Source organism: Euleptes europaea, chromosome 19 (genome assembly GCF_029931775.1).
Source record: "Euleptes europaea isolate rEulEur1 chromosome 19, rEulEur1.hap1, whole genome shotgun sequence".
NCBI classification, from domain to species: Eukaryota; Metazoa; Chordata; class Lepidosauria; order Squamata; family Sphaerodactylidae; genus Euleptes; species Euleptes europaea.
This window is the reverse complement of record NC_079330.1, coordinates 19,308,258-19,452,436: the sequence shown is the minus strand read 5'-3', so window position 1 is coordinate 19,452,436 and position 144,179 is coordinate 19,308,258. Positions and strand designations below refer to the sequence as shown.

Sequence of the window (144,179 nt, the reverse complement as noted above, 5' to 3'; positions counted from 1 at the left end):
TTTAGTACATTTTAAATCTCACCCTTCCTCCAAGGAACGAACATGATTCTCCTCTCCTCCATTTTACCCTCACAACAACCCTGCAAGGTAGGCTAAGCTGAGTGATTGATCACGCTAAACTTTATGGCAGAGTGGGGATTTATAGCCAGATCCTAATTTGAGAATCTCATTAGAAGAGCCCTGGAACATCCCTGCAAGGGTCCATCTAGTCCAGAATCCTGTCGCCCAAACAGAGTTGCCAGGTCCCTCTTCGCCATCAACAGGAGATTTTTGGGGCGAAGCCTGAGGATGGGGTTTGGGGAGGGGAGGGACTTCAATGCCATAGAGTCCAATTGCCCAAGCAGCCATTTTCTCCAGGGGAACTGATCTCCATTGGCTGGAGATCAGTTGTAATAGTAGGAGATCTCCAGCTATTACCTAGAGGTTGAGCAACCAAAATAAACACCTCTGTACTAAGTTCCCTTGCAACTTTCTTATGAAGATTTTCCCTAGCAACTTTCTCATGAAGATTTCCTCCCTACTCACATGTTTTTGAACTTGTGATACTTGTACCCCTAGTGGACTATTCATAGAGTATTGTATATAGTTCTTTGTCATTGTTGTTTGTCATTTAATGCACCCAATACACCTTGTTATACACTAGCTGTGCTTATTTGTATATACCAGCCTCTTCTGTACTCATTACCTAGAGCATAGGTTCTCAAACTGGGGGCCACGGCACCCTGGGGTGCTGCGAGCGTATGCCAGGGGTGCCACGGCAATAATATTTAATTTTCACTAAGATTTAGCAATTTAGCAGTAGAATCCGTTTTTATAACATGGCAACTCCATTATCTCTTTGTCTATATGCTACGTCTGCCACTCGTCGGCCATTTTTGTGATTGTGTGTCATTTGTTTCAAGTGGTACCGGGTTGTCGCAAAAAAAAAAAAAAAGATTCCAGTGGATTTGACGGTAAATTTGTATTCTTTTCTTTTAAGAGACTGATTATTTAGTGAATATAATGTTTAATGTATGGCTAGAGACTGCGTACGTGCTTAATTTTTGTCATAGTTCCATAAAATTAAAAATATTTTGACGAGAGGTTAGTTTTTAAGTTACGAGGTAGACGAATTTGCAATGCATCACACGTACTAACTCAGCAGATGTAATCAAAATCAGCCACATAACCATGATACTGTTTCGGGAGGGGCCTGCAATGGAATGAAAATTTTTATTTGAGTCCCTACTTTTATTGCAAAATTATGGACAATTGGCTAAAAACTGGGTCTTTAAAACGAAAAGGTGGTGAACTCACTGAAGTTTCTGAAGCGACTGATTCAATGACAACCAGCATCGTCGGAGGAGATGAAATATCCCAGCATACACCTGCGAGCCTAAGCCACCCAAGTTGGTCTGCCTCAGTTCGCGGAAAGGCAACTCACGACCAAAAGGAAATCCGAGGAAAAATAAGAAAATATGATCCTAGCTGCCTCACGTTGTTTGGCTTTGTTCCGGTTGGGAACGAACAGGCACCGGAAGGGCAATGCGTTAACTGTCATAAAATTGTTGCTAATGGCTGCTTGGTTCCATCCAAATTAAAAAGACATCTGGAATGCAATCATTCTGATTTAGTACATAAAGGTGAAGAAATCTTCAAACGCCGCGCTTTATCTCTTCAGGCAGGGTCATCCACGATGGAGAGAATTTCTAAAAATGAAAACGCAACTGAAGCTTCATTTATTGTCAGTTTACACATTGCAAAAGCTGGAAAGCCCCATACTATTGCCGAGACACTGATGAAACCTTGCGTGAAGGATGTTGTCAGTTGCATGTTAGGTCCAGACATGGCCAAGAAGATTGATACTGTGCAGTTGTCAAATAGCACTATAAGCAAGCGAATTTACACAATTTCAGAGAAATCTGTGGAGAACGAGCTTATAAGAAGATGGAAAACTTGTGAATTTTTTAGTTTACAGCTTGATGAAAGTACCGACGTTGCGGGACTTGCTGTTCTTCTTGTGTTTGTGAGGTATCCATTCGAAATGCAAATAGAACTTTTGATGAGTGAAGTGCTTGAAAATTACACCACTGGCGATGAAAGTTTCAAAGCTATCGACAAATGCGTACAGAAAAATGATTTGGATTGGAGCAAGTGTGTGGATATTTGCAGCGATGGAGCAGCTGCAATGGTTGGAAAAGTGAAGGGAGCCGTGTCTAGGATGAAGCAAGCGGCAGGAAATGCCACCAGCAGCCACTGTGTCATCCATCGGCATTCTCTGGCAACTAGAAGGATGCCGCAAGATTTAAAAGTCGTATTGGATGGTGCTGTGAAAATAATCCTGTTAAGAGCTGCCCGCTTCAAGCATGTCTTTTAAAATTTACCGCCGAAGATCTGGGTATGGATCACTTCCACCTCTTGCTGCACACAGAAGTGCGGTGGCTATCAAGGGGAAAATTTTTAGCCAGACTGTTTGAACTAAAAGATGCACTGGTGGTCACATTTACAGAGGAGCCTTTTATCCAACAATTAACTGATGTCGATTGGCTGCTTAAATTGGGATACCTTTCCGACATCTTTGAAAAACTAAATGAAACCACCACTTCTCTTCAAGGGAAAGGAGGAGCACAATTAGAGAAAATAAAAGCCTTGCAGAAAATAATTACATTTTTTAAAGCGTGTGTTGAGAGCAGAGACATCTCCAACTTTCCTCGGTTGCAAGAATTTGTCAAAACAAATGAGATCAACCTTCAAACCAACTTCCTCGAAATTGTTATTGCCCACTTGCAAGGTTTGGAAAGAAGCATAGTTGATTATTTTCTCGACATTGACACTGATGACATCTACAGCTGGATGATGAACCCGTTTTCCTGCGACCCGAAACATAAACCTACTGGAATGACGAATGAAATTTTTCAAAATTTGCTTGAGATCAGCGAAGACAGCAGTTTAAAACAGAAATACCATGTAGGAAGCCAAGAAGAGTTCTGGATGCAGGTGTATTCAGAAAACAATGCTGTTGGCAAGGCTGCAGTGAAAAGACTTGTGCGTTTTACTTCAACTTATCTCTGTGAATCTGCATTCTCAACGTACGCTTACATAAAAAACAGATAAAGGAGCAAACTTTCTGGGTCAAGTGATTTGAGGGTAAAATTAACTAAACTTCCCATAAACATAAAGGAAATAATGACAAATTCATCCAAACAGTTTCATTCATCGCATTAAAGACAACTGAGCATTAAATTTGCACTGTTTTTTCTTCTTTTCCTAAGTATTCAAACCGCTTTAAGAGTAGCTGTGCCGCGAAAAAATTTTAGTCCGACAAGGGTGCCGCGGCGACAAAAGTTTGAGAACCGCTGACCTAGAGGTTGGCAACCCTACGAACAGATGCTTCTGGGAAGGCCACCAGCAGGGCATGAAGGCTTTCCCCTGCTTCAGCCCCTCCCGCAAGTGCTATTCAAAAGGACACTGCTCCTGATCATGGAGGTTCCATTTAGCCGTAAAGGCTAACAGCAACTGATAGCCACTATCCTTCATGAATTTGCCTGATCTCCTTGAAAAGCAGTTTACATCAGTGGCCATCTGGACATTTCTTTCCCTACGGGGCTGTATACACCTGTCGGGCTTCTGTGCTGTTATATGGCCATTTATTCATGGAAGGTTTTGCATTGGATTTGCCACTCTTTAGATGCACTTTCCCCCCATCCATATTCTCAAAACTCAACAATAAGCCGCCATGCAGAGTTTTGAGAATTCAGATGGGGAAAATGCGCATCTATAGAGTGACAAATCCAATGCAAAACCTTCCATGAATAGGGAAGATGAGTAAAAGTCTCCTCTTGCTGCTTCTGGAAAGGCCACCAGCAGGGCATGAAGGCTTTCCCCTGCTTCAGCCCCTCCCGCAAGTGCTATTCAAAAGGACGCTGCTCCTGAGCATGGAGGTTCCATTTAGCCGTAAAGGCTAACAGCAACTGATAGCCACTTCATGAATTTGCCTGATCTCCTTGAAAGGCAGTTTACATCAGTGGCCATCAAGACAATTCTTTCCCTACGGGGCTGTATACACGGGAATCATAATTGAAATCACCTCCCAGCCCCCCCGCCCCTTCCCCGGGAGTTTCTTGCGCCTTTTGCAAAAACGATCAGGCTGCAATGCGGTCGGACCCTCCCGAGCTGCGCAGGCGCACTTCGCCTTTCCCTCCCTGTCCCGCAAGACCGCTGCAGCAGAGATTTCCCATCCCGTTTGCCGGGCGCTCGGCGCCGCCGCCACCGTCAGGACGATGCTGGTATTGCAGCCCGAGCTGCCTTTCTCCGGCCGCCGCGTGCATGGGAGGGAGCGGGGTTGCGGGAGAGTAAGAGGATCTGGGGTGGAAGGGCGGCTGGCTAGTTCTGGCCACGTTTCGCAAAGGCTTGCAATCGACTCTTGTTTTTCAAAGCCTGGATGTCGAGCGCATTTGAAGGCGAATGCTGCCCTTGAGCATGTGCAGAGCTCACTCTTCAGAGCTCTGTTGTCTTGCCCCCCCTCTTTTTTTTAAACTCGCAAAGGGGTTAAAGTAGAAAAGAGCAAGAGTCCAGTAGCACCTTAAAGACTAACAAAAATATTTTCTGGCAGGGTATGAGCTTTCGTGAGCCACAGCTCACTTCTTCAGATACCAGTCTGAAAAGAGCCAAAAAGGAGATGCTTGAGTTTCCAGAAGGGCTAAACCTGCCCAGCTATAGATAGTTGGTTTTAGTTGTTGTTGTTTTTTTTACATAGTAGAAAAGAGCAAGAGTCCAGTAGCACCTTAAAGACTAATAAAAATATTTTCTGGCAGGGTATCAGCTTTCGTGAGCCACCGCTCACTTCTTCAGATTGGTATCTGAAGAAGTGAGCTGTGGCTCACGAAAGCTCATACCCTGCCAGAAAATATTTTTGTTAGCCTTTAAGATGCTACTGGACTCTTGCTCTTTTCTACTACTGCAGACAGACTAACACGGCTACCCACTATGAATTATCTAAAGGGGTTAAAGTTCCTTTTCACTGGCCTAGGTGGTATTGGGCTAAGGTTCCTAGCTCCGGGTTGGGAAATACCTGGATATTTTGGGGGTGGAACCTGAGGAGGGCGGGGTTTGGAGAGGGGAGGGGGACTTCAATGCCATAGAGTCCAATTGGCAAAGCGGCCATTTTCTCCAGGCGAACTGATCTCTGGGCTGGTGATCGGCTGTAATAGCAGGAGATCCCCAGCCACCACCTGGAGGTTGGCAACCCTGTACGGGGCAACGGCAGATAATACAGTTATTCCAAAAGGATATTAAAGGGATTATTAAAAGGATTTTAAAGTCAGCTACAATACAGAACCAAGAAGAACAAGAAGAATGATGGTCCCGCACTCTGCAAGAAAGAAAGGAACGTTTATAGTTAAAAGTAATAATAAAGAGATCTTAACTTAAAAAAACAACAACGCCTGGGATTAGAACCCAGGTTTTCCAGATCCTAGTCTCACAATCTTAACCACTACACCATACAGGCCCTCTGACTGGTAGCAGTTCTCTGGGGTCTCGAGGGATGAAAGGTCTCTTCCAATGAGATCCTTTACCTGAAGATACCTGAATTTGAACCTGGGACCTGATGTCAAAGCTTGGGAGTAAAAAGAAGATTTTGAGATATCAAATCCTGGAAGACTCTCATTAGCACGGTCATGGGTGCAACCACTCTCGATGGGTTTAAGAAAAAATGGGGGACCATTCTGAAGCCATTTCTATTGTTATGATGATGATGCTATAATAATTCATTACAGAGCTGCAACATATCGTGCCATTCAGATGCTGATTTCAAAATGCAGGCCCCACAGATTTGGTCGCCATGGTTCCAGAACTGACATCAGAGGGAACCTCCACATTCGGAGGCAGTCAACCTTTGAATCCCAATGCCAGGAGGCAACATCAGGGGAAGGCGTTGGCCTCTACTCCCTGCTGCTGGACCTCCAGAGGAACTGGTTGGCTGCTGTGTGAGACAGAATGCTGGACTAGATGGACCACTGGTCTGATCCAGCAGGGCTCTTCTGATGAAGGCCTCGGCCTCTACACCCTGTTGCTGCACCTCCAGAGAAACTGGTTGGCCGCTGTTTGAGACAGGATGCTGGATTAAATGGACCACTAGTCTGATCCTGCAGGCCTCTTCTAATATCATTTATTCTAATATCAATTATAGTACCAAGTGCAAATTAGTATTACATACGAAGCTGCCTTATACTGAATCAGACCCTGGGTCCATCGAAGTCAGTATTGTTTACTCAGACCGGCAGCGGCTCCCCAGGGTCTCAGGCAGAGGTCTTTCACATCACCTACTTGCCTGGTTCCTTTAACTGGAGATGCCGGGGATTGAACCTGGAACCTTCTGCATGCCAAGCAGATGCTCTGCTACTGAGCCACAAGCCCTTAGTGTTCAGCTGGGGCTGCTGAGTCCTGATGGGTTAAAAGCCAGGAATGAAGTCATTTCCCAAATGACTCAGTGCTCTTGCTGGACCGATACAGCCTGGTGCTGCTTGTCAGCTGTCAGATGCTGTTAAAGATTGGGTTGCTTCTGCAAAATCGCTCAGGCGGAATTCAGCAGTGCGGTTCTCCGGCTTTGAAAGCTGGGCTTTACAAATCTGGCAGGTGTCGCTTCCGAGCAAATCTGAAGTGTCGCCCCGCTTAAAAGTCGATTCGGGAGATGGCCTTGACTGTATCTCACAATCTTCATATACGTTATAATCTGAATGTGTTCATCGCTTACCACCGAGGTTAAGAAGGAACATCCTTTTCAAAAACTCCCACACACCCAGACCTCCCATGAACCAAGTATGTGCGATTGCCAGTTTTACTAGAATATGGGGTGATTTTTTTTTTTAAGCCTACTCGTCACTGCTTCCTTCAAATCAATATGTTCAATGCATCCCCCGATCTTTCTTGACTTCCCTGGTCTGTGTGTGATTTCCACCAACACCCCTAATCCAAACTGACCTTTCCCTTACAGCAGGGGTAATGACTTTCAACGTTCCATAAGTGACCCCGTTTGCTGGTGAGAATGCTTTTGAAGGTTTTGTAGCAGTGCAATGGCTCAAAGAATGGCCGGGAAGGATTACAAACAGTTACACAAGCTTGATTGATTATATTAATTTGTTGAAATACATGTTCGTTGATAAGCATCATGCGTGAATTTAAAGCATGTGCGCACAGCACAGTTTGGCTGCAGAAAAAGCTCTGATGCTACTCGGAAGCTGTTTCCCACTCAGTGAGGAAAGGAAGATGTCAAGAGACCAGGGGCAAAGGGGGGGACTCTTGTATATCTTGGGTATGAAGGGAGAATTTTGGCAGCTACAGCTTCTCTTGTGTCCTGGCTCTGCAGAAGACACTGTGCTGCTCCCAAATCTCCTATGCTGCTATTCAGGCCCTGTTCCCCCTCGTGCTTAGGAAGGCCCTTTGCGTATGCTCAGATGCCCTCTTGGTGTTGCCAGTCCATCAAGGTCCCAGGGCTGAGATCCGGCACTAAAAATGCGAGCTCCCGCAAAGCCCTTGCGAGATTCATCCCAAATTGTGTCATCTCCTGATGACCTTGTTTTGAGGGGCCGCAGCGGAGTGCCAGATCAGCCCTGGCATCTCCGGTTAAAAGGGTCTTGGGCATGCCCCCTTTCCTGCCTGAGAGCCACTGCTAGCCAGCATAGACCCGAATGAGCGAGATGGACTAATGGTCTGACTGGGTATAAATAGGGTTGCCAGGTCCCTCTTTGCCACGGGCGGGAGGTTTTTAGGGCAGAGCCTGAGGAGAGTGGGGTTTGGGGAGGGTTGGCAGGTTCTTCTTCGCCACCTGCGGGAGGTTTTTGGGGCGGAGCCTGATGAGGGTTTGGGGTGGGGAGGGACTTCGATGCCATAGAGTCCAATTGCCAAAGCGGCCATTTTCTCCAGGGGAACTGATCTCTACGGGCTGGAGATCAGTTGTAATAGCAGGAGATCTCCAGCTAGTACCTGGAGGTTAACAGTAAAAGAAAACCTACGCTGGCAATAGAATACAGCTGAACCGAATTAACAGCACGGGGCTCAGCATCTAAATACAATAATCACAATGCAAAAAAGTAATAGTTGCAAAAAACATTAATACATGACGACCAATAGAATTTTACAATAGAAATTACATTTAAATGAGGAAACAAATGTATAAGTAGGCATAAGTTCTGCCTGCTACAGGAAAACAAAAACAAGTGGGGAAATGAACAAATAGTACAAAGGCATGCAGCACATGCCACTAGACATAGGCCCCATAAGCATGTACATGATTGCTGATACTGTTCTGCTATTGCGGGGTCTTTAGTTTCTTTTGGTACTGTGTAGCTTATGGGGTCTATGTATAGCGGCATGTGCTGCTATGCTATACCTTTGTACTATTTGTTCATTTCCCCACTTGTTTTTGTTTTCCTGTAGCAGGCAGAACTTATGCCTACGTATACATTTGTTTCCTCATTTAAAACTGGCATGCCTGTGTAATATAATTGTTTTTCTATTGGCAGTTGGTCGTCACGCATTAATGGTTTTTGCAACTATTACTTTTTTGCATTGTGATCATTGTATTTAGCACCTGGAGGATGGCAACCCTACTTCAATGCAATAGAGTCCAATTGCCAAAGCGGCCATTTTCTCCAAGGGAACTGATCTGTAGTGGCTGGAGATCAGTTGTAACAGCGGGAGATCTCCAGCCATTACCTGGAGGTTGGCGACCCTAGGTATAAAACAGCTGGCTGCGGGCATCTCTTTTGGTCTGACTGCCAAGATGCCACATCTAGGAGCTGGCTTTCAGAAACTCAGACCTTAAGAGAGGGCCAGAGCAACAGCAGAGGATTGACCCAGCTGCAGTTACATAAAACCCCACATGCACAACAGAAATATGTGTGAACCCCCCCCCTCCTCCTTCTACATTTTGAGGAGTGCCCTCTTCCCCCCCCCCTTTTGCTTTGGCCTTAGCAACAGGCCGGTGATTTGGCAGCTCTCTGCTGGCTGGGGCTCGCTTATTGGCTGTCGAGGCAGTGCAGGGATTGGCCACGAGGCCCGATTTTGTGTGTGTGCGCAGCGGAACTGCATGTCAGGCCCACAAACAAAGGGTGGCGCGGGAAGCGGTGGCGCGGGTGGAGGTTTTGCAGGCTTCAGTCCCATTCTGCTACACTTCCCCCCAGGTGGGGAGGTTAGGCTGGTGTCTGGGGCTGGGGCTGTCACTCGGCGTCTGTTTGCACGGTGACGCGCAGCCAGCCGGATCCGTCCCTTGCAGCAAGCAAGGGCAGCCGAGGGGACAGACGGATCCAGAAATGGCTGGGGATGACACACGCAAGCCCCCCCTCCAGCATTTCACAGAGGGAAATGTCTTAGTAATGTAGGCCTGCACGTGCGTGGCCTGCTTGCTGAACGCTGCATTTATGTCTTCTTTTTGCCGCCAGATCACAACTGACTTAGGGCAACCCGTAGGGGTTTCAAGGCAAGAGACGTTTGGAGGTGGTTTGAGAGCCAGCGTGGTGTAGTGGTTAAGAGCGGTAGTTTAGAGTGGTGGACTGTGATCTGGAGAACCCGGTTTGATTCCCCACTCCTCCACATGAGCGGCGGAGGGTAATCTGGTGAACCGTGTTAGTTTCCCCACTCCTACGCACAAAGCCAGCTGGGTGACCTTGGGCTAGTCACAGCTCTCAGTGCCACCTACCTCACAGGGTGTCTGTTGTGGGGAGGGGAAGGGAAGGTGATTGTAAGCCGGTTTGATTGTTCCTTAAGTGGTAGAGAAAGTTGGCATATAAAAACCAACTCTTCCTCTTCCTCCTCCATTGCCTGCCTCTGTGTAAAAAAGGTAAAGGTCCCCTGTGCAAGCATCGGGTCATTCCTGACCCATGGGGTGATGACACATTCCAACGTTTACTAGGCAGACTTGGTTTACGGGGTGGTTTGCCAGTGCCTTCCCCAGTCATCTTCCCTTGACCCCCAGCAAGCTGGGTCCTCATTTCACCGACCTCGGAAGGATGGAAGGCTGAGTCAACCTCGAGCCGGCTACCTGAAACCGACTTCCGTTGGGATCGAACTCAGGTTGTGAGCAGAGCTTTTGACTGCAATACTGCAGCTTACCCCTCTGCGCTACGGGCCTCTGTGTACCAATCCTGATATTCCTTGGTGGTCTCCCATCCAAATACTGACTAGGGCCGACTAAGCTTTCGAGATCTGATGAAATTGGGCTACCCTGGCTATCCAGGTCAGGGCCGTTCATGAGGAAAGGCTGAGAGACTTGGGAATGTTTAGTCGGAAAAGAGGAGGCTGAGGGGGGACATGATTGCTCTCTTTAAGTATTTGATGGGGTGTCACTTAGAGGAGGGCAGGGAGCTGTTCCTGTTAGCAGCAGAGGATAGGATGTGATAAAAAAAGGTAAAGGTCCCCTGTGCAAGCACTGGATCATTCCTGACCCATGGGGTGACGTCACATCCCGACATTTCCAAGACAGACTTTGTTTGCGGGGTGGTTTGCCAGTGCCTTCCCCAGTCATCTTCCCTTTACCCCCAGCAAGCTGGGTACTCATTTTACCGACCTCGGAAGGATGGAAGGCTGAGTCAACCTTGAGCCGGCTACCTGAAACCAACTTCCGTTGGGATTGAACTCAGGTCGCGATAATGGGTACAAATTATAGGCATAAATGTACCGGCTGGGCATTAAGAAAATTTTTTTACAGTAAGAATCAGCTGCTTAGGGAGGTGGTGAGCTCCTCCCCCCTGGCAGTCTTCAAGCAGCAATTCAGGCCATTATCCAATAGAGCCAAGAAATGTATTCACATTCAAGAATCACATATTGTATATATCAATGACCAAAATTGCATACATAAACATGCATACACAAACAGTCAAAACCAATTCCAAACTGCACAGAATTCCAGCCCGTCAAGTCCTTGAAATTGACTGTGTTCTTATCTGACTCTGATTGTCAATGAACCACGTGTTCAATATGTGGCTAATGTCACAATTGAGTACAAGTTGCCCAAGTCCATCTTGCGTACAGTTTGCCAAGTTCTTCTTTTCTTTACAGGGTTCCGGTATCCACCTGTTTTGATATAATGTCTTTCTCAGAACTGCTGATGGAGTGTATATGGAAGCTGACCGCAATTTTGCTGGTTCCTCCCATGGGAACATAGGAGTCCACAGTGGGAGGAGCCAGAGCTAGCAACCCTACTAAGATATAAATTAGGCTTGCTGGCTCAGGGTTGGGAAATACCCAGAGATTTTGAGGGTAGAGACCGAGGAGGGCGGAGTTTGGGGAAGGGAGGGACTTCAATGGAGTATAATGCCATAATACTTTTCAATGCGGCCATTGTCTCCAGGTGAACTGATCTCTGTCACCTGGAGATCAGTTGTAATCCCAGGAGATCTCCAACCACCACCAGGAGGCTGGCGCAACCTTAGTCCACGTTCATTGTTGGGTAGCTTGGTACTGCTTACCCACCTCCACGGCCTTCCTGCTTTTACCTAAAAGCTTACCGCATTAACAGAGGCCTTTTAGTAGCTGCTATCTTCTGGTCTCTACTGTCTCCGGTGGGACGGTCCTCCTCCGATTCCTGGCATCTCCTTAATAGCAGCCATCCATCACGGCAGTTAGATGGTCTGAAGAGACGTCCTGGGGATTCGAGGAGTATTGATTCCGGCTCGGTTCACGCCTCTTTAGATAGCATTTGGAAATCCACTGAATAATGAAGCAAGGAGAGGGAGAACCAAAGGAAAGGGGGCCTGTCTCTATTCTGGGGTCTCGGGATCCATTCCAGGCCTGTGAAATCGACCATTCAAGGGATATCATAGGTTGTGTAAGGGTGTAGTATAGAGCAGGGGTGTCGAACTCAATTGTTACGAGGGCTGGATAGGATATAAATGTCACTTGGTCGGGTCGGGCAATGCCTCGCCAGCCCAGATCGAGAGTGTGGTGGTGGGTTGCTGCCTTGGCTGGCTTGCAGGCCAGGTAAGAGCTCTCAAGGGGACAGATCTGGCCCAAGGGCCTTTTGTTTCTCACCCCTGGGTTAGAGTTTCGGAATAGTATCCGGGATACCCAGCTTCCAATCTATACTCTGCAATGGAAGCTCAGTGTTTGACCATTGGGCCAGTGACTCTCAGTAGTGGAAGAAAAAAAGGAGGCGAATAAAACCCAACCTAAAAACAAAAGCTGGGTACCCAAGGTTGGGTGAAAAGAAAATATATATATATATATATGTCTATATATAAATACTGAAAGTATAATTTATTAGAAGCGCTATGTATAAATACTTTTATATAGTGCTTCTAATAAATGCTCCCTTTTTTGCTCCCTTCTCTCATCTCTTCAAAGCTGGGAGCAGCCCAGGCTTGCCAACCTCCAGGTGGCACCTGGAGATCTCCCGCGATTACAAATTGATGCCCAGACGACCGAGATCAGTTCCCCTGGAGAAAATGGCTGCTTCAGTGGGTGGACTCTCAAGCATTATGTCCTGCTGAGGTCCCTCCCAAACCCTCCCCTCCCTAGGCTCCTCCCCCAAAATCTCCAGGTATTCCCAACCCAGAGCTGGCAACCCATGCTTATTGTAGTCACACAGGGGTTTGCCATCATGGCCTTTGCTTTTGCAAACCTTAAAGCCAGTCAGATTTTTCAGGGTCCCGACTGGCTGGAGGGAGAAACGGCATCAGTGTGCCAGGGAGATGAGAAAGATCTTCCTTGGTGTGCTCACCATCTCCCCCATCCATCCCCTTTCCAGCCTTTCTTTTCCCCAACTTCAGCAACCCAGTATCCAGACTCTGTGATCATTTATGCTTGGGTAATTAGCAGCATGTTCCACGCTGAAGTGCCCCGCATATATTTTTGTTGTTGAGTTTTTCAAGTTGAACTTTCATTCAAGAAGTGTCTGCGAAACCGAGGCATACCTGCTTCACATTTCTTAAGAGCCCCTTTAACGCGACCTTTTGTGTTTGCTCCGCCCCGCCTCGAAGAATCCCCTCAAGGAAGCATGCGAAATCACAGCTGCACATTAGCTATGCAACCGGCAATTGCTAATGGCTATGCAAACAAAGGAACAAAGGAACAGGCGAGTGGGGGTGGGTGGGTTGGAATTTGTCCTTTTGCATCGGGACCATGAATAGGCATTTTAAAGGTCGCATTTAAAAAAGAGCTTTGAGCAAGCATCAAAATTGGCCCTACGTAAATGGCTAGTGTGTTCACACGGCTTGCAAAATCCCCATTAATTTTGCAGGAAAACGTGAGGCTTGAGAATGAGTCAGCTTGTTTGGGAGAAGTGGGGGGCTGCGGGCGAGCTCTTTGGTAAGGAAGGAAGGACGACTGTCCTTTTCATGCACATCATCCCTGGTGCTGTGCCCAATCTCAAAGACATTTAGGGCCGCAGAGAAATCTGGTTGCTCTGTCACAGACTGCGTGGGGGAGGAAGAGAGGAGAGGAGAAGCAAGTGGGGTGGGTGGGATGCATCTTAGCAGGATGGGAACTGGAGCTACTGAGGTTGCTATAGAAATCCTGGCTGAAACGTCTCTGTGGAGAAGAAGGGTTTGGCAGAGCTGGCCGGAGGTATTTTGCCCTGCCAAATGGCTGTTACCCGCCTGCTTCCCAGGATTAGGGAAGTCGAGAATCCGAGCAGAAAAATCACAAAGGCTTTTGTTAGGGAGATGCCACAAACATCCTGCATGTGCAGAGATCAGTTTTGGGGCGGGGGGAGTTTGGAGGGAAAGAACTGTGTTGTGCGAGATTCTGGCCATGTGTCGAAAAGACTGTGTCTTTGGATCGATAACAAGGCACAGCGCGGTCGATTGCACATGCTGCAGACTGCATGGGTGATTCAGATCTTGCTTAGAAAGATGCCAGGGCTTTTGAATGGAGTGCATGATGTGCAGTGAAGCACCGCAATCGTGCGCAACAACGGATTAGAAAATGCAAAAAAAGAAAAGGGGGGAAGCATCTTTGCATTTGGTGACAGCGGCCCATTGGAAAGATGACAAAGATAAATAAAAGGGCCGCACCAGTTTGAGGAGATAAAAATAAAGCCAGTGTTGCAAAATAGGTAAAAAATTTATTACTCAGAATAGAAATTCCCTACGGGTTTCGGCCAAAGGGCTTCTTCAGGGGAATCTGTAGTTACTGCAGTAGTCCTTCAAATGAAGAAGAAGAAGAAGAGTTGGTTTTTATATGCTGACTTTCTCTACCACTTAAGGGAGACTCAAACCGTATTTCAATCACCTTCCCCTCCCCACAACAGACACCCTGTGAGGTAGGTGGGGCTGAGAGAGTTCGGAGAGAACTGTGACTAGCCCAAGGTTACCCGGCTGGCTTCATGTGGAGGAGTGGGGAAACAAATCCAGTTCACCGGAGTAGCGTCCGCTGCTCATATGGAGGAGTGGGGGAATCAAACCTGGTTCTCCAGATCAGAGTCCACTGCTCCAAACCACCGCTCTTAACCACTACACCACGCTGGCTCTGAGCATAAATTCTGTAGCAAGCTGCTAATGAGAGAACTGGTATATAGTAAGTATTGTTTCCCAGCATCCGGCACTTAGAGGTATACTGCATGTGTACACGGAGGCTCCCATTAGCCATTATGGATACCAGCTGTTTATAACCATGAATATATTCATTCTAATGCCGTTGGATCACTATTCTGCTTCTAACACTGGTAAGCTGGATGCATGCAGGAAGTCCATGAGCAGGGCATGGAAAATGGACCCCTACTCAGAGAGATTGCCTTGGCACATGGAGGTTTGCTATTATGGCTTATGCTCATATGTATATATTGCCATCAAGTCACAGCTGACTTTTGGCGACCCTGTAGAGTTTTCAAGGCAAGAGACCTTCAGAGGTGGTTTGCCATTGTCTGCCTCCTCATCCCAACACTGATATTCCTTGGAGGTCTCCCATCCAAATACTTGCCAGGGTCGAGGCTGAGGGTATGTGACTGGCCCAAGGTCACCCAGCAAGTTTCCATGGCAGATTGAGGATTCAAACCTGGGTTTCCCAGATCCTAGTCCGACACTTTAACCACCATACCACCCTGGCTCTCCTGGCTAATGAAAATCAGCATGGTGTAGAGGTTAGAAGCGGTGGACTTTAATCTGGAGAACCGGGTTTGAGTCTCCACTCCTCCACATGAAGCCAGTTGGGTGACCTTGGGCTAGTCAAAGTTCTTCCAGAACTAATAATAATAATACTAATACTAATAATACTAATAATAATAATAATAATTCTCTGCCACCGCCTCTTCTTCTTCTTCTTCTTCTTCTCCGCCTCCGCCTCCTTCTAATGCTTATTGAGGGAAAATATCCTCTATGAACACGCCAAATGCTTAAAAAAACCTCCACCTCTAGACAACCACATCATGTGAATACAATGTGCTCCAGTAGACCTTCTCACCATTCTAGATCTTCACTAATGTGCTGAAGTGATCAGAAGGAAAACCTCAAAGGGGTAGACTTCACCTACCAAAGTGCCCAGTTCAGAAAGGGTGGAGGAAGAAAGATGCCTTAAGGATACCTGTTCCCTGCACTAAAGGGAGGCAGCCTCAGAGCATTTAATAGATGTGATTTTTTTTATTGGCTCGTTTACTCAGCAGCAATTCCTCAGACCCGGTCGTGACTTTGCCTTGCCGGGATAGGGACGGGAGGCAATTTCAGTGGGCAGCTGGCCAGGAACAGTGTAGCCGGACTTCTTGCTGCATTCTGCAAAGGGTCACTATTGGGCAGGAAGGTGGTTCAGTTCTTCATAATTCAGTCCACAACCACTGGGTACATAAAGGAAACATTAAATACAGAAAGAATAAAATCCATATACAAATGATCTTGATAGACACAGGATAGTCCTAATAGACACCAGCTAAAACTGAACACTGTCGTACTTTGGACCTATTATGAGAAGACAAGAGTCACTGGAAAAGACCATCATGCTAGGAAAAGTTGAAGGCAGCAGGAAAAGAGGAAGACCCAACAAGAGATGGATTGACTCTATAAAGGAAGCCACGGCCCTCAATTTGCAAGACCTGAGCAAGGCTGTTAAGGATAGGACACTTTGGAGGACATTGATTCATAGGGTTGCCATGAGTCGGAAGCGACTTGACGGCACTTAACACACACAAAACTGAACACATCTGTCAGCAATGTAACACTTCGCCATTCTCCTGGGTAAATACTAGAGATTAAGTCATTTCCAGGGACTACAATCTCTGCCACTCTTCAGGATTAAAGGCCCTTCTCAATTTTTCTATGATTACAGACCTGGGTGCAAAACTGAGCAACCAGCCGTGTCATTTGGTAAGGGCAGGAAGGTGATCATCTTTCGTTGGGGAGCTCTTTTGGACAGCTCACAAGACCAACAGCAGTGTGGAATAGCGGTGAGAGTGTCGCACTCCGGCCAGGGAGACATGGGTTCAGACTAGCCACACTCTTCCATAAAGCTCATTGCTGGACCTTAGGATAGGGATGCCAGCCTCCAGGTGGGACCTGGGGATCCCCTGGAACACATGAACACATGAAGCTGCCTTATACTGAATCAGACCCTCGGTCCATCAAAGTCCGTGTTGTCTACTCAGACTGGCAACTACTCAGAGTTGGGAAACTCCCAACCTGGATCTGGAGATGAAGCCTGGGGAAGACAGGCACCCCAGTGGGGTGCAATGCTATAGAGTCCACCCTCCAAAAAGCCAGCATGATGTAGTGGTTAGGAGCGGTGGTTTGGAGCGGTGGACTCTGATCTGAAGAACTGGGTTCGATTCCCCACTCCTCCACATGAGTGGTGGAGGCTAATGGGATTACTTGTCCCCAGCTGGAGGCCAGTTGCAGAGCACTGAATCATGCAGAGATGCGGTGGGCAACATCTTCTGCTGGTGAGTAGCTTGGGCTCTGAGGAGCCCTCGGTTACTTAATTATTTTTCCATACTGCTGGAAATTATTGCATTTGCAAAGTCATATTTCCCCACCTGCTTCCCTGGAAAATCCCTCAGGGATGTGGAAACCCCAACCTTGTCTGCAGGAAGGCTTGTTTTTGCTGTATGCATGATTGGCACAAGCCACACTTCACTGTTAGACACAGAAGTGAGGTTCCCAGTCCAGGATTGCTCCACATACTGGAGAAATACCTGTGAAACTGGATGGGGCCACATTTTGCAACAAGAATAGTGGGGAGAGAGAAAGCCTCGTGATTCCCCTCTCCTGCTCATTGCTAGGACCACTTAAGAGGGCATTTCCCAGGACCCCCCAAAGACATTGAGGTGATTGAGGCAGGAATTCTGAAAGGGGGGGTTAAAAATACGCCCTGGGCGGGTGGATTTTTGTGCTTTTCTGCAGAGTCTCCAGCTGTCTGCGGCATTGAGAGTCGCCCCATCTTTTCCCCTCCATTTGGGAGGATGGGATGCGAGATCAGGTATACGGATTAAAGATTGCTGCAGTCAACAGAACAGGGGTGGGAGAGAGATCCTCCCTTCTGCATGAAGCAATTACTCCTTGGAATCTCTGCAAAAGGGGGAGGGTCTCCCGCACCAGCTCCGTCTTTCTCTCCCCAGCTGCTTTCTGTCCCAGAGACAAAGAGATTGCCAAGAGGGGGAAAAAAAATCTTCTAGCGGCTAGAAGCTGTGTTGCCTGAGAAGGCTTTTAAGTGTGATTCCTTTGGAGCAAAGACCAGCTCGAGAAATGAAATAATCTAGTGGGCTGGTGGTGGTGGTGGTGGTGGCAGGGATGGTATACGCTGAGTCACAATGGAACAACCCCTTTGCTCCCACCCAAGAGGGAACACCCTTCTTGGTGGGAAATGGAGCATTTGCGCACACGCGCGCACGCACACACACACACACCGTGCTTGCCCACCCTATAGGGTTGCTTGCCAGGTCCCTCTTCACCACCGGAGCCAGATAAGGGCAGGGTTTGGGAAGGGGAGAGACTTCAATGCCATAGAGTCCAATTGACAAAGTGGCCATTTTTTCCAGGTGAAGTGATTTCTATCAGCAGGAGATCAGTTGTAACAGCAGGAGATCTCCTGACACTACCTGGAGGTTGGCAACCCTACCACCCTGTAAGCTTTTAAAGGACCCCCCGATTTGCCTTTTGAACGGAAATCTAACCAGAGGCAGTGTGGTATAGTGGGCAGAGTTGGGGAACTAGACTTAGGGAGACTGGAGTTTCAAGTCCATTAACCGGCTTTGAAGGTCACTAGGAGAAGTTGGGCCCAATGCTCTGGACCTAGCCTAACTTACAGGGTTATTGAGAAGAAGAAATGGGGAAGGAAAGAACTAGATCTGCACTCTTGGGCTGCTTGGAGGAAGGAAGGGCTTAATAGGCAGTCCTCAAGAGAATTACGCCTTTCTAAGCCCGCCGGCTTCAGTGGACCGAGAAGGGTGTAAGTAGGGTTGCCACCGGCGGGATGTTTTGGGGGCAGAGCCTGAGGAGGGCAGGGCTTGGGGAGGGAAGGGACTTTGACGCCATAGAGTCCAATTGCCAAAATGGCCATTTTCTCCAGGGGCACTGATCTCTATCGGCTGGAGATCAGTTGTAATAGCAGGAGATCTCCAGCTAGTACCTGGAGGTTGGCAACTTTAGGTGTAAGTCAGTTTAGGATGAAGCTGTACAATGTGCAGGGGCCCTTGCCTGTCACCCCGTTCTTGTTATTCTTCCTCTGTCTCTTCTCAATCAATACTTAGACTGTAAGCTTCCTGGGGCAGTGACTTTAATAAAGCCCTGGATACGCTGAAACTCAGAGCGACCCTGCCTTTTAGCTCAAGGGGTTCCATTTTTTAAAAAGGTCTGTTTCTAGACTGAGGACTGCTTTAGGAAAAGGTAGTCCCCTGTGCAAGCATGGGGTGACGTCCCATCCCGATGTTTACTAGGTAGACTATGTTTACGGGGTGGTTTGCCATTGCCTTCCCCAGTCATCTACACTTTACTCCCAGCAAGCTGGGTGGTCGTTTTATTGACCTCAGAAGGATGGGAGGTTGAGTCAACCTTGAGCCATCTGTCGGGATTAGAGTTGCCAGGTCTCTCTTTGCAACCGGCAGGAGGTTTTGGGGGACGGGCCCTGAGGATGCCAGAGGGGGGAAAGGAGAGACTTCAATACCATTGTAGCCCTGCCCTTATCCGCAGGCTTTGTCGCGGTTCGGGCCGTTAAGTGCCTACACTCTTAGAATGTACCATTTATTGAGAAATGGAGTTATCTGTTCAGCGAGACACCACTAGACCGGAATCAACGGTTCCTAGAAACTTGTTATTGCTTCTAGGACATCTCTTGAACACGCCAATAAATTTATAATAATGGACAAGAGTAGAAGTATATAAAAACACATTTATTTACATTATACAATATATGCTTTTTGGTTGCAAAGCCTTAAAATATCATATAAGGATAGACATCATTAGTCTTAAACATGTTTATGTAGCAAGTAATCATTCACATTCTCTATGCCTCCATAAAGGAGTATCTTAGTCAGAATATACTCATAAAGTATCCTTAGTGCAATGCACCTTCATTCAGAATATAAGGTTACAGAAATCCTGTCAAAATATGGTTAATTCTTTGGAGAAAGATTTGGTTAGAAGCATCCTAACTTAAATCATTCAAAACATCATAACATTTCTGTACAGAAGACACACTATACCTTGCTGTGTCATCTGTGTCACCTGGAGTCCTTTAAAGACTTCTATTAATATTCTTAACTGATCATCATTAAGATCAGGCATTGTGTATGTACATGCTATGCATGCTCTTTCTAGTTTTAGACAGCAATGCTGAATATATAAATACTATGTGTTAGCTTAAAGCTATTTACAGTCTCTTTGACTGTGCCAATCTGTGTATGTGCATTGTGCATATCTCACAGAGTACAGAGAATCTCCTTTCCCTTCAGGAACTTCTCTGGTCTCTTGCTCTGAGGAGATTCAGAAGTCCCTCTGTTAAGTAGAGGACGTTCTGACACAATCCCAGAGGTCTAGCTATTAGCCCTGTATTCAGGATGCTTCTTAGCATTGGTAAGCCAAATAGGCTTAGTCTGTAAGAATCCATAAATACAATGGACTCTCAGTGTTCCAATACATGGAAAGATCACTGCACTTAGATTCCTATTCAAAGAATAGGAATTCTAAGGGTCTCTATCCTCTTCTAGGAATAGAGCAGTCTCACAAGAAGACTGTAAGATATGTTGAAATATCCAGATCTTGATAATTCAAGATATCTCTGAAAACTTCTGTCCACGCAAGAACAGAGTTTCAATGTTTTACATCTCAAGCCTTTTGAGATGGAGGTGCTACGCCAGACAGCTGCAGTCTGCCAGCCATAGAACTCTAAAGTGCCAGCTGTACTGTGGCTGGTATTTATACAATTTCTAGACCCATTAAGAGTGAAGAGTGTTCCTTTTCCCCTCTTCCTTAGTCTTCAAAAGGGTACCTTTATTCTCCCTTTCTTATCCGATACCAGGAGCTTAGTGGCATCTGCTCCTGTCTTATGTCCTTATATGGATTTCCTTTTCTTTCACTCCTCTGTGCTTAAAGTATAAACCCTTATTTCTGAGTTACATGATCACGTTACATATTTAATTTCTATACCATCCTCTTTGTTAGGACTATACGCATTAAATGAGACTACTTAGAAATCTGTAGCACAACGTTTAACTATATAACTAACAGAACACAATTTTAGCTGACATTGTCACTTTGCAAAGGGTTTTGTTTACATTAGTTAGCAGGTTTGCATCTGGCAAGATTACAGTAGAGCAAGGAAGCATATTACTCATATCTTTGAGAGAACTATAATGCCTTTAGGCTATATTTTAAGCACAATTTCAACTATTAATGCACTCTTAGTACATTAAGATATCTTAAGACCTTGAAAAGGCCATTTAAGATTCTGACATCTGGCAGCTAAGTCAGAAAGATGACTTTTACGCTGCCCCTTCAAGGGAAAGCCAGAGTAACTTTAGTAGTTAACTTTGATAGAGCTAACCTTGAGAGTAGTCTGTCAGCCTGACACAGAGTTGCCTGTCAGCATGACACAGACTTTCATTATACATTACACAAACCTCTGTATGTGTATGATGTGTTTAAGCTCTATAAGGAATTAATTCTGCACATGTTCACAAGATACCATGATCATGTCAGGGCCTGTCATAGCTTCACCACGCTAGCAGAGTTATTAGCTAACTAGTAGCTGGAGATCTGCTATTACAACTGATCTCCAGCCAATAGAGATCAGTTCACCTGGAGAAAATAGCCGCTTTGGCAATTGGACTCTATGGCATTGAAGCCCCTCCCCAAACCCCCATGTGGAGGAGTGGGGGATCGTACCCGGTTCTCCAGTTCAGACTCCACCGCTCCAAACCACTGCTCTTAACCACTACACCAATAGAGTTACAACCTTCTAATCCTGTGGACTTTCATTGACTTTAGAAAGGTACAACTCCCCTTCTGTGCGCATTGATTTCTGCATGCCTCATGTCATTTCAATAGGACTGGAAAGAGCTACACAATGACAGACAGGGCAGAGAATTCCCCACCCCCCAGAGACTGAGAATGTGAAGTATATTGAATTAAAACAATAAATCTGTTGGGTGGGGGGGGGAGGTTTACCACTGTTAAACCTAATCTATCCTCTGCATTTTGCTGAATGCTTCATACTTGGCCCATGACAGCTTCCGGAGCTAGCGAGAAACAGAATGAACAGGCGGGGGGAAACAAAAGGAAGAATACAAAGGATGAGATGATATTTTATACAGCATTTTCTGACTGTTGGGTGGTGGTTGATCGCCAGACCCAGAGAAAGGAGGCTTACAGCTCCCTGGCTGATTGCTAAGCGACGCTGTGCCGAGTAAAGGCGGGGCCCGATAAACCACTATCTTCACACCCCGCCTGTACAAATAGCCAACTCCCTCCCAAGGGAAAAAGACCCGCCACACAGTCAAATCCCTTTTTAAATGGAAAAGACAAAGAAACGGTGAAAGGTCCAGTTAGAGTTGCCAGGTCCCTCTTCACTATCGGCCGGATATTTTTGGAGCGGAGCCTGGGGAGGGAGGAGTTTGGAGAGGGGAGGGGCTTCAATGCCGTAGAGTCCAATGGCCAAAGCGACCATTTTCTCCAGGGGAACTGATCTCTATCGGCTGGAGATCAATTGTAATAGCAGGAGATCTGCTATTACCTGGATGTTGGCAACCCTAGGTCCAATGAATGACATCACAGTTGCTACTTTTCTGGTTTACTGATTCTGCCCCTGTGCATTTGAGGGGAGCCTGAAATACAGACATTAGACAAGGAGATTCCCCCCTTCCACTTTATTACCATGCCAAGGTATATGTGTGAGTATCCTGTTTCTGTTAAGGAAGAGGAACAGTACCAGTTAAGGTGGCAAGCGGAGAACAGGTTGCCAACTTTAAAACCAGGATCTGCAGCTGTGCAGTCCATCTGATTTGATTTCTTTTGGCCCAAGATCACTTAGCAAGTTTCCAGGACAGATTGGGGCTTCTAACCTGGCTCTCCCACATCCTGGACTGACACTCTAACCACTATACTACACTAGCTTAGTGATGCTAGCCTCCAGGTGGGATCTGGGGATGCCCTTACGGCTCATCTCCAGACTTACAGAGATCAGTCCCGCTGGAGAAAATGGATACTTTGGAGGATGAAGTCTATGGCATAGACCCCCACTGAGGTCCCTGTCCTCCTTAGGCTCAAATCCCAAATCTCCAGGAGTTTCCCTACCTGGATCAAGTCCCAGCTGTCTTATGGTTGGGTTTTCAGGGCAAGAGGCGAACAGAGGTGTTTTGATATTGCCTGCCTCTGCATGGCAAACCTGGATTTCCCTGGTGGTCTCTCACCCAAGTACTAACCAGGGCCAACCCTTAGGTACTAGCTGGAGATCTCCTGCTATTACAACTGATCTCCAGCTGATAGAGATCAGTTCACCTGGAGAAAATGCCCGCTTTGGCAATTGGACTCTATGGCATTGAAGTCCCTCCTCTTCCCAAACCCAACCCTCCTCAGGCTCCGCCCCCCAAAACCTCCCTCCAGTGGCGAATAGGGACCTGGCAGCCCTACCAACCCTGCTTAGCAGCCAAGATCTGATGAGACTGAGCTAGCCTGCGCCACCCAGATCAGCTCAGTGAGGGAAATGCAAAGATGTATAAGTAAGCAAACCCCCTCCCCGTCCTCGCATGCACACACGCACACTGGAGTGAAAAAACAAAGATGCTCTCTCTGTCAAACGTACGTACACACATGCACGGAAACATGCTTGATTCCTGGCATGCTCAGGACCTTTGCGACACCAAACTGGGCCCAGAAGCAGCAAATTCGCTTGACACCAGCCTGGTGTGTGGTCCTGAGCACAATGCATAATAATCCTGTCTGCTGGCTTTGTCTGCTTTTGCATGCCTTGGTTATCTCTCATGCCTCGAATTCCAAATGCTAGAGAGGCTCCTGTATGCCTGGCGGCTCTGACCATATAAGGGCCATCGCTCAGGGCTGGTTGTGGCCCTCCCCCTCCTCTTAGGGTCTCCTAGGAATTATCTGCAACTCGATCACACCCAGGTGGGTCAGTTTGAACTCCTGCTACTCGGAGTAAAGCAACTGGCTGCTGCTGTTGAGCGGGCAAGGAAGAGAGGCAGCTTTCAGTGCTCTTATATGAGGTTTTTCAATTTTATGGATTGCTGTTGGGGAAGCACAAGGGGTAGCACAAACTGAATGCACAAACCAAACACTGGGTTTTTTGAGGGTACACATTGGCATGTACCAAAGCTGCACATGCACGGGAAAATAGGGTTGTCAGATCTCACTTTGCTACCAGCGGGAGGTTTTTGGGGCAGAGCCTGAAGAGCCTGAAGAGGGCGGGGTTGGGGGGGGAGGGACTTCAATGCCATAGAGCCCAATTGCCAGAGCGGCCATTTTCTCCAGGTGAACTGATCTCTATCGGCTGGAGATCAGTTGTAATAGCGGGAGATCTCCCGCTATTACCTGGAGGTTGGCAACCCTAATGCCCCTCTTTGCCACCGGTGGGAGGTTTTTGGGGTGGAGCCTGAGGAGGGCAGGGTTTGAGGAGGGGAGGGACTTCAATGCCATAGAGTCCAATTGCCAAAGCGGGCACTTTCTCCAGGTGAACTGATCTCTATCGGCTGGAGATCAGTTGTAATAGCGGGAGATCTCCAGCTATTATCTGGGAGTTGGCAACCCTATTGTTGTCCTAGTCATATGAAATGGCATCCATACATATCAGGAAGTTCACGGGTAGGGATCACTTTCGTTGTGAGAAGTTCGTGTGCCAAACCTGAATGTCTGAAAAGGGCGTTTCAAAAGCGTTTGCTGGTTCTGCTTCGACGTCCTTGTTCTGATTGTTCCACTGCTTCCTGACAGTCTTTATTTCTGCACCATTTTCTCTCCCCCCGCTCCCCGTCGCTGATTTCTTTTTTTTTCTGGTTAGAATGAATATATTTTCCACATTATTTTTGCATGAGCTGGTGTTCACCCAGCATAAAAACGGCTTTAAAACAATCCTCTGTGACAGCAACCAAAATGAGGCAGACCTAAATTGATGAATCAAAAAGAAATGAACATGGGTTGTGGCGGCTCATCCTTCATAGTCTGCGTAGCCTCGTGCAAAAGTCTTCATAGCATCATAGAATTGGAAGGGACCTCCAGAGTAATCTAGTCCAAACCCCAGCACAATGCAGGAAATTCACAACTATCTCCCCCCCACACATACACACACTGACCCCTACTCCATGCCTAGAAGCTGGCAAAAAATACCCTCCAGGATCCCTGGCCAATCTGGAGGAAAATTGCTTCCTGACCCCAAAAGTGGCAATAGACACTGCCCTGGGAATGTAAGAAAGGGCCACGAGAGCCAAGCACTGACGCAACCCTTCCTAGGGTTGCCAGGTCAATCTTCGCCACCGGCAGGAGGTTTTTGAGGCGGAGCCTGAGAAGGGGAAGGGAGGGACTTCAATGCCATAGAGTCCAATTGCCAAAGCGGCCATTTTCTCCAGGTGAACTGATCTCTGTCGGCTGGAGATCAGTTGTAATAGCGGGAGATCTCCAGCTAGTACCTGGCGGTTGGCAACCCTAACCCTTCCTGCCTTCCCTCTCATGATCTGAGTTCACAGACTCTTCATTCAATTGCTGAGTTTCCTGGTTTCACAATTCGCCATCATGATAATGGGTTGGACCCAGTCAGATTTTTTCATTCGGTCTCACCAAATTCCCCTTCTTCAAACCGCCCCTGTCTTCCAGGACTTTACTCTGGGCTGATCCCATGATCCCCAGCAGAGGATTGTTGGGGACACCGCTTCCTTTCTCACCAGCGGAAAAGCCTGTTGGATTCAACACAAAGGGATGCTCCTCCTTCCCCACCCAAGTCAATGGAACAGAGATGTGGTAACGTGGAACCGTGGCAGCCTAGACAGCCCAGGAGAGCCAGTGTAGTGTAGTGGTTAAAGTGTCAGACTAGGATCTGGGAAACCCAGGTTCGAATCCCTACTCTGCCATGGAAACTTGCTGGGTGACCTTGGGGCAGTAGCACACTCTCAGCCCCAACCCTGGCTAGAAGAAGAAGAGTTGGTTTTTATATGCCGACTTTCTCTACCACTTAAGGAAGAATCAAACCAGTTTACAGTCTCCTTCCCTTCCTCTCCCCACAACAAACACCTTGTGAGGTAGGTGGGGCTGAGAGAGTTCGGAGAGAACTGTGACTAGCCCAAGGTCACCCAGCAGGCTTCATGTGGAGGAGTGGGGAAACCAACCTGGTTCATCCGATTAGCGTCTGCCGCTCATGTGGAGGAGCGGGGAATCAAACCCGGTTCTCCAGATTAGAGTCCACTGCTCCAAACCACTGCTCTTAACCACTACACCACGCTGGCTTGTATTTGGATGGGAGACCACCAAGAAAGTCCAGGGTTGTGACAGGGAGGCAGGCAATGGCAAACCACCTCTGAACGTCTCTTGCCTTGAAAACCCTATGGGGTCGCCATAAATTAACTGTGACTTGACAGCAAAAAGAAAAAAAAAGATAGCCTGGACAGTCGAGTCTCAGTAGAGCTTGGAAGAAAATACTAAGAGTTGGTCCTGGTTAGTACTTGGATGGGAAGACCAAGGTTGCTACACAGGGGCAGGCAATAGCAAACTACCTCTGCTCATCTCTTGGTTTGGAAACCCTCTGGAGTCACCATAAGTTGGCTGGGACTTGACAGCACTTTCCATCACCACCATGGAGCTGCGCCTCGCAGCCCTATCTAATATGATAATAGGCTGGTAATTTTAATTGCCTATGAAAATTTCAGGCGGTTTTCTTTTGCCCTCCTCCTTCATACTGCATTATTTATTCGATGTATTTCTTTTGTCTTTATTTTGTTTTTCTCCCATGGTGAAATCCAGTTTATTGGATTATACTGTTTTTTTGTTTTTATCGATCTTTAATTGTGAAATCTAATTTTCTCGCCTTGCTTACTGGTCTTTCCTATTTCAAAAATAGTAATTCTGAACTCTACCTTGAATCTCAACAAGAAAGGTGGATGATAAACAAAAGTCAACGAACCAACCAATGAATAAGATGGTGGGTTCCGGTGAGATTTAGGATCCTTTCGTCAGTACTGCTGAAACAGATCTAAATACCTCGTGATCCCCTAATCTTCTTGCAGTGCATTCCTGAGAGGAATGCCTGCGCCGGTCTTTGGCGGCAACGCGGCTGCGCCCGCCGAAACCTCCTCGTGGTGGGAAAAATCCGTGCAACCCTTCATAGGGAGGAAGCATGTCATCACATCTGCAACTCTCTAGGAATTTCCGCAAATCTCTATGGGCTTTACCACGGCATCAGTGATGCTCCCCCAAATACCCAAGGGGGTTGTCAGCCATTGGGACAGCCATTCCTTGTTTCAGTCTATCACAACTTCTTGCGTTGTTGTGAGGCTAACATGGAGGAAAGGAGAACTTTGAGTGAGTCCCCTGCCCTTGCGTGTGGAAGATCTATCGCTGCCATCTCCAGTTACAAAGATCTTCGGGAACAGGTGTACAGAAAATCCCTTCCCTCCTGGAAACGCTGCAGGTTGTCTGGCTCTGAGTAAGTCGGCTACATTCGGAGTAAGTCAGAACCGAGACCAAGAATTTGTGTAGGCTTTACCACACCACCACACCGCGCTCAGAGAATTTGGTGGTTACCCTCTATGGATCCCGATCTCCGACCCGGACCCCAAGAGAGTGATCCTTTTAAAACAGGGTTGAAGTCACTTTGAGCCCAATAGATAAAATGAGGATATGTCCATGTGGAACAGTTGCTGTTTTGCTAGCTTGACCCCCCACCAAAAGCCAAGGTGAGAATTTGTGTAGGCCTGAGTTAAGGCTAAAGGATGTGATTGAATATAAGATATGAATTAGTTTAAGATCGGTTTCTATAAATGTCTGACAACTAGGGTTGCCAACTTCCATGTGGCGGGGGAGAAACAGGCACCTCTATACTAATACCAAAGGTTAGGAAAATAGGAGCGAAGAACATTTACAAACAAGGTGCATTTTATATAAGCTACTGAGATACCTATATACATACAATGTACAAACACAAGTAACCACACTATACCAACACATTACTTACTTTGGTACTCTGCTGAGACCTTTGAAAGACTTTTTGCCCTTTGATTGTATATTTTGTACATACTGTGTGTTGGTTATAGTGTGGTTACTTGTGTTTGAACATTGTATGTATATAGGTATCTCAGTAGCTTATATAAATTGCACTTTGTTTGTAAATGTTCTTCACTCCTATACTAACTTCCAGGTGGCGGCAGGAGATCTCCTGCTATTACGACTGATCTCCAGCCGATAGAGATCAGTTCACCTGGAGAAAATGGCCGCTTTGGCAATTAGACTCTATGGCATTGAAGTCCCTCCCCTCCCAAACCCCACCCTCCTCAGGCTCTGCCCCAAAAACCTCCCGCCGGTGGCGAAGAGGGACCTGGCAACCCTACTACTAACGCTTATCATTATTATTAGTAAAGCAGATGAGATGAGTTCATATGACTAAATCTGAATAGAACTAACTAAGGATCGAATACTAATATATGAAATCTATGCTGAGGATGTGAATATATAGACTGGTTGATTTGGGCATGGATCTTGTGTTGAAATGTTATTTTCCTTTTTTCCCCCCACTTTCCCTTCCCAATTTCTCTTCTGTATCCTTATTATAAAAATATTTAAGACTCGGAAAAAGCTTGAGCAAGCCATGAAGTGAACCTAGTGTTGCTAAATAATATATGTGGCTTGAATGGCTTGTAAAAATATTAGATAATCAGAAGGCCAAATAAATAGGGTCTCAGGCCCAAGGTCAAAAAAAAGAAAAGAACTTGTGTAGGCCTTACCACACCACTACACCGCGCTCAGAGAATTTGGTTATTACCCTCTATGGATCCTGATCTCTGTCTCTAGGGTTGCCAGGTCCCTCTTCACCACTGGCAGGAGGTTTTTGGGGTGGAGCCTGAGGAGGGTGGGGTTTGGGGAGGGGAGGGACTTCAATGCCATAGAGTCCAATTGCCAAGGTGGCCCTTTTCTCCAGGTGAACTGATCTCTATCGGCTGGAGATCAGTTGTAATAGCAGGAGATCTCCAGCTAGTACCTGGAGGTTGGCAATGCTATCTGTCCCCGACCCCATGACAGCGATCCTTTTAAGGATCAAAGGAACTTTGAGCCCAATGGATAAAATGAGGATATGCCAATGTGGAATGGCTGCTGTTTTGCTGGCTTGACCCCAAAAACCAAAGGTGAGGGGCGCAAAATATGTTTTCTTTTAATTTACCTTGGGAAGATTTGACAAAGTAATTTGTGATTTGGAGCGAATGCAGAAACAGCTTTATAAAAAGGAATCAATGAGGATCTGAAATGCTCTTTTTTTTTCTCCCTAGAGACGCGTTGCGGACCTCCGGAGGCCGGTTATTTCTTGGTTGCATCCTCAGGCTTCTTGGCATCTGATGGAAGGATTTGGGCATGGGCCTCAAATGTGACGGGGATCTTGATCTCAGCAGACTGGATGGCTGGTTTGGGCAACGGGGCTTCCACGGTCAGCGTGCCGTCTGGGGAAAGCGTTGAGCGGACTGCGGCAGGCTCGATACCAGGGGGAAGTCTGAAATGGTGGAAAGAAATGGTGAGCAATGCATGGCCCCTCCCCTCCCACCAAAAACTCACCCTGCATCTTTCTCTTTCAGGTAGTATTATGAAGGCCCTTTTCTTTCATGACCCCCCCTCCTTTCCCCGTACACTTACGTGTATTTTCTGGTGAAACATCTGGAAATGAACCCATGCTCATCTTGTCTCTCTTCATGTTTACCTAGAGGAGAAAATGATGCCGATGCTGTTAATGGAGCAACCAATGCCATTAGGAATGATAATTATTCCTGAGCCCTAGATTGACAGGTCATTAGTTTCATCTGGTCTAGGAGTGAAAAGATCCTATTATTTTATTCTTCCAGCATTTTGCCCTGCCCTGAGTTCCTCTGCTTCTGAATTTTGATTTATTTGTAAGAATTCCTCAAATAATTCGAGGTACGTGTAGCTTCCTTCGGTTTAGAAGACGAAGAAGAGCTGGTTTTAATACCCCACTTTTCTCTACTGTTAATGAATCTCAAAGTGGCTTACAATCGCCTTCCCCTCCCCACACCAGACACCTTGTGTTGTAGGTGAGGCTGAGAGAGTTCTGAGAGAACTGTGACTAGCCCAAGGTCATCCAGCAGGCTTCAGCTGTAGGAGTGGGGAATGAAACCCGGCTCACCAGATTAGAGTCCGCTGCTCATGTGGAGGAGTGGGGAATCAAACCCGGTTCTCCAGAGTAGAATACGCTGCTCTTAACCACTACGCCACGTTGGCTCTCTGGTGGGATGGAGTGGCTTAGTTGCCATAAACCGGCTGCGACTTGATGGCACTTTACGCACACGCAGTGTTTATGCCCATGCTCTGAAAAGCCTTTCTTTACTGGTTTCTGCAGACCAAGCTGCCCTTAAAAAGCACAGGAGCTGTCCAGGATCCACTTTGACTTTTCTTGATCAGATGGCAACATCTATTGGAGCTGCTGTTGTTCCATATAGCCTGGTTACTGGACACGGCTCTCTCCTTCCTCTCTGCACCTCCCTACTGTCGAGCCATGGGTTGCCATGGTTATGCGGACACACGCTGATGGACTTGATACCTTCATTAATATTTCAAATGGGGATAAATTGGAGGGTGGGGGGGGTCTTGCAGGGGAACCGAGATTAATGCACGAGAAAAAGGCTGGGATTCCCCCCCCCTTCCTAGTGCAGCCTAGGGTGGAACTAGGCCGGGGTGGGGGAGTGGGGTGCGAGCAGCAGAATTAAAATTCCTCCGGGAGCGAAAAGTCAGCAAGAGGAAATTCATAAATTATTCATAATGGAAAATTTAGGGGAGGGGAGAGTCGAATTTGATGCACAGTACTTATCGGGAAGGGGCTCTCCTTCTGACGGCCGGCTTGAAAAGGCTGTGATTGGAGTCCTCCCCCCCACATCTCTCCCCCCATAATTTGCTTAGAGGGACTTGGCACCTGATCAATCTCATTGATTTTAATCAGACCTCTAATGTGCCAGCTGCGATCCAGATGGTCCCGGGGGGCTGGGGGACGGGAGGAAGCTCCCCGATTGTTTTCGATTCTTCCTTGGCTGGGTTGGAGGACCACACCTAATGGTCAGAAGTCATCCACAGGAAGGAGATAAAATGGCTTGTCTTGATGAGGAAGGTGAGGGACGGTAGCTCATCCTTGCCTTTCCTTGCTTTTGGTCAATGGGGGCACAGCAAAGGCCTCTGGGAGCAGCGCCGCCGCTACTCCTTCCATCCACAATGCATCAGCACGGGCTACCTTCCCTCTGGGGAATGTCAGCTTGATCAGCTGTGGGCCCACCTGTGATCCTCCAAGCCCCCAGCAATAGGGTACCCAACCTCCAGGTGGTGGCTGGAGATCTCCCGCTATTACAACTGATCTCCAGGCGACAGAGATCAGTTCCTCTGGAGAAAATGGCCGCTTTGGCAGTTGGACTCTACGGCATTGAAGTCCCTCCCCTTTCCAAAACCCACCCTCCTCAGGCTCTGCCCTCAACATCTCTAGGTATTTCCCAACCTAGAGCTGGCAACTTTACCCAGAAACTGCCCACCATGGATGCTGGGCTTGTCATTGGTCCATTTCTTGACCATTGGTCTTTCTTGACCACTATGACTAGCAGCAGCTCAGGTCTGAAGATCTAGGATACTGTATTCATGGCTTGTGTTCCTCCACTGGGCCTTGGCCTCGCTAGGGTTTCTAAGTATGGGTAGGGAAATCCAGGTTATTTGGGGGGTGGAGCCTGGGGAGGGTGTGGTTTAGGGAGGGGAGGGACCTCAGCAGGGTATAATCCTATAGAGTCCACCCTCCAATGCTGTTTCACACGCCGAAACAGCTGCACCACTACCCCCCACAGCTGTTTCGGCACTTGAAAAAGCATGTGGGAGGGGAACAAGAGCTCTATGGTATAGTGGTTAAGAGCGGTGGTTTGGAGCGGTGGAGTCTGATCTGGGGAATCTCCATCACATGAGTGATGGAGGCTAATCTGGTGAACTGGATTTGTTTTCCCACTCCTCCACATGACACCAGCTGGGAGACCTTGGGCAAGTCACAGCTCTGTTAGAGCTCTCTCAGCCCCACCTACCTCCCAGGGTGTCTGTTGTAGGGAGGGGAAGGGAAGGTGATTGTAAGCTGGTTTGAGTCTCCCTTAACTGGTAGAGAAAGTTGGCATATAAAAACCAACTCTTCTTCTTCTCAATCGGACGCACCGCAGACGCAGTCAGGATTGGGCCCTCACTGCATTTTTAAATTGCTTTAACATGGCAGCCACATCCCTGTGTCAGACACAGGGACACCGCCATGTCTAGTTTGGCCCCTCAGTTTTCAACCAACAGCCAATGAGATAGTTCAGAGACATTCCTGAGTAGAACAACAGGGTGAAAGCCCACAGATTGTCCTTGTGTGTGTGTGTGTTAAGTGCCGTCAAGTCGCTTCCGACTCATGGCGACCTTATGAATGAAAATCCTCCAAAATGTCCTATCTTTGACAGCCTTGTTCAGATCTTGCAAATTGAAGGCTGTGGCTTCCTTTATTGAGTCAATCCATCTCTTGTTGGGTCTTCCTCTTTTCCTGCTGCCATCAACTTTTCCTAGCATGACTGTCTTTTCCAGTGACTCTTGTCTTCTCATAACGTGACCAAAGTACGACAGCCTCAGTTTAGTCATTTTAGTTTCTAGGGTCAGTTCAGGCTTGATTTGATCTATAACCCACTGATTTGTTTTTTGGGCAGTCCGTAACCCTCTCCTCCAACACCACATTTCAAAGGAATCTATTTTCTTCCTATCAGCTTTCTTCACTGTCCAGCTTTCACACCCATACATAGTAATAGGGAATACGATGGCATGAATTAATCTAGTCTTGGTGGCCAGTGACACATCCTTACACTTCAAAATATTGTCCTTATCATCTGGTAATCAATGAAAAACTGGCTCTTAACATGGAAGTTCCATTCTTAGAGTCCCTCCCCTCCCCAAATCCTGACCTCCTTAGGCTCCACCTTAAAAACCTCCTGCCAATGGCGAAGAGGGACCTGCAACCCTACCGGGTTGACCTTGATCAGGTCACATACTCTCGGCTACGCTCTGCTCTCCCACAAAGGGTGAAGACAAACTGGAGGAGAGAACAACGTCAGCTGCTTTGAGCCTCCATTGGGGAGAAAGGTGGGGTAGACACGAAGTAAAATAAAGAAGAAAATAAACTAGGACCAGTGAGTCCCAGGTTCAAATTCCCACTTGGCCATGTAGCTTACTGGATATCCTTAGGCCAATGTCAGCCTGACCTACCTCACAGGACTGTGGGCAAGATTTAACAGTAGAAAGAAGGAGGAGAAAAGAAGTGTTGGGTTTTATACCCCTTTTTTATCTACCTTTTAAGGAGTCTCAAAGCAGCTTACAATCGCCTACCCTTCCCCACACCAGACACCTTGTGTTGTAGGTGAGGCTGAGAGAGTTCTGAGGGAACTGCGACTAGCCCAAGGTCACCCAGCAGGCTTCATGTGGAGGAGTGGGAAAATGAACCCAGTTCACCAGATTAGAGTCCGCCGCTCATGCGGAGGAGCGCAGGGAATCAAACTCGGTTCTCCAGATCAGAGTCCACCGCTCTTAACCACTACGCCACGCTGGCTCTCCTGTGCTGATCTATTCTGGCCTAAGCTCCTTGGAGGAAGAGCAGGATAAAAATGAAATTGACCAGTTGGGCCTTTAATCTATTCCTTCTTGTGCAGTCTCTGTCCCCCTTCCCTGCTGCCCCAAAGTGGGAGTTCAAGAACCTGCTGTATGAGTTTCCTAAGAATTTAGCATGCTGTGAAGACATAGGGTGCAGGAGCAAGGAGTGACAAAGATGGGGAAAGGAGGTTTCACATAGCTACGGTCAGCACCTGTCTAAAACCTTTCCAAGGGATGGCACTTACCAGTTATCTCCACCACCCCATCCTTGGTCTTCACCACCAGTTCCTCCGGTGCGAAATGGTTGACGTCCAAGGCCACTTTCCAGCTGTCCGGAGTTTGCCGAATCTCGGAGATGCCGCTGCTCAGTTGGCGGCTCAGGGCCCGGTTGTAGGCCGGGTTGGCACTCGGCGAGGTGACGATGGGTCCACTAGCCCCCACTTCGGGGCTCGCGCCGGCCAGCGGGCGGACGTATCCTGGCCAACTGGTGGTCCCCACGGGCCATTTGTACCAGTCTTCAGGGATGAGGGGCATCCCAAAGGACTGGTCGAAGAGGCGGTTGCCCCGATACCAATCCCGGAAGGGGTCCCAGCTGGGACTGCGGAGGAAAGTGAAGGGGACGTGGCGTTCCGACATGTCTCGTCCGGGAGTCGTGCCTGGAGCTCTCCGTTTGGGCTCTGACTGCAGGGAGCAACGGCTGCCAGCTGGCCCTTATCAAGAGACAAATGGCTATTTTTGGACATGCGTTCCACCTCTCTATTAATGGAAATTACGCTCAGCCAGGGGAATTGTGGATGACTCTCGCCCAGGTCTCGACAGTGTTCTCCCTGAGTGTTTGTCCCTGCTTTTCCTGCCTGCCTCCTGGGGGTGGGAGGGGGGACTGGTGGTGGTGGGGAATGCAGACCGATTCTCCTTGGAGATGAGCCAAATTTTTGGGTCTGCCTTTGCTCTCGGCTGGCTGAACGAAAGTTCAGGCTGACCTGAGAATGGAATGTCATTTGGGGAAACCGTGCTCAACCCAAATGGAAAGAGAGAGGTTCTTGTGTGTGTGTTTATTGGTTGATTCAATTGAGATTTCCACTCTCTCTGGCATCTGACAAAAGCTTTTTTCTGAAGTGGCAAACGTTTCTCTCCAAGTAGGCTCAGATCTAACGAATGACATGGTCTGGGAGCTCAAAGGGGTCAAATTATTTTTTCATTGCAAAATAATCTATTTAAAAAACTCAGAAAAAGGTACCATTGCTCTTACTGTGCCCCCCAAAGTGCTGTTCCCAAAGGGCAAGGAGGCCCTTTGTTGTCTCCCTTCGGGTGATGACCTGCATCCAGTGAACCCAAGGAGAAAGTGTCGCTTGGCAAAAGTGGGCTGCCAAGCACCAAGGGATGTAAATATCTCTAAAGGACAGGCCAGATCTCTGCTCTTCCTGCTGCCATTCCAGCTATCCCATCATGAGCTTAGGGGAAATGCCCCTTCCCCCATTGTGCTGCCATTTGGGGAAACGTGGTCAACCCTAATGGATGACAAGGGTTTTTCTTTCCTTCTTTCTGACAATACCAGTTGGGGCTTACCAAGGTGATCAGCACAGGATCTGGGGCAAACCAAACGATCAGTTTCTTTCTTAGCCTGTGTAACCCTTTCAGCCTTAAAAGGGTCAGGTCAGTGGTCACAGAGTTGTGGTCTGCCTCCTTTCAAAACATGAACTACTGTGGGGAGAACCAGAAGAGTTTTGAACAAACCACTGTTAAGAACTGCCATCCATCTGAACACTACAAGCGTTCAGGCCCTCAGAGGAGCTTTATGCAAGATCCCATCTTTCTCTTTCCGGACTTCTCTTTAAAAAGCTGAACGGTTTGGTGTGCTGGTAGAGCAGTTCACGTTAGGTCAAGAACCACCCGCTGAAGGCCCACATGAAACAGATCCACAGCAGGTTCTAGACCTGTTCACCTATCCACTATTGTAGGGATGATCTTCTGGAGAGGACAATTGGGGACAATCGTTATGAGACCCCTATGTGCACAGAGCTCACCACCTCCCGAGGAAGCCTGCTCCACTGAGGAACTGCTCTAACTGTTAGAAAATTCTTCCTAATGTCTAGACGGAAACTCCTTTGATTTAATTTCAACCCGTTGGTTCTGGTCCAACCTTCTGGGGCAACAGAAAACAACTTGGCACCCTCCTCTATATGACAGCCCTTCAAGTACTTGAAGATGGTTATTATATCCCCTCTCAGTCTTCTCCTCTTCAGGCTAAACATACCCAACTCCTTCAACCTTTCCTCATAGGACATGGCTCCCCCCTCCCTGGGGGCTAATGAGCTCATGACAGAGGAGGAAAGGTGGTTCTGCACAGAAATAATGTCTGAATGGGAAGCAAACAGGAAGCCATTTCATTCAAGAATCACCCCGGCAGAAATACGCAGTGCTATTTGCCGTGGTCTTTGTACATATTCAAATGGACTAATTCCCCTTAATCCATCTTGTCCTTGGTTTAAGAGTTTTTATCAGTTTCCCCTGGGTGTTCAACAGCTCCGTCTTAGACCCACATTACCTCTCAACCCCGTTTGTTCGATGCGTCTTTGCATGCCTGAAAAGATCGGAAGACAAAACCTGCAAAGGGTGTGGTCGATTTCACTCTGGTCCAGCTGCTTTGGCTAGAAGAGACATCTTTACCTATCAATCTGGATACAAAGATCTCTAAAATATGTGGTTACTGGGAGCAGCTGTTCCTCACTAAGGTGCTGATGTCAATGTTGGTAAGACCACACCCGCTGCACTGTGTGAAGGATCATGCCACAGCTGGATCCGGAGGTGGGAAATATTTACTCAAACAGATAGCCCTGCAGTGACTGGCGGATTGTGCATCTCCATGCTTAGCTAGTCATAGCATTAACATTTTCAGTGAAGCAGCTGGCAATGAGTATTCCAGTGGCAGGATGATTGATAAGCCGGCTTCCCTGGGGCTATTAGATCAGTCCTAGCGGCCAACAAGGACCCAGCCAGTCGGAGGGCCAGGCTGCTTCTAGGTCGAGTACAAAAAATGAATAATCACTATTCTTTTAGAGGCATTTACAAGCAGATGGAAACTTTAATGTCTTCTATATTATTATTATAGAAGAAACTCGCATTTTGATGTTAGTAGGGATGCCAACCTCCATGTAATAGTGGGAAAGCTCCTGCTTTTATTACAACTGATCTCCAGTTGACTGAGATCGGTTCACCTGGAGAAAATGGCCACTTTGGCAATTGGACTCTACGGCATTAAAGTCCCTCCCCAAACCATGCCCTCCTCAGGCTCCGCCCCCAAAACCTCCCGCTGGTGGTGAAGAGGGACCTGGCAACCCCAGATGTTAGTTACAGTTTGCTTACACTGCACAATTACTGTAGAGATTGCACAATTATTATTATGTTAGAGGCATTTACAAGCAAATCGTAATTTTCAATGCTAGAGTTACGGTTCACTTGTTTAATGCTACTATTACTACTAGTAGTACTATTATTTTACAGCAAATTGTAACTCTAACATCCGAAGTTTGAATATGCATGGTAGTTCTCATATCTGAAGCTGCCTTATACCCCAGTCAGAGGTTCTCTGTCCAGACTGGCAGCAGCTCTCCAAGTAGGGTTGCCAAACCTCCAGGTAATAGCAGAAGATCTCCTGCTATTACAACTGTTCTCCAGCCAATAGAGATCAGTTCCCCTGGAGAAAAATGGCTGCTTTAGACATTGGACTCTATGGCATTGAAGTCCCTCCCCTCCCCAAACCCCTCCCTCCTCTGGCTCCGCCCCCAAAATCTCCCGCCGATGGCGAAGAGGGACCTGGCAACCCTGCCTCCAGGGGAACTGATCTCTTTAGTCTGGAGATCAATTGTAAAAGAGGGAGTGCTCAGTTCCAGACTACAGAGATCAGTATATTATACCACGATGGGTAGCCGTGTTAGCCTGCCTGTAGCAGTAGAAAAGAGCAAGAGTCCAGCAGCACCTTAAAGACTAACAAAATTTCTGGCAGGGTATGAGCTTTCGTCAGCCTCAACTCACTTCTTTTCCCGTGATTTGGGGGGGGGGGCTTATATAGGGTTGCCAGGTCCCTCTTTGCCACTGGCGGGAGATTTTTGGGGTGGAGGGCGGGGTTTGGGGATGGGAGGGACTTCAATGCCATAGAGTTCAATTGCCAAAGCGGCTGTTTTTCTCCAGGTGATCTGATCTCTATCGGCTGAATATCAGTTGTATTAGCAGGAGATCTCCTGCTACTACCTGGCAGTTGGGGAGAAAAACGGCACCTCTGTACTAATACCAAGAGGTTAGGAAAACAGTACAGGATACTACCTGGCAGTTGGCAACCCTAGGCTTATACAAATGCATAGGGTTACCAGCTCAGGGTTGGCAAATACCTGGAGATTTTGGGGGTGGAGCCTGAGCAGGGCAGGGTTCAGGGAGGGGAGGGACTTCAATGCCATAGAGTCCAATTGCCAAAGCGCCCATTTTCTCCAGGGGAACTGATCTCTGTCGCCTGGAGATCAGTCGTAATAGCTGGAGATCTCCAGCCACCACCTGGAGGGTGGCAATCCTATACATGCATCTTGGGCTGGGGAGCACAAGCAAAGACACCTTACAGGAGAAATTGGTGCACCTGCCCATTGCCAGGCCAAAAGACTGCTGAGGTAGACCTCCACCCTCCTCTGCCTGGCCAATAGCCCTTTGGAGGAGTGATTGCTGATTCTGGAATGATTTCCCTGGAATGGAAGGCAGGGAGGGGGACGAATGGAAGGAGGCAATTCTCTCTCCTGCCTCAGCTGCTGGAGATTGACAAGGCCCCCTGATTCCCCCAGCTGCAGAAATAATAAAGCATCAGGGGAAGGCTGATTGCAGAGGGGCTTAAGATGGGAAAGCAGCAGCCAGACTTCTCTCTCTCCAGCTGGCAGATTTTCAGCTCCTGGCATATCCAGGCCAAGCCAGAAGTCTGTGCAAAAAAAGAAAAAAAAAGAAGCCGCTTGCAGGGATGACTTTGCAAACTCTACCTTGCAACGCCTCCTGCTGGTCAGATGGATGTACAGCAATGAGGGGGAATAGCAAGACATCCCCCACCCATGAAGATAATTCCCAGTGGGTAGCCGTGTTTGTTTGTCTGCAGTAGTAGAAAAGAGCAAGAGTCCAGTAGCACCTTAAAGACTAACAAAAATATTTTCTGGCAGGGTATGAGCTTTCGTGAGCCACAGCTCTGTGGCTCACGAAAGCTCATACCCTGCCAGAAAATATTTTTGTTAGTCTTTAAGGTGCTACTGGACTCTTGCTCTTTTCTACTATCCCCCCCATGGTATTTCACAGCAGGGCTTTCACCGTTTGCTTTGTATTAGAGTTGCCAGGTCCCTCTTTGCAACCGGCAGGAGATTTTGGGGTGGAGCCTGAAGAGGGCAGGGTTTGGAGAGGGGAGGGACTTCAATGCCATAGAGTCCAATTGCCAAAGCTGCCATTTCTCCAGGGGAGCTGATCTTTATCAGCTGGAGATGAGTTGTAATAGCAGGAGATCTCCAGCTAGTACCTGGAGGTTGGCAATCCTACAGCCACCTTGAAGGTTCTCTGGCTTGGGGAAGCACAACACCCCTGTTAAAATAAGAGGTCAAACATCACGGTGAGTGCTGTCTGCAAAATCCTGGGGCCCACCTAGGGATGCCAGCCTCCAGGTGGGATCGGGGGGAATCCACTGGAATCACAGCTCATCTCCAGACTACAGAGATCAGTTCCACTGGAGAAAACAGCTGCTTTGGAGGGTGGACTCTGTGGCATTGAACCCTACTGAGGTCCCTGTCCTCCCCAGGCTCCATCCCCAAATCTCCAGGAGTTTCCCAACCTGGATCTGGCAACCCTGCAATCCCATCCCCTGTTGGTGGCCAGGGGGGACCTGGGAACCCTAGGCTCAACTAGCTTTCTTCAGTGTTGTTTTCTTGCAGGAATAGGGAAATTGTTGCACGAAGAGTTCCATTAATTAAGAGCCAGCGTGGTGTAGTGGTTAAGAACGGTGGTTTGGAGCGGTGGAGTCAGGTCTGAAGAACCGGGTTTGATTCCCCACTCCTCCACATGAGCGACGGAGGCTAATCTAGTAAACTGGATATGTTTCCCCACTCCTACACACCTAATCTAGTAAACTGGATATGTTTCCCCACTCCTACACACGAAGCCAGCCGGGTGACTTTGGGCATGTCATTCTCTCTCAGCCCCACCTACCTCACAGGGTGTCTGTTGGGAGGGGAAGGGAAGGTGATTGTAAGCCGGTTTGAGTCTCCCTTAAGTGGCAGAGAAAGTTGGCATATAAAAACCAACTCTTCTTCTTCTAATTTACTGATAGATGTGATTTTCGTCTCATCTTTCTTCCAAGGAGTTCAGGATTGTGAACTTAGTCTCCCCCTCCCACTTATTATAGTCTCACAACAACCCTGTGAGGCTGAGAGTGACCTTCCTAAGATAGGGTTACCAGTTCCAGGTTGGGAAATACCTGGAGATTTTTGGGGTGGAGCCTGAGGAGGGTGGGGTTTGGGGAGGGGAGGGACTTCAATGCCAAAGTGGACATTTTTTCCAGGTGAACTGATCTTTATCAGCTGAAGATCAGTTGTATTAGCAGATCTCCAGCTAGTACTTGGAGGTTGGGAACATTATCCCAAGATAACCCACTGAGTGTCATGCCCCAGAAAGAGATTTGAACCCAGGTCTCCCCAGTCTTGCTGTAACCACTACACCATACTGTCCTGCTTTACCAAACTCCCATTTTGTGCTTGCATAGGGTAGTGATAGAGTTGCCAGCCTTCAGGTGGGGCATGGAGATCTCCCAGAATTACAACTGACCTCCAGACTACAGAGATCAATTCCCCTGAGGAAAATGGCTGCTCTGGGGGGTGGACTGAATAGAATTATACCCCACTGAGGTCTCTCTCCTCCCCAGACCCTGGAGATTTGGGGGTTGGAGCCTGAGGAGGGCTAGGTTTGAGGAGGGGAGGGACTTCAGCAAGATATAATGGCATAAAGTCCCCCCTCCAAAGCAGCCATGTTCTCCAGGGGAACTGATCTTGGTCGTCTGGAGATAAATAGTAATAGCGGGAGATCTCCATGTGTCACCTGGAGATTGGCAACCCTAGTGTGAAAGCCTGGGTTCTTCCCAATGTGGTCCTATTTTCTCCTATGAATGTTCTTTCGGCTCACTTTTGGACAGCCATCGCAAACACCCACCCACCCCCAGCCATTTCAAATAATTGAAGACAAATGAACAGAATACCCTATTCCATCCCCTGTGGAGCATGCCTCTCTTATGTGATTAATTCTGCATCGTCATTTTCTCCCCCTTTAAAAGTCCTGATTTCAAAAATTTCTTTACAGGCAAAGATGAGGTTGTGTATTCTAAGAACATAAGAAAGTCCCTGCTGGATCAGACCAAAGCCCATCAAGTCCAGCAGCCTGTTCACACAGTGGCCAACCAGGTGCCTCTAGGAAGCCCACAAACAAGGCGACTGCAGCAGCTCCATCCTGCCTGTGTTCCACAGCACCTAAGATAACAGGCATGCTCCTCTGATCATGGAGAGAATAGGTATACATCATGACTAGTTTCCATTTTAACTAGTAGCCATGAATACCCCTCTCCTCCATGAACATGTCCACTCCCCTCTTCAAGCCTTCCAAGTTGGCAGCCATCACCACATCCTGGGGCAGGGAGTTCCACAATTTAACTATGCGTTGTGTGAAGAAACACTTCCTTTTTATCCGTTTTGAATCTCTCACCCTCTTGTCTGGTGCAGAAGTATCATTAGCAACTTTAAAATCCTCATTCCTTTGCCAACAAAGGCAAAATGCCCAGGCCAGAGAGATGCAGGTAGGAGAAACAAAACCTTGGCATTTATGGGTAGCCATGATTCAGATTGGCTTGATGGGAAGAGGTGTTCACCCTTTCTCTTGCATCCTTCCTCCCCTTAGAGCTGCCCCACTGGAGAAAACATACAGGCAACCAAAAGTCAGGAACTCTCTCTTTAGGGAGATTTGCCTGCCTCTTCTGTTGCCATCTTCCAACAGCGGGTGAAGACTTCTTTTTGTTTCATTTGGCATTCCCTCATCCCTTCTTCCTGCCCAACGTTTTGTTGTTTTTATGTCTCTCTGTATATTTTAAGCTCTGGTTTTAATTGTTTTAACAAGGTGTTGTTGTTAGTTGGCTGGTTGGTTTTAAAATGTGGTTTTATTTTGTGGTGTTTTAATTCGGTAGCTGCCTTGGTACCCCTTGTGAGGGCAGAAAGGTGGGGTATGAATTTTGTAAAATAAATTCAAATAAATAAACCATTGGGTTTTCACCGTGGGGAAACTGGCGAGGAAGGCCCCATATTCAGGACGTGATCAAAATCAGCTTTCGTGGATGAACTCTGCTGTGTGTTCTCATCAGGAGCAATTTTACATCATTCAGTCAAACCTGATACAGAAGTGTTGGCTCAGATTGTCCCTGTACGAGTCCCTGTCCTGGACTGGCCTTCCAATCAGACTCTGACATGGGGAAAGGGGTCAGTCTGCTACGTCACTGAATCAGGTGCTATTTCAGCATTCAGAAGCTCTCCAAGTGGAGAGAGACTTGCATTTGTGTGTGGGTGTCAAGTGCCATCAGGTCACGGCCAACCCCATAGGGTTTTCCAAGCAAGAGACATTCGGAGGTGGTTTGCCATTGCCTGCCTCTGCTTGGGCTGAGAGAGTTCTGAGAGAACTGTGACTGGCCCAGGGTCGCCCAGCAGGCTTCACGTGGAGGAGATGAGAATCGAACCCCGTTCTCCAGATTAGAGTCCTGCCGCTCTTAACCGCTACACCACACTGGCTCTTACCAAGAGACTACGAGGATTCGTTCTTCAGAGGAGGCAACCAGTTGCATCTCTGCAGTGTTATTGCTCTGAGCCCAAATAGACAACAAAAAAGTGGGGGAAAACCTCAACCATAAAAATACAGGGAGCCTCAAAGGTTGAGCTGGAAACGATAACTTCTTATAAAATAATTATATTTATTAAGTGTACATAATAGATATGATAAAAACACAAGGCTTGGAACACAGGCTTCATATAAAACCACCAGTATAAACTGTTACAGACATATTCAACACAGTTGATGATAACAATATAAATGACCAATGTTATAGCCATTTATGCAGGGTCAATTTTGATGCTGGCTCAAAGCTATTTTTTTTAAATGCGACCTTTAAAATGTCTATTCACAGTCCTGAAGCAAAAGGAGAAATGCCATCATCCCCACTCGCCTGATTCTTCGTTCCTTCCATTAGCCATTAGCATAGCTAACGTGCGACTGTCATTTTGCATGCTTCTTTGAGGGGATTCTTCGAGGTGGGGGTGGAGCAAACACAAAAGGTCACGTTGAAGGGGCTCTCAAGAAATGCGAAGCAGGTATGCGCTGGCTGTGCAGTCACTTCCTGAATCAGCGTGAAAATCTAAAAAAAATATGTGGGACACTTCAGCCTGGAATGTGCTGCTAATTACCAAGCATAAATGGCCTATGTGTTATCATTTAATTTCAATTTTTTCAGGATATTTGATAGTCTATGAATGCAAATAAAGTCTGTTCTGTTCTGTTCTGAATAGACAGTGAACCTGAACCTATCATCAACTGTGTTCAATATTTCTGTAATGGCTTATACTGACGGTTTTATATGTAGCCTGTGTTCCAGGCCTTGTGATTTTATCATATCTGTTGCGTACACTTAATACATATAATTGCTCTGAGCCCACCACCTTTAATTCAAGGGCCACGTACAGATGACTCATATAGAAATGCAGAGGGTGGGCTCCTGCGAAGAAGCAGCATTAAAAAACCGCAAACATTTAAAAACGAACCTTTTTGAGTGTTACAGCCCATTCCTGAGCTGACGGCGTACGGAGACGGCGGGGAAGAGGCGCAGCTGCACCTCCTCCTAAGCTGTTTTGCGTACGCAGTTAAACAAAAAAAAAGCCGTTTCCTGGCGCCGGCATACCGGGCCAAACTGGGATAGGAAGCCGCCTAACCGGTGGCTCCTCCCCCCGCCCCAGAACGCCCCCCTGCACCGGCGCAGCCACTCCACACTGTGGCCTGTACCACGGAGAGGCCGCGCCAGCGGAGGGGCAAGGCGCAGTCTCGGGGCCCTCGGACGCCGGCAGGACTGGCCTCGCTGCCAGCATAAGTGCATGTAAATCCGTGATTCCACGCCGCCTCCTAAGAGGTTTTGGCTGAAAACCTCAGGAATGTGCTGTAAATATGTCTTCATTAAAAAAAAAAAAAAAAAAAAACCTGTGTCGAAACTGTCAGAATTTAGGAAAGTGGTCAAAGGCCTGAACACTAGGTATCCCAAATTGTCTCTGGACACTGAACCTTTGGAGGTTTAACATTCTGAAAAGCAGAAACCAAACGTCATAGAGGGGAGGAGGGAGATTCCATTACAATATATAATGTATATTTTATTATAATTGAACCAGCTCACTGAATCTACAGTTTTACTCACAATCCAGAGAGAGAGAGAGAGAGAGAGAGAGAGAGAGAGAGAGAGACAGAGAGACAGAGAGAGACAGAGACAGAGAGAGAGACAGAGAAAGGGAGGGAGGAGAATTACTGGAAAGATTCCTCTACAGAATATTTGTTCCAGGTTGCTACCTCTTGCAGAAACTACGAAAGGATGCGAGGAAGACTGGACATTTTTCCCTGATGCATCGTCTTTCTCTGTTCGTCACTGCTTTGGGGAAGGGGTAGAACCTCTCTTATGGAGTTGGGGAAAAGGGCAGGGTCTCTGCAGGGACAAGGAAAGCCCTGCCTTGCAAACTGGTGCCTTGGAGGGGGTTTTCCTTGAAGAAAGAAGTCCTGTGGTGGGTTTGTTGACAAGCAGCTGCTGGGAAGCAGACCAGTGCCCTGATGGGTAGAGCTGCCAAGTCCCTCTTTGCCACCGGCAGGAGGTTTTTGGGGTGGAGCCTGAGGAGGGCGGGGTTTGAGGAGGGGAGGGACTTCAATGCCATAGAGTCCAATTGCCAGAGCGGCCATTTTCTCAGGTGATCTGATCTCTATCAGCTGGAGATCAGTTGTAATAGCAGGAGATCTCCAGCTAGTACCTGGAGGTTGGCAACCCTACCGATGGGGTTTGAATGGATGACTGGAAAAAAGCAATTTGGACAAGGGTTATTGTCGGGGGTCAGCACGGTGGATCGTCTGCTATGGGACTGGACGTGGCAGAGGATCCCCAGCTGATTAAAGATGCTTTGCTTATCCAGGCCCACCAGGAATGGGAGATGTGCTCTACAGGCCCTTGTGATATCCCTGGGGCAACCTCTCCAGTTGTTGCTGGGAATGGGCATCTATTGGAAGGAGCAGAACATGACTCTTTCACACTGCTTCATGCCCTGATAGCTAGGGTTGCCAGCTCCAAGCTGGGAAATACCTGGAGATTTTGGGGGTGGAGCCTGAGGGCTCTGAAGAGGGGAAGGACTTCAATGCCATAGAGTACAACTGCCAAAGCAGCCATTGTCTCCAGGGGAACTGATCACTGTCACCTGGAGATCAGTTGTAATAGCGGGAGATATCCAGCCACCACCTGGAGGTTGGCAATCCTACTGATAGCTCCTGTGGAGCCCTAGAGGCCCACAGTAAGTGAGTGAGTGCCCTTATGGGACTTAAAAGAGAGTAGAAGAATTCTGCTCCACTTCTCTTTCCTTGAAGGTGTGCCTGAGTGTGCATGCGGGCATGCATAAAGGGGTGGTACACTCCTGGCGACACCAGAAGGCATCTTGCCCAGGGGCTGCCAAACCTGGAACTGGCCCTTGTTTTGATCTTAGCTCTCAGGGGGCACAGGGCAATGGGCAGAAATGTAAAGAACGGGGCACTGTTCTGCAACATGACCGGTCATTTGAACAGTATGAAGACTTTGGATATAAAAATTAGCAGCCTGATCTTCAGCCCTTGCCTGCCCAACAAAACAGGACCTTCTACCGATTGCCCGACAGCTGCCGGCTTCTGGCTTCAGCGGTTCTCCTGCCTTGATTTCGGCCCTGCCGGCTTCAGCTTGGTTGTGATCCCTGACCCCACCTGTCTTTCTGTGTGCCATTTGAATCAAAACCAAGAGGAAGAGACGGGGGTCGTTTTGAACCTTCTGTTTCGAGAAGGGGGTGGGGGAAGAAGAAGTAAAAGAAAAGCCCTCCAAATGCCCCAATCTGAATTTTTTGCCATACATTCTGAATGTTCGAAATAAAATAAAAATATGTCAAACAAACAAAAAAACCCTCTCCAGATCTGGTACCAAAATGTTTACACTGCCAGCAAGTATCAAACATTGCCCTCCCCAATGAAGAATTAGGACATTGCTTCTGATCACTGGTTCAATCTGGGCAGCACCCACACATCACTAGACGTTACGCTGACTTGCGCTATAGCAAATGTTCACACTGGACTGGCTTGTCTGCACAGGACAATCCAGTTGGAAATGGACCGCTATAGCACAACAATAATTCAGTATCCAATGATGTGCCGATGCAGCCCAGGAGAATGTTTTTGAGCATCCAGATTCAAACAGAGGGTAGCAAATGCAGTCGCCATTGGGTCGACGCTTTCCAGCTCTTCTACTCCCTCCCCAAAGTCTTAAGCATTGCTTGGTATGTGGCCAACGTCTGCAGGCATGGTGTTTGGAAGCAGAACCTGAAAAAACGGTCTTCTCCATTTCACAGTCACGGATTACGGATGGATGTGTCCCCTTCCAAAGATGCCCTGAAATCCACGGTTTATTCTGACCGTGCTCCTTGGTGAACTGTGTTTGACTGACTGGCCTTCCCACTCTCCAGATATCCTGCTCTGCAAAATCTGCTTCTACTGTAGGTTACACCAGGGCACTAGTCCTCATGGTGAGCCGTTTTTTATTAGCAGTGTCCTTGCATCGGATATTGGTAGCAGCGGCTGGTTGGGACCTCTAAAGATGGATAGTTGGTAGGTCCTTGGGCTTGCAAAGGTTGCCAACCCACTCTTTCTCTCTCTCTCTCTTTCTTTCTGTCTGATGAATACGGCAGGTGCAGCGCAGCCATAGCCCGGCTCAGCCGTTACTGGCACCATCCTGCTGGTGGAAAGGTCAATGCCTAGTGAATTGCATCCCAGACTCCCTTTGGGATGGCTACTCCGCATGCCTGGCAGCCATATCACTTCCTCTATGGGTTGACATTTGCAAGGGAAACAGATGTGCTTTTCCACACTACAGCAAGGACCTAAGTGGTGTGAACCATCTGCCAGGCACTCTGCCAGAGGCTCCCTCGAAGCAGCGATGATGAGCCATGGTCCAGGACCAGGGTACAGAAGGGATGTGTCAATTTAGATGGATAGAAAGAGCTATCTCAAGGCTGCCGGGCTGCCTAACTTCCAAAACAGGGTCTTTACTTCCAATATTTGATGGGCTGCACCTTCAGAAAAGTGCATGAGATTGGATAAGTGGCTCTGGACGCTCTGTTTGCACCTCTGCACAAATCATGTGCTTCGGCATTGAGCTGTGGTCCTTTCCAGGTACACAGAGAGATGGCGTTTGCTCAGGACAGAGTCTGTATTTTTCCAGGAGTCGTCTTCCTTTCTTCCCTCTCTCCTTCCTTCCTTGTTTCCATCTATCTTTCCTACCCTATACACCCAAACCTCAGCCTAGCAACTTAGGTGCGAGGTTTCTTCCCCGTGAAAATTTTATACACGCACCCAACTCCCTTCCAGCTCCAAAATAAATTAAACATGGGTTCCCCCAGGCAGTGCTGGAGTGAAATAAATAAATAATTAAATAAATAACAATGAAAACCCAAGGAAGTATCTTCTGTGAGCTGTTTGTTCAGGAAAGGGGGAAAAACCCAGAGGATCGTCTTTTCTTTCCTGGAGTCCAAAGTTCCATGATAAAGTCTAAGTTTGTTCATTTGCTCTGTGTATCTCCTCCACCCGTACATGTATTTCCACCCCAGAATCCCTCCCAAATTTTTGCCAGTACAAATTAGGGGGGAAATCATGCCTCTCCCCACCTTTATCAGCCAGATCCCCATGTCCTAATTGGGAACATCTTGAGATGATCCTTCACTGATCTTTGCCGAGAACCTTTTGTTTACAAGGAGAGTTTCGCGTCTCCTGTGACGCTGTGTTATTTTCATGGGTGACACAGCAGTTTCTCCCCTGTTGGGCCCTTCCTGTGGATTTCCTGTTTCCCAACGTTGGACCAGCTACCCCCCCGTGGGAGACATCCAGCTCTCCCGAGACACGATGAGAAGGCTCCGGATGAGACAGAGAAGGGACAAAAAGACTGGCGCTGGACGGGCCTAGGAACCCCGGATTTAAATAGGGCATGCCTGGGGAAGAGAGTGGGGTTGGGAAGAGGGCCCAGGTTCTCCAGCAACCCAGGTGTTGGGGCTCAAAAGCCGGTGCTCTCAGAGCTGCTGCAGCTGTTGTAGCTCGGGCTGCGGCTGTGCGTCCGGCTGCGACTGTGGCTGTAGCTGTCGTAACTGCGGCTGCGGCTGTAGGAATAGCTGCTCAGCGAGCTGGAGGATGACGGGCTGGGCCGGTAGTAGGGGATCGGGCGCTTGCGGGCGCTGCAGACAGAAAGAGACGCTCAGTTAGCACTCAGCAGAAGCGGTGGGACTGGCACTGGATTTAGATATGGGGGATTCAGCTTTGGCACTGAGGGTGGAAATGAGCCAGCAGGTGGCGGTAGGGGTGTGTGTGTATATCGTAAAACCAAATTGGCAAGGGATAGTGGGTGATGTTAAGATCTTAATCCAGACCTAAACATGTGTCTTGAATAAGGTACTGTGGTTCAAAAAAGTGCTGTTATTCTCAAGATTCTGCACTGTGGAATACAAGTCCTGCCACCACTGTAGCTGACAAATATTGAGTCAATTGCATGCAACTCATATTATTTCACATCCTTTAGTTCTCTTTTGCTCGTTTTATACTATTCAATATTCAGGTTGGAAAAATATAACAAAATGTCCGAATCAGCAAGTTTGAAAATTCACATTGCCAAACCTTAACTTGTTATAAACTGAAATGACAGATTTTTTTTTGATAAAAATTTGAGCCTTCACACATATTTCAAGTCCCATATTTAATCTGCCAGGTTGAATTTGAACAGTTCAGACTGGCTTGTGATTTACTGGAGCAGGTGAGAATATATTCCAAATTTAAAATCTTGCGAAACCTGAATGGGCACCATGTACCATCTGGACCCCTTCTGTTCAGCCTGAGTAGATTCCCCATTTGGGCCTGCAACCCTCACAAGCCACACCAGCCCACCCACTCCCCCACCCCCAGTGCCAAAGTTTCCACCATTCAAGCCGTTAGTCCTGGATTAGCCAGCTAAAACAACAGAGCGTGAAAGGGTTAATAGCAATTGGGTTGTTGCTTGAGACACTGGAGAATTACAGCTGCAGGAAAAGAGAAATTAGGGGTTAGTTAGAGAGCCAGATTTGCCCTTGAGGCCCCCTCACCAAAAATAAACACCTGCTGCTTCCTTGACTGATACTTCAGAACGGATAGGCTGGCAATATAATCTTAAATAGATTAAAACCCTTCTAAACCCGTTGGCCCTAGGCCTCTCAGCTGCTCGGTTGTGGCAGACAATTGCCTGCTAATTAACCGGGCTGCCCGTGACTATCAGCTGGCCGGTGGGCAGAAGCAGGCCAGCTGAAGCTCCCCCCCTCCGAATAACGTCACTTCTGGTTTACCACAGAAGTGACAGGGACACTCTAGCACATTCCTCCAAAATCTCTATGGCTTCCATACAGTTTTTAGAGGAGTGTGCTAGAGCGTCCTCATCACTTCTGGGGTAAACTCAGAAGTGAAGGATTGCCCCCCTGTCCCACCATAATGAAGCTCCCACTGGTGAAGAGGGGGTACCTGGCAATCCTAATTGGCCCTCACCTGGATGGCCCAGGTTAACTTGATTTTGTCAGATCATGGAAGCTGAGTAGGGTCAGCCCTGGTTAGTACTTGGGTGGGACCTCCAAGGAATACCAGGGGAATGATGTGGAGGCAGGCAATGGCAAACCACTTCTGTTTGTCCCTTGCCTTGAAAAACCTACAGGGTTGCCATAAATCTGCGGCAACTTGATGGCACAGTCCACCACTTTCCACCAAACCTACTGACTTTGGTGGATTTAGAAGGAAGTGATCTCTTTCGAATTGCACTTCCACCACCACCACCACCCCATTCTTTTCTCTGTTCTCCCAGAAGGTGTCAAGTCCACAAGAGACACGTGCTTAGCATTGGAGAGTGCTCTGCATGGAGACCACTGGCATTATTTCCCGTGTCTGCATTTGATTAAAATTACATTCTCATGATAGTGATATGTGAAGGTGGAGACTTATGAAAAATTGAAATGGTGGGTGATAGAGATGTGGAAGAGAGGAGGAAGGGCCTGCTTTCCCATCATCAAGCCACTTGTGGTTCAGCATCCAACCAGAATCATGTTATCAGAATCTCCCTACCAGCCAGTGCCAACAGCCAGAATCTTGCTACAGTCCCTTCCAAGACACCCTTGCCTCCTTCTCTGACCCATATTGTCACAGAGTCATTAGTTAGTGAGACTGACAGAGACAGAGAGATGAACAAAATAGAGCTCCACAAAGCCTCACAGAGTGGCGGATTCAGGGAGACACAGCGGGGTCCTGATGGGAGGGAAGGTTACCATAGTAACCCGGCCCTGGCAGCTATGGTCTCCGCTTGATGTTTCTCCAGGAAGAACCTTGAGATTGGATGGAAAAGGAGAAGTTTGCAGCATTAATGAAAGGGACGTGCCCAAAATTCTCTTCTTCTGAATTTTCTCCCCAGGTTTTTGGGGCATTTGGAAATACCTGGTCTTGATTCTTATGCTTACCTCGTGATTCTTCTGGGCTCCATAAAGCTGGGAGAGTCACGCCTTCTTTTTCGGATGGGGGAATAGCTTCGGGAGCGACGGCGGGCACGGGTTGGTTCAGTGTCGCTGTGCCGGGTTCGCTGCTCATTGTCTTTCTCTCTAGATGCAAAACAAACCAGTCTTTTAGACATGTGCGTCAAGGACTCTGGGTCTCAAACCAAGAACCTGAGGGTCTGTGTCTTCTGCCTTGGGAAGAACATGTGCATCATTACCCACTTCAACACAAAAGGGAATAGGCGTGGGGAAAGGAAAGGGCCACGGATCAGTGGTATAGTATCAGCTTGGCATGCAGAATGGCCCATGTTAAATCCCTGGTATATCTAATTTAAAAAAAAGATTAGGTAATAGGTGATGTGAAAGTCCTCTACTTGAGATTTTGGAGAGCCACTGCCAGTCTGAATAGAAAATACTGACCTTGATGGACCGATGGTCAGTGGCTAACAGGCAGTACACATGAATATGGTTTACACTTAATCAAATCATTGGTCCATTTAGCTCAGCATTTATTCTAATTAGCAATGGCTCTCAGGCAGAGAAAGGTCTTCAACTCTTAAACTGCAGATCTGGGATTTCAACATGCAACTAATGGGCTGTAGGCTCTGAGACAGTGATACTCACTCAGTGGCTCAGAAGCCAAATGTAACTCTTTGACATGCCATCTGAAGCTCTTCTGAGCACTGTTCCCCAATGTGGCACTTGCCTCATGTTTCAGCAGTGTGAGCAAGGCTACTGCTCTGTAGGGTTTGTAGTTGGCAAGTGGTTCCCACAATAGGTGGCAGGAAGAGACAGCCCTACATGCTCAGAAGGAATCTGGTAATTTAAAAGGTTATTTAATTTATTTTTAATATTAATAGCTATGTGTGTGTAAAGTACCATCAAGTCACAGCCGACTTATAGAGACCTCTTCCTGTACCAAGATTCTGTCCTTTGCAATACCCTGAGTTCGTGCCTTGTAGAAATAAAGTTTGTTTAACTTGACAGAGTCTACACAAGTCCTTACCCACCTGCCTGGCCACTTGGCATGCTACTGAATGACATCCCTGTAAGGATGGCTTTGGGCAACCCATGAGAGAGGGGGGCCTAAATTTTACCCAAAGTGGTAGCAGAGACAGTAAAGTGGGGCAAAACAGTGGCTAGTCTTGTCTCACAATGTGAAAGAGGCCACAACATGGTGGCAGCGGTGGGATCAAGTTGAGGAACCATGCAGACTGAAAAGCTGGCATTCATAACACTTGGAAAATCCATGTGTGTATGAGAGAGAGAAGTGCTGGATTTTACTGGAAGTGGTGACAGTGACAGTAAAGGGTGACAAATAGTGGCTAGTCTTGTCCCACAATGTGACAGAGACCATGACACCAGCTACCTGAGGTTTTTTAACTGGAGATGCTGGGGCTCAAACCCAGGACTGTCTGCAAGCAAAGCAGATGCTAAAATTCCTCCCCGCAAAGGAATCTTCCAAACTGTCCATGTATGCTACATAAAATGAGCCTGGCTTTTCTCAGTTCAGCCCTGAAATGTCAACAGAACAAAACCTTCTGCTTGCTCAAGTCCATTTTCCAGGTTAAGAACTCAGGGATCCTAAGCAGCAAAATACAGTGTCCTGGTGTAAGTCTGGGAATCAACACACAAGGCCTACATGGGATGGTGTTACCTATGGAAGACATTTTATTTTTAAAAGCTGATCACTGATAAATGAAGTTTTAGTTGATTATCCATCAATTAAACTAATTCATCGGTTAATTGATTATGTATATAAGTGCCATCAAGTCTCAACTGACTTATGGCAACCCCAGCAAGGGGCATTCAAGATAAGTGAAGCAGAGGTGGTTTGCCATTGCCTTCCTTTGCAGAGTCTTCCTTGATTGTCTCTCATCCAAGTACCGACCCTGCTTAGCTTCTGAGATCTGAGAAGATTGGGCTGTTCCATGTCGCTTTCCCTCTCAGTTAATTGATTAGTACACTATAATACCAGCCAAATTAAGATAGTGAGGAAAGCAGGAGGTATTTAATAAACAAAATCTGTCATTTGTTGTTAGAAGAAAAGGCTTGGCACTAGGGTTGTCGATTCGGTTTGTCCGAACCGAAAAAACAGCCAAATTTTCCCTGATTTGGGGGTTTTCATTTCGGATGGAACCGAATTCAAAAAAGGCGGGAAAACGATGAGCCGAATTCGGCGAGTTCGGGGCAATCACTGAATAAATTTGGCAAATTCGGGCGCTCCGAATCAGCACATAACCGTCAGTTAATAAGCAACTAGCAGCATTCTCCCACGCCAATTGGTGACCAAGCTGGGTCTTCTTCTGGCCAATCAGTCGCGGTTGAGTGCGTGAGCCCAGCTGCTGCACTGCCCGGGGAGAGAAAGAGAGAGCGTCTGTGTGTGAGAGAGATCCCCGTGGGGGGGAACGTGTGTACATTCGCAAATGTGTTTTTAATGGCTTTATTCGGCCGATTTTTCCCCCGAACTCGGAACTTGGCACCAAATTCCACGGATCCGAATCGGGGGAGTTTGGACTTCGACATTTCCCGAATTAAAACGGCCCGAATTTTTCTGAATCTGAATTTTATCGAATTTTTTTTTCAACAGCCCTACTTGGCACATGTTATCTGTACCATTCTCTGGTTCAACGGTATGCATTAGAACTGAATGAACCTCAGAATCAAAGGAGTATGCAGATAATGACTGAAATTAGCCCTTTCAACTTCATTACACGTTCCAAAAAGAAAGCATGGTCTACAGCAGTGTAACCAAGAACTGCATATACCTCACCTGCTGCTTGTGATTTTTTTCTGTGATCCAGACCGAGTCCTGCTGCGTGCAGATCTCTTCTCCCGGGACCGTGATTTCGATGGTGACCTACTGGAACTCCAAGTGCTGCTGCGTGACAGGCTCTTTCTTCGCCCAGAATTGTGCCTGGAGTGTTTGGCTGGGGGAGGGGAGCAGCTATGGGGCCTACTGCGATGATGCCTTTCCTTAGCCCTGAAAGAGGCAGTAGGCTAAGATTAGGGATGCCAGAAATTTCTCAGCTAATCCTTTAGACAGATGAACTTGCCTTGAATGACACTCATGATCAGACTATGAGCTGATCAGGGATATTGTTTGGATTGCATCAAATAACTTGAACCACTGCCGAACATGAAGGTGCTTGTTGGTCAAAAGCCGACTCCAAGCTAATAAGGGGAAAAACCAGTTCTTATCCCCCCTCAGCAAACATTGAAACACAGTTGCAAAAGGAAACTCTTCCCTCCCCTCCAAGCTGGGTGGTGACACAAGCAATGATTTAAATCTCTGAATTGCAAAAGGGACCCTGACCTGAATGGCCCAGGCTAGCCTGATCTCATCAGATCTCAGAAGCTAAGCAGGGTCAGCCCTGGTTAGTACTTGGATGGGAGATCACCAGGGTTATTATGCAGAGGAAGACGATGGCAGACTACCTCTGAACATGTCTTGCCTTGAAAACTCTACTGGGTCACCATAAGTCAGCTGTAACTTGAAGGCATTTTACACACACACATTGTAAAAGGAAGAGGGGAAATAACTCATCATGTGCCTTTTCTCATAAGCCCAAGATGAGAGCTTGAGGTGGGGAGAAGAGGAAAGCAATCAGCTGGGCTTCTGATCACTCCTTCCCAAAAATTATCTGCATCTCAGCACCTGGGAGGCAGCAAAATTTCTGCTGGTCAACTGGAAGTCACTTCTTCCTGACACCCCCCACCCACCCAAAAAAAACTGTTGCTGGGTACAGAACAAAAATTTCCCAGCTGGATATTAGAAGCCAGCTTTCACCCAGCGAGTTTCCATGGCAGAGTGGGGATTCAAACCTGGGTTTCCCAGATCCTTAGCCACTACACCACGCTGGCTCTCTTAAGGGTACTAGCTACCTTGAAAATGCACCTTGAGCCAACAGAGATCTTGGGTCAGCTAGCTGGTAAATGAAAGACCATTGCTTTTGGAAAATAAATTCTTAAGTTAGAAATGGAAATATCACCAATGAAAAAACCAGGGTGTTTTGTTTTTATTTTTTAGGGGGAAATCTTAGATGGGGTGAATTAGAATGCTGTTACTCAACTGTATAATGACAAGTCTGTATCAGTGCAAAATGGACACCATTTTGCCTCTTGATCTGAAGGGAAAAATTAAGCTGTGGATAAGGGTAAAGATACGATAGTGGCAGCTTTAAAAAACTTTGTATGTGTACGTGTGTCTTCTCTATTCCCCTCCCATATATATATTGTGTGTGTGTGTAAAGTGCCGTTAAGTCACAGCTAATTTATGGCGACCCCATAGGGCAAGGGTGGGGAACCTTTTTTCCGCCAAGGTCCATTTGGATATTTATAACATCATTTGCGGGCCACACAAAATTATCAACTTAAAAATTAGCCGACCAAGCCCCAAGAAGGCAGAACAAACTCACATCCGCCTTGAATAGAGGCTATTCCTGTCTGCGGGAGGGGGTGGATTGCCAGTCTTAGATCCTTCTGAGCTAGAGATCTGCCAGGACCCACAAAGGGCCAAACCAAATGATTTCGCGGGCCTTAAACAGCCCCCGGGCCTGATGTTCCCCACCCCTGCCATAGGGTTTTCAAGGCAAGAGACTTCAGAGGTAGTTTGCCATTGCCTGCCTCCACATCATGCCCCTGGTATTCCTTGGTGGTTTTCCATCCAAATACTGACCAGGGCCAACCCTGGTTAGTTTCTGAGATATGACAAGATCAGGCTAGCCTGGGCCATCCAGGTCAGGGCCACAAATTATTTGTTGTTATTTCTGCTCAGATATTATTAGGTCCACTAGTTTTAAGATACTATTTTGTTATCTTCTACCTGGTTTCTATTTTCTTTGCTGAATTTAAGAAATGTTTAACAATTTTGCTTATTTGGAAGGTTTAGATGTATTGGTTGATTTGCTTAATTGTTTTATTGCAAATTCTGATGTTATTGTAACATGGTGTAAGAATCTTAATGGGTGAGAGGATGGGACAGAAATGGTCAGAATAAAAAATAAAAATACCCCCACAGCAACTTAAATAATTGTCAATTACACTGCCAAATTCCTCCCCAACTGGAAAATGGATGAAATGTTGGTGTCTTGGGGAGGGAGCATTTTTTCTAGACCAGAATGGTAATGAGTAGAGTAGTTACATCCACACATAGGGATGCTACTGGATTTTGGAGCCTCACAGTTTTGACCTGAAAAGCCAGATTTTATTTTTGCTTTTCTATTATGCAAATTGGAATCAGGAGACCCATTTTCTTGTGTTACATTTGTCCCATTAAATCAATGTACTATTTAACCTATCCTTCCTGTTTCAAATATGTAAGCCAGGGGGTGGCCAAAGCACAAGCCTTTTGGGACGAGTCAAAGGGTAAGACCCAAAGGGATCTTAGCCCTTGGCTCTTAGCCCAATGGCACTGAGTTTGCTTCTGTTCCCAACTGTTACTGATATGTAAGCCTGGATGTGGCCAGAAGTGTAAGCCTTTAGGTTTGAGCCAAAGGGTAAGACCCAAAGGGATCTCGGCCCTTGCCTTGTAGTCCACAGCCCTGAGTAAGCTGGGTCAGGGGCTCCAAGACTGGCCCAGAACGCTGCAGTGTTTATTTTTATCATTTAAATTATATTTCAGTGTTTGTTTTTCTAGATGCTTTGAGTCCCCTAGTGGGGTGGGAAACGGGGTAGAAATACTTAAATAAATAATGAAAAGAGCACGATAACAGAAACAAACCAATTAGGAACACGCAAGGAAAAAAGGGCAAAATAGCAAGGCTCGTGAAGACAGCATGCACAGACAACGGGGGAGGGGGCACAATTGAATACTCCCAGCCCTCACCCTTTGCTCTGCTTACGTTTTCAGGTGCACTCCATGGTTCTTCTCTACCCCAGCTGCTGTGTGGTATGGATGTGAGCTGGTGGACCCCTCTGAGTCGCTGCTGTAGCCTGTTTGGCTGACAGAACGCGGGGAGTCCTTGGGGCCAGAAGCCTTTGCCCTGCCACGCCCTTTGTGCTTATGCATCGAAGCAGATCTGGATCGGCGCCTGTGAAGGTGCTTCTCTCCTCCAGAGCACCTCCCCGGTGATGCGGACCGCTGTGGGGTCTTGAGGCCATATTTGCCCCCCCTGCCAGCTTTGGCATGCGGTGATGGCGCTTCGGTCTTGATGTGCACCCTGGACGAAGGTGATGCAGAATCCAGCCTCTGAGGGAAAGAAAGACAGAAAAAGGGGGAAGAGAAGGAAGGGGGAAAGAAAGAAAGAAAGAAAGAAGGAAAGGAGTGGTTTTTTTTTTTTAATAAAGAGAACCCCCTCCCTGTCAGGGAGGAAGCTGCAATTCACAACGGCAATGCACAATGATTCAATAAGGCAGGCTACACAGAAACTACTCTGCACCTTGCTTCCCTGTTCAACCTCTCGTTCTTACACAACGCAGCTCATGCAAATCTTTGGCATGCAAAACAGAAAAGGAAAAACAAAATAAAAGCAAAATGAAATAGGGAGGGAGAGTTCAAATATAGCACCTTGGGGGGGGAATTGGCTAAGTTTTAAATCCCAAATGATATTGAAAACAAAAACTAGAAAGAGAAAGGGGAAGGGAGATATTGGTGGATGGGGCAATATTATGGGATGGATCAGAAGCAGGGCTTGGGTCAAAAGGGGCTCCTTTTTTGGTTAGCCAATCAAGGAGGCAAAGGAGAGAGTTATGGGAAATGGTGATGTGGAGTATGGTGGGGGGATAAGGGTCAGAGGTGGGGGGAAATCAAATTGGAAAGCAAAAGAAAACTCCACAAATGTCATCATTACTGAAACCAAAGAAAAGGGGGGAAATGTTTCTGAACTCTTTCCTGGGTTTCGAACTTCTTAGCTTTGTGCAGAGTCTCCATCAACGCTCTAATCTCTTTCTCTTTTTTTTCAATTCATCTTATATTCTGTTTTGTTAAATTTCCACTTTTTTTAAGTCCCTCTTGGTTAACATCCACTTACCAAGAAAGTGGCATTTCCTCCTTTAGTAGGTAAGGTATGAAGAGAAGGGAAAAGCGGGCAATATAAGTGCATCATTAGATTGACAAAAATGCAAGAGAGAGAGAGAGAAGAGAGAGAGAGAGAGAGAGAGAGAGAGAGAGAAGAGAGAAATAAAAAAACCAAAACCACCCTTTTCGCCTACGGGCCTGCCAATGAGCAATCGGGTTTGCGAGGAGGCAATCCCTCAGCCTCCCCTTGACAGGGAGAATCAGTGACACGGAATACCTTTGGATTGCTCAAAAATCCACTCCGTGCCCTGGTTTTATCCCCACCAGAATGCAAGCACTTGGAAGAATTTTACAATGCACATGTCAGCCAGGAAATGGTAAGATTTACAGGCTGTAGCAGCCTGAGGGAGCCAACCGTCCATTAATTATTATTATTGTTATAATTTTTGCTGGTCTAACCAATACCACTCTGTTTCCATCCAGGATCAGGGACTGAAAAACCAGATTTGCCAGGATTCGCCCACCACCTGATTTCATTAGGCTCCACTCAGTAGTTGCCAATTCTTCTGCCTCTGCCCATCTCGTTGATTTCATCTGATCCCCAATACGAACCAACCCTGTCACCTTAGAAAGACCCACTACTATTTCAAACATTGGAAACCCTCTAGGAATAAACTAGAAGGACAGGTAATATTATTCCTGTTCCCTCCTCCTCTTTTAGTTCCCATGAGGGAAACATCATCCCAGAATCTGCTGAATGAGAGGGGGGACCCTGCTTGGGGGGACCCACAAGCTGCAGGAAAAGCCCACAATTGATTAGAATAACATAGAATGTTTGCTATGATAAAAAAATGGTTGATAGGAATCCTGCCCTGTGTCAGATTCCAAGTGCCTAACCAGGAAGGGATTTCTGAGATGTTTAGCGTTCACAGAGATTTTAAAAAATGTATCCATGCTACAAATGTAAAACTATTTGACTCTAGTGTAACCGATATGGCTGTCTCTAAAGAATCCCAGGAATAGGGAGACTACCGTTCCCATAATCCTCTGGGAAGTCTCTGAAAAGACTACAGTTCCCATAATCCTCTGGGAAGTCTCTGAAAAGACTACAGTTCCCATAATCCTCTGGGAAGTCTCTGAAAAGACTACAGTTCCAATAATCCTCCGGGAAGGAAAAAGTAGCTGTTAAGCCAGTTTCATTCTGCCATATGGATAGTCCTACAGGTAGGGTTGCCAGCTCGGGGTTGGGAAATACCTGGAGATTTTGGGGGTGGAGTCTGAGGAGGGCAGGTTTGGAGTGGGGAGGGACTTCAATGCTATAGAGTCCAATTGCCAAAGCGGCCATTTTCTCCAGGTGGTCTCTATCGGCTGGAGATCAGTTGTAATAGCAGGAGATCTCCAGCCACCACCTGGAGGCTGGCAACCCCACCCACAGGGCATCTGAGACATGGCTTCCCACTTGGGTACTATGGGCTGGGAATTATCCCAAGCAGGGTTGACATCTGTCAGCCTGAAGATCTTACACATCACATTTATGAAGAAAGTTCTGAAGCAGCAAGGAAAAGTAGAGCAACTGCGGCTCTTGATTTTTTCTTCCATGGACCCCCCTTTTCCTATTCTTTTTCCTCTGCTTGCTGTGGGATGAAACCAAACAACCTCCTTGTTACAGACAGGCAAGAATAAAGAGGGGCAAAAGAGGCACATCAAATCAATGCTTTGGAGGCATGACAGGATATAATATGACAGAATACTGGGGCGGGGCACAAGTTGTATTATTATGTACAAGCTAGATTGGTTAGGATATGGCTTATTCACTACTTCAAAAGGCCCGGAGAAAAAGAAGGGGGTCTGATTAAAAATGAAGTGGTACGACCCAAATTCAGCTCTTGGATTGCCATCCAATCCAATGTACCTGTTCCTGAAGCCAATCTGAACTTTCCCGCTTTCCCTTCATCCCTACTATCCACTGTCTTAACATGGTGGACATCTTGGGGAGACATTATGAGAAAGCAAGCACTGTTAAAAATGGCTACCATGTATCAATAAAAGAGGGACAACCATTTTGATGCAGTAGCCATTTTGACAACTGAAAATATCTTTGTCCAAGACAGTAGGCAGAGGGTATGCTGGCAACAGGAACAGGTCAATGGGCATGGACATGATATGGACCTCCTTTTTATGTGCTTGGGTATCTGAATACTCAGGTGCGAAATGACCCAGATACAGATTTCAATATTCACTTCCATATAAAGCCTCACCTTGTGGCAATAAACGGATGAATGCCACATTCTCATAAATAGGTGTTAAACTGGGCTGTACAACATCCAACTGCAGGAGGGAACATTATCAAAAGCTGTTAAAGCTGCTACGCTTAAGACTCTTCTTGACACATACGTTTTCTAACTAGACTTCTTGAAATGCAGTCTAAGATGGTACAGTCCGGACACACAGGTTTACCATCACACCAGATAGATTTTGAGGAATAAGGTTGAGCAGCTTTGTTCAAACCAGCTTATTTTGTCTGGCTTTCTGAAGGTTTAATATTTTCAAATTTTGCTATACAAGGGATACTGAAATATACATCCTATGTTGCATCTAAAGGGCATGATGTTCAACAGCATATTTTAAATCCCATTTATTTCTGTCATGTATCTGAGGCACATCTCCCATCTTTCATTCTTGTCAGTGGCTTATCAAACGTAAACCCACCAGAAAAATTAAGATTTTTTTTAAAAAATATCATTGCTAAAATCTCTGAACCTTCAATATACCTTATTAGGAATGATTTGGAGATTTGGCCTAGAAACACATACATTTTAAACGTTGCAAGCAAACGCACATTAGGAGAACCTGTTTAAGAATACCCCCCCCCCAATTTACTTCAGGTTTGGGATGCAAACTATATTCATACCATGTTTTGTGCTACATGGGCTATGGTCTGCCCCCAAAGCCACACTGTAACTGCTACTACCCTTGAACAAAATGCGTCAGTCTTTGTCTCTGGCCCTCACCCTAAAAGCTTCTCAGAGTTCAATCAGTACGAATTCTTATGCAGTAACAAAATGTAGGCAAAATCAACCCACACTGCAGAATCTACACAAGCTTTTGTAATTATCCCAATCTGCATTTCACCTCAGGTCATGAAATTCCCAGTAGGATTGCATTCCAAATATATATCCAAAAAAACCATTATCAGTATTTTTCTGGTATATTCCGGTATCTGGAGTGGTATTCGGGATTCTTCGAAAATTGTATCTATGTACCGAATATTTCAGGAGATATTCAGAAATATTTGGGATCGGCACTTTAAGGGCTACCAGTTTTGTTTCAGGTGCACATCGCCAATTCTAAGTTAGGTGGTCTTGTTTCTGAAGTGCTACTGATGCCTTTGGAAATCCTCCAATGTTCTGTTGTTTTTTAAATTTCTGACATGGTGCAGAGCACTGTTCATGCACTAGATGCACTATGCATGTGCATTTGGTCATAGCATTTGGGTCTTTTCATTCACCCGCATCTTTGTCCCCCCCTTCCCAATGTTATATACTCACTGATAAAAGGCTGCAAAAAGCAATCTGGATGATACTGTGTGTATGATTGTAAGAAGATTTGTTGCGTGTGGTGTTTTACCCACGAATGTCAGTAAAACATTGCACAAGAAGAATCTTGAGGCAACTGTATGAATAATCATGTCACAGATGATGTTTTTGCAGTGTTTTATCCATCTGCAGGTGTGTATTGGTAATCAGAGGGGGATGAAAAGATGCCAGTAATGGGAAGGAATAGAAGACTGCAGAAAACTTCATACAATCCAATTCCAGATTCTATTTTCGAAAGTCTCTTCACATAAACCAGAGTAAAGAATGCATGGGCCACAACTCATACAAAAAAATTCCAGAATGATTAAGAAATGAATTGGGGTAAATTCACTTCTCCCTAGTCACATTACCTGCCAAACTGATAACAGAATTGGATGTAAAGGCTTGACAAAATAACATTGGACAACGCTCGGAGAATCTCCACTTCCATTTTCAAAAAAGTTTTAGTCCTCATGGTGGAGAAGTTGGCATGACGGAATATTGACTGTCCATGCTACAGTTTTAAGACACTGAATGTAGCCAGGAAAGATTCGGAGTGGTCATGAGGAGAAAGTCAATGTCAAGCTCCGTCCTCCACGTGACCAGTAGAAATGTGGTAGTACAAATCTATTAAAATGTAATTCCCATAATCGATGCCTCTCAAAATCCAGATGTGATCAGCACAGAACTATGCATGTGTTGCTTAAGAGCAAACGTACCCATGCACAAAACAAACTGCAGTAGTATAGCCTATTCTCATCCTCAGCTGCCTCCTATTTGAGTTTTGCCTATTTTTCTTCCGGGTGTGTGTGACTTTCTTTCTTTCCTTCCTGTTTTACCAAATATGCATATCATTTACAACATCCAACATTAGCTGTCAGCCAAACGAATGTACTAAACTGCACACCTGCCCAACATTTTACAGATGAAAACAGGGATACCTATGTTTTTGTACATCCCATTCTCATCACTGTATAGCTCCCTCTCTGTTAACGAATGTTATCCACCATACCAATTATTTTTATTTGGAAAAAAAAAGAATAGTTCACAAAATGTTTACTCTCAAAATGTTTACTCTCAAGTGTGTCAAATGGCAGGCTGGATGCCACAATTTGCCTCGGGGTCCATGCACACATATTTAAATGCATACATGTACACTAGAACACATATGCCTTCCTCCCCCCTCCTCCTGCCACTGGAAGATTTAATTTCTAGAGGCATGGGGGAGAGGATGAAGACCCCCCCAAATGGCAACTGTAGTGCATGTGCGTACTTTATCAAAACTTTATCTCTCCCCCACCCCACCCAATCTCACCCTATGTTAGAATTTTCTCAGATCACATATCAGAACAGTGCAATGCTCGCTGGTAAAGAGGGAGAGTTGGAACATATGGAACTGGAGTACTGGGATGGATTGGGATAGCTTCAGGAGCCTAGGCAAGAAATAGGAGTGCCGCTCCCTTCTCTGGCCGCCTCCGCTTTTCTTTCTCTCCCATAAAAGTACAAATCATTTGAATGCTCATTAATGGTGCACTGAAATCTGGACTGCTGAAATCTCAAGTAGGGTTGCTAACTCTGGCTTGGGAATTCCTGGAGATTTGGGGGGGGATGATGCTTGAGGAAGGTGGAATTTGAGAAGGGAGCTCAGCAGGAATATGCCATATGCTCCGCCCTCCAAAGCTGCCATTTCCTCCAGGGGAACTGATCTCTGAAGCCTGGAGTAATTCTGGGAGACCTCTATGCTCTACCTGGAGGTGGACAACCCTAATCTCAAGATTGCCTTCACATACCAGCACTGCAAACACAAATGGCCTGTTGCCTTCTGGATTGTGATCAGCCACGGTTTGGCCAACTGACACCGATCCGCAACAAGATCAAGTCCGGCTGCACAATTGGTGACCCATCAGCAACAGCACGAGAGAGTTCCTTCTAGGCATAGTGAGTGGCCCAATTTACCCATCCCAAGCATCCCCGACTACATCTGAAGAGAGTTAGCGAGCCTTCCAGAGTATGCATATACCTACCGGCGAGACACCCTATGGAGGCTTCAGCATGAATGAAAAACAAAAGGAAATCAGTATCTTGATCTACATCATTCACATTTTCCACCACCAAAACTGCCCTGTGGCGTTATCGTCATGGGTTTGGGAACCGGACCCTTTAGCTAGCGGGGAGGCCTGGTGAAAAGGGCCCGATTCATCCCAGAAGGAGCACAGGGTGCAAAGAGGTTTGAACTTGGTGTCTTCCACATGCAAAGCATGCACTGTACCTCTTCTAGATTGTCACAACCCCCAATAACGCTTCTCTTGAGAAAACTCGACTCGTGGATTTTGTTGATGCTCTTGGTCAAAGGCCAAAGCAATCTTACGTAGCGGTGGGCTGACCACCTTTTTTGTTGCTAATTATAATTAACTGGCTTCATTTCCTGGCTATTGGATGTTTAATAATTCATCAGTGTCCCCCACAGATTCCTAAGGAATGGGCCTCCCCAAGGCTCCATCATGTCTTCTCAGCAGCTCTCTGGGGGGTCCTTCCCTGCCCACCCCCTACTTCAGGGAAGTCACATTCCAATCTATGTCATTTTGAGAGGTCATTTTGAACTGTCATTTTGAGAGGTCGTCAATCATTTTGTCCTTTGTCAGGGTCATGACTTTTTACATATCTACGAATAAAGTACTATGAAGTGGCTGGACAGCAGAGACCGCCCATCCATGCCAGGAGAATCATGGGAAAGTGCATCATGGGAGGTGTCGTTTCCATAGTGCCTGGTGACCTCTGACACATTGCACAGAGGCAGATACACTCCAGGTCCCTATCACCTCCGTGTGTGAATAGGGTTGCCAGGTCCCTCTTTGCCACTGGCGGGAGGTTTTTGGGGCGGAGCCTGAGGAGGGCAGGGTTTGGGGAGGGGGAGGGACTTCAATGCCATAGAGTCCAATTGCCAAAACGGCCATTTTCTCCAGGTGAACTGATCTCTATCAAATGGAGATCAGTTGTAACAGCAGGAGATCTCCAGCTAGTGCACAGATCGGACTGCATGGTTCGTGGGACCCAAGCTTCATACAGCAGGATTGTGCATTAATCGGGATATTATTCCACGCATGCACCAGACAGCGAGTCATCTACTTATATGACTCTGGACTTATTACATGTTTGAATATGGACAATGATTCCAAGATATGAAAAAAAACATGATGTCATAGGTAGCAATTTATTGTATGTTGTGGTCTGTTGTTAATGTGATGGTTCATTTGTATATACAATATAGCACTCTTTGTATTGTGAATATTGGGCTTAGTTCTGCTGTTTGAATAAGTGTAACTAACATTACAGCAGGCTGACTGTTTGCTTTGCCAGTACCTGGAGGTTGGCAACCCTATGTGTGAACTGGACTTATTTGATTCGTGACCTCCCCTCTGGTAAGAGGTAGGAAGTGGTGGTCATGGAAGAGAGGGTTTGACCTGTGGTAGGAGCTCACGGAGGCATGTCCCATGTGATAATGTGTGCTGAGAAGGGAACGTGATGCTCAGAAGTCTAGATTTCTTGACTTCATCAAAGGTACACCGGGGTTTAGAGACTTCGTGGGGACTCTGGTTCCTTTTGGAGATATCAATCAATTAATTAATTAACCTATCTGTTGGAGGTCCCTTGCCCTAAGATTATCTGGCTGTCCTCGACAGGTCCAGCTGGGTGGAATTCTCTTGTCTAATGAGAGCCATGCCCTGCGGGACCTAGCAATGTTCCTCAGGGCCTGTAAGATAGAGATGTTCCGCCAGGGTTATGGTTGAGGGCAGCGATGGTCCCATCTAGAAGGTGGCCTCCTCCTCCTCTCTCCTTGTGTTCCATTCTTCTCCCTCCTGGGAGACAGGGAATCCGACCGAATAAAGGCCACCGAAATACCAGTTCTCCCTCTAGAGATTTATATCCGTGCCATTGATGTGCTGAGTAAGTGCATTATAATGTTTTAAATTGTATTTCATTGGATTTTATTGTATTGGTATGTATATTATTATGTTGTTAGCTGCCCTGAGCCAGGCACTGCTGGGGGAGGGTGGGATATAAATAAAAATTGTTGTTGTTGTTTTTTGCTTCTTTTTGGAATCTGAACATTTCAACTGGATTCCAGTTGAATTCAACTGAATTCCAAAACTTCTAGACCCCAGAATCTACCACTGATCCAAGGACTTCCGTTCAGCTCCAGCTCTAGGATCAAGGCTTTCTCCCCCTCTGCTTTGATTGGCTATGGGGTATGTACCTTATTTGGAAGCTCGTGGTCACCTGCTCGGGTGGCCGTTACTAGCTCAGGTTGTTGACCACAAGCTGCAGAATAAGGTACACATCACATAGCCAATCAAAGTAGAGAGGGAGCAAACCTTGATCCTAGAGCTGAAGCTGAACAGAAGTTCAGTCTTGAGTTGCAGTCCTGGGTGCGAAGTGTAACAGAGGTGAATGATAATGAGCAGCTGCGGAAGTTAGCAAAGGAAGAAGCCTGCCCAGACCAGCATTGTTGCTCACAGTGTTGGGGGGGGGGGGAGGGGATTAACAGTGCAATCCTAAAGACAGTTACTCCAGTTACTTGCAGAGAAGAGCAAACAAAATGATTAGGGGACTAGAGCAACTGCCCTATGGGGAGCGGTTAGGACGCTTAGGGCTGTTTAGCTTGGAAAGAAGGCGGCTAAGGGGAGACATGATAGAGGTCTATAAAATTATGCATGGTTTGGAGAGAGTGGACAGGGAGAAGCTTGTCTCCCTCTCGCATAATACTAGAATGCGGGGTCATCTGCTGAAGCTGGAGGGTGAGAGATTCAAAACAGATAAAAGGAAGTATTTTTTCACACAACGCATAGTTAAATTGTGGAACTCCCTGCCCAGGATGTGGTGATGGCTGCCAGCTTGGAGGGCTTTAAAAGGGGAGTGGGCATATTCATGGAGGAAAGGGGTATTCATGGCTATTAGTTGGAATGGATGCTGGTCATGCTGCATACCTGTTCTCTCTCGTATCAGAGGAGCATGCCTATTATTTTGGGTGCGGTGGAACACAGGCAGGATGGTGCTGCTGCAGTTGTCTTGTTTGTGGCTTCCTAGAGGCCCCTGGTTGGCCACTGTGTGAGCAGACTGCTGGACTTGATGGGCCTTGGTCTGATCCAGCAGGGCCTTTCTTATGTTCTTATGTTCTTAGTCTAAGCCCATTCATTTCAATGGGCTTAGACTATAGTAACTCTCCTTAGGATTGCACCTTTTTCTGCATTGTGGATTGCATGAGGCAACATAGCAGATGTGCAGAATAAAGAGGATGATCTTAAGACAGGGGACTATGTTGAGACTCGGACTGAATCATAGGTGGCTCCTGTTGGAAGACAGTGTGGTCAAGAGGGCTTTACTGGGGAAGTTAGATAGAGATGGACACCAGCCTCCTACCGGTTTTCGGTGTGGGCGAGAGGGACACTTCTCCTCATCAGAATTTTCACCTGCCATTCTGGAGTTCTGAACAAACCCGATCTGATTTCTGAAAAGGAACTGATGCCCTAGGAGTTTTTCGTCGTTCTGTGTTTTCCCTTTCCAAATTCAGAACTGAGCACCAGGCATGTGCGGTTAGCCCTGGCGCAAATATTTGCACGTTGACCGGGGGTGGGGGGGAGATGCTAATGATCTGCAGGAACTGAGCCCTGTATGCAAAACTATCTGCACACCCCCCAGGAGGCTGATGAGATAGAGGGATTTGGGCTGGCAGGAAGCTTTGATGTGTTTGTTTTTCATAGCTGTTGGAAAATCTGCTTGATCCTCTTTTTATTTCCCTTAAAATCTCAGTCATGGGATAACATCCCCCACATTAGCCACCAATATCTCCCTGGGGGTCAAGCAGTCTAGTAATTTGATTGGTGAATCTAATTAAGGCTGTGATCCTGTATATGCTTACTCGGGAGTAAGCTCCACTGAACGCAGTGGGACTTGCTTCTGAGTAGGCATGCATAGGATGGCCCTGCAAACCTCGTTTAGCTTCCCTTGAAATTCCTCGGAGGCTTGGCCTAAGCAACAGACAGTTCCCAACGCACATCGGATTGTTGTTTACCATAAAAAATGCAGTTACCCCTCAAATTAGAGCCATTTTTTTCACGTCCCCTGCAAGTCTTGCGACCACCAAACACACATAGAACCAAAGAGGGAGGTTTTTTTAAAACAACAACAACAACAACAAATGATCCCTTCATTGAATTATTCTATGACAGTGATAATTAAGTTGGCCTGTTATGTAATCTGGCTATATTAAATAATAATAATAATAATAAAACCACACAGAGGAAATCAAATTAGCGGGACATAATTGTACCATTTATGGAAACATAACACCAAAAACCGAAGAGCTGAAAACACACAGAAATGCATTCTAACAACAGAACGAGGGGGGGGGGAATTGGAAAGGGGAAAAAATCAATTTACACGGGGGAAAAAAGAAAAGAAAGAGAAAAGCATGACTTTGTAGCTAACTGTAAAAAAAAAATTACGATAAAAATTGTACAGAGCCACCAAAAAGAGACAAGCGTAAAGAAGGAGAGAGAGAAAAAAGAGCTAGAGAGAGAGAGAGAGGGAAAGAGGTAGAAAGATAGAAAAAATAACATTTAATCAAACTACTGTGCTTTTCAACAGGCTGATCTGCAGTAGTGAACGTGCGGAGGGAGACAAATACCTACCTTCGGATTGGTCAGGAATGCAATAATAAAAAAAGAAAACATTTGGAGGGCAGAATGGGAAAAAGACAATGACTCTTTAGTAATGTGCTTCAGACCTCTTTGCTAATAAAACTTTGCTTTGTCATTGAATTTTTTCTCTCTTTCAATTCAGTTTTGCCTTGGTCAATTGAGGCAAATCATTTTTTTCAAATTTTTTTTTAAAAACCAGTTGCTTAAATAGCAGCAGCCCTTGGAAAATAAAACCAAAAGAACTAAAAAAAAAAGTTTCTATGTAACACTTAAAATTTTAAAAGGAAAAAAAGAAGTCCCAGAGAGCATGCAAGAGAAGCAGCAGATGAAGGCAGAAAATGTCAAGATTTGGGATTCCGTTTGTGTTGGGGGATAGACTTCAGGGGGGTGGCCCCATCGAATAGGGAGAAATTGTAAAGTGTGCACATGAAAAGAGAGAGAGAGAGAGAGAGAGAGAGAGAGAGAGAGAGAGAGAAGGTCAGAGAGGAAGAGACAGAAAAAGAAAGGAAGAGCCATAAAGGAAGCCAATCGGCATGTAGAGATGAAATGAAAAGTGAGACTGTTCATTTAAAAGGGAAGTCAACTTTTTCTGCATTTGTCGCAATTGCAATATGAGTTCCGTTTTCCAGCAAGAGAAAAAAATAGTCAGTTTAACGTGGTGCTAAGACGGATAGGAGATGAAGTGGTAAAAAAAAACCCTCCTTCAAATAGCTCTGAAAAAAGCAACCACACCCTACTATTTCCACACATTGGGGCAGTCAATATCAGGTGTGCTCTTTTCATGTAACCTGACACTCCCACAAATGGTACAGGAATCATCGCTCACCTTCCTGGACACACAACACAAAGAGGGGTGCAAATCCATGGTGTGAAACTTTGCCACTAGAAGCATATGTGAAGTGGACATCCAATTACGTGGGTCTTCCCCCACATGCTTGGCACCCTGGAGGCCTTATCTATGGGGATGCTCAACTCAGCCTCCACCTACACATTAAAAGGCCTCATGCTTGTTAAGGAACAACTGGAAGACATTGCATCACATGTGCAGGGTTGCCAGGTTTCTCTTCGCCACCTGCGGGAGGCTTTAGCTACCTAATTCTGTTGTTTTCCCCCTTTTTTGTTGTTGGTGAAGCATCAGTATCTCCCTCTGGATGAATGATGCTTAATTTACTAATGCTAGTGATGATTCTGAAATTCTCCTTTGCCATATTTCTCTCAGAAGTTTTGATTTCCAAATTACCCCAATTTCTTGTTTCTAAAGTAGAGCCAATGCATTAGGAATCCTCCGTGGTTCCTTTTTTATTTCTGAATTTAGCACAGCGAATAGCACACTAGGCTTGTGAATATCGATAAACCCAAACCGAAAATAAACCCAAAATTAGCCATTTTGGTAAATTTCCAGTTCAGGTTTACCGAATGCACAAAGCTGGGGAGAAAGACAAAGCCGAATAGGCAATTCTGGAAAAAGTTGAATAATTATTCGGCTTTTTTGGGTCTGGGGGGATTTTTCAAGGTAGAGCCCCCAAATTCACAGCATAGCTTGAAGGGGCTCTCCTTGCACGACCCCCGAAGTTTGGTGAAGCTTGGGTCGGGGGGGGGGTATCCGATTTTATAGGGTCTGGAATGGGTCGCCCCCCCTCCCTAAAGAATCATTGCAAACTTCGTAATATTTCTCTATGGAGGAGGGGGGGCGACCCCTTCCAAATCCCATAAAATTTGACCTCCTGACCCAATCTTCATCAAATTTGGGGTTCGTGCAAGGAGAGTCCCTTCAAGCTATGCTGTGAATTTGGGGGCTCTACCTCAAAAAATGACACCCCCCCAGGGCTGAATTTTTTCAGGAAACCCGAAAATAAGCCGAATGCCCATATTTACCGGTATGGGTATTCGGCTTATTTTAAAAAAAATCGGGCCCAATAACCCGAACCTGAAATCTGCTGAATTTGTTTTGTACAACCCTATAGCACACACCACAGTTCTCACTCCCTTCCATACCAATGTGTATTTCTAACCCCATACGTTGTTGATGCATGTGCACGCACTGGTAAAACATAGGGAAGAAAGCAATCTTGATATAACTGTACAGGATAAACCCTTTTATCTGGGAATCTGCTTGTGAATTGGAAAATTTGAGGTTTCTTTTAGCAGGGGTGGATTTCAATGCTACATTGGCAATTGCCAAATTTTTATCTCAGTCAATCAAGCTAAAAAAATACTAATCCTCTTATTGTCTATCTATCTATCTATCTATCTATCTATCTATCTATCTATCTATCTATCTATCTATCTATCATAGAGATATAGATAGATAGATAGATAGATAGATAGATAGAGAGATAGATAGATAGATAGAGAGAGAGAGAGAGAGAGAGAGAGAGAGAGAGAGAGAGAGAGAGAGAGTTCTTTTTAAAATTTTGATCTTAGTGTGACATTGTTCAGGGCCGAATTGGCCATATGGACAGTATCATTAAAGTAAAGATATAACTGTACATGCAACTGCATCTAGGTTCTTTTTGCGAATGGATTACAAATATGCACACATGCTCCTGTCCATTGGTAGAACATCACTGCAGTATTATGAGAATGGGAGAAAAGTCTCTTCTCTCTATCCACACCATGGCTAATTTTAGAGAACTCTCTCATCCGGAGTTGAATACATGTATGCCCCCCTGGAAGGAAGGTAGGGCAAATATGAGACAGGAATCTGCAAATTTTTAAAAAGAAAGCTTGTCCAGGAGTCTTCCCTTTTAAATTTGAAATGGAAACAAAGGGATGAGTTAACAGCTGTCAAGAAAGATGTCTGTGCATTGATTACAATTGGCCAGGGGATTCCACAGGAACACGCGCGCGCACACGCACACACAAAACAAAAAAGGAAGAAATGAATCAAAAAGAGAAAAACTCTAGATCCACATGACAAGAACAGAAGAAAAAAGGGAGAGTTTGCATTTCTGTACATTAGAAAAGGGAAAAAATCGGAAAGAACAATGGGGGAACAACAAAAAAAGGCACATCCAGTTCCACCTTCCCGCCCTCCCCTTTCCCTGCTTCTGCCGAGCAAAGAAATGGAATTTTATATTACCGCTTTTCAAACGGGAGGCTAAAGAAAAACACAGATTGGAATTAAAAATAAAAAAAATATCTCGGAGAAGAGTAGAGGCCATGCTTGTAAACAAAAGGAATTTTGTTAAGTGTTAATTTGTTCAGCGTTGTCTTGGGGCAGGACGGAGGGACACGGAGAAGAAGGGAGTTGTGTCTGTTACCTTTGGAACCAATAAAAGACATTCTGTCTAAACCAGCGTCTGCCCCAAATTCTGAGAGCCAGGCACACTTCCACCCCCACCCCCGAATTAAAATCGATGGCATACTCCGTGACTCCACATAAAAATGGTTGAGTTTTACAGTGCACAAGAAGAATTGCCCTCCATCAGAGAAGCCCATCTCCTCTTTTTCTGCATAAGCTCTCCATCTGTGCGGCTTTTGATGGGAAGAAAATAGGTTCAAATTGGTGATTCATGCAGAGTTGCAACGGGCGGCCTCCTCTATAGACAGTGAGTTCTGCCACATCTTTGTATTTGGAGTGATTGAAGGATCGAATCACAGCTGATACAGAGATACTGGCAGAATTGGGAGGCAAGGCCAGGGCAGAGACCCACGTAGAGGTACAACAGGCAACTTTCTCAGGGTACTGGTAATTCTGGTTTACATCTCTGCATTGGAAATAACTGAATCATACTCAGTGCAGAGATGTGAAAAAATGTCCCTGCCCTACGGGAACTTGACTAGAAAGAAGCAAGGCCATGGCAGTAAATCATTCAGGGATACAACAGCTTCCTCTGCATGTGAGTACTGTGGGATCACACGAGATTTTCATTACTGGAATTACTTTATTTCTCACAATGCCCTGGCGGTCCTCTCTTGCCATACAGATAGGGAATCACTGATTTTATTCCCTGAACACCACCTTTTTGACCTGGGGGGACATCACAGAAAGTGAAGATAGATAATGTGATAAACAGAAGAAAAATGGCGTGGGTTCGTAATGTGAAAACGAGAGGGGGGGATGATTAAGATAACAATAAACATAGGTGTGTATCCTTTTTAAAGGGGTGCTGGTGGAAGGAAGGCCCCAACTAAGAAGAAGCTGTTGGGAATTGGAGGGGGTGTAAATTAACTCTCCGTGCAGGAATGTTCTAACCTTCAAGACACTGAGAAATTTGGAGGCAAATGGAGGACAGGGAGAAGATCAAAGGTGCCCAAACAGAATCTTCACCCTCGCTCAGGACTCACTAAGCAAAATGTATCTAGTGCAAATGTTTCAATGGAATATCTTGGTTGTGCCTCTGGGCACGTGCAGATGCTGATCACTAGATGCCACGGATTCTAAGGCAAGGGGTGGGGGAAACTCTACATGCGCGAGTCAACACACCTGCAAACAGCAAGTTGGCGTGAGGTCTGGAACAAGGGAGAGCCCTGCAGACCAGCCAGAAGATGACAAGGATCGGCCTCTGGTGCCAGGGGTTCAGATTCCTGACAAGAAGACCCAGACTCCATAACCTAGCTCCTGCACCCATGCTTCGCTTAGTGCTTGCTTCCTTGCAAGCAGTCAGCAGCAAAGTCACACACGGAAGCTGGGCATGATGGAATGCAGCCAAGCCAGGACTCTGCTCAGTTAGATTTCTGGTAGCATGGTGTAATGGTTAGAGCAGAGGTATCGAACTCAATTGTTATGAGGCCGGATATGAAATAAATGTCACGTGGTCCGGCCGGGCCATGCTTCGCCAGCCCAGATTAAGAGTGTGGCTGCCTTGGATGGCTTACAGGCCAGTTAAGAGCTCTCAAGAGGCTGGATACGCCCCTCGGGCCTTATGTTTGACACCCCTGGGTCAGAGTGTCAGATTAGGTTCTGGGAGACCCAGGTTCAAATCCCCACTCTGCCAGGAAGCTTGCTGAGTGACCTTGGAACAGTCACATACTCTCAGCCTCAGAGGGTTGTTGGGAGGATAAAATAGAGGAGAGGAGAATAATGGAAGCCGTTTTGGGAGAAAGGTTGAGTATAAATGAAGCAAATAGATAAATAAATAGCTCTCGGTTAAGGGGACAGTGACTGGCCATTGTGCAGGTTACCTTTGTTACTTAAATGATCAGTTGACCTCAGACCCCTAGTTGGAGCAACATCTTTGTTAATTGGGAGCTCTCCATGGTCCTGAAAACTTGATTTTTTGCTATTTGGCTGCAGCACTTGCAGTGCTGTCCTAAGCAGTGTCACATTCTCCTACTGACTTTAATGGACTTAGAAAGGTGTGTCTCTGCTTAAGATGCCACTGCTGGTGACCTAATACCTGCTGCCTGATGATGCTACATGACTCAAGCTGCAGTTGAGCTCCACTTGAGCTTGGCTCAACATCCTTAGGTGTTCTCCCAAGTGGTGCTCTACCACAACACTAAGAACACACCTTGGCTTCCATGGGCAACAATCAAATACAACACCAAGACTGGAGATGGAAAATAGCTTTTCAGGGAACTAAAGGGGGTATGATAAAGGCAAGATTGCCTATGGCATGCACACTTTCCCTCCTTTTCTCCCACTGTGGTTTTACTCATGAAAAAGGTGTAGGTTTTTAGGGCATGCCAAAATCCTGCAAAAGATGTTTGATCAGATGCTATAGATGAATGTAGAAAAATATGGAGCTGCCTTATACAGAGCCAGGTTATTGGACCAGCTAGCTGATCTGACTGGCAGCAATTCTCCAAGGTCTCGGGCAGAGAAGGGCCCTTCCCAACACCCACTACTTGAGATTCTTTAACTAGAGGTGCCAGAATTTGAAGCTAGAACCTTCACAAAGCAAGTGCTTTACCTCTCCCCACCCCCCAAGCTGCTCCATCTCTTTAAAATAAAGTCAGCAGCCCCCTGAGCCAAATCTGACCGCCTACAAATGCTTTCTGCCTCTTTTGTCAGCCACAAATCATTAAAAGGGGTGACATCTGTCAGAACATGGCAGCAGGGTCAATGACCATAATAAATTGAATTGAATTGGCAGCAGGGAATTTGGGGAACTGGATATACAGCCTTGGCCTGCCTCCTCCTCAATCTCTTCTGAGGCCAACCTGAGAAAAACTAGTTGCCGTCTATGAACGAAAGAATCAGTTTTGCCCATCAAAATATGGAACAGGACTTAAGTGAAGCCCCTCAGAAGTGCTTCCTTCCCCTACGGATGCTATTTTCCACCTCTGCTTGCAGCACGGCTCTATGAAAATTCTTAGATGTAGCCAGCTGTTGCCTGGTAGTCTATGATAGACAAAGAGAGGGATGGATGGAAGGCGAACATCTCTCCCCTCCCCATCCACCCCCCTTGTGTAGTGAAAGAACCAGTGTCGTCTGTCACAGCTGGCGCAAAATGTCTATTAGGTTGGTAAGTGAAATGTGAGAACGGGGCAGGCTGTTCTGGGAAGGAAGATCAGGGTAGGGTCAAACCAGAATGAAACAGAAGCATCCGTACCTCCTGTTGTTTCTCCGATAGGGCACCGTGACTATGGCGGCCGTTCTGGGCGCTGCCTTTGTGTCCGTTTTGGTGAGGTGTGGCGGATCGGCTGTGGCCCGTGCAAGAAGAGGAGGGACTCCGGCTGGACCGATGGCTGTTGGCCTTCGGGCCATCCTCTCGGTACTTGGGGCTCGGTCTGAAGAAGGAGGGGCAAAGAGCAGTCAGCCGAAGGTGGCCCACCCTTACCCCAATGTGCACATGTAAAATGTTATCAAGTCACAGCCGACTTATGGCAACCCCAGCAAGGGGCTTTCAAGGCCAGTGAGAAGCAGAGAGGATTTGCCAATGCCTTGCTCTGCTGAGTCTTCCTTGGCAGTCTCCCTTCCAAGTACCAACCCTGCTTAACTTCTGAGATCTCAATCAATCAATCAATCAATCAATCAATCAATCTTTATTAAAAAGAGTCATCGACCAGCACAATTTACCATTAAAACCCTTAGTGTTACGCTCTACCCACAGGTTAATACAAATAGTAAAAAGGTTGTTTGGACTCTTTGCAAACTATATAAACTACCCATTAAAATTATTGACACACTGGTGTTCTCAGCAGCGTCTGGTGGATTCTACAGGCCACTGCACAAAACTTAGCCGTTCCTACTGTAACCTGTGGATTTTCGTCTGTAAGCAACATTTTAGTTTGCTCCTAACCTGAATGGCTGGAATGCCGACTAAGCCACCTCTTGGTACAAGAGCAGAGCAGTAGGACATGCTCTGTTGTTTCAATTCCCTTTAAAGCACAGGGACTTACCCTATCCTCCAGGGGAACCTTTCTGTATCTCCCATCCACAACCGCCAAGGGAAGAGCTTGGCGTCTGGCACTTGGTGAATGCTTTCCTATATCTAAAGATCTCTAATTGGGAAGAGGTACGTGGCAGGAGAGGCTACATATCTGGACTGTTCTGCTGACAGGAAAGTTGGTGCCTTCTCTAGATCTTTTGGGGGCTCCATATCCAGTATCCTTTGTTTTATGCCACCCTACCCTGGTGTGTGTCTGAAGTGCCATCAAGGTCACAGCTGACTTATGGTGACCCAGCAGGGGTTTTCAAGACAAGAGTTTAACAGAGGTGGTTTGCCATGGCCTTCCTCTGCATAGCAACCCTGGTCTTCCTTGGTGGTCTCCCATCCAAGTACTAGCCAGGACCGACCCTGCTTAGCTTCTGAGATCTGATGAGATCAGGCTAGCCTGGGCCATCCAGGCCAGGGCCTGGCCTTAACCCATCCAGGTCACGGCCCATTTCCCCGTAAACTCAAAGCCAAATCAGATGCTACCGGGACCTACCGGCTTGTCGATTTGCAGTTGCTGTAACCTGAGGAGAGGGAGGCGCTCCGGGAACTGCAGCTGCTATGCCGGTGAGACCGCTGGGTAGATGATTCACTGTGTGACCTAGAAGAGGATACCCCCGAGTATTGAGGGGGGAGGAGGATGAAACAGCTGATCAGAAACCAACACCTAGATCACCTGACACATCTTGGCTTATTTCATGAAAACTCTAAAGGATTGCACTATAATAATAATTATTCATCCACCATTTAACAGCCTTATGATGCGGTGATTAGAGTGTTGGACTAGAATCTGGGAGACTCACTTCCACACGTACTTGAATCTGGGAGACTCACTTCCACGCATGCTTTCAATTCACTTTCAATGCATTTGACTGTGGTCCTTTATGCATGGGTACTTTGATTCATGTTCGCCCCTGGACTGACTTGGTTGTCCCTCGGAGTTATGCATGAGTTTTCCATCTCTCAGAGCTGCCCTCGTGCCCCCTCCGCAATTTTCTCGGGTTTCCCAATGCTGTTTTGCCACGGATTTAAAGTCTACTCTGAGATCAACTCAGTTCAAATTGTAGCTATTTGTGTGCATAAGGCGTTTGGGTTCCCCCCTCCTCCTCCAGCCAAGCCGTGGGGCAGGGAGGAAGCGAATGATTGCATAATCAGGAACCAGCTCCACGTGCATGGGCTGCATTGAAATACATTGCAGCACAAAACCAGTTTTAAAGAAAATGCAGAATCCGTTTCCATTAAGGTCAAATGCAGAATCTATTTTCCATTAAGGTCACTTGGCCCAGATAGACTACTCTGGCACTGGATTGACAGCCCCCAGAGTGGAATAATGGTCCCAGGGAACAGAATCTGTGCTCTGGGATGGGAATGACAGCCCCAGAGTGGAATGACCGTGCACTATGGGGGCTGTCAATCCAGTGCCAGAGTAGTCTAACTGGCCCAGATGAATGCCAGATGAAACACCAGTTACCCTTCCATTCCACACGAGCTGATCTCAGGACAATAGGATAGCAGTTGGGAGCTCACCTTTTGCGGTTTTTGTTTTTCTCTTTCCGCTTGGTCTTGGGACTTCTGGACCTATGAGACAGTGGAAAACTGAACGCACAGAAAAAGAGCAAGAAATGGAACACACGAACGCAGCGGCGACCACCACCAACCCCATAGTCTTTTACCACAGAGGCATCCACCCCCCCTAGGGGTGCCAGGATTTCAGGGTTCCTCTGCAGGGGGTGAACTGAGATCCCTGAAAGAGGGCCAAGAATTAGAAGTGAACAAACTTCCCCCGCCTTATTCGGAAACAGCTCAGCCATTCACAAGTGACTTTGGCGAACTTTCCATCGTGTGGGGAATCTTTTTTTTAAATTCCCACATGACTTCTTCAGTGGCTCATCATTCCATGCCCTCCTGGTGAGTCCGACCATCGTCTCCCTCTGCCTCCCACCCCCCCAACCTGTTACCAGCATGTTAACAGCATGGTGTAGTGGTTAAGAGCAGTGGTTTGGAACAGTGGACTCTGACCTGGAGAACTGGGTTTGATTCCCCACTCCTCCACAGGAGCGGCGGAGGCTAATCTGGTGAACTAGATTTGTTTCCCCACTCCTGCACATGAGGTCAGCTGGGTGACCTTGGGCTAGTCACAGCTCTCTCAGCCCCACCTACCTCCCAGGGTGTCTGTTGTGGGGAGGGGAAGGTGATTGTAAGCCGGTTTGATCCTTCCTTAAGTGGTAGAGAAAGTCGGCATATAAAAACCAACTCTTCTTCTTACCTTCCAGATACTGAGGCTGCCACTGGTTTGAACAGCACTGACTCAGCACTTGAAGTGTGTGTGTGTGGGGGAGGAGTGGGAGGCAGGGAAAATGAGGGCTTCTTGGCCTGCTTGCCCACCCTGCTTGCTTTCATATTGGGTGTAACGTTATCTTTTCTCCCTTCTATAATGCTCACCTTGGCATTGAAGGCGAACATTACAAACTGTTAACGCTGATATTCTGAGTCCTGGGGATATGAGCATTGCAGGCATCTCTACCCAGAATCAAGGGGGCAGACCTCTTGGCTCGTGCATTTCTCCTATAACTTCTGCCTCGCCATGTCCAGCAGGATCCTCTCCAAGGCTCCAGGCATGACAAGGCTCTCCCCTGATCTTCCAGGGTCCCTCTTGAGCCAGCCCCCCACAAAGCCTTCAGGCTCCACCTACAAATCGATTTCCTTCCTGGGTTGAAATGAACAGGGAAGCTTTTGGAGTGGGGGGAGAACTGGGCAGAGGTAAAAGTAGCCCCCTGTGCAAGCACTGGGTCATTACTGACCCATGGGGTGACATCACATTACGTTTACTTGTGTCCCGAGGCCGCGGCCCGGAGCGCCCCCTCGGGACTGTGCTGCGGTCCCACGGCCTTCCCCGACGTGCCAAGGGGGCCCCGACCCCCGGGGGAGTGGGCGTGCTGGCCAGGACGACAGGAGGAGGCGAGCGCGGCCGAACGCGGCAGCGGCACGGCGGAGGAGGGGCCGGACAGGCGAGGCGGGAGGAGGCCGGGGCCCGACCTCTCGGCGCGGGGAGGAGAGAGCCAGCCGGTGGCCGCCAACGCGGACCCTGGGGCGGCGGCCGGGACGGCTCCTTCCCAGGAGCCGGGGGCCCCGGGGACGAGCGCGCCGGTAACCGCCGAGGCCCCTCCCCGGGGACCGACAGGAGGGGGGAGGCCGGGCGAGAGTGGGGACGGCAGCAGAGGGAAGGAGGGGAGAAACAGGGGGGAGAGAGGAGGTGGGGACAGGAATGATCGGCCCCGGGAGCAATGGGCCGGTCGGGCGTGGCAGAGCACCCGCGGGAGGCGAGGGGGATTGAGCCAGCAGCCGGCAGAGGGCGGGACCCGAGGGAGCCTTTAAGGGGAGGGGACGCCCATAAAAGCGGTGGCTGCAGCGGAGGCTGAGGAGGAAATGGAGACAGATTGGGTGTGCTAGGCGGCAGCCAAAACACCCTTCTGTCGGGAGAAGGCGGTGAGAAGAGCGTTCTCACGTTGAAACTCCAAGTCTGAAGCCCGGGAAGCTGATGCCCGCTGGGCTGTAGAGCGCGGTGGAGCCGTCGGTGGGAGAGGGCAGTGGGGACACCCGTCAGAACTAGGCAGACTTTGTTTACGGGGTGGCCTTCCTCAGTCTTCTACACTTTACCCCCAGCAATCTGGGTACTCATTTTACAGACCTCAGAAGGATGGAAGGCTGAGTCAACCTTGAGTTGGCGACCTAAAATCGACTTCTGTCGGGATCGAACTCAGGTCGTGAGCAGAGCTTCGACTGCAGTACTGCAGCTTACCAGTCTGCGCCACAGGGAGAACCCGGTCTACACTTACACCTGGGAGCAAGTAGTCCTGGTCAAAAATTACAGTGAACACACATGCATCCTGTGTGTGGCTAGGGCCGTGGTTCAATGGCAGACCATCTGCTTAGCAAGCAGAAGATCCCAGGTTCAAACCCCAGTGTCTCCAGTTACAAAAAGACCAGGCAGTAGGTGAGGTGACCCTGGAGAGCCTCTGCCAGTCTGAGTAGACAATACTGACCATGATGGTCTGATTCAGGATAAGGCAGCTCTATGTGCTTTCACATGTGTTTGTCAGGAACAGTCAACATGCATTCAGTTTACAAACGAAACCAGGGACTAAAGGTAAATGTAAAGGTAGTACCATGTGCAAGCACTGAGTCATTCCTGACCCATGGGGTGACGCCACATCCCGATTTTTACTAGGCAGACTATGTTTACAGGGTGGTTTGCCAGTGCCTTCCTCAGTCATCCACATTTTACCCCCAGCAAGCTGGGTACCCATTTGACCGACCTCGGAAGGATGGAAGACTGAGTCAACCTTGAGCCGGCTACCTGAAACCAACTTCCGTTGGGATCGAACTCAGGATCAGCAGAGCTTGGCCTGCAGCACTGTGGTAATGCAATTTACCACTCTGCACCACAGGGCTCTTTTGGGATATTGTTGCAGGCTGCTGCTCAGGTCGTGAGCAGAGCTTTTGATGGCAGCATGTGTGCTTACCACTCTGCACAGTAAGCTGTGCATGTATTGAATGTAACACAAGAATTACTCAATGCACGTATTTAAAAAATCACACCGCACACATTTCCACCCCTTGTGATGTCATGGCAGTCTACTCTGGCACCTTAAACAAGCAGGCATGGAGTCTGCATTGACATGGCTTCCCCCAGTTGATGCTGCCAGGTAAAGTTAAAGGGGAGAAGGGTTCTCAGGATTCTCGCGTTGTGATCTTGAGAGCCAGCATGGTGTAGTGGTTAAGAATGGTGGTTTTGAGCGGTGGACTCTGATCTGGAAAACCGAATTTGATCCCCCCCCCCCACTCCTTCACATGAGCAGCGGAGGCTAATCTGGTGAACTTCATTTATTTCCCCACTCCTTCACACGAAGCCAGCTGGGTGACCTTGGGCCAGTCACAGCTCTCTTAGAGCTCTCTCAGCCCCACCTACCTCACAGGGTGTCTGTTGTGGGGAGGGGAAGGGAAGGTGATTGTAAGCCGGTTTGATTCTTCCTTAAGTGGTCAAGAAAGTCGGCATATAAAAACCAACTCTTCTTTTTCTTTCATGCAAGCCATCCTCAAAAGGCGGGCATGGTCAGCTACTTGGGTGAAAGGATTGTTTGTGAGGCAATATTACTGAGCCCAAAGTAGAGTTAATGCACATCCAATTAACAAGTGATTTGGCCACCACAAGACAGTGAATAATCCAATCAGGTTGGGATGGAGGAAGGTAATAGCGGACTATTTCCGGATTTTGTATGTGGGGGTTCTTGGTGGAAGGAAGGAGCGGAGTGGAGTGGAAAGGAATCTACACCGTTAGGTCTCACCTGTGTCTCCTCTTCTTGCGGGACCCGGATGCAGATCTGAAGGGTAGCCAGCGAGGAGAAAACAAAGAGGGGGGAGGGAAAGGGGGGCATAGGTTGAGATGGTGAACAAGACGTTAATTTGGGCATCTCTCTCTCTATCTCTCCACAAATGCCAAGATCATTCCAGCATTCCGCGACATGAGTGTGAGGAAGAAACACACAACCCCCGAGTGGGGATGTGCAAATGAGAAAGTGGGGCTATGCAAATAAGGGCAGGCTTGATTCTCATTAGGTGGGGTAGGGTTGCCAGCTCCAGGTGGGGAAATACCTGGAGATTTGGGGGGTGGAGCCTGAGGAGGGCGGGGTTTGGGGAGGGGAAAGGACCTCAGCAGGGTATAAAGCCATAGAGTCCACCCTCCAAAGCAGCCATTTTCTCCAGGGGAACGGATCTCTGTCGCCTGAAGATCAGTCATAATCCCAGATTGCCAGCCGCCACCTGGAGCTTCCCTGGCTGATAGTGTTTCTTTTGATTCATCTTCATTTCGCTATGCATGCTGTCCTTGCAGAGTGCATGTAGAGGACAGCACAGAGGGGACCTTTGCTGCTTTGGCAGCTTTAGGATTTCTTAGTACGTTTTTGTTAGTACACATTTGCTTTGCTTTAGTGGTAGATTTGTTATAGTGTATTAGTGCATATACGCCCTAACCTGGATGGCCCAGGCTAGCCTGATCTCGTCAGATCTCAGAAGCTAAGCAGGGTCAGCCCTGGTTAGTATTTGGATGGGAGACCACCAAGGAATACCAGGATTGCTATGCAGAGGAAGGCACTGGCAAATCACCTCTGTTAGTCTCTTGCCTTGAAAACCCCAAAAGGGGTCACCATACGTCGGCTGCGACTTGACGGCACTTTACACACACACACACACACACACACACACACACACACACACACGTGCATATAATGTGTATTATGTGTGCATATTGTGGTATGTTCCATTCATAATTTAGTTTATAATATAACAGATTTGAACAGTGCTATTTTTTGTGATTGTTCATTTAAACAAGAGTATCTGAAGTTTAAAAATTATAGTGTGAGCCTATGTGCTGTTTGGGTCACTAACATAGTTATTGTAGCATAGGTATCTTTTTTTGTCTTATTAACTACCTGGAGGTTGGCAACGCAAGGGTGAGTCACCATTAGCGAAAGGGAATTATTATGATTTTGTCGAAGGCTTTCACGGTCAGAGTTCATTGGTTCTTGTAGGTTATCCGGGCTGTGTAACCGTGGTCTTGGAATTTTCTTTCCTGACGTTTCGCCAGCAACTGTGGCAGGCATCTTCAGAGTAGTAACACTGAAGGACAGTGTCTCTCAGTGTCAAGGGTGTAGGAAGAGTAATATATAGTCAGAAAGGGGTTGGGTTTGAGCTGAGTATTGTCCTGCAAAAGTATTGTCCTGTAAGTATCAAGATAATGTGCTAATGAGGGTATGGTATGTTAATATGGATACAATGGTTCCATATTAACATACCATACCCTCATTAGCACATTATCTTGATACTTACAGGACAATACTTTTGCAGGACAATACTCAGCTCAAACCCAACCCCTTTCTGACTATATATTACTCTTCCTACACCCTTGACACTGAGAGACACTGTCCTTCAGTGTTACTACTCTGAAGATGCCTGCCACAGTTGCTGGCGAAACGTCAGGAAAGAAAATTCCAAGACCACGGTTACACAGCCCGGATAACCTACAAGAACCAATATTATGATTTTATTTATTTATTTATCCTACCCCACCACATAAGGAGGCACCAAGCCCCACTTTGCTTTTTTTTTTCCCCATCAAAAGGGGGTTCCTGTTCCTTAGTTAATTATTCTTTGGCCTGCTACTTTATGTGCATGGAAAGGGCCGTCAAGTCGCAGCCAACTTATGGCGACCCAGTAGGGTTTTCAAGGCAAACAGGTGGTTTGCCATTGTAAATGCTGGTATTATGATTCAGCTGGTGCAGATTTTCTATACATGTGGTGGAGCTGCAGTAGAGCCCAAACATACTGGGTGAAAGTGATTGAAGTCATATCCAGCGGCCTTGAAATTGTTATTCCAATAAGACCAGAAACAATTTTATTAAATTATCTTCCAGATAAACCAAAGATGATTCAAGTTATGGTTTTCCAGATACTAACAGTTCCAAGAACAAATCTTGCGAGATATTGGAAAAGCAAAAAAAATCCCCTGATTTAAATAATTGGTTTGATAAGGTTAAAGAAACCTATGCTTTAATTAAGCTGACGTATTATAATAATGACAAAAATACAGAAGAACTGGACGCTCGCTGGAATGTAACAATTTCAAAGATGGAAAAAACACTCCAATGCATAAATCACAGAGAGGGAGGGAAGTGACAATCATGCAGATTAGATAAACAGATAGAGTAGTGCTGAGTTCACTATTATGGATATTTTAGTTATATTAGCAGCACCGTTTTAGTTTCTTCTCAAGAAAGTGTATTATGTTTCAAAATTTGCCAATCATAAAAGGAGTACATATATTCAAAAGTTGGAAGAAAGATATTTTGAACTTTTTATGGGGAAAGAAAGACATAAAATAGCTTATAATAATTTAATTCAACTAAAGGAAATGGGAGGTTTGGGGTTACCTGATTTAAGAATATATTATGAAGCAGCTTGTTTTAATTGGTTAAAGAATTGGATATTATTAGAGAATAATAGAATTGGAAGGATTCAATTAATAATAGAATTGGAAGGATTCAATTTACGTTTCGGATGGCATGCATATTTGTGGTATGAGAAAGAGAAAGTAAAGAATTTAATTCTCATATTATTAGATATGGTTTATTTCAAACTTGGAGAAAATATAAAGGATTTTTTGAAAACAAAACTCCAGGTTGGATTAATCTAGTAGTTATGAAGAGGGATATGCAATTAAATTTAGATATGGATATTTATAGAGAGATTATTGAGTGTAAGGAAGGGATTTGGTTGTTAAAGAGCAGAGAAGAGCTTAAAATAAAAGATTGGTTTATGTATTATAAATTAAAAGGTATATTTAATAAGGACAAGTTGAAGGGTTTTAATGAAAGTAAACCCAGATTTGAAATTATATTAAACAAGGGAAAATAAAGATTGATAGGACAAATTTATAAATTATTAACTGAAATGAATCTAGAACATGAAAGAATCTAACCAGTGATGGTGAAATGGATGAAGGAGTTAGGATACAATATTGACCTAGAAATATGGGGAAATTTGTGGAAAAAAGAATATAAATTTACAATTTCCAATGAAATAAGAGAAAACTTATATAAAATGTTTTATAGATGGTATATTACTCCTTTTATGATAAGTAAAATGAAAAAGGGTGATTCGGATTTATGTTGGAAATGTGAAAAAGATAAAGGAACATTTATGCATAAATGGTGGTTTTGTAAAACAAATTAAATTTTTTGGAGAAAAGTATTAAATGAAATGAATAATTTGATTAACTCCAAAGTGAAAATGGACCCTTCCTTTTTTTTATTGGGGATACCTGAAAATAAATTAGATAGATGTGATAGAGTCATATGTCAATACAGTTTTGCAGAGGCGAGAATTAAAATAGCTAAAACCTGGAAGCAAGTAAATAAACCTTCAATTAATGCTTGGAGAGAGAAATTATGGATATATATGCGAATGGCCAAATTAACAGAGTCCTTACATGGTAAGGATATGGAAGTTTTTAAAAAAACATGGTCAGTGGCCGTCGCATATTGGGACAAACTGTAAAAAATGAATTTTACTAATTTAGTTAATGAGTTGTAGATTAATTACTGTGGTTTTTTATAATGATTTTACTATACTTACTTTTTAAAATTGTCATAACACTTCTCCGGAAGTCCAATGTGGTGATGGGACACTATCTTAGGGTGGGTGGTGGTTTTTTAGGGCACTACGAATTTTGTAATTTTTTACTATAATAAGTAGCTTCAATTGTTAAATAAGTGCTCATTTGTATTTTCTTTTTATTTGTATGTTATGTTTTATGTTATAAAAAAATAATAAAAATTTATAAAAAAGAAAAAGAAAAAAAAGAAAGTGTATTATGAGTATTTTAGTAATGTTATATTTCCATCTTCTTGTGTTGTTGTATTTCCGTTTTCCTTCGTTGTTGTATTCTCATTTTCTCTTAATAATTTTTTTAAAGAGAGAGGTAGTTTGCCATTGCCTTCCTCTGCATCGCGACCTTTGACTTCCTTGGTAGTCTCCCACCTGAATACTAACCAGAGCCAATCCTGCTTAGCAGCCTGGGCCATCCATGTCAGGATCTGCTACTTCATACACTGTTTTAAAAACTTTCCTGCTTGGTTTTTCATGATTTGAGATACTCTTTTGCACCAACTGCTGTTCATAATAGGAAATGGTGTTCTCTGCCATTATCTAACGCTTTCACTTTTTATGCTCTTATTTTCCACATTTTTTATAGGTGTGTGACTTGAAATGATTGTGTCAAGAGTCAACGGAGAAACTGAGAAGGCATGTTATAAATAGCCATACCATTAAAAAAAAAAACAAAAAAAAACCCACCCATTCCTCTAGAGATATATGAACTTGTTCCTTCCCAATGATACTGGGCAGGTTGACCCTGCACAAAGTTCAGAAATTTTAAAAAGAAACGATTGAAAGATTCCTGAAGTATAGGGTTGCCAACCTCCACGTACTAGCTGGAGATCTCCTGCTATTACAACTGATCTCCAGCCGATAGAGATCAGTTCCCCTGGAGAAAATAGCCGCTTTGGCCATTGGACTCTATGGCATTGAAGTCCCTTCCCAAACCCTGCCCTCCTCAGGCTCCACCCCAAAAACCTTCCACCACTGACAAAGAGAGACCTGGCAACCCTACTGATGTATCAGTTGCACATGAGAAACATGACCAGGTAGTTTAGAAGTCCAAACATCCAGGAAGAAAATCGGATCAGGGGACTTTTGGAACCATCTCTAAGAACAGACTCTATAGTGTCAACCCTGTCTAATTTTGGGGGTAAAAAAGAGGAAGAGTCCAGTAGTACCTTAAAGACCAACACAATTTCTGGCAGGGTATAAGCTTTTGTGAGCCACAGCTCACTTCTTCAGATACCAGAATCTGAAGTATCTTCAGCATCTGAAAAAGTGAGCTGTGACTCACAAAAGCTCACATCCTGCCAGAAATTGTGTTAGTCTTTAAGGTACTACTGGACTCTTTTCTACTGCTATCGACAGTCTAACATGGCTACCCATCATAATTTGTGGGGGAAAGGGATGGAATCTGACTGCCCAATGGAAGCAAGAAATGGAGAGCAGCAACAGGAAAGGGAATTGATACTGTAGTGAATGTTGGGAGGGGAGTTAAAGCTGTCACAGTCACTTACCTGTCCCTCCTATGCTTTTTCCCTGTCTTTTTCTTCTTCTCCTTCCGGATTGGAGAAGAGCTGTCCCCACTGGAAAGTAAACAGAAGGGACCATTTAGTGAAGCTGAAAGAGGTGGCTAAGACAGGGCTGAATGGCATTAATGGTCTTGCTAAACCCAGGATGACCCACATTGTGAAATCCAAGGTCGGACATTTGCGTTTGGATCCTAAACTTTCTTCCCCAACTCACAGAAGAATGAGAGGACAACTTTCACCAAGTGTTCCCTTACATTGCAGTCCCTCACTTTGACCCGGATGTCCCTGGGGGGGATCCACTGATCCCCAGGGGCATACTTTGCATAGACAACTTCAGCAGGAAAGTTAGTATCGATGCAATCCACTTCATTGCTTAGCCCTTGTTCCCAAATGTGTGGGGTTTTGCTGTACTACCTCCCTTCAACCTTGGCTGGGTGCTTGCTAGTTCTGAGAAAGGTGGAAAGAAAGGGCATTGAGTCAAGTGCTTCCTTGTTCTTAAAAAAATAACTTCAGTGTGCAGGACTGGAATATTATAGTTATTTATTGATGAAGGAAGGGAAGAAGAAGAAAAAGAAGAAGGCTAGTTTTTATACCCCACTTTTCTCTATCTTTAAGGAGTCTGAAAGCAGCTCACAATCACCTTCCCCTCCCCTCCTCACAACAGACCTCTTGTGAGGTAGGTGGGGCTGAGAGAGTTCTGAGAGAACTGTGACTAGCCCAAGGTCACCCGGCAGGGTTCATGTGGAGGAGTGGGGAACTGAACCAGGTTCAGATTAGAGTCCGGCCCTCTTAAACACTACAACACGCCAGCTCTCAATTGAGAGGGGGCTTGGCTCAATGATAGAGCATCTGCCATTGTATGTGTTGTGAAAGACCTCTACCTAAGAGTCTGGAGAGCTGTTGACAACCTGAGTAGACAATGCTGATCTTGATGGACCAAAGGTCTGATTCAGTATAAGGTAGGCTCATGTGTTCACTTACTGAATTGCATTTCTTGAATGTTTTTGGTGGTTTATAATGCAAATTTTATACGACAACCCCGCTTCCAAAGTACCTTACATAATTGCACACACATTTCTTGGTAGATTTTCCCCTACATGCCATTATTTAATTTTATCTAGAACTTTCTTCCTGGAACTTCTGAATTTTATGCATGGCTGTTTCACTTGCGGTCAGCCCTTCGACGACTTTGGCTCTTTTTTTTTTTATTATGCCTGCTGTTTCCGACCATCAGAGATCGCCGCTGGTCTTCCTATTCCTATGTTTATTTACCTTCTTTCATGTCTTTGGCTAACTTTGGTTTTTGTTTTCCCTCACTTTGTTCTCTTCTTCCTGCTGGCTATTCCCATCACTGCACTGTGTTTATTTAATTCTTTATTGATAGGGCGCCTACTGGATTCTAGATTGTATTAAGGTTTATGAGGTTGTACATTTGATAGTATGTATTTTACATTGTTTGTTTGCCCTGGTTGGTAAAAAAAAATGTGCAAAGCACCAGAGGTCACAAGGCGTTTATCTAATCACTTGTAGCAACTCCAAATTCTTACAAAATGGTAGTAGCAGCAAAGGTTCAAATAAATTCCAAAACGTATATTACAGAATACAAATAATGAGTAAACGCAAAAAAGCAACAAAGGTTCAAATAAATTCCCAAACATATATTACAGAATACAAATAATGAGCAAACGCAAAAAAGCAAAAGTAGCAACAAGGTTCAAATAAATTCCAAAACATATATTTCAGAATACAAATAATGAGCAAACACAAAAAAGCAAAAGTGTTGATAATGTAACATAAAACCACAACAGTGACAGGTTTGCTGGCTAGTATCCTGTTTCCATATCCTTCTTCGGACTGCCACTGTTGTGGTTTTATGTTATATTATCAACACTTTTGCTTTTTGGGTCTGGTGATTTGCACATTTTTTCCCTCTGTCTCTTATCAAAGGTTTCTCCCCCCCCCTTTTTTTTCTGAGCCTGACTGTAGTCAGGAAACTAAAGTCAATGCAATTACCTGGGCTGAATAAAGACCTTGCATTCATGGCCCATTACCAATGCTGATTTCTCCACACCCATCTCTCCCCTGGACATCACAGACTCTTCTGCATATCACACCTAATCCCATCAAGCCTGCTATTCACATTTACATGCTGTTCCTCTACTTAAAGACAGATGGATTCACATTCTAGCTGTATCTGAAGAAGTGAGCTGTGACTCATGAAAGCTCATACCCTACCAGAAAATATTTTTGTTAGTCTTTAAGGTGCTACTGGACTCTTGCCCTTTTTGACTACTGCAAACAGACTAACACGGCTACCCACTGTGAATTGTAGTCAGGAAAGGGTGGGGTACGAATCTAATAAATAAATAAATGAAATAGGCGAGGCTAGAATATGCTCATTGCACTGGGATGTGCCTCTGCCAGGCTGTGGGTCATGGGTGGTACCCAACCATGCTGATCCTTGATTACATCCTGCAATGCAGACTCTTAGATATAGGACTTCAAGACCTAAACAGCGCTGCTAATAAAACATGCTCCCCATCAAATTTAGGGGTACCTTTTGATGTTTATCAGCCCTCCCCATACTTATCTCATCTGTGTGATCCTTCTCAACGTAGAGACATTTCTCTGGCCAGATTTAATGTTTTGCCATCTGCGCTACTTGAAGGCAGATTTCGGAAAATCCTTCTGTCTGAAAATCCCTCTGCCCTTGCGGCAACAATTGTATTGAAACGGTTGCTCATGTCTTATTTTATTGTAGTTTCTACACAGAATCTCGTAATGAACTTTTAAGCCTCCTGTTGGTTAATAGACAGAAAGTCTCAGATTCTTTTAACGTTTCCTATTTATTGAACAATCGTTTGCCCCATATATTGGAGATGGTGGCACAGTTTTTAAAGTTTGTTTTAAAAGCCCGCCAAACGGTTAATTAGATGGCAGTATCAACAAACAGCGCTATTTGATGTAACTCTCTTTTAACTGTTCCATAAAGGGGACTTTTTAAGATCTCCATTCCTTTTGTACCCTTTTTGTATTATGTTTTTATGCCAATAAAGGGATGACGGAATACTGACTACATCCTGGATGAGTTTCTCACCTCAAGGTGACATGGGGAAAAATATATCACATGCACACGTCGCTCAACACTAGCCCATTAGCTTCTTGTTCCCATTTCTAGTGTCTCTCTTCCTCTCCCAGAAAGCTCTGCTGGAACCAAGGCTTCAACTCACCTGCGCTCCGATCCGGGTTTCCTCTTTTTGCTGAGGTTGCATGGCAGGAAAGAGAAACATGCAGAGGTTAAGGAGAGAGAGGGGGGGGTTTGGGGAGAGCGTCAGGCTTCTAAAATCAGCTGGACACAGGAGACTGGTCAGGCTATGTACTCTCCAAGCTATGGATCGGGGCCACTTGCACTTTCCGCACGAGCCCCGAGGAAACTCAGGATAAGTAAAAAACCGACACTGTAAGAAACACAGTCATCTGAGCCCCTACAGATGCCAAAACAGCCTGCAGCTCATCTCTGTAGAAATCTCCACATTAGTTGACAGATGCAGCATAATTTCTAATGCAGGAAACAAACGGAGACATTCTTCCTTGTTAATCTCTACTTCTGTCTCCTTCCGTTCCCACTGATGTCTTTTTTTTAATCCCATTTTATCTTCCCGACATCTCTGAGAAGGAGATCAGGTTAAGAAATAGCCCAAGGCTACCCAGCGAACTTCCTGGCCGATCAGCATTCGAACCCAGGTCTCCCCAACACACATTCTAGCCAGGATACCCCACTGGTGCTCGACCCTGCACATTGATTCTCTTATGAATGCCAGACATATGGGGGCCTCATGGTTAAGCAACAACAAAACAGAAAGGCACTCAGCATATTCTCAGGGGCACTTGTTTCCCTGTTTTTTCCTTCTCGGTGTTGATGCCTGCATTCAGCGGTGAGTCCTAGCTAGTCAGGCCTAAAATTAAAATCGAGGCATCTGCGGTCAGCATCGGTGTGCATACTTATGTATCAGTTGCGTTTATCCAAAGCGATGTGTATCTTGTTTATTTTAAAATGTCGCATTGCGTCCCTGGATCCACAGCTGTGTTCTCACTGTGTACGCCGTGGGCGTCTTTATTGTGAGTTCCTCCTTTCTCGATCCAGGTGTCCCCGTCTCTCCCAGCTGTGTTCGTCTGCGTGGGTGGGGGCGTCTCTGCATGCAGCCGGCTCAAAAACCCTATTGTGCGGTCGGCACCCAAAGGCACCAAAACGCAATGGCGGGACGCCTGCTGCCATCCGGTGGCACTTTGGAGGTATGACAAGGTAGCTGGCACCACCATCAGGGGATGAGCACTGTTTCACACTGGATTCCTTGTCTAATGTTGCACATTCAACCATCCTGGGAATCGTTTGTAGGGTTTTTGTTTCTCTCTCTGCAACTGAACCCCATGAGAGGTTGGAACCTGTGACTGCTCTGGGCATTAACTAAGTGTAACTCCCTGCCCCTAGATGTGGTGATGGCTGCCATTTTGAAAGGCTTTAAGAAGGGAGTAGACATGTTCATGGAGGAGAGGGCTATCCATGGCTACTAGTCCAAATGAATACTAGGCATAATGCGTACCTATTCTCTCCAGGATCAGAGGAGCATGCCTATTATATCAGGTGCTGTGGAACAGAGGCAGGAAATTGCTGCTGCAGTCGTCTTGTTAGTGGGCTTCCTGGAGGCGCCTGGTTGGCCACTGTGTGAACAGACTGCTGGACTTGATGGGCCTTGGTCTGATCCAGCATGGCTTTTCTTATGTTCTTAACAACCAGCCCATTTCAGTCCCTTACACTAGGTTGCCAGATCCAGGTTGGGAAAACTCCTGGAGATTTGGGGATGGAGTCTGGGAAGGACAGGGATCTCAGTGGGGTATTATGCCATAGAGTCCACCCTCCAAAGCATCCGTTTTCTTCAGGGGAACTTATCTCTTTAGTCTGGAGATGAGTTGTAATTCTGGGGGATCCGCAGGTCCCACCTGGAGGCTGGCATCCCTACCTTACACATAGGATGCTGTAAGCAGTCGGACCCCTCCTCCCACTAATGGGTGCCATGGAGGCACAAGGGCCAAAGACTGGCATAAGAGCAAGAAACTGCTCCCCACAAAATGGATGCCTCTCAGAGGGTTTTGGGATTCATCTTGTGTGTCAAGCCTGGGAAGAAGGCGGTTGGCCACTGAACTTTCCCCCTGCCCCTAAGGTGTGCTTGGCTGGACAATGGGGCCAGCTAATCTCCATAATGTCAACCGAAGGTGATTTAATTAGACCATTACTTACCCTATCTACACCCATCCCACCAATCAATCAGTGTCCAAGAGAATAGTCCAGGCATTCTCTTAGGTCCTAGAACCGTGTTGGCGAACCTGTGGCACGCGTGCCGGCTTCGGCACGCGTAACCCTCTGTGAGCACGCGCGGGTAAGTGGCTTGCTGCATTGCGTGAGAGGGCCAGGCGCACGGCAGCAGTGCCCGCCCCCTCCCGAGCCTCAGCGCCTGGCGCGGTTGGCCGATGGCGCTGGGCCGTGTCCCCTCGCCGGGCCCGGATCTCCCGTGGCACAAAGAGCCGCTGCCGCCCCCCTGCCTGCTGGTGGGCGACTCCCAGCCCGGGTCAGCCGCCGGAGGCTCCCCGGCAACATCAGGCCTCGCCCTGCCCCCGCCGCCCTGCGCCCAGGAGGAGGAGGAGGAGGAAGAAGGAAGGCCCGGGCGTTTCCGCCAGCCCTCCGCCGGAGGCTGGGGCCACCAGTGGGGGGCGGGGTGGCAGCAGCGGGGGGGGGGGGCTCCCAAGTCCTGGAGCCCCTGCCGCCGCGGAGGAGGAGAGACAGGTAGTCGGTGGGAGTCCCCCACCACCACACACACACACACCCGTCCAGGACGCCGGTGGGCCGGGGGCAGCTGCACCGCCGCTGCGTGAGGAGGCTGGGCGGGCAGGCCCCACCGCTCTGGGCCGGGCCTCCCTCGTGCGAGCCGGGCTCCGGTGCGCCCCCGCTGGCCTGAGCCAGCAGGCGGGGTGGGGCGCTGCCTCCCCCCTCTCCTCTCCTCTCCTACGGGATGGTGGTGGTGGTGGGTGTCCCACTCTCTCTCTCTCTCACCTGCGCCTGACCGCCCGGGAGCTCGGAGAGACTCTGCTGAGCAGCACGCCCCCCCCCCGCCAGCCCGTGCTCCGGCACTTCTTCCCCCGGGCTCAAGTGTTTGTTGACCCGGCTCCTCCGTGCTCCTTGTGCATGTTCGTTGCAGGAGACCGAGAGCGGCCGCGACCTCTGGCCTCTCCCGCCATCCGTCAAAGGACCCCCGTAGTCAAGGCGGCACCCGGAGAGCAGGGCCCCTCCTCACTCGTGACACTCGACCTCTCTCATGTCACCTCCCGCTTTCCGCCTCCCCTTCTGTCGTTTTCGATGAAAAGGAGGGAAAGGCTTTTCCTTCTTCCCCTTATGTCTGAAGAAGTGAGCTCTGAAAAGATGTGAATGTATGAGTGGGTTTTTCTAAACGAAAACCTCAGTATTCAGGTTAAATTGCCACATTGGCACTTGGCGATAAATAAGTGGGTTTTGGGTTGCAGATTGGGCACTCGGTCTCTAAAAGGTTCGCCATCACTGTCCTAGAAACATTGGCGTGAAATTTTCCTTTTGTGTGATACATTTGAAGAAGTGAGGGCTGACTCACGAAAGGTGATGCTGAAATAAATTGGGTTAGCCTGAAAGGAGCCCCTTGATTTCCTTTCCACTCTTCCACAGAAGACTGACCAAAAAAAAAAAAAAGTCACTAAGAGGATTCTTCGCTCATCCTGTAAGTCCACCTGACTTCACAATCAGCTTGTCAGATGCCAAACACCTCACACTTCAAAAACCAGGTCAGCTGTCAGTCTCGCTCAGGGATAGGACTGCACGTTGCATCATTTGGCCCAGATTGAAACCCCAGATTTTCAAGGGAATGCATGCGCCCATATTGAAGCTGTATATGCATGGAAGAGGAGGGCGGTCTGTACCTTGCATTTCCCTCTCAATCGTAGCACATGAAAAAACCCTCCTGCAGAATGTGGCTTGGGTAGGGATGCCAGCCTCCAGGTGAAATCCTGGGATCCCCCAGAATTACAGCTCATCTCCAAAAGACAGAGATCAGTTTCTCTGGAGAAAACAGATCCTTTAGAGGGTGGACTCTGTGGCATTGTACCCCTCTGAGGTCCCTGTCCTCCCACGGCTCTAGTAATTACCCAAACCTCTACTGTCTTTACCATAGAGATACGGGAATTCCTAGAGATCTGGTGGGTGGTTGTGATGTCACATCTGGGTTTTCACTAGAAGTGACATCACAATGCATAGAATACTTTTTTCAAAGGTCCCCCCCCCCCATGAAAGCTTCCTCTGTTTGTAGGGTCCAGGCTGGGACCCCTACAGATGCAGTATCTGGCTCTTCCAGTTAAAAGATACCGAGTAGCACCTATGAGAAAGGAGAAGCTGCCAGTCAGTGCAGAGAATGGTGAGTTACCTGCAGAGATAGTCTGGCACTATTTAGATCTGTTCATATGTTTCATTTACTATCTCATTCAAAAACTGATTCCACAGCCTCCCTGAGTATTGCACATGGATATAGGAATCTCTGATTTTGTTAATCCATCTGTGCCTGCCCAGACCAAACCTGATGGTTTCATTTGGGTGAAGAATGACTCACCGGCTCCGGCGGTGACCTGATTTCTTTTTCTTTTTCTTCTTGGGTGGGGGAGAGGTTGAAGTGCTGGACCTCCTCTTCAGCCTGCAGAAGAGGCAGAGAGAGAGAGAGAGAGAGAGAGAGAGAGGAAGAAGAAGATTTGGTTTTTATATGCTGACTTTCTCTACCACTTAAGGAAGAATCAAACTGGCTTACAATCACCTTCCCTTCCCCTCCCCACAACAGACACCCTGTGAGGTAGGTGGGGCTGAGAGAGCTATAAGAGAGCTGTGACTAGCCCAAGGTCACCCAGCTGGATTCACATGTAGGAGTGGGAAAACCAACCTGGTTCACCAGATTAGTGTCCACCGCTCATGTGGAGGAGTGGGGAATTAAATCCGGTTCTTCAGATCAGAGTCTACCGCTCCAAACCACCGATCTTAACCACTATACCATGCTGGCTCTCCAGCATGGTAACATGAAACATTTCTTCTCTTTCTTTTCTTTTCTTTTTCTTTTTGCTGTCAAGTTGCAGCTGACATAGGGATCCCATAGGGTTTTCGAGGCAAGAGATGAACAGAGGCGGTTTGACAATGCCTGCCTCTGTGCAGCCACCCTGGAATTCCTTGGTGGTCTCCCATCCAAATACTAACCAGGGCCAACCTTGCTTAGCTTCTGAGATCTTAAGAGATTGGGTTAGCCTGGCTTATCCAGGTCAGGGTTGATATCTTGTGTCTATCATATTTTTATTCGGTCCTTCATCTGAGGAGCTCAGGACATGTGCCTGGTTCTTTCTTTCCCATTTTATCCTCACTACAACCATGTGAGGTAGGCAAGCCAGAGAGAGAATAACTGGCTCAATGTCAGCCGACGAACTTCATGGCAGAGTGAAGAGTTGAACTCGGGCCTCTGTGATTCTAGTCCAAAACTGCAACCACTATACATTCTCACCTTCCTCTGTGTTGGATAAACGGGTCAAATTCGATGACAAAGAATGTTCATGCATGCAGGAAAAATAAGACCTTCAAAAAGTTCTACCAAAGTTGTCCAGCTACCACTCCAAAATCCCCAGGTATTTCCCAGCACAGAGCTGAGAACCCTACTCGTTTTCCCTGCTTAGTCCCATTGATGGCAATTCGACCCATGCGACCCAGGGGCTTTTACGGAGGTTTAAAAAATATTGATATAGCAATCACTGATTTAAAAAAAGAGAATTTCAAAAAAGCCCCCTGGTGGCATGGGGAGGGGATGGCCACTGTGGGGATTGGGGCAAGGAAAGCGGCACCAGTGTGAGCAGGATTGGAAAATCCTGTCTTTCCCTCCCATATGGCAGCCAACCAAGCTTTGTTGAACACCTTGAACGCATGAAGCTGCCTTGTCCATCCAAGTAAGTATTGCCTACTCTGACCAGCAGCTGCTCTCCAGGGTCTCAAGCAGAGGTCTTCCACATCACCTATTTGCCTCGTCCCTTTAACTGGAGATGCCAGGGATGCAACCTGGGACCTCCTGCATGCCAAGCAGATGCTCTGCCACTGAGCCACAGCCCCTCCCATCGTTGTGATTGTTCCTGAAACACTGTAGCAAACCAGCCTTGGGGAAGGTCTCTGAAAAGACAGGGTAAACCTAGGAGATGCAGGAAAGTACCAAGATGCTGTGGGAAAGTGGGGGTGGGGAAAACTTGCTTCCCAACAGCACCCATCCTGGGAAAAAGAAGACGCAAGTACATTGGCTTTTAGAAAGGTTTACACCCTTGCGAGGAGGTTGTACCACCCACCCTCTCATGAAAACCCAGGTGATATCCCGGTAACTCACCTGTACTCTCGGTGACTGCTGTCATCTTGATAGCAGTCAGTTGCACAATCGCACCCGAGGGGGTAGCCCTCCCCGTAGTTGGGATACTCCACTGCATATTCCTCTCCGTCCACCATGTGATGGTTTTCTATCACTCTGTCCAAGGGGAGAAAAAAGAAGAAGCAACGTGTAGAGATGTACTAAATGTTTCCTTTTACTTTTGCAGATGTATCCACCTTCTTGTACGCAGCAACGTATGTTTGGAACACTTATTGGCAAAAGCAGATACATAGATCTAAACCCTTGGTCTACATTGCATGTGAACTTTTCTAGGCAACTGTGAATTCTATTCTGCATTCAAATGCATCGCACAAAAGATGGCTGTGCATCGCACAGGATGTGGTGTTCAGCAAACTGACCTCCTCACCACCCTAGCCGGGCCTAGCATTGCCCAGTGGGCAAATCTGGACATTATTCAGAGTCCAGATTAACTGTTCGGGCCTCCAGCAGACACATGGGCAATTGAGACCTAATGTGGCATACTGCTTACAGTGTCGGATTAAACCCAAGAAGACATGGGTTCAAATATCCACTTGAGCACAAAGCTCACTGCGTAATCTTTAGGCTAGCGATACACTCTCTCTCCCCCTTTTCAATGTAGCCTTCCTCGCAGGGTTGTTGTGAGGATGCAACCGGGGAGAAGGAGGAAATCATGTGCGCTGTCCTCAACTCCTCACATTAAAATGCAGAGATTAAACGTATACTATTTGGATTCTCTGAATTATTTCTGACCAGGATTATGAGAAGGCTCATCTATGTTATGAAGTATGCTACAGAAGCTAAAGAGCCCCATGAGTGGGAAGCTGCAGTACTGCAGTCCAAGCTCTGCTCACAACCTGAGTTCGATCCCGACAGAAGACGGTTTCAGGAAGCCGGCTCAAGGTCGACTCAGCCTTCCATCCTTCCAAGGTTGGTAAAATGAGTACCCAGCTTGCTGGGGGTAAAGGGAAGACGACTGGGGAAGGCACTGGCAAACCACCCCATAAAACAAAGTCTGCCTAGTAAACGTCAGGAATGACCCGGTGCTTGCACAGGGGACCTTTACCTTTACATATGCTTACAGGCTCAGAATTAGCCTGGAGCCAGAGAACCGATGAAACATCAGCACAGATGTGCTTAGAGAAGATTGCTGTGGCTGCAATGGGAACCTGAGACTTTAGGCTTACATGTGTGTGTGTGTAAGTGCCTTCAAGTCGCAGCTGACTTACGGCGACCCCTTTGGGGGTTTTCATGGCAGGAGACTAACAGAGGTGGTTTGCCAGTGCCTTCCTCTGCACAGCAACCCTGGTCTTCCTTGGTGGTCTCCCATCCAAATACTAACCAGGGCCGACCCTGCTTAGCTTCTGAGATCTGACGAGATCAGGCTAGCCTGGGCCATCCAGGTCAGGGCTTAGGCTTACATGGGAAGATGTAATTATACAGGCTGGCCAGTAAAGGTATAGGTACTCCCCTGTGCAAGCGCCAGGTCATTATTGTCCCATGGGGTGAAGTCACATCATGACATTTACTAGGCAGACTATGTTTACAGGGTTGTTTGCCATTGCCTTCCCCAGTCATCTACACTTTACCCCCAGCAAGCCGGGTACTCATTTTACTGACCTAGAATCATAGAGTTGGAAGGGACCAAAGGGAAGAAAGAAGTAGACAAGCTGGAACGTGTCCAGAGGAGGACAACAAAGATGGTGAGGGGTCTGGAGACCAAGTCCTATGAGGAAAGGTTGAAGGAGCTGGGTATGTTTAGCCTGAAGAGGAGAAGACTGAGAGGGGCTGTCATATAGAGGATGGTGCCGAGTTGTTTTCTGTTGCCCAAGAAGGTTGGACCAGAACCAACGGGTTGAAATTAAATCAGAAGAGTTTCCATCTAGACATTAGAAAGAATTATCTAACAGTTAGAGCTGTTCCTCAGTGGAACAGGCTTCCTCGGGAGGTGGTAAGCTCTCCTCCCTTGGAGGTTTTTAAGAAGAGGTTAGATGGTCATCTGTCAGCAATGCTGATTCTGTGACCTTAGGCAGATGATGAGAGGGAGGGCATCTTGGGCGTCTTCTGGTCACTAGGGGTGGGTGGGGGAGGTAGTTGTGAATTTCCTGCATTGTGCGGGGGGTTGGACTTGATGACCCTGGTCGTCCCAACTCTATGATTCTATGATTCTATGACCACCAGGGTCATCTGGTCGAACCCCCTGCACGATGCAGGAAATTCACAACTACCTCCCCCCCACACCCCCAGTGACCCCTACTCCCTGTCCAGAAAATGGCCAAGATGCCCTCCCTCTCATGATCTGCCTAAGGTAATAGAATAAGCATTGCTGACAGATGGCCATCTAGCCATCTAGACCTCAGAAGGATGGAAGGATGAGTCATCCTTGAGCCGGCTACCTAAAATCAACTTCCTTCGGGATCGAGCTCAGGCCGGGAGCAGAGCTCGGACCGCAGTACTGCAGCTTACCACTCTGCGCCAGGAGGCTCCTGAAAACCAACCTCCCCTCTTTGTTTGGCTTCCCCTCCAAAGATGTCGAACAGGGGGAGGGGGAACGCAGCAAAGGGAGGCAGGTCCGCTGGCAGACAGGCATCCCGGCAGGCATTAATCTCCGTCCTCTCGGGGAGTTTAACCCAATTACAAGCTGAGTGAATAATTGGCTGCTTTCAGGGAAACTTAACCCCAGAATGTTTTGGCTCAGAAAATACAGCAGAACCGGCCGTGGGCTGGCAAAACAGGAAAGGGAGCGCGGCCAGAGCCGAGGAGGGTCTATTCAGGGCTTTTGTATCTGCCTAGCTACTGACGCCGGAGCACAGAATACAGATGCGCAGCGATGCGATCGGTGCGCATACATTTAAATGGCTGAGTTGCTGCACATAATGTACAGGGAAAGAGATCCAATTCTTTTTTTTTAACTGTGGGAGGACAGGAAGCAGCAATGCACCCTTTTGCAACACTTGGCAGAAAGGGGGCTAAAAGGCTAGCCTGATCTCGTCAGAGCTCAGAAGCGAAGCAGGTGGAGTCACCACCCTCCAGGTAGTAGCTGGAGATCTGCTTTTACAACTGATCTTCTCCAGTGGATAGAGATCAGTTCACCTGGAGAAAATGGCCGCTTTGGCAATTGGACTCTATGGCATTGAAGTAGGGTTGCCAGGTCCCTCTTCGCCACCGGCAGGAGATTTTTGGGGAGGAACCTAAAGAGGGCGGGGTTTGGGGAGGGACTTCAATGCCGTAGAGTTCAATTGCCAAAGCGGCCATTTTTCTCCAGGTGATCTGATCTCTATCGGCTGGAGATCAGTTGAATTAGCAGATCTCCTGCTACTACCTGGCAGTTGGCAACCCTACATTGAAGTCCCTCCCCTCCCCAAACCCCGCCCTTCTCTGACTCCACCCCAAAAACCTCCCGCCAGCGGCCAAGAGGGACTTGGAAACCCTATAAGCAGGGTTGGCCCTGGTTAGTACTTGGATGGGAGACCACCAAGGAAAACCAGGTTCATTATACAGAGGAAGGCAATGGCAAACTGCTTCTGTTAGTCTGTTGCCTTGAAAACCCTCCAGGTTTGCCATTAGTTGGCTGCAACTTGACAGCACTTTACGCACACACATATTGGGGAGAAACCCGGCTATGCAAATGCACGTGTGATGTTTGCAATGAATGTGCCACTGTTGCGCAGATTTGGACTAAGGTATCTGGAACTGAACATCCAAGGGAAACCATGGGTCACATGAACACATGAAGCTGCCTTCTACTGAATCAGGCCCTCGGTCCATCAAAGTCAGTATTGTCTACTCAGACTGGCAGCGGCAGCGGCTCTCCAAGGTCTCAGGCAGAAGTCTTTCATATCACCTACTTGCCTCGTCCCTTTAACTGGAGATGCCAGGGATTGAACCTGGGACCTTCTGCATGCCAAGCAGATGCTCTACCACTGAGCCACAGCCTCTCCCCAACCCATGGCTGAAACAGAGAGCAGCGAAAAGCATGTCACCCTCAAAAGAAGACTTGGTTAAGTCAGGAAAGATATAAATGTTCTGGAACGTCTCCAAGCTAGGGCTGCATAAAGTTCCTATTTTGGGCACTGGTTCCTGGCAAAGCACCGTCCTATTTTTGTCCTTGGTGAAGAACAGGGAAGATGCCCTTTTAAGAAGGGGGCTTTGAATTCTCTAATTTTCAGCTCTTTCCTCAAGATAGCATGGTGTAGGATCTGGACTGAAAATCTTAACTGAGTCATGAAGCTTATCAAATGACCTTAAGCCAGTTAGTTTGCCAATTCCAGGTTGGGAAATACCTGGAGATTTTGAGGTTTGAGCCTGAGGAGGACGGGGTTTGAGGTGATGAGGGACTTCAGCGGAATATAATTAGGGTTGCCAACCTCCAAATAATTGGAGCAACCCAAAACAGCACTATAACACTATAAAGCAAATAAGTGAATTTTATAAACTCCAAATAATAGCTAGAGATCTCCTGCTATTACAACTGATCTCCAACCAATAGAGATCAGTTCCCCTGGAGAAAATGGCTGCTTTGCCAATTGGACTCTATAGCACTGAAGTCCCTCCCCTTCCCATACCCCGCCCTCCTCAGGCTCCACCCCAAAACCTCCCGACACTGGGGAAGAGGGACCTGGCAACCCTAGATATACTGCCATAGAGTCCACGCCATTTTCTCCAGGTGAACTGGGCTCTGTCGCCTGGAGATCAGTTGCAATCCCAGGAGCTCTCCAGCCACCACCTGGAGGCTGGCAAACTTGAGCCAGGAACGTTCTCCAACCTCGCTCTACAGGGTTGTTGTGAGAAGAAAATGAGAAAGGGATAACGAAGTGTTCTGCACTGAGCTTACTGGAGGAAAATAGGATGCAAAAAAATGTAATGATAATAGAAATGAAAGACCAAACTCCTGGTGATGCTGAAATTCTGTGACTGAAATTCTAGAAGTGTAACTGGGCCCTAAAAAGCAACGGAGTGTGTCTGGGGCCAATCTGCATCAGGGCTCCAGTATTGGGGGAAGAGGGATTTAACTCTTCCCCTTCACCAACACTAGCTGGTTGGTTATCCCACTCTCCCCTTTCCCGTATTCATCTGAACATCTGTTTTCTCCTTCAAGCCCACTCCCATGTCCCTATACAGGCTCCTCCATACTCACATCTGCCTCCCATGCTGGTCCTCGCGGGTGAGCACACCCTCCTTTTCCATCAGCATCTGCCGGAAAGTTCCGACTTTCTGCCGGATCTCCTCTTCAGGGTACCTGTTAGGCCAAAGCAGAGAGAGACTATGTCACAAATGACCATCAATCAGTTGAGAAACTCCTAATCACCCCGTCCTTTTTTCCTAAGGATACCCCTCCCCAGTTTTTCCCAATGGGTAGGGCTGCCAACCTCCAGGTGGTAACTAGTAATAAGAAAAACCAGTACACGGCTATAATATGCCCAAAATGTGTATAGAATACCTAATAACAAATATAGGAAATATAAATACAAATGCAACACTATATATATATATATATATATATATATATATATATATATATATATATATATATATATATATATATATATATATATTGTCATTTTCGTGCGTGGTCTTTACATTTTTGTATGTATTCTTGTTAGTGTTGCATTTGTAATTATATACAAATACACACACACACACACACACACACACACACACAGGAAAGCTTATCGTACAACATAATAATTATCCAGGTTGAACAGTAAGCTTTCCTTTGTGTGTGTGTGTGTGTATTGTCATTTTCGTGCGTGGTCTTTACATTTTTGCATGTATTCTTGTTATAGCCCATTCCTGAAATTTGGGCCAAAAGGCCTTAGGAGTCCTCCACCAGCCTCCGCCGGCGCGGGGGCCCACACCACCGGCTCCCGGAAGGCGCACGCCAGCGTGAGTGACCCCAGCGCCGGCATGCAGGCCTGGGCGCTGGTCTCTGGCCACCGCCGCGGCAGCGCTTGGGCTGGATGCTTCTGCAGCCTCCCGCTGGCCTCCGGCCGCTGGCACAGGCCGCAACAGCGAGCCAGGAAACATTCTGGCGCTCCGGGAGGTGTTCCTGGGGCGTTCCAGTGCCGGCCGGGGATGGGGCCAATGTTAGTCGGCCTCCTGAGCTGTTTTCAGGCTCGGGAACACCCCTTTTTTATTTTCTTGAGATACGCCTGCTTTTTGCTGGCGTATCTCCCGGGGAACCCGATGAGGGTTGCATGGTGTTTTTTTTGCACCGGGTAGAGGTTTCGGCAGTGCCAAAACCTCCTTAGGAGGCAACGCCGCTGGGTTACCTCCTAAGCCTGGCTCAGGCATTCCTTTCAGGGAATTGCACCTGTATTAATATTTCCTATATTTCTTATTAGGTAGTCTATATGCATTTTGGGCATATTATAGCCATGTACTGTTTTTTCTTATTACTAGTTACTACCCACAGTGCAGGTGATTCTTTGTCTTGTTAACCTCCAGGTGGTGGCTGGAGATCTCCCACTATTACAACTGATCTCCAGGCGACAGGGATGAGTTCCGCTGGAGAAAAAGGCAGCTTTGCCAATTGGACTCTATGGCATTTAAGTCCCTCCCCTTCCTAAACCCCACCCTCCTTAGGCTCCACCCCCAAAATCTCTAGGTATTTCCTGATTCGGAGCTGGCAACCCTACAAATGGGAAAATTTTTGCAGTTGAAATTTCAAGGGGCTTTGTGGGGAAAAGATCCTGTGAAATATTTTGAAGGGGAATGAGTGAAATGTGTTTTAAGACACAGTGTGACCTGCTGAAAACATGTAGCAAGAAGATTTTTAGGTTAAGACAATGTATGACATTTCTGTTTCCCCTCAAATTTCCATCCTTCTCCCAGAAAAAAAACTGCTGGGGAACCCATCCTTACTTTAACATCTTCAAGATAACTAAGAAACAGGCTTGGTGGATCTGCAGTGATATTGCTTTTCACTAGATCTTGCTAAAAAAAGGTAAAGGTCCCCTGTGCAAGCACCGGATCATTCCTGACCCATGGGGTGATGTCACATGCCGACGTTTACTAGGCAGACTTGTGTACGGGGTGGTTGGCCAGGGCCTTCCCCAGTCGTCTTCCCTTTACCCCCAGCCAGCTGGGTACTCATTTGACCGACCTCGGAAGGATGGAAGGCTGAGTCAACCTTGAGCCGGCTACCTGAAACCGACTTCCGTTGGGATCGAACTTAAGTCGTGAGCAGAGCTCAGACTGCAGTACTGCAGCTTACCACTCTGCACCACGGGGCTCCTGCTCAGAGGTGCTGTGTAAATACACACGTGTGCAATTCATTGACTTCATCCAACTCTTCATTCATTTGGATGCCGCTCATCCGATTTCTGCCATCATTCCACACCCAATTTGGGCATACTCATCTAGGAGAAGCCAGGGGAGGGGGTGGGAGCTAATCTCATCACTCCCCGAGAACTTAAGTGCATCAATTAATCCTTCAGCGGCTCAGGCAAAAGAGCCAAATGGGAGATGTAGTCGCAGAGTGACTTCTTTGTATGCACTGGGCAGCCACCTATAATCTTATACGTGTATGATTTATAATGCTTTTTTTAATCGCTGAGCTTATAACGTTGGACCGGGCCGACATTTCCGGTGCAGGCAAACAGAAAATGTCACGGAAAGAAAAAATCGTAGGTTCAGTTCACGCAGCGGAGAAACACAACAGAAAGGAGGATTTTTCAGGTCGAAACGTCAGGGGTTAGACATCTGAAATAATTATCATTGCTTACTGAACACGGCACACAGCACAGAACAGAGACATCAAATATGGTTAGCGGTGTGCATTGAGGCAGTTATTTTAGATTCTGGACATAATGTTTTATGGGGATTCCCTTTTAGATGATAATATATGAAAGTGCAAACCTACACCTTGCTTGTCTTTGTCTGCCAGCCCCCCCACTATGCACATGAGCTGGAGTCCTGTATTTATGCCTGAACAGGCTTCCTAAATGCCTGGGTCTGGTGGGGAATTCCATGAACACCCCCCCCCCCCAGTCTCAATCTCCCACCTTCAAGTAAATGAGGAGTGGGAGAAAAACATGACTTGCCTAGTAAGGCTCTAGGAATTTCCCTTAGTTTCTATGCTCTGTACTATAGCGATTATGATAAATTCCTAGAGCTTTACCCAGAAGTGACATCACATCCTCCCCAAACTTCACCATCCTCAGGCACTGCACCCCAAATCGTCTGGCATTTACCTAGGCAGTTTTGGAACCCTACGCATGAAAATCTGGTCTTAACAGCACCACTGGTGGTGTACTGAAGGGAAGCTTTGGGATAAAAAGTGGATGTCACACTGGTGTCCCTATTTTTATCCTTAAAATGCTGGAGGGGCAGGCGTATCATCATAGGGATGGGTTCAGGGAATTGGGGTGGATGGCCCAATTAACTTATGAGGAATTTGGAGGGTGGAGCCTGTGACCTCACTGAGGTCTCTGTGATTCCCAGGCTCCACCCCCCAAGTCTCCAGGAGTTTCTCAACCTGGATCAGACCACCCTACCTCCCATCCCCTGCCAGTGGCAGATGGGGGGATGGGACTCGGCCACTAGGGTTGCCAGGTCCCTTACCTCCACTGGCAGGAGCTTTTCAGGGGTGTGGCTAGGGCACATGATGCGCATGCGCCCCCTGCACACCGCGCCTACATCACTTCTGGGTTTACCCGGAAGCAAAGCGGATGCTCTAGCAGTCTCTGCCAACACTCTATGGTTTTCATAGAGTTTCGGCGGAGGTTGCTAGAGCATCCGCATTGCTTCCGGGTAAACCTAGAAGTGACGTGGGCGTGGCGGGCATGAGTGCACACGTTGCCTGCCGACCCTCAGCTGGTCGGCGGGCAGTCGGGTGGATTGGTGGGAGTTTGCCCGCCGCCACCGGGCTCTTGGCAACCCTACCAGCCACCCTGGAAGTAAGAGAAACAGAGGGATCCTGCTGCAGGTTGAGCAGCCACAGAGTTGATAGCGGATGAGTGCAGTTGACACATCTGAGGAAATATAGCCCGGGGTGGCCAGATCTTTCTGCCAGGCTGATGCTTTTTATCCCTCGCGTTTGGCCTCGTTGACAAAAAGAGTTCTTTGTTTTTCTTTCCCGATTGACTGAAGGGGCCCGGCCTCGTATTTATGGGGTGATTCGCCCGGCTTTCAGCAGCTTTCATGGCTCATTAACCCTGAGTTACAGCCTCCCAACCGGAGCATGGACTGCCGCTCTCCACTTGCATGGGGCTCTCTCTGGGTCCCCTGAGAGGGCAGGCGGACGGTCGATACCTCTATGATTTAAAGCATCAATGAAACATCCAGGGTGGGAAGAGGGAGGGGGCCCTTGCGCTTTCCCCTGCTTTGCTTTGTTGCTGTAGGAGCAGAAAAAATTCTGCTTCCCGGGGTTACCAACCCACAGATGGGCCTTGGAGTTCTCCCAGAATCACAACTCATCTCCAGACTACAGAGACCAGTTCCTAGGGTTGCCAGGTCCCTCTTCCCCACCAGTGGGAGATTTTTGGGGCAGAGCCTGAGGAGGGAGGAGTTTGGGGAGGGACTTCAATGCCATAGAGTCCAATTGCCAAAGCGTCCATTTTCTCCGGGTGAACTGATCTCTATCGGCTGGAGATTAGTTGTAATAGCAGGAGATCTCCAGCTAATACCTAGAGGCTGGCAACCCTATCAGTTCCCCTGGAGCAAATGGCAGGTTTGGAAGGGGGGCTGTATGACATCACATCCCTGCTGAGCTACCTCCTTTCCCCAAACTCTGATCTCCCCAGGCACTGCCTCCAAATCGCCAGGAACTGCCCCTTCTGCAGCTCACAGCTTTATGCCCCCCATAGGGTTGTCAGGCAGCCTCTTTGATCCAGCAGGAGCAAAAATGGGAGGGCGATGCTGCATGATATCACTTCCAGCTGTAACTGGAAGTTATGCTATGACACTCTAGGAATACCCTGATTTCTATGGTACAAACCACAGAGATTTGGGGGAATTCCTAGAGTGTTGTACAGGTTGTACCTGGAAGTGATTGTTTGTGAATGCCTGTACTTAGATCTAAGTGGGAATACGTGTGGAGGTCTTGAGCTCAGTTATGGGTGCTGAAGGACAGGTGTTGAAGGCGGTAGCAAAAACTGCTGTCTTGAGAACAGCAGAGAGCCATTGGTCCAATCCTTTGACCAATCCCGAGGCTTCCTACTGCCTGCCAATCTCAGAGGCCCATGTTGCACCCGCCTATTCCCACCTGTGCCTATAAAGGGCGCCAGGGCCCAAGCACACAGTTTGTAGCTCTCACTGTTGTTTTTAGTAATGGTTTATCCCAGGTCTTTTAATTGATTGTACGCTGGTATTTTTATTGCCTTTGTTTTAACATACATTGTTGGAAACCATCTCAAGAGCAGTGATGGGGTATAAATATTTTAAGTGATGGGGTATAAATATTTTAAATCAATCGATGCACGGTCCCAGGTAACTCTTTAGGCTGAAGCCCCAGCCTCAGCCGAGTCTCGGTTCACAACCTGGAAATCCTTTCCCGTAATATGGACTCCCAAGCGCCGGAGAGGTATCTGCAAGCCCGAGTACTACATACCTCTGAGTAACCCCGCCACATATCTATGTGCAATGCTCGATAACTTTCAAATGCCTGACACCCCAAAAGCACTAAGCGCTCCTTCTGATTTTTAGGCCCTTGGCAGATCCTTGGGACTGAGCCCTACACATCGGAGTTCTCGTAATGAAGATATAAATAATTCTCATTCATCTGACTTCAAAGGACGTGAGACATCATGCATGGGCGGACGGCCATGACTCAGAGACAGATGAGGCCTCGTGAACATGTAAAAAGGGGGAGTGTTGTTCGAGTCAACGAGAAAGTTCACACTCTCGCAGTAGAGGATCTCAAGGTGGCCTCAAAATATACAGCCTGAGACTTGGCCAATTCCTCTTGGGCAACCTAAGCCCTTCCAACATTGCGAGACAAAAAAACCCCTATCATGTATAGTGATTACAGTGTCAACTCTAGGGTTGCCAGGTCCCTCTTTGCCCCCGGTGGGAGGTTTTAGGGTGGAGCCTGAGGAGGGTGGGGTTTGGGGAGGGGAGGGACTTCAGTGCCATAGAGTCCAATGGCCAAAGCGGCCATTTCCTCCAGGTGAACTGATCTCTATCGGCTGGAGATCAGTTGTAATAGCAGCAGATCTCCAGCTAGTACCTGGAGGTTGAACTAAATCACACCTCTATACCAAAGGATAATATAAGCCAAAATCAGTATAGGACAAAAAATGCCACACAACAAACTTAACCAGATTATAAACCAAATATCACATATAGTTTGCCACACATATTCCTTCCCTGGAGGTTTTTAAGAAGAGGTTAGATGGCCATTTGTCAGCAATGCTGATTCTGTGACCTTAGGCAGATGATGAGAGGGAAGGCATCTTGGCCATCTTCTGGTCACTGGGGGTGTGGGGTGGGGAGGTAGTTGTGAATGTCCTGCATTGTGCAGGGGGTTGGACTAGATGACCCTGGTGGTCCCTTCCAACTCTATGATTCTATGATTCTATATTCAAAATACAAAGGATGTATACAGTAAATACATGTAGCAAGGATCCAGTCAAACACATATAACTACATCAACAATTCCACAGGATCAGAATATTTTCTCACAATACAGTCACCAGCAGCACATTACAACTCCACACGTAGGTGCTCGTGAACTGTTAAGATCCCAGTTGAACAAAAGTCCATGTCAGTTTCAGTTCATTGATCCACTTCAAGGAAGTCACTTTCCAAGTCTAGGAACACATGCACAGACAATCTTTCTAGATATGGATAGTTTCACATTCTTTTCTTCAGTGTGCTATACATAACTCATATCCAGACTCAATAACCCACATGCTGAATTGCATCTTGGAATGCTGCGTCATGCCCGTGGCAGACTCTAATCTGGAGAACCAGATTTGATTCCCCGCTCCTCCACATGAGCTGCGGACTCTAATCTGATGAACCGGGTTGCTTTCCCCACTCTTACACATGAAGCCAGCTGGGTGACTTTGGGCTAGTCACAGCTCTCTCCGAACTCTCTCAGCCTCACCTACCTCACAGGGTGTCTGTTGTGGGGAGAAAAGGGAAGGAGACTGTAAGCAAGTTTGGTTCTCCTTAAAAGGTAGAGAAAGTCGGCATATTAAAACCAACTCTTCTTTTTCTTCTTCTTCTATTCTTAGTTGGAAGTGTCTCAAGTCTTACTCCAAATAAACTGATTTATCTCTGGATTGGATCTTGTTTTACACCTGCCTCTCTTGGTAACATCTTTTCTCCGCTGGATATTTAACCAGGCCTCCAGAAAATTCTGCAAGCAGTGCAGTAAGCCTCAACCCCTTCCAGAGTACCTTGCGCAAGGCAGTCGAACTGGCACTTAGTGGCTTTCTTAGATGCCGTGCCTCAAAGAACCTTTCTTCCAATCCTTAACGCAGACTTAGTGTGATTACTCAGCCAAGAGGGAACTACACTTTGGACATGCTCAGAGGTCTCCACATCTGTACGAGTCCTCGGAGCATGCATTTTCTCTCTCCCTGACTCCTGGAAGAAACAGAACCCTTCAAAAGGATGCTCAGAGGGTCCCGCTCACCTGGGAATGGGGGGGGGGGAGAAAAGCAATATTCTTGATCAGGAAAACGGGTGATTTGGTGCTGTTATGAAGAGGGAGATCAAAGCCTTATGGAAGCGCTTGCAATCAGCTCCGCTTGGCATTCAAGCCCTGCTGAATTTTTCATGCTCCCTGGACGTGCTTCTGCTGTTAAATAATAAAGCAGTCTACCTGGCATGTCAGCGTTCAGGTGGAAGAGCAGAAAAAAACCAGCTTCCTCCCTCCTGCTTAGCTGGCCCCTTCCTAGGGTTGCCAACTTCCAGGTACTAGCCGGAGATCTCCTGCTATTACAACTGATCTCCAGCCGATAGAGATCAGTTCACCTGGAGAAAATGGCCGCTTTGGCAATTGGACTCTGTGGCGTTGAAGTCCCTCCCCTCCCCAAACCCTGCCCTCCTCAGGCTCCGCCCCAAAAACCTCCCAGGTTTGAGGTTCTATTCCCCTTGCAGGGTTTCTCCTCCCCGCATTCTCCCTTCTCTCTTCCCCACCCCCCTTCCTTTCATTTCTTTTTATTCTCCTTATGCAATTCTTTTGCAAAGTGTGACAACCATTTGGGTTTGGCGCTGCCTCTTTTGGCAGCCATTCTGGGGTGGCATTTGAAAATGCCAAATTTGAAAGGTGCCTGCAGGGTCAAAAATCTTGGGGACCCCAATCTACGTTAATCAGGACATACAAGAATCTTTGCTGGATTCGACCAAAAACCTATCTAGTGTAGCACCGTTTCCATCAGGGTCCAGCAAGATTAAACCAAAAACCTATCTAACATAGCACCCTGTTTCCATCAGTGTCCAGCTAGATGCTCCTGGGAAGCGCACGGTGTTCATCCCCTGCCTGTGACACTCAGTGGTATATTGCCTCCGGACATGGAGGTTCCATTGAGCTAGCATGGCTATTGATCGATCTACCCTTTAAAAGGTTGTCTGTGCCCTTTAAAAGGTTGTCCCTTTCCTCCCTTCCAGGCTTGGTGATAATGCTAAGGGAACAGAAGGGGGAAAGCATGTAGTTACGTATAGCACATGGCTAGAATAAATAAAGCTTTGAGATCCAGTACATCTGCCTCCCCCCCACCCTCATCAGGAAGACACTAGCAACATGAAACCACTCTGTGGCTTTGCAGTGTTTTGGGACGGCTGTCAGATAAAAGAGAGATTGGCGAGGCAGGCAGCGGCAGCAGAGAGAAAGATGGAAAGGCAGAGGAGAGAGAGAGGGAGCTCAGAAAGGAACAGAATCATTAAATCGTTGCCTTTTGAAGTGCACATCAAAATGCAAGAGCCGAAAGGGGAGGGGCGAAGAGAAAGAAAAAGAAGACACCAGCTAGAAAAGGGAGATAAACCCAGGGATTCCTGAGCTGAGCAGCTTTTTGAGGACATTGGAGGTACCCTGATTCCCCCCACCCCAAGTTCAGATCTCGCCACAAACTTGCACAGTGCCCTGGAATGAGTTAGATTCTCTCGCCGTAATTCCACCCCTCTCCAAATCTGTATCATGTTGCCTCATGTAAAGGCAACAGATGTTTTCACATCTGGGTGTTTGGCTTGTAATCCCATTGCATCCCAGGTTTAGTGGTATCTAGTCGAGCTGGCAGCTGTTCTTACATTTGTGTTGCGCTCGTTGTGGCAGATGATTGAATTAGGGATGCTTGTGAAGTTTTGATCTGTCAAATTATTCTTCAGATTCCAGGATTCTAAATTAACAGGCCTTTTGTTCTAAAATATCATCTCCCCATCACGATACTGAAGTTCAGATGTACATTGATAAAACACTACACAAAAGCAATCTCGATGACATCCTAGGCATCAAGATTCTTTTTGTGTGGTGTGTTACCAATACACAGGAGTGCATGTGTCAGTAAACCCCCTCAAAAAAGAACGGCACACTTTAGCCTCCTTTATTCCCTGTTTCAGCCAGGATTTAGCCAGGATTGAACGCAGTTCGGTGAAAATGCATGATTTCGATCCTGGCTGAAACAGGGAATAAAGGAGGCTAAAGCGACAGTGCGTTTTCACCCAGACTTAGAGGTAGATGGTGAGAAAATCCATCAGATCACCAAATATTTAACCCAGGTAATGGTTTACTGTAAAAACTATCCCGGTAAATGCCACTGGCATGTAGCCTAACAGTGCATTCCTGAAAGGAATGCCTGCGCCGGGCCTAGGAGGCAACCCAGCGGCGTTGCCTCCTACCCGGCGGAAAAAAACTGAGATACACCAGCTTATCTCAAGAAAATAAAAAAGGGGCGTTCCCGAGCCAAAATGGCTTGGGAGGCCAAGTAATATCAGCCCCCCACCCCAGCCGGCGCCAGAACGCCCCGGGAATGCCTCCCGGGGCGCCATCACACCCCCCGGCTCGCCACCGCAGTCGGTGCCGGTGGCCAGAGGCCAGCGGGAAACTGCAGCAGCGTCTGGCCCCAGCGCTGCCGTGGCGGCGGCCGGGGACCAGCACCTGGGCCTGCACGCTGGCGCTGGGGCCACTCACGCTGGCGTGCGCCATCTGCGTGCCAGCGGTTTGGAGCCCTGTGCCGGCGGAGGCCTCCTAAGGCCTTTTGGCCCAAATTTCAGGAATGGGCTGTAAGAGATTTTTTTGAACATGTATACATTTATTATAAGCTTTTTACACTTCATGTGTATTTATACATTCTAGGCACCTATGTGTCATATGCTTATGCTTATGACTTCGTTGTTAATGAGCAATAAACGAATAAACAACAGGGCGAAAACGCATGGTTGCTTTATCCTCCTTTAATCCCTGTTTTAGCCAGGATTGAACGCACATGAAACGCTTGTGTTCGATCCTGGCTGAATCCTGGCTGAAACAGGGATTAAAGGAGGATAAAGTGACCATGCGTTTTCGCCCAACAGACTCTAGTAGCTGAACAAAATCGGGCTGCTTTCAACCACGATCCAAGGGCTTCCTGCCCATCAAGTCCCTGGCCCAGTCCAGATAGCGAGAGATTTTTAAATCAACGTTTGACACCCCTAGACAGATCTCCACACATTGATTCATCCCAATCCCCCATGCTGCCGTTGGTCTGCCTGGCTCCACTTGAAAGGCCTTCCGAAATAACAGCGCTAATTGACAGCTCCAAAGCCGCGGAGGCCGTCTGCATTTCGAGTCCTTTCCCTGGGCTTAATTAAGGCCGCGGCGCTTTCCGGGCCAGGCCTGGCTCGTGCGTCAAAACTGATCACGTGGCAGCATCCCAGGGAGGGAACACACGGAGCCTTTAAATGATCAGATGGCGCTTTTGCAAAGATGATATCCGTACAGACTTAATTTTTTTTTTTTTAAAAATGATCTCCCGCAACTGTAGGGGATGCTCGTTAGGGTCGCCAACCTCCAGGTACTAGCTGGAGATCTCCTGCTATTACAACTGATCTCCAGCCGATAGGGATCAGTTCACCTGGAGAAAATGGCCGCTTTGGCCATTGGACTGTATGGCATTGAAGTCCCTCCCCTCCCCAAACCCCGCCCTCCAGGCAGGATCAAGGGATCATGAACCCAGAATCATCTGGGCAGCCTTGGCTGGAAATAAGATGTTTGACCAGATGGGCGCTTTGGCCGAAGCTGGCACGGTTCTTCTCCTGTTCTTAACGCACGGTCCAGTTTGGATAAACATGCCCTGACGGAGAGATGGCCTGGCTGATGGCAGGCTTGGTCGTGGAAGGGAATTTCCCAGCATGCCGTTCCCAAAGGGAGCAGAGCGGTAAATCGTGGGCTCCTGCCACTGTTGAGGAAACAAGTCTGACAGGCTGGGCCCGCTGGGGATTGCTGTCGCTGGCAGAATATGAGTCACAGGCCAGTTGGGGCGGGGGGAGCTGGGAGCAGTTGCTTCCCTTTATCAGAAAGAGAGAGCTGATGTCACTCGTGGGGGGGGGGCGGAGGGCTCTGCTCTCCTGCATCTCGGCCACAGCATGGAAATCCCTCTGACTCATTCATCCCTCGGAGCACCAGAGGTTGGAAAAGGCCATCGTTGTCTGAATCGGAACCTGAACCGCTGCGGGATCTCAATTTCTATCGCTCGAAAGCCGACAGTGGCCTTCATCCTTCCCCTCCAGCCCTATTAGTTGTGTCATCTACTTAGGGGGACGTGCATCATTCAAGAGACATCTCCTCTGGGGTTAGGAGGGTTGCCAGCTCTGGGATGGGAATTACCTGGAGATTTTTGGGACGGAGCCTGAGGAGGGTGGGGTTTGGGGAGGGACTTCAATGCCATAGAGGCCAATTGCCAAAGCAGCCGTTTTCTCCAGGGGAACTGATCTCTATTGACTGCAGATCAGTTGTAATAGCGGGAGATCTCCAGCTAGTACCTGGAGGTTGGCAACCCTATGTGGGGGCCGGGGGCCAGCACAGCCCAAGGAAAAGGCCACTCCCAAGAATGGCATGCCAGATATGGAGAGCCACAAGACCCACCAAAGGAGGGAGCCCTTTCCTTCCAGCACCTCTTAAGGCAGAGACTGCGTATCGGTTTCCCAGAGACAGCAAATATGTCCATTGACTTCATTCTTGCCCATTGGTGACCCTAGCCTAGACATTTGTTTGCTCATGCACCCTTTAGAGGACTGGAGGGCACAATGCTCCAAAAGTCAAACTTGACCAAATATGGATGCCGCAGATTGGATTTTTCTATGTATGGTACAAATCGATTTAATTATGGCCTCCCTTCGATATCGTATCTCACACCACACCACACCCTTTGCAAACCATTATTAACATAGGGTTAGTCTCACTCAGTTTCCCTCCTCAACAAGCCTCCTTCCTCATGTGAGTTTGTCCATGTGGACCCCATAAACCCCATCCTAGTCTTTTGTGGGGTCATAAAGCTCCCCTCCTCCCTCCACCCATAGGAGAGCCAGCAGGATCCGACCCAGAATCTGCTGCTTTCTGGTGTGAACAGGTTCAAACCAGATTTTGAGAGAATTTGACCTTAACTGGCCTCAACGGAAACTGAAAAGGAATATTAGTCACTCCTGAAACTAGGACAGAAACTTAACCCATTTTTTAATTCTTTCCTGAGTACTTCTGTGTGCGTGAAAAATCCTCCCTCTTACAGTAGCATCTCTCACCACAAGAGATGGATTCCCAGCATGAAAACACACAAACATCTATGACTAAATTGGATTTTATCCCATCCGAGGAGCCCAGGGTAATGACCTTAATACTTGATAACTACTCCAGACTTCAAGACCATTTTATGACTATGAGATGTTGACAACTTTATTTATGGCTGAAATATAACATCCCCTCATTTAAGAAGGAAACACACACAGGGATTAGATTCCCATCTGTATGGAAGCCTAAAAGAGAGGAAGAAGTTTTGCAGTTATATATTATTTGTTATCCTGCAAACACAACGCACATATAAACCCAGAAGTGATGGGGACGCTCTAGCAATCTCCTCTGGAAACTCTATGGAAATCACAGAGTTTTGGGGGGAGAGTGCTAGAGCGTTCGTGTCACATCTGGGTTTACCCCTCCTTCAGCTGGCCCTCTTCCGCCCTCCGACCAGCTGACGGGTGGCGGGCAGCCTGGTTGACTGGCGGGCGTTTGGTCCAATCAGAAAGCATAATAATAATCATCATCATCTCCCAGAGCCTGAGCCCACCGCCACCAATGACATCGACACCTTCTCCAGCCTGCTCCATCCATCTCCCTTCCCTTTTTAGCCCGGAGAACGGAAGCCAACGCTCACCCTTGCTCCTCCATCATCTCCTGGAGCTCCATGCACTTCAGCTCCACGCGCCTTTTCCTCTCGTGGTCCAGGATCTCTCGATGGGCCTTCTTCACCAAGCCAGCCTCCACCAGCCGAGATTCTTCCTCGGGCTTGTGCCACGTGCCCGAGGCACTGGGCTGGGGGAAGCCATTGGAAGCCTCGTGTGGAGAAGGCATCCTGGCGCCGTTGTTGCAGACAGACATGCAGGCTGGAGGCTCACGCCGCTTGCTTCTTCTGTGGTCCCTGCCAGAAATTAACAGTAATAATAATTAAGTTGTGTGAAGTCACAGCTGACTTACGGCAACCCCTCATGGGGTTCTGAAGGCAAGAAGATGAGCAGAGGGGCTTTGCTATTTTCTCTCTCTGCATAGCAACCAAACTGTTGAACACATGAACACATGAAGGTGCCTTGTACTAAATCAGACCCTTGGTCCATCAAAGTCAGTATCGTCTACTCTGACCAGCAGCAGCTCTCCAGGGTCTCAAGCAGAGGTCTTTCACATCACCTACTTGCCTAGTCCCTTTAACTGGAGATGCCGGGGATTGAACCTGGGACCTTCTGCATGCCAAGCAGAGGCTCTACCACTGAGCCACAGCCCCTCTCCATGGCTCTCCAGGGTCTCAGGCAGAGGTCTTTCACATCACCTACTTGCCTAGTCCCTTTAACTGGAGACACCGGGGATTGAACATAGGACCTTCTGCATGCCAAACAGATGCTCTGCCACTGAGCCACAGCCCCTCCCTGTTCCTTGGTCATCTCCCATCCAAGTACTAACCATAGACAATGCTTCTTAGCTTCCAAGTTCTGGAGAGCTCAGGTTAGTCCGGGCCATTCATGATGCTCAATACCAGAAATAACTGAGAAGGAAGTCTCCATTACTTCCTCATCTCCAGATGCCCCGGTTGGAACAATAAACATGCAAAGCCGTCATCATTTAATATATCGACATTGATCAATAATGCTCCAGTTTCTGTTTTGTTTTCCTGACAGCTGGCGAGAAAGACAGGACAAAAGGTCTATTCTACATCAGGACAAAAGGTCTATTTAGTCCAGCATCTTCTTCCCAACACCATGAAACCACCCCGGAAGCGCACAAGGAGAGTTATTAAGGAGAATTATTAATCCTCTACATCTGGATTTCAATGGTATTCTGCCTTTAAACATGGAGGTTCTATCCAGCCATTATAACACCAGTAGTAGAAGCCACGGGGCACAGAGTGGTAAGCTTCAGTACTATAGTCAAAAGCTCTGCTCACTACCTGAGTTCGATCCCGATAGAAGTCGGTTTCAGGGAGCCGGCTCAAGATTGACTCAGCCTTCCATCCTTCTGAGGTCGGTCAAATGAGTACCCAGCTTGCTGGGGGTAAAGGGAAGATGACTGGGGAAGGTACTGGCAAACCACCCCGTAAACAAAGTCTGCCTAGGAAACGTTGGGATGTGGCGTCACCCCATGGGTCAGGAATGACCCGGTGCTTGCACAGGGGACCTTTACCTTTTTTTTAGTAGAAGAAGAAGAGTTGGTTTTTATATGCCAGCTTTCTCTGCCACTTAAGGAAGAATCAAACCGGCTTACAATCACCTTCCCTTCCCCTCCCCACAACAGACACCTTGTGAGGTAGGTGGGGCTGAGAGAGCTCTGAGAGAGCTGTGATCAGCCCAAGGTCACCCAGCTGGCTGCATGTGGAGGAGTGGGGAAACCAACCCAGTTCTCCAGATCAACATTATCCAGTAGGAACCCACAGGAAGTGGGGGGGGGGTTGCACACCAGCTTCCGAGCAGGAAAGCCTTTTGAGTATCAGCTAGGAAGACTGACAGCTTTGCAGGCTTTAGGCTCTCCTCCATGGGACTTCGATACTTTTACAATGGAAATGAAATATGTTGAGCCAGCCAAAGCATCATCTTGGCCAATGGCCAATAGATGCTCCAAGTGACCCCAGAGAGAGCTAAAAATCAAGTGTCAGCATATTTCCAAGTCTGATCACATTCTCATGTTACAATTGGCATCTGGATGCCAAAACATGACCTCACATTTCGATGCCTGAATCACAATTTGCCCTTGACGTTCCATTGGTTTGGATTGGTTAAAAGGATGAATGATGCTGGCTAAGCTCTTTTGCTCAAGTCCTCGATCAAAATAATGTATTACAAGTCAGTGATGTTATGGAACAGAAGTCCTTTCCAGCCATTATGTCCATGCATATTGGGAGACTGGCAATTGTGCATAATGGGAGCACATTCTTCCCAATATGCATGGTTACTCTGCTGTCTGAACAGAGGTACTGCACATATTTTGCATGCATGTGCAAACCACAAACATGCAAAGGAACCACTGGGTTTTCCAGTGTTCTGGTTGGTGCATACCGATCCTGTACTTGCACACAAAATGTTCAGACAACATGGTCACTCACGGCACATATTTGGAATAGTGCATTCCCGATACACACAGTTAGTGACCTCTCAGTACATGTGGACATGACTTCTAAAAAGGACTATATACTACATAAGAAACTGTCTTACGATGAGACAGAACTACCGGTCCTTCTCACCCCATATCATCGATTTATATATTTATTGTCCTTCAGTGTTACTACTCTGAAGATGCCTGCCACAGTTGCTGGCGAAACGTCAGGAAAGAAAATTCCAAGACCACGGTTACACAGCCTGGATAACCTACAAGAACCTATATATTTATTATTTGCTTCATTGATCAGCTTTCTTTTCAATGGAGATCCAGAGTCACTAACCTCATTCTCCTCTCCTCCATTTCATCCTCACAATGACCCTGTGAGGTAGTTTAGGCTTAGAGTTCTTGACTGGCCCCAGGTTACCCAGCAAGTGTACATGGCAGAGTGGGGATTCGAACCAGGGTCTCTCAGATCCTAGTCTGACTTTCTAACTACTATACTACACTGGCTCTTGCCTGGCATCATCGAAGGCCACTCATGCAGAGCTGTTTCCCTCGCAGTCACCCTGCTGACTGCTTCGGGGCTTCCTTTTGATTATGCTTGCCTTTCCTGACATCAGAGGTCGCCTCTCTCTCCCCACGCATTTCCACACATTTTGCCCATGTTTCCGGATGCTGTTTTAGCCAGAATCCGGAAAATATGGGCAAAGCGTGTGGAAATGAGCGGGGAGCATGAGGCGACCTCGGACGGCCGGGAAAGGCATGCATAATCAAAAGGAAGCCCCAAAGCAGTCGGTAGGGGGGGATTGCAGGGAAACACCCCTGCATAAATGGCCCAAGGCAGTTTTCAGGAATACTACTTAAGATCCTCATATTTGGAGATTCTAGGGACTGCACCTGGGGACGTCTACACTAAATCATATGGTCTTTGCATAGATCTATGGCCCCTTCCTGTTTAAACGACAAGATATGAGGTTGCTTCATGTCAATTGCCAAGGAGATAGATCACAATGGGTAGCCATGTTAGTCTGTCTGTAGCAGTAGAAAAGCGCAAGAGTCCAGTAGCACCTTAAAGACTAAGGGTGAAAACGCACGGTCACTTTAGCCTCCTTTATTCCCTGTTCCTGAATCCCAGCCAGGATTCAGCCAGGATCGAGCGCACATTCAGCGAAACGCATGCGTTCGATCCTGGCTGAATCCTGGCTAAAACAGGGAATAAAGGAGGCTAAAGCGACCGTGCGTTTTCACCCTAACAAAACTTCTGGCAGGGTATGAGCTTTCATGAGTCACAGCTCACTTCTTCAGATAAGGGGTAGCCACCTTAGTCTGTCGCAGCAAAACAGAATAAAAGTCCACCGACACCTTAAAGATGACCGACATTTATCAGAAATAATTTGAGCTTTCATACCAAAGAAATAGCCCCATGGCGCATAGTGTTAAGCTGCAGTACTGCAGTCCAAGCTCTGCTCACGACCTGAGTTCGATCCCGACGGAAGTCGGTTTCAGGTAGCCGGCTCCAGGTTGACTCAGCCTTCCATCCTTCCGAGGTCGGTCAAATGAGTACCCAGCTTGCTGGGGGTAAAGGGAAGATGACTGGGGAAGGCACTGGCAAACCACTCCATAAACAAAGTCTACCTAGAAAACGTCGGGATGTGACGTCACCCCATGGGTCAGGAATGACCCGGTGCTTGCACAGGGGACCTTTACCTTTACCTTTTTCATACCAAAGAACCATTAGCTCACTATCGTCTCTTCTGCATGGCAAGGTCTCCAGCAAAGAAAGAGCTTTCCCAACCCCCCCCCCCCCCTGCTCGAAATCCTTTAACTGAAGATGCCAGAGACTGAATCTGGGACCTCTGGTATGCAAAGCATGTCCTCTGCAGTTGAGCTACAGTCTGTCAAATGTGGCCTGCTAAGCGTCAGAGACTGTCAAATTTTCACTGCTGCTGTAAAAATCTTCCGATGCTGATGATGAAACTTGCGACAAATATTTGGGGCATGTTTGTCCTCAAATGTTCTGGGTTTATTTATTTATTCATCCTTCTTCATATTTATAGCCCGCCCTCATTCCCAGCAAGCCGGGCTCAGTGGGTTACAACAAGACATAATAATAAAACATCAATTAAAACATACTTTAAAATCTCTTTAAAATTATCTACTCCGTATAATTACTAAACAAGATGGCGTTCAATACTAATAAATCGTGGCAGCTAGAAAAACCTGGCCAGGCAGTGAACACCCCACCCCCCATAAACAAGTTGGGAGTAGGGTTGCCAGGTCCCTCTTCGCCACCGGCGGGAGAGTTTTGGGGCGGAGCCTGACGAGGGTGGGGTTTGGGGAGGGGAGGGGCTTCAGTGCCAAAGCGGCCATTTTTCTCCAGGTGATCTGATCTCTATCGGTTGGAGATCAGTTGAATTAGCAGGAGATCTCCTGCTACTACCTGGCAGTTTGGTAAAACAAAGTTAGCGTGCTATAGATAGTTAGCAAACCGAAAACAGCAACAAACTGCAAACAATACCTCTTTATGCTACAAAAAGCATATAAAGATACAACCAGTATTTAATACAGTGGTGGACAGTGTCCAAAGTTACACATATGGCCACAGTAAGAAGAAAAATCCTAGAACATAAGCTAGGAACGCGTCTTTCTTTCCAAGAGGTAAGGTGATGGAATAATCCTACAGAAGTCCGGTTTCCTTTCTGTTTCGGCTTAAAGTGACAGCCTTCCTCAGAGGCCAATGCTAGCTGTAAATTACAATGCTTCCGCGTTGTAATTTACAGCTAGCGTTGGCCCCTGAGGAAGGCTGTCACTTTAAGCCGAAACAGAAAGGAAACCGGACTTCTGTAGAAAGGAAACCGGACTTTATGCTTTTTGTAGCATAAAGAAGTATTGTTTGCAGTTTGTTGCTGCTTTCGGTTTGCTAACTACCTGGCAGTTGGCAACCCTAGTTGGGGGGAGGATGGGGAGGCCAGCAATTATGACTTGCGGCTCAAGGTTATAAATGCAGTTATAAATGCAGTGGAACAGTTCCGTTTTACAAGCCCTGTGGAACTCATTTAGGTCCCACAGGGCCCTGATGTTGCTAGGGAGACTGATCCACCAGGCTGGGGCCAGGCCCGAAAAAACCCTGGCCCTCATCGAGGACAGCCCCACGCTCTTCAGGCCTTGAAGTCCCTCCCCTCCCCAAACCCTGCCCTCCTCAGGCTTCACCCCAAAAACCTCCTGCCAGTGGCAGGAGACCTGGCAACCCTTGTGCTCAATGAAACAAATAATAAATAAGAAGAAGAAGAAGAAGAGTTGGTTTTTATATGCCGACTTTCTCTACCACTTAAGGGACACTCAAACAGGCTTACAATTGCCTTCCCTTCCCCTCCCCACAACAGACACCCTGTGAGGTGGGTGGGGCTGAGAGAGTGTGACTAGCCTAAGGTCACCCAGCTGACTTCGTGTGTAGGAGTGGGGAAACCAACCTGGTTCACCAGATTAGCCTCCGCCACTCATGTGGAGGAGTGGGGAATCAAACCCGGTTCTCCAGATCAGAGTCCACCTCTCCAAACCACCGCTCTTAACCACTACACCACGCTGGCTCTCCATAAATAGATGATATGGGGTGAGAAGGACCAGTGGGCCTGTCTCAGCGTAAAACAGTTTCATATGTAATATATAGTCCTTTCCAGAAGTCATGTCTACATGTATTGAGAGGTCACTAACTGTTAGGGTTGCTAAGTCCCTCTTTGCCACTGGCAGGAGGTTTTTGGGGCAGAGCCGGAGGAGGGTGGGGCCTGGGGAGGGACTTCAGTGCCATAGTGTCCAATGGCCAAAGCGGCCATTTTCTCCAGGGGAACGGATCTCAATCGGCTGGAGATCCGTTGTAATAGCAGGAGATCTCCAGCCACCACCTGGAGGTTGGCAACCCTACTAACTGTGTGTATCGAGCGTGCACTATTCCGAATACGTGCCTTCACCATGTTGTCTGAACAGGGACCCCACGCGCGTTTTGTGTGCAAGTACTACAGGCTCGGTATGCACCAACCAGACCACTGGAAAACCCAGTTGTTTCTTTGCATCTTGTGGTTCATAGAGCGAAGAGCTTGTTCATAGACCGAAGAGCTCTCTGAAGGGCATACCAGGAGAGGCAGTCTTGTAGGTACAAAGGTTCCAGACCATGTAAGGCTTTAAAGGTGAGTGCTATGTTCTCGCAGCGAGGCCCCCGTAAGGGCAGGATTTAGGAAGGGGAGCGACTTCAGTGGGGCATAATGCCTTAGAGCCCCACCTTCCGAAGCGGCCGTTTTCTCCAGGCGAACTGATCTCTATCTCCTGGGAGATCAGTTGTAATTCTGGGAGATCTCCAGCCACCGCCTGGAAGTTGGCAACCCTATTGTAAGTTTCCTTTAATGAATGTGCACACCTCACATTTTTCACTAAATTTCACTAAGTTTATATATTGTGCATATTTCTTAGAGCCTGGTACTGTTTCTTTCCAAAGCTTGACTCTTTTAGTACAAGTGCAATTTCTGCTCCAGCACTGCCTGGAAGTTGGCAACCCTACTTGCTGGCCTGCATGCTGAAGCAATCCCCTCACCCTTACGTTTTAGTAAGACTAACTATTCCAGTGGCCAGAACCGTCGAAATGATGCCCGATCCGAGGGAAATTAGTCTAGGAAGGCCAGCGTGGTGTAGTGGTTAAGAGCGGTGGTTTGGAGCTGTGGACTCTGATCGGGAGAACCGGGTTTGAGTCCCCACTCCTCCACAGGAGCGGCGAGGCTAATCTGGTGAACTGGATTTGTTTCCCCACTCCTACACACGAAGCCAGCTGGGTGACCTTGGGCAAGTCACAGCTCTCTTAGAACTCTCTCAGCCTCACCTACTTCAAAGGGTGTCTGTTGTGGGGAAGGGAAGGTGATTGTAAGCCGGTCTGAGTGTCCCTTAAGTGGTAGAGAAAGTCGGCATATAAAAACCAACTCTTCCTTTTCTTCTACAAAAATTCCCGTTCAGCCATCCGAATTATTCTCCTTGGCTCTGCTCTGGAAGTAAAACCAGGCCAGATCCGAGGGTGGGGGGCTTGTGCCGCAATGTTTTATGAGGCTGTTATTCCGGGAACCGTAACGGGCGTGCATCTTTCTCGGCTTGACGATCCCCCCCTCCCCAATCCTGGACTCCCTAAAATATTCTTATTTCCCCCCCCCCCGCCTCTTTTTTTGCTTTGCACAGTCAAGATGCTAATTTGCCAATTCAATCTTTCTGCTTTCGAAAACGTCTCGGCGGGGAAGGGTGGGAGGAAAGAGGAGAAAGACCGCAGAAATCAAGGAGGAGATGCCGGCTTTTGATGGCCAAGGAAAACAGCAATTAGGTGGAAAGAGGCGAGCCCCCAACAATGCGCCGCTCGCCATTCGGTGGCAGAAGGAGACTAATCAGGAAAGCGCCACTGCCAGCGGGAGGCTATTTTTAATCCAGAGTTGCGCTCAGCGGCACTGTGGGGGCTACCGCATTATGTATTCCCAGCAATGTATTAAGAGTTTGAAAACATTATAAAAAACATCGCTTTAAAAGGGTTTTTGGATACCACGGCTAAAAAATGGTTGGAAGACGCCTTCACAGCTAAAGGGGCCAAACAAAATGCGGACAGTATTTTTTTTATAACATTTTCAAACTCTTAATATGGTACATCGCTGGGAATACATAGAAAGTGCGAACAGTATTTTTTATAATGTTTTCAAACGCTTAATACATCCCTGAGAATACATAATGCGGTAACCCCCTGCGCTTGCCCCGACAGTGGGAACTGGAGTGAGACCGCCTCGCCCCGCATCACGTTGTCTTGGGAGGCAAGTTGTGATATCCCTTTAGTCCCAAGCATGCAAACAGAGCAGAAGAAGAAGAGTTGGTTTTAATATGCCGACTTTCTCTGCCACTTAAGGGAGAATCAAAGCGGCTTACAATTGCCTTCCCTTCCCCTCCCCGCAACAGACACCCTGTCAGGTACGTGGGGCTGAGAGAGCTGTGACTAGCCCAAGGCCACCCAGCTGCCTTCGTGTGGAGGAGCGGGGAAACAAATCCAGTCCACCAGATTAGCCTCCGCTGTTCATGTAGAGGAGTGGGGGATCAAACCCGGTTCACCATATCAGACTCCACCGCTCCTAACCACCACTCTTAACCACTACACCACGCAGAAGGAGTGGATGGGTTATAAGGTTGCCAATTCCCAGGTGAGGCCTGGAGATTTCCCAGAATTGCAACTGCTCTCCAGAGCACCGAGATCGGTTCCCCTGGAGGAAATGGCTGCTTTGAAAGGTGAACTATAGGGAGTCATACCCAGCTAAGGTCCCTCCCCTTCCCAAACCACCCCTTCCCCAGGCTCCACTCCCAAATTTCCAGGGTTTTCCTGACCCAGTAGGGTGCCAACCTCCAGGTGGGGCCTAGAGATCTGGGATTACAGCTGATCTGCAGACTACAGAGACCAGTTCCTCTTGGAGGACATGGCAGCTTTGAAGGATGTGGCATCATATCCCCTCTAAGCTTCCTCCCCTCCTCAAATTCTGACCTCTCCAGAGTCTACCCCCCAAAAACAAATCTCCAGGATTTTTCCAACCCAGTGTTGGCAACCCTAGAACCTGGAGCTGGCACCCCCAGGCTGTAATTTAGAGTCAGTCAGTCAGTCAGTCAGAGTCTGTCTGTCTGTCTGTCTGTCTGTCTGTCTGTCTGTCTGTCTGTCTATCTATCTATCTATCTATCTATCTATCTATCTATCTATCTATCTATCTATCTATCTATCTATCTATCTTGTTTTTGTGTGTGCCCTAACAATGCACAAACTGGTTCCCCACAAACACAAAAACCTATTTGGGGGAGGGCTACTTGACAGACCACCTCCTCTCAATCACTCCAGCTTCCCCATCAAGAGTCTCCTCCGGAGACCAGGTTCCCAGTGCAGTCTGAGGATGTAGGGTGAGGTTATGAGAAGAGGCAGGGCCTTTTCCGTGGTGGACCCTTGTCTCTGAAAAGCCCCTCTCGTTCATGCTTGTCTGGCTCCAAAGTGCCCATTTATCCACACTTTTAATGAATGTATTTACACTGTTTACACCTTAGGGGAGGGGCTGTGGCTCAGTCACTGGTAGAGCATCTGCTTAGCATGGAGAAGGTCCCAGGTTCAATCCCCGGCATCTCCAGTTAAAGGGACCAGGCAAGTAGGTGATGTGAAAGACCCCTGCCTGAGACCCAGGAGAGCTGCTGTTGGTCTGCGTAATACATCTGAGTATTACTCACAAATACTGACTTTGATGGACCAAGGGTCTGATTCAGTATAAGGCTGCTTCATGTGTGTTCATGTGTTCAGATGTCCCCCACCCACCCACCCAATTCAGAAGGCAGCAGAACAATACAATGTTGTAAGTCAATGTAATTGAAGGTTTTTGCTTGTCTGGATTTTTTTCTTTTTTCTTTGAGGGTGTGTATTCTGCCTGTGGGTTGCTTTTCTGACTCCTGCTTGTGATTGCTTTCGGCTGGTCTGGTATTTTGTATTGTTCTGCTGCCTTCTGAATTGGGTTTTTTTTTTTAATTAAAAAAAATAAACTTCTTTATTGTTAGCTGCCTGAAGCAAATCTCTGGAGGCACAGCGTACAAATCTCCTCAGTGAAGGAATACAATTTTTATTAATCAAAACCAACAATGGGACCCCTTTAGGAACAAGCCCTTCAAAATTTAACATCCCAGACAGCCTAACTTATCTCACCGGATAAAATGGAAGAAGGGAGAAACGCAGACACTCCCTAGAGGGAGGGAGAGATAGAAAAATATACTCAAGAGAAAGGTGGTTGTCTTGTCGGTGGTTCTCAGTTTTGTATGTTCACTTGTGTTGTGTACGCAAGTTGTACAGCTTGGATATACCGTTCGTAGCTATAATTTTTATTCATTCGGTGCCTTTTTATCCCAGCCTTTCTTCCAAGAGGCTCAAGGCAGCATACATCAGACTCCCTTCCTCCACTTTCCCTCACAACAACCCTGCAAGGTAGGTTAGGCAGAGAGAGAGAAAGAGACTGACAGACCCAAGGTCACCTAGCAAGCTTCATGGCTGACTGGAGATTTGAACTTCGGCCTCCAAGGTCCTAGTGCAACACCCTAATCGCTGTACCATCCTGTATAAAGCAGATACCTTAAAGTAGAAATGACACTTAAATATTAAGTGACACTTAAAGTAGAAACGACACTTAAAATATGTACATTTTGTCAGGAAAATTCGGTGTGCGGAAACCGGAAGTAACATTTTAAAAAATTAAGAATCACTGATGTGATTTGCACAAGGGAGGGGCTCGGTGGTAGAGCATCTGCTTGGCATGCAGAAGGTCCCAGGTTCAATCCCCGGCATCTCCAGTTAAAGGGACTAGGCGAGTAGGTGATGTGAAAGACCTCAGCCTGAGACCCTGGAGAGCTGCTGCCAGTCTGAGTAGACAATGCTGACTTTGATGGACCCAAGGGTCTGATTCAGTAGAAGGCAGCTTCATGTGTGCATATAGGGAGAGGTGGGATCCAAACAGGGAAGGGGTGGGGGGCTGAAAGAGCAGGGATGAGAAATTCAAAATCATTCCTAATTCGCCTTCAAGAGCACTCTTGTGCCGCCTCTTGTCTCTCCTCAGGAGATGGCCCCACAGTTGTGCAACGGCTGTGACCAGAGAACAACCATGTCAAAACCTACTCTGGGATGTGGCACAGGTTAAAAAAAAATCTCCATGATTTCTATAAATCATTATTGCCCTGAGGCAGGTAAGCAATAGCTGTGAGTCACCTGGGCAAGCAAACCTGGGAAGGATCGAAAGAGAGCCAATGTGGTGTAATGGTTAAAGCGCTGAATTAGGATGTGGGAGGCCCTGGTTCAAATCCCCCGCTTTGCTATGGAAGCTCGCTGGGTGACCTTGGGCCAGTTGGGTGACTCCCTCGGCCTAAGCGGCCTCACAGGGTTGTTGTGAGGATGAAATGGAGGAGAGGAGAACGGGGTAGGCTGCTTTGGGTCCCCACTGGGGAGACAGGTGGGGTAAAAGTGAAGTAAGTCCATCAATTAAACGGTCCTCATTCCGTAGCGCAGGGCTGAGAACATTAAAGCGGTTCAACGGTTGGGATTCAACAGGCCGCTTGTTGCCAGGCAATGAAGCACCAGCTGCTATGAGACTTGGAGGAAGGAAGGTTTGCAGAAGGGAAGAAGATGGCAATGCTTTCTTAGCAGCAAATTCCTCTGTGGAACTCTCCCAAATGTTGATAAAAAGGGAGTATTTCTTCACTCAACGCATAGTTAAATTGTGGAACTCCCTGCCCCAGGATGTGGTGAGGGCTGCCAACGTGGAAGGCTTTAAGAGGGGAGCGGACATGCTCATGGAGGGGAGGGGTATTCATGGCTACTAGTTAGAATGGAAGCCCTGACCTGGCTGGCCCAGGCTAGCCCGATCTCGTCAGATCTCAGAAGCTAAGCAGGGTCGGCCCTGGTTAGTATTTGGATGGGGGGCCACCAAGGAAGACCAGGGTTGCTGTGCAGAGGAAGGCACTGGCAAACCACCTCTTGCCATGAAAACCCCAAAAGGGGTCGCCATAAGTCGGCTGCGACTTGACGGCACTTTACACACACACACAGTTAGAATGGATACTAGTCATGATGGGTACCTATTCTCTCCATGATCAGAGGAGCATGCCGAATATATTAGGTGCTGTGGAACACAAGACGACTGCAGCAGCACCATCCTGCCTGTTTGTGGGCTTCCTAGAGGCACCTGGTTGGCCACTGTGCGAACAGACTGCTGGACTTAATGGACTTTGGTCTGATCCAGCATGGCTTTTCTTATGTTCTTATGTTGGGAAGGGCTGTGGCTCAGTGGCAGAGCCTCTGCTTGGCATGCAGAAGGTCCCAGGTTCAATTCCCGGCATCTCCAGTTAAAGGGACTAGGCAGGTAGGTGATGTGAAAGACCCCTGCCTGAGGCCCTGGAGAGCCACTGCTGGTCTGAGTAGACAACACTGACTTTGATGGACTGAGGGTCTGGTTCAGTATAAGGCAGCTTCATGTGTTCATGTGTCTGGAGATGAGCTGTTATTCCAGGAGATCTCCGGGCCCCACCTGGAGGCTGGCAACTCTACATGTGGGATGTGCCTCATCAGGGGAAGGCAGACGCTCCAAGCTCTGTGGTGGCGAGGAAGATTAATTGGAGACGAAGCAGCGTCTGAAATCCCGTCTCGAGCGGGGAAAGCTGTTCGGCTAATGAGCCAATCACTCCGGGGCTGTGGCGGCTCATTCGCCATGGCAGCTGGGGGAAGGTGTCTGGATGAAACACTATTGCCCTTTCTTGGGGCTGCATGACCCAGTGGCCTTATCCTGGTATCAGCCCACAACTTCCTACTGCCTGCAGGACTATGAGTTGAAGGGAGAGAAAGATCTGCAGATGGATGGGAGGCCAGCATGGTGTAGTGGTTAAGAGCGGCGGTTTGGAGCGGTGGACTCTGATCTGGAGAACCGGGTTTGATTCCCCCACTCCTCCACATGAAGCCAGCAGGGTGACTTTGGGCCAGTCACACTTCTCTCAGCCCCACCTACCTCACAGGGGGTCTGTTGTGGGGAGGGGAAGGGAAGGTGATTGTAAGCCAGTTTGAGTCTTCCTTAAGTGGTAGAGAAAGTCGGCATATAAAAACCAACTCTTCTTCTTCTTCTTCTTCAATGGGGGGGGGAAGGGAGAAAGGTCTGCCCACTGTTCAGTTGCACCTCTCCCAGCAAGCGGTATCCCTAAGGTTGCCAAGCTCCAGGTGGGGGTGCTGGAGACCTCTCAGAATGGCCACTGATCTCCACAAGACAGAGATCAGTTCCCCTGGAGAAAACGGCTGCTTTGGAGGTTGGATGGCCAGCTCTGGGTTGGGAAATACCTGGATATTTGGGGGTGGAGCCTGAGGAAGGCGGGGTTTGAAGAGGGAAGGGACTTCAATACCATAGACTCTGATTGCCAAAGCAGCCATTTTCTCCAGGGGAACTGATTTCTATCACCTGGAGAGTGGTTGTAATAGTGGGAGATCACCAGCCACCACCTGGAGGTTGGCAACCCTATTTGGAGGGTAAGCTCTATGGCATCACATCCCTGTTGAGGCCCCCCTCCAACCCACCCTCCTCAGGCTCCACCTACAAATCTCTAGGAATTTCCCAGCCCGGACCTGGCAACTCTAATGCTTGGGCTTGGAGGGGGTCCCTATGCCTGAGCTGGCAGAGTGAAGCTAGGTGCAGCCATATTCCTCCTGCCTGGTCATCCTGCAGGTTTTCTGGGACAAGTGGCCCTCTAGGGCCCCAGCCCACCAGGGGTTTTCCCAGTAAAGCATAGAATCATAGAATCATAGAGTTGGAAGGAGCCATAAAGGCCATGTAGTCCAATCCCCTGCTCAGTACAGGATCAGCCTAGAGCATCCCTGACAAGAATTCGTCCAGCTGCTGCGTGGAGACTGCCAGTGAGGGGGAGCTCACCACCTCCCTAGCCAGCTGATTCCATTGCTGAACAACTCTTATTGTAAAAAAATATCCCTGATATCCAGCTGGTACCTTTCCACCCGCAATATATCCCCATTATTGCGAGTCCCCATGCCTGTTACCTAGGGCTGCCAACTTCCAGGTACTTGCTGGAGATCTCCTGCTATTACAACTGATCTCCAGTCGACAGAGGTCAGTTCACTTGGAGAAAATGGCCACTTTGGAAATTGGACTCTATGGCATTGAAGTCCCTCCCCACCCCAAACCACACCCTTCTCAGGCTCCACCTCCAAAATCTCCAGGTATTTCCCAACCTGGAGCTGGCAACCCTACTATTTCCCCAAGTTGTAAGCAATGTGGAGCCCTATTTTAATTGTTTTCCAGGTGCATGCCACATTTTCTTGCACTTTTCTCTCTGTGTGTCCCTCTTAGAAAACATCTGCATGATGTTCTTCAGTTTAATGGGGGGGGGGGGTTGAACAAACTCTGTTAACTAGCCATGTTCAATAGCTAGATTTGGCTTTACTACAGAAAGGTCTGTCATTGACCATATCATGAACAATTGCCAACCGCATCAAGAGTGCTTTTTAAGGGGGGGGGGGGAAGGCTGTTATATCAATGCATATCTAGTAACACAGAAATGCAAAAAAGATGCAGTGAAAATGAACTCTGTAGCGCATTGCGCATGAGCAGTGGGCAATTACTAGTGCATAGGCTCTGCTTAAAAAATAAGATCTAGCAATTCCGAATTCCAAAATCTGGGGCCAATTTGGATTCGGATGATTTCAGAAGCCAGAGGTTCTCCCTTTATCATGTGCCTTTCCCAAATGAAACTCTGAGAACGAAAAATTTCCATCTCTCCAGTACATAGGCTTCCCTCCCCTCCCCTCCACTCCCCCTTCCTCTCCCTGGGAGAAACTACGACAAAGAGAAGAAAGCAGCTGTCACTTTGTGGTTTAAATCTCTGCTTGGAGACTGAGAAAACAATATTTTGTAAAAGTGGAACACCAGTATAAATAAAATGATGATTACCTCTCCTGCACACCCATTTCTCCCCTCCACTCTCATCTCTAATCAAACAGGTAATGCAGGTTTTCAAATTGTTACAAAAGCCACCCGCAACCTGCTTGGATCACACTGTGGGGTGGGGATTGAGTGCATTTACCATCAGCAAAAAAACCCATGGCTGTAGCATCAATCTGAAAACCAACAAGCTATTCTCTCGCTCCGTCCTCTGCTTCCCTTCTTCCTCTCCTGGCCTCTCTCTTCTACGCCATCTGCCCTTCACTTTTGCTCTCGCTCTCAATTTGCTCCTGACGTCTTCCAGGATGACAGCAGTTGCAGCCCAACCAGAGTAGTAATGAGAATCTGGGGCCTCAGAGAATGCTCCCAGGTTGACGGAAGAAGAGAAGAGGCAGGTGGATTTCCATATCTGGCGCCCTGATTCCGTCAAAGGAAAGAGAGGTCAGGGTGTCTGCCTGGGCAGCCCCGGACATCTGAAACCCAGAACAGTCAAGTAAGCCCAGGGAAAAAAGGACCTCTTGACACACCAGGCTTCCGATTCTGCAGATGCGGGAAGCATATATTAGGAACGCTTGCTAAATATTCTTTATCTGAATTTCTCACTGGATCTTGCAGATCTGAATTACCTAGTTTCTGAAGGGGAAGAAATGCACTAGGAATTCTCCAGAACCCCCCCCCCTTTTTTTTACAAAAAATAATTTTTCAAAAACCATGCATGCAATTTACAGCTCTTTCCATTCATGTGTGTGTGTAAAGTGCCGTCCAGTTGCAGCCGACTTATGGCGACCCCTTATGGGGTTTTCAAGGCAAGAAACTAACAGAGGTGGTTTGCCAGTGCCTTCCTCTGCATAGCAACCCTGGTATTCCTTGGAGGTTGCCCATCCAAATACTAACCTGGGCTGACCCTGCTTAGCTTCCGAGATCTGACAAGATCAGCAGGGCCGGATTTAGGTTTGATGAGGCCCTAAGCTATTGAAGGTAATGGGGCCCTTTATATGTCCAGCTGTCCTTTGTCAACAACAAATCGTTGCTGTTTTTTGTGTTGAATATATGCTATATGGTAATTTATGGACCTAATAGGTATCCAAAGCCATTTGCACATAACAAAATATGTATTTTATCAAAGTAATTGTTGAACTGAAATACAATTAAGAAGTATATTAATAGTGAAATAATTATTAAGCTCTAACTTAAAATGATTTTTCATTAATAACAAACTTAATAATGCAAACACTGTTGCACTTAACCACTAGACCACACTGGCTGAGGTGGGGCTGAGAGAGCTCTCAGAGAGCTGTGACTAGCCCAAGGTCACCCAGCTGGTTTCATGTGCAGGAGTGGGGGAAACCAACCCAGTTCACCAGATTAGCGTCCGACGCTCATGTGGAGGAGTGAGGAATCGAACCCGGTTCTCCAGATTAGAGTCTACCGCTCTTAACCACTGCACCACGCTGGCTCTCTGGAGGAAAGTGGTGTGGAACAATCCCCCCTCCGAGAGGTGTCTGACTCCCAGGGAGCCCTGCAGCTCATCAGCCAGCACAAATCATTTTTAATTAGGCACACACATCTGGCGGCGCCAACACCAGGTGCCTGGCTTCTTCCAGTAAATTTTCATCTGAGAACGTGAGATGTGATCCGTCTCGGATGTCGGCACGTTTTTTCGCGGAGCAGCCATACGCTGCCTCTGGCCCTGGCGAAAAGCCGTAAAATTTTATGTCTCCAAACCAACGAGAGGAAAAATTAGGCTCCAGAGGGCTACCTCGAAAAACAAAAACCCTCTCATCCAGAAGCATGTCAAGACCCGGCCGTGGACATTAGGCCTATTACAGACCTGAACATCAACAATATAGCACGGTACAACAAAGGACAAGATCAATCTGGTTTTGAAAGTGGGACAGCGCAGTGTGAATCTCCCCATTTTGATTTCATTTCTCCTTTGTGAGACATAAATCTTTGAGACCAAGTCCTATGAGGAAAGGTTGAAGGAGCTGGGTGTGTTTAGCTTAAAGAGAAGACTGAGAGGGGATCTGATAACCATCTTCAAGTACTTCAAGGGCTGTCATATAGAGGATGGTGCTGAGTTGTTTTCGGTTGCCCCAGAAGGTAGGACCAGAACCAACGGGTTGAAATTAAATCAGAAGAGTTTCCGTCCAGACATTAGGAAGAATTTTCTAACAGTTAGAGGGGTTCCTCGGTGGAACAGGCTTCCTCAGGAGGTGGTAAGCTGTCCTTCCCTGGAGGTTTTTAAGTAGAGGCTTGATGGCCATCTGTCAGCAATGCTGATTCTATGACCTTCGGCAGATGATGAGAGGGAGGGCACCTTGGCCATCTTCTGGGCATGGAGTTGGGGGTCACTGGGGGTGTGGGGAAAGGTATTTGTGAATTTCCTGCATTGTGCAGGGGGTTGGACTAGATGACCCTGGTGGTCCCTTCCAACTCTACGATTTTATTATTCTTTTTCCATCCTCAATTTGTCTTGCCTTGTGCCAATCCCCCCAATTAAAATTGATGCATTTTTTCAACATTATTTTTTGCATCTATGACATATGATTTACAAATGCATAATGCTGGATCAGATCCAGTCCTCTTAATAGAGGTTCAGTAGTAGGGTTGCCAGATCACTCTTCACCATCGGCAGGCAGTATTTGGGGTGGAGCCTGAGGAGGGCAGGGTTTGGAGAGGGGAGGGACTTCAATGCCATAGAGTTGAATTGCCTAAGCAGCCATTTTCTCCAGGTGATCTCTTTTGGCTGGAGATCAGTTGCAATAGCAGGAGATCTCCAGCTAGTATCTGGAGGTTGGCAACCCTATTTAATAGGATAGTATTTACCCGGTGATGTATATTTGTCTACACGCCATGAGAAGCTTCAACTGCCCATGTCCATACATTACACCTCTAGGTACAGGACATTTTTTCCCTCCAAGTTGTTGGCAACCCCACTGGGTGACCATGGACCATTTACTCTCTCTCTCTCTCTCAGCCTGGCCTACCTTACCGGGTTGTGAGAAGGAGAACCATGTATACCACCCCAAGCTCCTTGAGGAAAGACAAAATAAAAATGCACCAGATTGGGTTAGGCTAGGTTGATAACATGAAAGGGAGTACGCCCCCATTCAATTAAATGAGGCTGACTTCAACTCCCACTCTCCCATATAGATCTATATTAGGGCCCAGAACAGGTCCCATTTCCCTTGTCAAAGAACACTCAAGAAATCCCTTAGCATTTCCTCTCGTTTGTTCCTTGAGCAAACCGGAGCTGTGTGTGGCGATATATGCAAAACAAAATTGAATTATGCATCCAGGCAACCCACATTCTGTGCCAAGAAAAGAAGAAGAGTTCTGCAGTGGGCATAAATGAATCAGCTAGGAAAAGAGTCCAAAGTCTGCAGCTCTGTCCTAAGCCTCAGCTTGGAACGGCGTAGGATGGCAACTAACTCCCCCTGCCTGTGTATCCTGGAAGTAAACGGTGCCATGCTGCCAATGCAATCCCTACATCAGCACAGAATTAGGCAGTATCAGGGCATACTGTGGGCAGAGCAGGGTACACATGAACACATGACGCTGCCTTACACTGAATCAGCCCATTGGTCCATCAAAGTCAGTATTGTCTACTCAGACTGGCAGCAGCTCGCCAGTGTCTTAGGCAGAGGTCTTTCACATTACCTACTTGCCTAGTCTCTTTAACTGGAGATGCCGGGGATTGAACCTAGGAGAATCTTCTGCATGCTAAGCAAATGCTCTACCAATGAGCCATGCCCCCTCCCCAGGACACAGCCAGCATCCAAAGCTCTCTAGCTCAGGGTACTTCCCTGATGCTTGTGCAACATTACACCACCAGTAACACTAGTGTGGTGCAGTGGTTAAGATGTCGAACTAGGACCTGGGGAGCCCAGGTTCAAATCCCCACATGCCACGGAAGCTTGCTGGGTGACTTTTGGCCAGTCACATACTTTCTGCTCTGACCCTGGCTAGTATTTGGAATGGCAAGAAATGCCAAGGTTATGTCATAGAGGCAAGCAATGGCAAACCACCTCTGAATGTCTCTTGCCTTGAAAACCCTTCAGGTCAGCTGTGACTTGATGGTAAAAAAAGAAACCCATTGGTGTAGCTCCAAAACAGTCCATGATGGAAGCCATAAAAGAAAAGCTATGCCATATCTTAAGCTATGCCTGCCAGCAGTAGGTCCCAAGTGCTGGCATAGCTTAAAATACCTATTAAGTAGGGAGGGGAGAGGCCACGGCTCAGCGGCAGAGCATCTGCTTCGCATGCAGAAGGTCCCAGGTTCAATCCCCAGCATCTCCTGTTAAAAGGATCAAATGGTAGGCGATGTGAAAGACCTCGAACACAGACCCCGGAGAGATGCTCCAGTCCGAGAAGGCAATAGAATCATAGAATCACAGAATCACAGTTGGAAGGGGCCATACAGGCCATCTAGTCCAACCCCCTGCTCAATGCAACAGCAACCTTTATTGCTCATTGACAAGGTCTTAAACATTTACATTGTGTGGAAAAACAGTTTTACAAAAACAGCACGATCGCTAAAAGCTTGGTATAAAATAGAACCATTTTATCGAGACAATTTTAAGGCCATTACCGCGCGCTAAATTTTTCGCAATCTGATAAATTCTCTCGGTATCAGCATCAAGGCCAGATAAAAGAAACGGCATAATCCAAGGTTCTAAAGGGAGATCGTATTTGGCTAGAACCCTACTCAATGCGGGATCAGCCTAGAGCATCCCTGACAAGTGCTTGTCCAGCCTCTGCTTCAAGACTGCCAGGGAGGGGGAGCTCACCACCTCCCGAGGTAGCTGATTCCACTGTCAAACAACTCTTGCTGTAAATTTTTTTTTTTCTAATCTCCAGCCGGTACCTTTCTGCCCACAATTTAAACCCATTATTGTGAGTCCTATCCTCTGTTGCCAATAGGAACAGCTCCCTGACCTCCTCTAAGTGACAGCCCTTCAAATACTTGATGTTAATGGACCAATGGGCTCATTGAGTATACAGCAGCTTCATAAGCGTGCCACCAATCAAATCCCCTCCCCAAAGCAGCCAATCAAGATCACCCTTTTCTGAAGCCAAAAGTCACTGGATTCACATTTAGATATTAATAGGCAGATGACTATCTAGCAGGTATTGAAATATTCCTTGGGGAGAGGCCATGGAGCCTTGGAGCCGCCTCCTCTGCATGCAGAAGTTTCCACTTTCCATCCTTGGCATCTCCAGTTCAAAGATCTCAGGCAGGTGTTGGAGAAAACCTTCCTTACCTGAGGTCAGTTATGCATGGGAGTTTTACCCGAGGTTCGTTGCTGGCTAGACCCACACTTTCCTGTTGGGAACCTATGCACCAGCAGTTTCCAAGCTCAAATCAGGTCCCTGCCCCTTGAAATGCTGCTTTGTAATTGGCTTACTTGTAGTGCTTACTGTGAGAGAAAATCCCCCCCACCCAACTGCCACATAAAAAAATATTTTAAGAACAACAACAACAAAAATGGAGCAATCTGAAAGGAGGGAGGGAGGGAAATCCAAGCCTCGGTTTTAAAAAGCCTTTCTTGTGCACAGAAACAGCTCTGAGGAAGCAGGAAGTATTTGACTCCCCGCCTCTGGACATGCTACTTTGTAATTGGCTGTGAGCAAAACCAAGCTTGTGTGTCCCACACTTTGCCTTCTGCATGGGGATTTTGTTTTTTATAATAATTTTTATTATTTTTTCAATGTATATAAACAAACAAATCAACAATTAGTAAAAGTCATCAGAATAGAAAAACAGTAGATTATTGTTGAAAAGACAATTAACATGTTTAAATAAACTATGGGACTTCCCCTCCATCTCCGTCTATCTCATTATAAATTTGTATACTCTTCTGATATAGTTCTAATCCTAATATTGTAATATACTTACAAATGTATTTTATTTCAAAACCAAATATAAAAATTCATGTATATACTTAATTCAAATATACTTGTTATCTATCTTGTAGTCAATCCTATTATAGTAACTATGCATTCTGATGTATACACATCCCTAAAATTGAAATAAAATGGATCAGATCAAAGAGTAACCTTCAAGTTTCCCCAGTTGCAATTCATTTTCACAATAACTTCTCCAAGCCTCCCACTCTCCCATAAATTGCATATTATCTTTTTGATTTATCAGTGCCGTAAGTTTTGCCATTTCCACCAGTTCCAACATTTTTTTTATCCAATCTTTTTTATCTGGAATGTTTGTTGATTTCCATTTAGCTGCATAAATCAATCTTGCAGCTATGGTGGCATAGATTAAAAATGATCTTTGAGTCACGATAGTATCCGGTATCATACTAAGTAACATCATCTCTGGTGTACCTTCTGCATGGGGATTTGACCCAGGCTTTGCTCAGGGAAGATGGAAGAGTCAGGTTAACAGAGGAATGGGAAGACCCGGACATTGTGAGGGCTGGCAACGAGGTCATCACTAATGGATGGAAAACTCATGCATAACTCCAAGGAACAACCGAGACAGACCAAGGGCAAACAAGTACCCATGCATAAACGACCCGGGACTCTGGGAGTACCGCTGCCAATCATGACAGGCAATACCGAGGTGAACGGACCATCAGCTTGACTCAGTGTAAGGCAGCAGATCCAGTGGATACTGGATTCACCGGGGAGAATCTGGAGGAATCTGCTCACTTCAGCTTTATGAGATCAGCGATTTCCTATCCTATCAGATTGGTGCAAACTGGGTCCCTTCCGGCTTCTGCAGACGCCGCTCGATCTCCCCGCCAATAATTCCAGCGTAATAACTTTATCTTCTCACGATTCCACCTCTACGAGGGGCTGATTGCTTAATTATAAGCTTCTGTCTTGCCCCCCCCAACACCCATTGACGGCAGCCGGCGGGCTTGTCTAGTCGGTGGTGAGGCCAAAGGGGTTAGACAGCTGTATTTATATTGCAGCTTCATCGCTGAGTGCTCCTTCAGAATTAGCCGAGAATTATTTCTGAGACGTGTTACGCCACACAAGGCCTCCGCCAGCCATCTGTCAACAGAGCGGGTGAAGTCGCTGAGGAAGACGGCACGGCTTGCCAAAGCCCGTTGCCCCCTCCTGGAGCACAACATGGGCAAGCCTTTGCCCTGGGAAAGCCGGGATGTATAAATAGGCCCTTTTTGGGTTCCTTACATTATTACCACTGCGTGCCGTTTTCTATCGAACACGTTTTTTTATTCCTCCGAAGACCTCAGGGCTGGGTACCGAGTTCTCTGATCGCTATTTTGAGCCTCTCGGCAACTCTGTGAGTAGCGTTGCCAACCTCCAGGTACTAGCTGAAAATCTCCTGCTATTACAACGGATCCCCAGACTGATCCCAAAGCCACAGATGCCAGTGCCCCACTGGGGGTGATCCGCCCCCCCCCCAGATCCCAAGGAAAATAAAGTGACATGACGCCTCTCTAGGAATCACCGGAAACTCTATTGTAAAACCACTGCGTTTCCGGAGATTCCTAGAGAGGTGTGGCATCACCTCTGGGTTTCCCTGGAAGAGATGCCCTGCAGTCGTGAAGATGAAGCTGCCTCCTTCTGAATCAGACCAATGGTCCATCAAAGTCAGTATTGTCTACCATCCAAACACTAACCAGGGCCAACCCTGCTTGGCTTCTGAAATCTGATGAGATTAGGATAGCCTGGGCTATCCAGGTCAGGGCCAAGGGCAGATTAAAGGTACAGGTAGTCCCTTGAGCAAGGACTGAGTCACCACTGACCCATGGGGTGATGTCACATCACGACGTTTACAAGGCAGACTATGTTTATGGGGTAGTTTGCCATTGCCTTCCCCAGTTGTCTACACTTTACCCCCAGCAAGCTGGGTACTCATTTTACCAACCTCAGAAGGGTGGAAGGCTGAGTCAACCTTGAGCCTGCGACCTGAAACCGACTTCTGTCGGGATCGAACTCAGGTCATGAGCAGAGCTTTGCACTGCAGTACTGCAACTTATCACTCTGCGCCACGAGGCTCCTAAGGGCAGATTAGTCACCCAGGAAGGCCTGGAGCTGCTCTGCCACCACTTTCTTCCCATCCACTCCTCAAAGAAGCCAGGTTCAAAACTGGTCTGATTTCTCAGACTATATTCGAAAGCTCACCTTTTAGAAAATAGAACCCATCCACCCTCGAATGGACCTCACGGGGCAATTTCCAAGTCTTCTCTTTCAAAGCAGTTGTTTCTCCCAGAAGCTTGTGCAATCTCTGCTTGAAGCCTATAAGAAGTGAAGCGGGTTAGTGCTTTTTGGGTGACTATGCTTTTAGAATTGACTTTTTTTTGAGAAGTGGTATGTTATTTTATTATAAGAATCAAGCACTTAGTTTTGCATTTCAATGGTTATATAAGACTTTGCAAACCGTTTCTCATTATTTTAAGAAACAGTTTCTCATTATCAAAACTGCTAAGAAAGGTTTTTACAAATAAGCAGAATATTCTTATGGTAAATCTGCAATGTCATTGTAACCTTTGACAGTGTATTATAAGCAAAATCCTCTATGGCAAAGACTATTTTTCCTTCCTTTTAAAAGGAAATTTAACCTCTGCTATATATCTTTTGCAGTTTGTATGTGTAGTTGTGTTATATTCTAAATAATTCTGCATATGTACAACATTAATACTATGTTCATGTGCTCCAATATGTCAAAGCCTGTTAACTGAAGGAAAGAGAAACTCAGGGATTCCATGAATATCTCAAACAGATTTTGACAATTCAGAAAGAGTAATGTGGAGGCACAGAAGACAAGATGCAGGGCAATCTGTGGTCAGATGTTCCCTTCTTTAAAGTTAGAAAACAACTAGGTTCTCCCCCCCCCACACCCCCCCATTGAATCAGGATCATGGCCCTGCGAATGGGTGAGTTTATTCTGCCCGCTCACAGTCCAGTCCAAGGCCTTTTATGCAGGAACACATTGGAACACATGTTGTAAGCTGCTTGTAAACTATATGCTGCCTGGAACACTGGATGTAAGCTATATGCTACTGTGATATATGTTATTATTAAGTGTTATTAGTAAGTTATTAGTTATTAGTAAGTGAGTGCATGGCAGAATACAGACGGAACTGAAGAAGTCTGGGGACGTAACAGATTATTTCTAGAAGACCGTCTTTACTGAGTGGTTCACCTTACAATACTGTTTTTTTTACTATTTTGTTGTATTGTTCACTTTGCAAAACTGTTTTTGACCAATTTGCTGATTTTACCTTATGGTTGCATTCCATACACAATACGGATGGATTTCTTTGAATTTGCGGCAAGACATTATACATACATGACATTATAATTTTGGCTACCTGTGTTTGTGTTTTGTTCAAGGTGCCTTTTCCGCCTGTCAGAGTTCGCCTGGCTCTCCCCACGCATTTTGCCCACACTTTCCAGATTCTGGCTAAAACAGCGTCTCGAAAACATGGGCAAAATGCGCAGGGAGAGCGAGGCGACCTCTGACGGACGGAAAAGGCACTCATAATCAAAAGGAAGCCCCGAAGCAGTTGGCGGGGGTGACTGATGGGAAATGTCCCTGCATAAACAGCCCAAATGTCTCTGGAGCTACCTGCCCCATACAATACAATGGACAATATACAGATACTGATATGTTTACCCATGAGGCAAGGAGCAGTTGGGAAGGTTCAAGTGATAGGTATCAGGAAAAAGAAAGATAGGTACTAGGTGAGCTTCATTTCATTCACTATGTGCTCTCCACTTGGCTGGGAGAACCTGTGATCCCCAACTGGCTGGGAGAAGATGTGATCTCCAGTTGGCTGGGAGAACCTGTGATCCCCAACTGGCTGGGAGAAGACGTGATCTCCAATTGGCTGGGAGGGTACATGATACCCAATTGGATGGAAGGGTTCATGGGACAAAGCCAAGAAAAGCATTAACCAGTTTGGGGGGAACTGTGTCAAAACAGCAGTGAGGGGTCTCAGGGCAGGACTGAAAACAAAAAGCTTTGCACAGGCTAAATGTTTCCCATGGAATATTTCTACCTTCCCCAAATGACTATTTTCAGCCTGAACATCGAAACTGGCAAACATTAGATAGAAAGCAAGTTTGTATCAAGGGACAGGAGAATTTGCACTCCTTGCAAAAACTTCCTGCGGCTTCAACAATACTCCAGCTAGAGCAGACAATCCAGATTAAATGGCCACGAAGGGAATACCTGGTTAGCAGACGCCAGCAGAACTAGACGAAAGCCTCATTAACTGTTGGTCGGACAAGAAATAGCAGGGTTTTACCTTTGCAGATGAGCTTTTTTTTAAATTGGGGTTTCATTGAAAAACCTTTGATCTCACCTCTCCCCCCAAGGCAACACTGCAGAGAGCAGCAGGCCTCAGCCAAGACTATCCTGGTATAAATAGCAGCTAAACTGCTGAGAGCAAACTGTCTTGGGAGCTCCAAGATAGAAAAAACCAAGATGAGCAGATACACCAACTATAATCCTGGCACAGCAGGATCATTCAGAAGGAACATTTTTTAAAAGAGGGGGCAATAACAGTCTTTCCTCTCTGCAAATCCCCCCCAAAAAAGATTACAGTATAAAGTGGCCTGATGCTGCCTAATTCTGTGCCAACGTAGAGATTGCATCAGCATGGCACTGTTGTGGTGCCTGTGGGGCTTGCCATCAGCATACCTCCAGTATACACAGGCACCGGGGTTAGTTGCCATCCTATGCCCTTCTAAGCTGAGGCTCAGGATGGAGCTGCAACCACTGGTATAGTTCATAGCTGATTTATTGATGCCCACTGCAGAATTCTTCTTTTCATAGAATCATAGAGTTAGAAGGGACCACCAGGGTCATCTAGTCCAACCCCCTGAACAATGCAGGAAATTCACAACTATTTCCCCCCACACACACCCAGTGACCCCTACTCCATGCTCAGAAGATGGCCAAGATGCCCTCCCTCTCATGATCTGCCTAACGTAATAGAATAAGCATTGCTGACAGATGGCCATGTAACCTCTAGAATGGCAAAGCATGTGGGTTGCCTGGATGCAGGATTCAGTTTTGTTTTGCATATACTGCCACACGCAACTCAGGCTTTTTAACTGGAGGCGATAGTAGTCTTTCCTCTCCCTCCCCCCCCCAAGATTACAGTATAAAGCAACCTGAATATCTGGTGAGATTTCCAGTTTCAGAACTCCGATTCCAAATAGGAGGGTTTTAAAAAAAATCAAATTGGGATTAATTTCAACAACATTTGTTTTACTGAATTTTGGAAGCTGCTTGACTTGGCATATCAATGGTTTCTGGCAGGCACTAAAGAAGAGCTTCCAAAAACAATGTAAGAGCACTGGAGCAAAAAAGGAGAACACAGAAGAATCCCATAACACCAATTTAGCAATATGTTCCCTTCTTTAAAAACCCAAGTGAAAAATCAATGAGCAACACAAATACTGACTTCCCTTAGCAAGGAAATGGAAGCAATAGCTCCTTCCAGATACAGAAGAATGGAAGGACAAATTAATGGAATATGCCACTATGGGGAAAATGACCAACATGATAAACGCAAGCAAAGATATGACCTTTGAGCAACATCATGAGAAATGGAAACTATTCTATAATTATGTCGAGGCTCAGGACTAACAAATATCAAGTGAGAAATTAGAAAAGATTTAGTGGTATAGCAATGTAGTTTTAATTCCATATTTAGGCAATTATTTGGTTTGTGGACACATTAATTAGTCGCAGATGATGACCATTTATTGATTATGCTATTTGTATAACTTGCCCAAACATCGACATGCAAAGTAATGTTGTTTGCTTGATCTGCATTAGAATTGTTATTTTTCGTTTGCTAATGGTATGTTAGATGCTTTTGTTCTCCCCCTTTCCCCCTTTTCCTTTTGTATCCCTTTATTATATAATAATAATAATAATAATAATAATAATAATAAACAAATAGTGACTTTTTAGCCATCGACTCTCCTGACCCCAGTTCTTAGCTGTCTTCCCCAGGCTGTCACCAGCTCATCCCCCATTGCTACCGCCTCCTATTTATTTATTTCATTTATACCTCGCCTTTCTCCCCGATGAGGAGTCAAAGGAGCTGCCATCATTCCCCTCTCCTCTGTTTTATCCTCACAATGACCCTGTGAGGTAGGGTTTGTCTGAGAGAGTGTGACTGGCCTGAGGTCATCCGGCAAGCTTCCATAGCATAGGGGGGATTTGAACTTGGGCCTTCTAGATCCTAGTCTGATACTCTAGCCACAACATCACACTGCTCCCTCTTCCCTTAGTTCCCTTCTATTTCCCTCTACCCTGGCTAGCCAGCATGGTGTAGTGGTTAAGAGCGGTGGTTTGGAGTGGTGAAGTCTGATCTAGAGAACCGGGTTTGATTCCCCACTCCTCCACGTGAGCGGCAGAGGCTAATCTGGAGAACTGGATTTGTTTCCCCACTCCTACGCACGAAGCCAGCTGGGGGACCTTGGGCTAATCACAGCTCTCTCAGCCCCACCCACCTCACAGGGTGTCTGTTGTGGGGAGGGGAAGGGAAGGTGATTGTAAGCCGGTTTGAGTCTCCCTTAAGTGGTAGAGAAAGTTGGCATATAAAAACCAACTCTTCTTCTTCTTCTTCCATCCCCATGGCCCCAACGGCCCCCTCCTCTTCTCTCACTTCTCTAGTATAGTGGTGGACTCTAATCTGGAGAACCAGGTTGGTTGCCCCGCTCCTACATATGAAGCCACCTGGGTGACCTTGGGCTAGTCACAGTTCTCTTTGAGCACTCTCAGCCTCACCCACCTCACAAGGTGCCTGTTTTGGGGAGAGGAAAGGAAGGAGATTGAAAGCTGGTTTGATTCTCCTTTAAAAGGTGGAGAAAATCAGAATATAAAACCCAACTCTTCTTCTTCCTCCTCTTCCTCCTCCTCCTCCTCTTCTTCTCTAGAAGCCTTCCTTCACAGCCCTGCTCACTCCTAAGTTACTCCCCTCCTTATGTCCCCATTTCTTCTCCCTCCCCCTCATTCCAAAGCAAGGTCCACCCTGGTTACTACTTGGGGGGGAGACTACCAAGGAATTCTAGGGTTCCTACACAGAAGCAGGCAATGGCAACCCACCTCTGAACGTCTCTTGCCTTAAAAACCTTTTTTTTTTTTTTTTTGCTGTCATGTCACAGATGACTTATGGTGAACCCACAGGATTTTCAAGGCAAGAGATGCCCAGAGGTGATTTGCCATTGCCTGCCTCTGCATCATGCTCCTGGTATTCCAATAACACTAGGAAGAGTTGAAGGCAGCAGGGGAAAAGGAAGACCCGACACAAGATGGATCGACTCAATCAAGGAAGCCACGGCCCTCAGTTTGCAAGACCTGAGCAAGGCTATTAACGATAAGACATTTTGGAGGACATTAATTCATAAGGTTGCCGTTAAGTTGGAAGCGACTTGACGGCACTTAACACATACACACTCAATTCATCAGCTTCACAAGGGACCAGTATGTTCCCATTAGCCCCAGAGACAAATGCAAATTACAACTTTCTAAAAGAAAAGCAGCCAAAACATCTTTGTCTCCCTAATCTTGGGTGCATGCTGAGATCTTTCTTTCCACCCCGCATAGCCTACCCTAAATTCTGCTCCCCCGTAGGAATGTTACAGTCAGCAGCTTTGGGCTTTCTACCTTGGCAAACAACAATATCCATTTCCTTCTCTTCCCCAACCAATTCTTTGATTCGCGAATATCCAGTCTAAAGAATCAAGCCTGGTGAGCTTGCTCACGGTTTCTCTCCCCACCCACCCCAATTATTTCAGATTGCTCCTTTTTTAAATTTATTTTTTTGTTTGTTCTTAAAATGCTTTTTTATGCGGCAATTGGGTTTTGGGGGGGGAATCTTCTCTCACAGTGAGCCCTGTAAAGTAAGCCAATTGCAAAGCAGCATTTAAAGGGGCGGGACTTGATCTGAATTTGGAGACGGCTGGTGCAGAGATTCCCAACTGGAAAGTGGGGGTCCAGCCAGCAACGAACCTCAGGTATAACTACCATGCATAAATGACCAAAAGGATTTTAGGCTAGGAGGCTTCAGCACCTTGGACAGCTCATTGAGAAGCCAAAAATTACTCTAGGGACCAATGGATTCCCCCATTCTGTGCTTGTATTGTTCAGAATTTCTCCCTGAACTGTTCCACTCTTCTTCGATCCCCGTTTCACTTGAAGAATTTTTAATGAATTCCAGCTCCTTCAATTCACGTACACCTTATCTCTCCTCTACATGTTTGATGTGCAGACTCGCACGGATGTATGAATATGTCATTGTTCTTTTAATTTCAATGTGTGCTCAGCCCACTTATTTTCTTTTGCTAGTTTCCCCACTTTGTTAATTTCTTTTAAGTCCTTTTCAAGCGAGGCGTCCATTTTAACAACAACGTTACTATCAAATTTTGTTTGTTCTGAGAGCTGGAAAACTAGGAAAGAAATGCTAACTTTCAAGTCAAAACCGGAGCAGCCGTGAAATTCAGCCACATACCTAAACCCACATGGATACAAACTCTGCAACGCCCCCCTTCCAATACTGACACACAAAGGCATCCCAATTTATGACTCTGAAACACCACACAAAAATAATGTTGGTAAATACAGTCACACCCAGACTGCTTTTTTTGCAGTGTTTTATTGATTGCATCCACACATCAGTTACATGGAGGGGGTGACTATGTGCAGGAAGTATTCTGTAGAAACTCAAAGGTGGCCGGTAGAAGACAAAGGCGAAAACTGAGGACAGCCAGAGCTGGCAGCAAAGGGGAGAAGCCAGAGCAGATGTAGGCAAGCCAGCAGGAAAGGAAGGTGAGGGTGAGAGATTCAAAACGGATAAAAGGAAATATTTCTTTACACAACACATAGCTAAATTGTGGAACTCCCTGCCCCAGGATGTGATGATGGCTGCCAACTTGGAAGGCTTGAAGAGGGCAGTGGACATGTTCATGGAAGAGAGGAGTATTCATGGCTACTAGTCAAAATGGATGCTAGTCACAATGCATATCTACGGTATTCTCTCCAGGATCAGAGGAGCATGCTGAATATATTAGGTGCTATGGAACACAGGCAGGATGGTGCTGCTGTAGTCGTCTTGCTTGTGGGCTTCCTAGAGGCACCTGGTTGGCCACTGTGTGAACAGACTGCTGGACTTGATGGGCCTTGGTCTGATCCAGCAGGGCTTTTCTTATGTTCTTATGAAGGTGCTAGCAGAGAGAAGCCAGAGCCAAAGAAGGAACAAAGCTACAGCTGGGGAGGGGTAAGGACATAGGATTTCCCCTCCCTGAGTCCTTATGGGTCGTCGTCCCGTTAGCCACAATTTATACCCCTCTTTTCTCTACCTTTAAGGAGCCTCAAAGTGGCTTACAATCGCCCTCCCTTCCCCTACCATGTGAGGTAGGTGGGGCTGAGAGAATTCGGAGAGAACTGTGACTAGCCCAAGGTTACCCATCTGGCTTCATGTGGAGGAATGGGGAAACCAACCCAGTTCACCATATTAGAGTCCGCCGTTCATGTGGAGGAGTGGGGAATCAAGCCTGGTTTGCCAGATGAGAGTCTGTCACTCTAAACCACTACGCCATGCTAGCTCTCGAGTTCGACGTCCAACGAAATCACCACACCCCAAAGTGCCCTGAAAGTATTCTGCTTGAAATTCACCATGGCTCTATTGGGACAAATGTAAACGGCCGTGACTAAACTCGTAGGAGTGTGTGGAGCACAAGGGCATGTTCTTTGCCACGAGCCTTGGGAACAGGATGGGCCACAAATCCAATTATGCTGTCCCAGTTTCCTCCTTCGGGGCCAATGCCTTTTCTACCCAGAGAAAAATCATTCAAAACGCAGCAATTAGCATGATCATCTGCTCCCACTTTCTTAACTGGCCCATTTCTTCTAATGCCGGTGGCTGGGACTGGGGGAGGAGGGGATGGTTGAATTTTGCCCTTTTAAAAAAGCCAAACTAAGCATTTGCTGTGAGCAAGGCAAAGAAGGCTGGCAACAGCTCTCGTCTCTCGCAGCCTCCCATCTCTGGCTTCCTCGTTTCTACTGTGTAAACACAGTAAGCAATTCCCCTTTTGATCAGCCATTG

At 47.1% G+C, this 144,179-nt stretch overlaps 2 protein-coding genes across 2 annotated transcripts; both read right to left on the bottom strand.

Annotated features, from left to right (window-relative positions):
- Positions 1 to 28,882: 28,882 nt before the first annotated feature.
- HSPB1 (heat shock protein family B (small) member 1) lies at positions 28,883 to 33,929 on the bottom strand. Its single transcript, XM_056865236.1, has 3 exons — positions 33,467 to 33,929; positions 29,220 to 29,283; positions 28,883 to 29,079 (listed from the first exon to the last, which is right to left on the bottom strand). Exons 1-3 carry the CDS (start codon positions 33,855 to 33,857, stop codon positions 28,890 to 28,892), a joined length of 645 nt encoding a protein of 214 aa, XP_056721214.1. The 5' UTR covers positions 33,858 to 33,929; the 3' UTR covers positions 28,883 to 28,889.
- Positions 33,930 to 47,583: 13,654 nt separating this feature from the next.
- On the bottom strand, positions 47,584 to 113,441 carry SRRM3 (serine/arginine repetitive matrix 3). Its single transcript, XM_056865133.1, has 14 exons — positions 113,187 to 113,441; positions 100,034 to 100,135; positions 94,879 to 95,013; positions 93,091 to 93,171; positions 88,639 to 88,668; positions 85,394 to 85,462; positions 80,009 to 80,044; positions 76,191 to 76,241; positions 75,160 to 75,264; positions 73,839 to 74,016; positions 55,951 to 56,297; positions 52,881 to 53,090; positions 50,075 to 50,212; positions 47,584 to 47,788 (listed from the first exon to the last, which is right to left on the bottom strand). Exons 1-14 carry the CDS (start codon positions 113,408 to 113,410, stop codon positions 47,611 to 47,613), a joined length of 1,884 nt encoding a protein of 627 aa, XP_056721111.1. The 5' UTR covers positions 113,411 to 113,441; the 3' UTR covers positions 47,584 to 47,610.
- Positions 113,442 to 144,179: the final 30,738 nt, after the last annotated feature.

Coding starts and splice junctions, on each gene's coding strand:
- HSPB1 (XM_056865236.1), bottom strand. CDS start 33,857: ATGTCGGAACGCCACGTCCCCTTCACTTTCCTCCGCAGTCCCAGCTGG. Junction 29,284..33,466: donor TGGGGTGGTGGAGATAACTG/GTAAGTGCCATC, acceptor TTTCTCCTCTAG/GTAAACATGAAGAGAGACAA. Junction 29,080..29,219: donor TGTTTCACCAGAAAATACAC/GTAAGTGTACGG, acceptor CCACCATTTCAG/ACTTCCCCCTGGTATCGAGC.
- SRRM3 (XM_056865133.1), bottom strand. CDS start 113,410: ATGTCTGTCTGCAACAACGGCGCCAGGATGCCTTCTCCACACGAGGCT. Junction 74,017..75,159: donor AACTGCAAATCGACAAGCCG/GTAGGTCCCGGT, acceptor CTCCTTCTTCAG/ACCGAGCCCCAAGTACCGAG. Junction 56,298..73,838: donor TATCGGAGAAACAACAGGAG/GTACGGATGCTT, acceptor TCTTTCCCTCAG/AGGCTGGATTCTGCATCACC.